The sequence below is a fragment of the Enhydra lutris genome, unplaced genomic scaffold (assembly GCF_002288905.1).
Source record: "Enhydra lutris kenyoni isolate GAN:26980312 unplaced genomic scaffold, ASM228890v2 scaffoldscaffold37, whole genome shotgun sequence".
Lineage (NCBI taxonomy): Eukaryota > Metazoa > Chordata > Mammalia > Carnivora > Mustelidae > Enhydra > Enhydra lutris.
Window position 1 is genome coordinate 7,583,841 of NW_019154121.1, and position 144,179 is coordinate 7,728,019.

General features: G+C 40.6%; 4 protein-coding genes across 11 annotated transcripts in view; 1 reads left to right on the plus strand and 3 right to left on the minus strand.

The window, feature by feature from the left end:
• LOC111154499 (mediator complex subunit 17) overlaps positions 1-2,982 on the minus strand; it is a 22,440-nt gene extending 19,458 nt beyond the window's left edge. Inside the window, exons 1-2 of the mRNA XM_022514125.1 lie at positions 2,548-2,982; positions 54-220 (exon numbers count right to left, since the gene is read on the minus strand). Of these exons, the coding sequence (XP_022369833.1) occupies positions 54-220; positions 2,548-2,797 (417 nt within the window). The 5' untranslated portion in view covers positions 2,798-2,982. The remainder of the gene's footprint in view (positions 1-53; positions 221-2,547) is intronic.
• A 7,135-nt stretch (positions 2,983-10,117) lies between these two features.
• LOC111154464 (chromosome unknown C11orf54 homolog) lies at positions 10,118-31,067 on the minus strand. 3 transcript variants are annotated; one of them, XM_022514070.1, is made up of 9 exons: positions 31,023-31,067; positions 26,525-26,674; positions 23,851-23,949; positions 19,764-19,837; positions 19,481-19,582; positions 18,350-18,526; positions 17,014-17,163; positions 11,363-11,479; positions 10,118-10,398 (listed from the first exon to the last, which is right to left on the minus strand). In XM_022514070.1, the coding sequence occupies exons 2-9, from the start codon at positions 26,577-26,579 to the stop codon at positions 10,225-10,227; spliced, it is 948 nt and encodes a 315-aa protein (XP_022369778.1). In that variant the 5' UTR covers positions 26,580-26,674; positions 31,023-31,067; the 3' UTR covers positions 10,118-10,224. The 3 variants fall into 3 exon arrangements, with proteins under 3 accessions (XP_022369778.1, XP_022369779.1, XP_022369777.1); XM_022514071.1 differs by lacking the exon at positions 31,023-31,067 and adding an exon at positions 30,828-31,015 and having other exon boundaries at positions 26,525-26,669; XM_022514069.1 differs by lacking the exon at positions 31,023-31,067 and adding an exon at positions 30,828-31,015.
• A 1,382-nt stretch (positions 31,068-32,449) lies between these two features.
• LOC111154456 (TATA-box binding protein associated factor, RNA polymerase I subunit D) lies at positions 32,450-41,534 on the plus strand. 3 transcript variants are annotated; one of them, XR_002641088.1, is made up of 12 exons: positions 32,450-33,216; positions 33,935-34,307; positions 35,151-35,326; positions 35,863-35,923; positions 36,307-36,740; positions 37,487-37,538; positions 38,534-38,581; positions 38,804-38,838; positions 39,598-39,646; positions 40,028-40,065; positions 40,633-41,188; positions 41,433-41,534. XR_002641088.1 is itself a non-coding variant. In XM_022514063.1 (5 exons), the coding sequence occupies exons 1-5, from the start codon at positions 33,179-33,181 to the stop codon at positions 36,460-36,462; spliced, it is 804 nt and encodes a 267-aa protein (XP_022369771.1). In that variant the 5' UTR covers positions 32,450-33,178; the 3' UTR covers positions 36,463-37,098. The 3 variants fall into 3 exon arrangements, 1 of the variants encoding a protein (XP_022369771.1); XR_002641087.1 differs by having other exon boundaries at positions 37,487-38,581; XM_022514063.1 differs by lacking the exons at positions 37,487-37,538; positions 38,534-38,581; positions 38,804-38,838; ... (2 more) ...; positions 40,633-41,188; positions 41,433-41,534 and having other exon boundaries at positions 36,307-37,098.
• Positions 41,535-41,563: 29 nt separating this feature from the next.
• LOC111154455 (centrosomal protein 295) lies at positions 41,564-94,967 on the minus strand. Of its 4 annotated transcripts, none has more exons than XM_022514060.1 (30): positions 94,915-94,967; positions 90,824-90,951; positions 89,604-89,804; positions 81,997-82,121; positions 81,179-81,272; positions 78,865-78,960; positions 76,551-76,691; positions 73,498-73,681; positions 72,858-73,022; positions 70,357-70,578; positions 66,501-66,593; positions 66,244-66,347; positions 63,953-64,090; positions 63,434-63,531; positions 59,461-62,956; positions 57,890-58,058; positions 57,605-57,748; positions 52,774-52,926; positions 49,324-49,406; positions 48,713-48,815; positions 48,147-48,314; positions 46,803-46,939; positions 45,950-46,121; positions 44,773-45,386; positions 43,880-44,020; positions 42,424-42,520; positions 42,102-42,266; positions 41,915-42,020; positions 41,734-41,833; positions 41,564-41,642 (listed from the first exon to the last, which is right to left on the minus strand). In XM_022514060.1, the coding sequence occupies exons 2-30, from the start codon at positions 90,929-90,931 to the stop codon at positions 41,604-41,606; spliced, it is 7,656 nt and encodes a 2,551-aa protein (XP_022369768.1). In that variant the 5' UTR covers positions 90,932-90,951; positions 94,915-94,967; the 3' UTR covers positions 41,564-41,603. The 4 variants fall into 4 exon arrangements, with proteins under 4 accessions (XP_022369768.1, XP_022369767.1, XP_022369769.1 ...); XM_022514059.1 differs by having other exon boundaries at positions 44,773-45,395; positions 45,956-46,121; positions 48,069-48,314; ... (1 more) ...; positions 49,317-49,406; positions 72,858-73,025; XM_022514061.1 differs by lacking the exons at positions 90,824-90,951; positions 94,915-94,967 and adding an exon at positions 88,075-88,091 and having other exon boundaries at positions 89,604-89,762.
• Positions 94,968-144,179: the final 49,212 nt, after the last annotated feature.

Consider the following 144,179-nt stretch of genomic DNA (forward strand, 5'->3'; position numbering starts at 1 on the left):
GGTCCTGGGACTTAATAAAATGGTACCATTATTCAGTTGAAGCCCACACATACCTGTTTTGGAGGAAGTGCGTCCTGAGAGACTGGATCAAGAGTCATAAATTTTTTATCCCTAACAATACTGAGGACATCGTAGAGAACACACATCTCTGTTAGGGCACTTCTCAAGTTGTTCCTCACGGAGTCCCAAGGCCAAAGAGAAGGCTGAAATTTTACCAACCCTAAAAAGAGAAAGGAAAAAAGAAATTCACAGGTATGAGTTATAATGACTAGAAGACAAATTTTATTTAGATGTTACAAGTATGAAAAAAGAAACAATAACTTATTTAAAATTATTTCCTGTTTTATCCCATTCTGTCCACCCTTTCTTGAATCTCTGTAAATATTAAGTTAGCATTTCCTATAATGCAAAACAAATTTGGTATCTAATCTCCACATATTGCAGTATTTTTAAAATTTATACAAATAACCTTTTTCTACCAGATCTTAAAACTTGAATAATTGGAGAGCATTTCCAAAATATTTTAAAGTATAAAAATACAAATAACCTATAATGGCAACATTCAGATACTAAACAATGTTAACATGCCTTCCAACCCCTGAAATCATTTTGCTAAATTTCACCACCACATGCTCACTGCCTAGAGTTCAAATAGAGTTATAGAGTAAAAAAGTAAAAGTTTTCCTTTATTCCCCACCCCTAATTTTCTCCCCTCCTGAGAGGTAATCAGTACTGACAACTCGGGTGTGCCCATGCAAATACTTTTCAATGCATTCACATATATTTACTTCCATTTTTCTATTACTTGTTTTTTTTCCAATTACTATGTCCTAGAGAGAGACTTCCATGCCAGCACATATAGACCTATTTAATTCTTTTAACTCTGTTTGACATTCTGGAGCATGGATATTATATACAGTAAGTTTAACCATTCCTACTTCATGGACAGGTAGGTTGGTTTCACTAACGCTAGTAGTGGTAAACACGTTGAACACACATCTGTGTACAACTTTTTCTGAAAACTAAATTCCTAGCTGTGATTAAGTGGGTCAAAGGAGATGCATATTTAACACTTTTGACACATACTGAACTGCAAAACCGGCTTCCAAAAAGGTTTTACCAATTCACATTCCCAGCACAGATATTGTCTTTTTTTTTTTTTTTTAAAAATTTTTTTTTTTTTTTTTTTTAATTTGACAGACAGATCACAACTAGGCAGAGAGGCAGGCAGAGAGAGACAGGAGGAGGCAGGCTCCCTGCCGAGCAGAGAGCCCGATGCGGGACTCGATCCCAGGACCCTGAGATCATGACCCGAGCCGAAGGCAGAGGCTTTAACCACTGAGCCACCCAGGCGGCCCCAGATATTGTCTTTTAAGTTGCTGCTAATGGTATGTACAAGAATAGTTTTTTAATATTTTAATTTGCCTCTCCCTACTAGTAAGATCCGGTGTGAGTTGTCTTTTTTTCTCCCAGTTTGCAGGGAACCTTTGAACATCAGGGACAGCAACCACTATGTGTCCAATAGGTTGCAATAGTCTTCCCAGTCTCTCCTTTATTTTCTTTGTTGGTGGCACCTTTTATCATTACTTTAAAATTTATGTAATTAATCTCTCTTTGGCTTTATAATTTGTGTTTCCTATTGTGCTTAAGATCTCTTCCACTCCCAAAGTTCTAGGTCTACAACTTCCTTCCAATTTTTTTATATTCTTTTCATTTGCATTTCAATCCTTGTGAAAGTAATCAGGAGTGTGAAATATGAGATAGTATCTATATTTTACTCCCAAACGGACCCCCAACTGTCCTAACACCACTAGCTCGAGAACCCATCTTTAAATTCCTATTTACACAGGGTCTGTTGCACATACCCAAATCAAGAATTTTATTTTTTAATCCCTGATGAGAATCCAAAACCCACTCACACTTTTTCTGCTATTCTCTCCTAATTAGCCTCCCTCTTTTCAGTTTTGTTTTCCCTGTAACCCATTTGCTACAACCGATCCAGAGTAATCTTTTTAACGTACAATCACCTGTCTCCTTAAAATCCTTCCAAAAGCTATCAGCTGTCTTTCTAATAAAACCCAAATGCTTATCTGGGCCTGGTGGCTCGACACGATTTGGCCCCTCCCTACCTCTTAAACCTGACCTCATATTCCAGTCAACACAGACCTCTCTCTTTTCAGCAGGTGTTATCAGCATCATCCCCATTGCTCAGGAAAGCAAAGTAACTCGGACAATAATCGCAGCAGGCCTCTTAACCAAGTGTGCCACATTACAGACTTGAGCACTTCATCAGTGAGTGTCTCAAATGCTCCAACTCGAGAAACGGTGCAGGAGGATAAGGAGTATTAAGAGGCAGGCAGCGCCATAAACTACCCAGCTGCGAAAAGACCCCAGTGAGCATGATCACTATTCCGCACGGGAGTGTTCTGACACCCACGCAACCACATCTCTCTACGCGCGGGAGAGCCGGAGTGGCATTACGCGGGCGGGTACCGGGGGGGGGGGGCAGACCCGCCGGCGGGCGAGAACAGCACACACGGGCCTTACCTTCCTCATCGTCCTGGTCCGCGCTGGACCCGGCGCCAGCCCAGTCCTGCGCGTCGCCCTCGGCCCCCGCCGCCTCCTCCTCCTCGGAGCCCGAACCCTGGCTGAAGTCGATCCGCTGGGCCAGGCGCGCCAGGTTCTGCGACATGGACAGCGGCTGCAGGTACGTCTCAGTGCCATCCAGGCCCACCTCCTGGACCTGCTTCTCGCAGGCCGACTCGATGCTGATGCGCACAGCGCGCACTCCAGACATGCTGGCGGCGTCGGGGGGAGGCGTCGGGAGGACACCCGCGCAAGCCGAAACCCGAGATGGGAAGCAGAGGCACTTCCGACAAGAGCCCGCAAGCCGGGAACCGCGGTACCTCCGCGGACCTCGGAAAACCAAACACTGCTGCGGGGCGGGAAACAAAGCCCAGGGCCAAGCGACTTTCCCAGAGTGCACCGCAGTACCCTGGCCTGCCTCGAAGTCTCCTGGGGGCGCCGGCGCTCTGGACTTCCGGGGGAGCGCTTCCGGCTTTCCCAGCGCTGCGTAGGGAAAACTTCCTGGTCTGTAGGAGGCGTGGCCGGGAGTGGGAGTGAGAAGGGGGAGGAGGGACTTTGGTGCTGAGGGCGTGGATTGACTGGTGCGCGGTGTCCGTCTGCATTTTATTTTATTTTATTTTATTTTTTTTAAAGATTTATTTATTTATTTGACAGAGATTACAAGTAGGCAGAGAGGCAGGCAGAGAGAGAGAGGAAGCAGGCTCCCTGCTGAGCAGAGAGCCCGACGCGGGGCTCGATCCCAGGACCCTGGGATCATGACCTGAGCCGAAGGCAGAGGCTTGAACCCAGTGAGCCACCCAGGCGCCCCTTATTTTATTTTTCTAAAGATTTTATTTATTTGTCAGAGAGAGAAAGTACACACAAGCAGGCAGAGAGGCAGGCAGAGAGGCAGGCAGAGAGAGAGGAGGAAGCAGGCTCCCTGCCAAGCAAGGAGCCCGATGCGGGACTCGATCCCAGGATCCCAGGGCCATGACTCGAGCCGAGGGCAGCGGCTTAACCAACTGAGCCACCCAGGTGTCCCTCCGTCTGCATTTTAAAGTGTTACTTGCTTCAAGTGATGGAGTATGAGAAGTTCAAGAAGGCCGAAAAGAGGCAGGGAAAAGGAAATGAATGGGTCCCTGGGTCTTCGCGATTAGAGTTCCTCTGACAATGCTGAGATTTGAGAGTTTACACCTAGCGAAACATGTCTGAAGAGTTATGAAATAAGGACGTAATTTGAGGAAAAACATAAATCGTGCTTATCACTACTTAAAATTGTACTGCACAATTAGTTTATGTTTTCCTCTTACCTATAACCTCCTGGAGAGCGACTATCTCCAGGAAGCGTAATAGACACTGGCACGTAATCTGAGCTTAATTTTTATTTCATGCCTGAGTAACTGAGAATAAGTAGTACTTTAAAAGATGAAGAAGCAATTATATAACTTCAGTCTGAGTCCTCAAGAGTATGTCATTAGCATTAATTCCACAGAGGAGGCTAGATTATTTTATATTACAAAACTCTAAGGAATTATGTGTTTATCGTTTTTTTAAGGATTTATTTATTTGAGAGAGAGAGAGAGAGAGAGAGAATGAGTGGGGTGGAGGGGCAGAGAGAGAGGGAGAGGCAGATCCTGCTGAGCAGGGAGCGGGACACTGGGCTGGATACCAGGACCCTGAGATCATGACCCAAACCAAAGGCAGACCCTTTACTGGCTGAGCCACCCAGGCGTCCTAATAGCAGTTACCATTGATGAGGGATAGAAGCAGAAAAATGTTCACCTTTAGCCCAAAAGGCTGACCTATAGCCTATATAGCTTTGATAAGGATCAAACCGGAACTGGCTCATACATTCTTAAAGGGTCTCATTGACTCCCTTTAGATCTCACCCATAGTTAATATCGAGCTGACTGACAAGCACCAGAGAAATCTTGAAAAAGATTTTTGAAAAAGAAGTCTCGAGAATTCATTAATTCTTCCTTTCTCTCGTTTCTTTTAGAGACAGAGAGTGTGCTGAGTGGGTTGATGGGGGGGGCAGAGTGAGGGAGAGAGACTTAAGCAGACTCTGTGCTTAGTAAGGACCCTGAGGTAGGACTCTCATTACCCTGAGTTCATGACCTGAGCCAAAATCAAGAGTCAGATCAAGAGACAGAGACACCCAGGTGCCCCTCAAGACTTTCTTCCTGACCATTTGTGGCCCCCATCACTCATGAGTCTTTTCAAGTTTTGTATTGACCAAGATATTTAAGTTTTTGACTTCCTTTCCTAAGATATTTTGGAAAATAGGATTGCTATGGTGTCAGTCTCTACCAAAACAATGTATGGGGGTATCTGTTAGGAATGTGAATTTTCAAAAGAGAGACCTATTTTTTGGAAGCTCAGCTGTGATTCTTATGCACAATCATATTTGAGAAACACTGTACTCTCTATGCATAAGTTTGTAAAAGGTTTTAACTTTAAAATTTGATTAATATTTATCATTGGCTCTATTTGAGCCCATCACTGTGCTAAGTGTTTTAATCCTATTTCTTATTTCACCTTTTTAAGGTTCTTGTACTTCTGCATTTTGGTCCTGGCATCTGTTTTCTTATTTGGGTTAGGGCACACACCCAAGAATCAGAATCTAGGCTGGGCTCAGCTGGCGGGTTCTACTTCAAGATCTAGGACCACAGGTCATTCAGAGAACTTTGTACCATAAGTTTCTCATTGTTCTTGGACTAGCAGGCTGTTCAGGGTATGTTCTTATGGTGATAGCAGAGGTACAAGAAGGAAGATTTGCCTGCATTACCTGACATCCACATAGCCCATGGCCATGTCTAAAAGACAAGGATGGGAGAAGGGACACTCTCAGCCTTTTCAGTTGAAGGAACTGCAGAGTTACAGGGAAAGGGGTATGGATAAAGGGAGGAACAAGGCCAACAATCTGTCACGTATGGAAAATAATCCAATTACATCCCCCCATCTCACATCATAAATAAAAATTCCAATTAAGTTAAAGACCTAAGTAGTGAAGTCTTCTATGAAGACTCAGATATATATGAGACTAAGTTCTGTTTAAAGGAAGTATTCTATGAAAATTATTGGTCAGATTTTGAGGGTTCATAGAACTCAAATCTTCCTCGGGGAAGAAATGAGCCTCCCCACCCCCACCATCTTTCAGGACTGAGGAGACAAGAGATCTGCTAGGATCTCAATTAAAACTCCAAGGAACACAAGGAGTAACAGGCTCTAAGTAGGGGCCTGAGTCTTATTATTTTTTTTTTTTTAGATTTTATTTATTTATTTGACAGACAGAGATCACAAGCAGGCAGAGAGGCAGGCAGAGAGACAGGAGGAAGCAGGCTCCCTGCTGAGCAGAGAGCCCGATGTGGGACTTGATCCCAGGACTCCGAGATCATGACCCGAGCCGAAGGCAGCGGCTTAACCCACTGAGCCACCCAGGTGCACCGGCCTGAGTCTTATTTAAAATGCAACCTACTCCAATGCAGCTCAATCTCTGATTACATTGAGGAAATCAGTCTCTCACTTTATCTACCTTACAAAAGAAAGGTAGAGACCCTTACCAGTGGGAGTTACCTAGAACAACCAATATCCAGCTTATAATAGTAGTGGTTGTAGATACATAAAAAGGCAAGAGTGACTGATAATCAAAACCTAAAACAACAGGAACGTATCCGTGGATGATCAAAACATTGGAGATGGTAGGCAAGAACTTTAACTGATCAATACTGTTAGATGAAAATGGATGTAAGGGTTTCAACAGGGACTGGAAATTATTTTCTAGTGTCTTGGGTTGATGGTCCATCACTGTGCCAAAACCACACTCTTACTTTAATAAGTTTATAAATTTTGGTATCTATATATCCAATACTCCCTGGCCTTGTTGTCCTGATAAACCTTTGTTTATCTTGGTACCTTGCTATCCCATATTTTAGAATCAACTGATTCTATGAAATGCCACACTGGCATTAGACTGGCATGGAACTGAATTTATAGATTTGACAAGAAATGCTTCTGGTGCGTCTATGATATTGCATTTTCCTAGATATAAGTATTTATTTTGCGTATTTTAAAGTTTTCAACAGTTTTATAATTTTCTCCATGATTATATATAATCTTTGTTAAATGAAACTATTGCTATATACTTTTGATAACATTGTAATTGATATTTTTCAAATTTTACATTTTTAACTGTTTCTTACTGGTATGAAGAAATGCAGCTCATTATTATACATTGGTTTTATATTTTGGAATCTTGAATTCAGTCTAATAATTTCACTATAAACTCTCTTGGGTTTTCTAAGAATCAATCACATCTTATGCCACAAAAATTGTGTTTTTCTTCCTTTTCAGTCATTATTCTTTCTTGCTTGCTTTTCCTGGCTAGAACCTCTTCCAACAGTTGATATTAGGCATACTTGTCACATTTCTTCCTTCCTTTCTTTCTTTCTTTCTTTTTTTAAAGTAATCTGTATACCCCACACAGGCTTGAACTTACAACCTCAAGATCAAGAGTCACATGCTCTATGGACTGAGCCAGCCAGTCGCCCCATCACATTTCTCATTTTAAAGTGAATATGGCATTAACATATAACTTTGAAATACATATATACCATTTACAAAACTCCTTCTTAGAGCATGTACTAGGTGTTAGCTAGTTATCTTATTTTGTTCAAAACCTCCTGTTTCTTTTCTTTCTTTTTTTAAGATTTTATTTATTTGAGAGAGCGAAATCGAGAGAAATCACGTGCAGGATGAAGGGCAGAGGAAGAAGCAGACTCCCCGCTGAGCAGGGAGCCCAGTGTGGGTCTTGATCCCAGAACTCTGGGATCATAACCTGAGCCAAAGGCAGATGCTTACCTGACTGAGCCACGCAGTGGCCCTACTGTTTCCTAAACATACCAAGTCCCCTCCTGCCTCTGGACTTTTAAATCTACCAGGAAAGATGTTTTTCTAAATAACTTCATGATTCACTTTCTCATTTCTTTCAGATCTCTGCTAAAATATCTCTCTTCCAGAGTCTTTTCCTGATCTACCTTTATATAAAACAGGTAATAAAGAGTCTGATGGCATGTTTTATGTTTGACTGCCGACAGCTTTTAAGCCTCACTCCTGGGGTGCCTGGGTGGCTCAGTGGGTTAAAGCCTCTGCCTTCAGCTCGGGTCATGGTCTCAGGGTCCTGGGATCGAGCCCTACATGGGGCTCTCTGCTCAGCAGGGAGCCTGCCTCCTCCTCCTCTCTCTGCCTGTCTCTCTGACTACTTGTGATCTGTCAAATAAATAAAAATCTTTAAAAAAAAAAAGCCTCACTCCTCCCTCTTCCCATTCTGTTCCATAATTGAGCAAGCTGATAAGCCTGGCTGCTCCTTCTTTGACACTTGTGGGAAGTTTAAACTGCATATGGAATCATCATGCTGGCCCTAACCCTTCACCACCATAAAAAGCCCAAGTCAGTCTCCTTTCCCTGTTCTCAAGCCATTTTGGACCTGTTTGGGAGAGGTCCTGCTTTCCCCAGAAAGCGTCATTACGCAAGCAGTAAATCCTTCCATACCCTGTTGGGCTGTGTGTGACTTTATCCAATATCCAAACCAAATTTTGGGTGACGAGTCCATCTTGTCACATGTGAGATGGACACAACAGTCCACCCTGTGCTTTATTTTTTTTTAATAGGCCTTAATACCACTTGTCATCTTCTATATCTGTTTATTGTGAGTTTTCCCCTGTTATATAAATGACTGAGTGATCGAGCCCCACATCTGGTAAAGCATCTAGCATAACCTTCCACACACTCATTCGTTCAACAAATACTTACTGAATGCCTGCTTTGGCCAGGCCCTGTTAAAGGCATTAGTGCTACACTGGTTAACAAAGCCCTTCCCTTCCTGGATCACATCCCAGAGGGCAGAGTAGGTGTCCAATACGCTTTTGTTAAACCAACGAATAGTAAGATTTTTTTTCCGTCTGGAGGTAAGATATTAAAAAGAAACATTATATTGTGAATACAAAATTTTTTTTTTTAATTTTTTTTTATTTATTTATTTGACAGAGAGATCACAAGCAGGCAGAGAGGCAGGCAGAGAGAGAGGAGGAAGCAGGCTCCCCTAGAGAGCAGAGAGCCCGATGCGGGGCTCGATCCCAGGACTCTGAGATCATGACCTGAGCCGAAGGCAGCGGCTTAACCCACTGAGCCACCCAGGCGCCCCGTGAATACAAAATTTTTATTCATTTTTTTTTTGCTTCAGACTGGTACTTATTTAAAAATAACATTTAGGAGTTTATACTTACAGGACATGTTATAGGTAACATCCAAAGAAGACAATCAAAAAATATTTTTTGAAGATTTAGTATGTATTTGGTATTAAAGAACTCCGAAATTTGCACATGGCTAGCATTAGCAAGATTAAGATTAGACAGTTGATTTCTAACAATTATTATAGAATATTGAGGAAAATTTCGATAATTACAATCAGTAAAATAGTATAATTTTTTATTTTACAAAGGACAGTGGTCATGTTTAGCAATAGCCTCATTGGTAAATTAAAGCATACTCACTTCAGTGTTGTATTTTGATGCTGTTTCTTTTCCCTTTCTGGCAAATAACCGACAAGGTACCAACTGCTTCCAATTGGCAAGCCAAACAAAGGAGGCATCATGGCCTACCACCTAGTTGCCAATGTTTGTGAAAGGCAAACTGCAAACTTCTGAGTATGGTTCAGCCCCAGCAAAAGGGGTAAAGTTGCTTCCTCGGCCCACCTTATTCCATGGAAAAAAGTATACTCTGATTTCTGAAATGGATTTTTTTTTTTTTAAAGATTTTATTTATTTATTTGTCAGAGAGAGAGAGGGAGAGAGAGCAAGCACAGGCAGACAGAATGGCAGGCAGAGGCAGAGGGAGAAGCAGGCTCCCTGACGAGCAAGGAGCCCGATGTGGGACTCGATCCCAGGACACTGGGATCATGACCTGAGCCGAAGGCAGCTACTTAACCAACTGAGCCACCCAGGTGTCCCTGAAATGGATTTTTTAAATTCAGTACTAAGACTCAGCAACTATCAACATTTGCAAAACTGATTTTTCTATACCCAGAAATATCCACTTAGGAGTTGTGAGACTAATTTGAAAAATTTAATAATGTTATACAAATGTAAGTTATTACCAGTAGACAGTAGGAATAAATCATATGATTCCTGATCGTCTTTATACTTAAGGTATAAACATAAGACTGATTTTGCTGTTATTAAAGAATACAAAAATAATGAAGAACATTTTCATTATGTATCTTGGTTTCCAAAAATCTCTAAGGTAGTTCCATGAAATAATATAGTGTAAATGTCAACATACCTTTCAGTTAAAGGTCAAAAAATGGGATTTAAGTAGTGAGATCATTTTTCTTTTTTTTTTTTAAAGATTTTATTTATTTATTTGACAGAGAGAGATCACAAGCAGGCAGAGAGAGAGGAGGAAGCAGGCTCCCCGCTGAGCAGACAGCCCGATGCGGGGCTTGATCCCAGGACCCTGAGATCATGACCTGGGCCGAAGGCAGCGGCTTAACCCACTGAGCCACCCAGGTGCCCCGTGAGATTATTTCTATTAGATTTTATAGTAGTATCAATTAATGAGTTAATTAGTTAACTTTAGTTAATTATTTCTTTTTCATTTGACTTAATCTCGCCCAAATGAATGGGTCTCTTTTGGTTGATCAATGCGATATAGAAACTCTGCAGGCAAGAAGTATCCAAGATATTCCACTGTGTCTGGGGTAGTATCATAATGGTAGTGTCCACCTTCTCCATGATGACTAAAACAATGAGTGTGCTCCAATCGCAAATCAAACCCCTACGACGAAAGACAAGCTATCATCAGCATTCAAATAATCATTTTGGATAAAATTTGTTTGAGGGGGAAGGAGACCTTTTTATTAATGTTACAATAGTTTTTATTTTATTTTTTAAGTAAGTAACATATTCACTTAATTCAAAATTCAAAGGGTGAAGAAGGATAAATTCATTAAAATATGTCTTTCCATCTCCTGCCTTTACTACTTACTCCCTTTCCTTGCAGGCAACCAATGTAAGCAGTTTCTTATAAATCCTTCCAGAAAAAGATTTATTTTATAATTTTTACTCAAATAGTAGCACCCTATACATACTGTGCTGAATATTGCTTTTCTTCATTTAACAATACACTTGAGATCTTAGCGTATCAGATCATAAAAGAGCGTCTTCTTTCTTTTCACCTACATGGCATTCTATTGTACATACATAGCACTTCCCAACTGACATTTAGATTATTTCCAGTTCTATCACAGTAATGCTTTCATGACTGACCTTTTTTTAATTAATAATTTCACATACTTTTGCATATATTTAATGATAAACTCCTAGACGTATATGTAATTGTTAGATCAAAAATATGAACTAGTCAGTATTCTGGTAGTTACTTTCTTTGAATTGGTCTGTATTACATCTTTTTCTAGTGTATAATATTAAAATATAATGAATAGTATAATAAGCAACAAATAAGATAGGAGACCTGAATCTTGGTCTTGATTCTACTATTTAATAACATGACTTTAGGTGTTACTTAAAATACCTGTGCCTTCGTTTGCTCAAAGGTAAAATCTGCCCTGCCTAATTCATAAGGTGGTTAGCTACCTGCTCCCTTATCTTTCATGATAATTCTGGAGACCATCTTAGCTCTTAAATAACAACACAACAGTGCCTAATTTCAAAAGAATAGCCTAAAAATTAAGCATTATCACTGTATGACACTGCAATATGGGAAACAAACATAAGCTTACTGGGTCTCTGGAGACAAAAACTGGCAGACAAACCAAAGGAGCTTTCATCTCATAAAAGCGCAACCATTTATTCACCTCTTCTTCAGAGTTCAATGGGCAGGAAGAAAATTCTGCAGGCTACAATAGAAGATCATTATAAGTATATAGAATATTATTAAAATTTTATATATAACTTTATGAAGTTAAAAATTTAAGCCTTCTTATACATTTAATTATTTTAGAATCAAAACAAGTTACAAGGGTGCCTGGGTGGCTCAGCAGGTTAAGCCACTGCCTTCGGCTCGGGTCGTGATCTCAGGGTCCCTGGATCGAGCCCTGCATCGGGCTCTCTGCTCAGCAGGGAGCCTGCTTCCCTCACTCTCTCTGCCTGCCTCTCTGCCTACGTGTGATCTCTCTCTGCCAAATAAATAAATAAAATCTTAAAAAAAAAAAAAGTTACATACCCTAGTTTTCAAAAGGATCACCAATCAAGCATATAAGCTAAAATGTATGAGTGAATAAATGAAGGAAGGAGTCTATTACTACCTTTTTTATTCTGTCAAATAAATAAATAAAAAACCTTTAAAAAAAAAACAAAAAAACTTCTGCACTATAAAGGAAACAATCAACAAAATGAAAAGACCATTTATGGAATGGTGAAAAATACTTGCAAACCATATATCTAAAATATACAAGGAACTCATACAACTCAATAGCAAAAAAAAAAAAAAAATTAAAAAACAGACAAAGGAACTGAATTAGACATTTCTCCAAAGAAGACATACAAATGGCCAAGAGGTAAATGAAAAAGTGCTCAGTATTACTCATCATCAGGGAAATGCAAATCAATACCATTAGATATCACACCTCACTCTTGTGAGGATGGCAATTATAAAAAACAAAACAAAACTAAAATATGGAGAAAAGGGGACCCTTGTATGCTATTAGTAGGTATGTAAACTGGTATAATGATTATGGAAAACAGTATGAAAGTTCCTCAAAAAATAAAACCATATCATCCAGTAATCCCACTTCTCCCACTTCTGGGTATATCTATCAGTGGATGGATGGGTAAAAAAAGTGTTTTTTTGGGAGCCTGGGTGGCTCAGTTGGTTAGGCAACTGCCTCCAGCTCAGGTCATGATCCTGGAGTCCCAGGATCAAGTCCCACATGAGGCTTCCTGCTCAGCAAGGGGCCTGCTTCTCCCTCTGACCTTCCCCCTCTCATGCTCGCTCTCATTCTCTCTCATAAATGAGTAAATTCTTTTAAAAATATTTAAAAATTGTTTTTTTTTAAAGATTTTATTTATTTATTTGACAGAGATCACAAGTAGGCAGAGCGGCAGGCAGAGAGAGAGAGAGAGAGAGAGAAAAGCAGGCTCCCTGCTGAGCAGAGAGCCCTATACGGGGCTCAATCTCAGGACCCTGAGATCATGACCTGAGCTGAAGGCAGAGGCTTAACCCACTGAGCCACCCAGGTGCCCAGTGCAGTTTTTAATTTGATGTTTTATTTGATGAATTTGATGAATTAGGCGCCCCTAAAAATTGTTTTTTATGTGTGTGTGTGCATGTGTGTGTGTATGATTTAATTATATATGTGCATGCATGTATATAAAATGGTGATATATAGATGAGGAATGTTTTTCAGACTTAGAAAGGAAGGAAAACCCATAATTTATGACAACGTGGATGAACTTGGAGGACATTATGCTAAGGTGAAATAAGCCACACATAGACAAATATTGCATGATATCACTTGTTGGAATCTGAACGGTCCAATGTAGAGAAAGAGACTAGAATGGTGGTTGCCAGAAGCTGGGGGTGGGGAAAACAAGGTGTTGGTCAAAGGGTACAAAAACTTTTCAGTCACAGGATGGGTGAGTTTTAGAGATATGATGTACATTATGGTAACTACAGGCGTACCATGGAGATACTGTGGGTTCTGTTCCAAACCACTGCAATAACGTGAATTTGCAACACAGCAAGTCGAATGAATGCTTTGGTTTCCCAGTGCATGTAAAAGTGATGTTTACACTATACTGTAGCCTTTGAAGTGTGCAGTAGCATTATATCTTTAAAAATGTACATACTTTAAAAATACTTTCTGGCTAAAAAGTGCTAACCGTCATTAGAGCTTTCAGCAACTCATAACCTTTTTGCTGGTGGAGGGTCTTGCCTCAATGTTGGTGGCTGCGGAGTGATCAGGCTGGTGATGTTTGCTGAAGGCTGGGATGGCTGTGACAATGTCTTAAAATAAGACAGCAATGAAGTCTGCCACGTCAATTGACTCTTCCTTTCAGGAATGATTTCTCTGCAGCATGTGATGCTGTTCAATAGCATTTTACCCACGGGAGAACTTTCAAAATTGAAGTAAGTCCTCTGCTGCTTTAGCAACTAAGTTCATGTAATACTCTAAACCCTGTGTTGTCACTTCAACTATCTTCACAGTATCTTTACTAGGAGTAGATCCCGTCTTGAGAAGCCACTTTCTTTGCTCATCCATGAGAAGTAATTCCTCATCTCGTAAAATTTTATCATTTATCATCGCAGAAATTCAGTCACATTTTCAGGCTCCACTTCTAAATCTAGTTCTCTCCCTGGATCCACCATATCTGAAGTGACTTCTCCACTTAAGTCTCAAGACTTGACCCCAGGACCCTGAGATCATGACCTGAGCTGAAGGCAGATGCTTAAGCACACAAGCGCCCCTCACACATGATCTTAATACCATCTAGAGTGGTGAATCTTTTCTAGAATGCTTTCAGTCAACTTTGCCCTGAGCTGCCATGAATCTATGGCAACTATAACCTTACAAAATGTATTTCTTAAATAATAAGACTTGAAAGTTGAAATTACTCCTTGCTCCATGGGCTACAGAATGGATGTTGTGTTAGCAGGCATGAAAACATTAATCTTGTTTTGTGTCTCCATTAGAGCTCTTGGGTGACCAGGTGCATTGTCAATGAGCATGAAAGGAGTATTTTTTTCCGAGCAGTGGGTTTTGACAGTGTACTAAAAATGGTCAGTAAACCATGTTGTAAACAGATATGCTGTCATCCAGGCTTTGTTGTTCCACTGGTGAGCACAGGCAGGGTAGATTTGGCGTAATTCCTAGGAGCCTAGGATTTTCAGAATGTTAGATGAGCACTGGCTTCAACTTCAGGTCACCAGCTGCATTAGCTCCTTTCCTTTGGAGCTTTGAAGCCAGGCACTGACTTCTCCTTTCTTGCTGCGAAAGCCCTAAATGCTATTTCTTCCAACAGCGGGCTGTTTTGTCTACATTGAAAATCGGTTTTTTAGGGTGGCCACCTGTAGTAACAATCTTAGCTAGGCCTCTGGATCACTTGCTGTAGCTTCCACATCAGCACGCTCTGCTTCTCCTCAAACTTGTATGTTACAGAGACAGCTTCTTTCCTTCAGTCTCATGAACCAACCTCTGTTAGCTTCAGATTTTTCTTCTGCAGCTTCCTCACCTCTTTCAGCCTTCATAGGATTGCTCTGGATTGGGCTTTGGCTTAAGAGAATGTTGTGGCTGGTTTGATCTTCTATCCAGACCACTAAAACTTTACCCATATTAACAATAAGGCTGTTTTTCCTTTCTTATCATTTGTGTATTCACTGGACTAACACATCTAATTTTCCTTCAAGAACTTTCCTTTGCATTTACAATTCCCTAACTATTTGGACAAGAGGTCTAGCTTTTGGCCTTTCTTGGCTTTTGATATGCCTTTCTCACTAAACTTAATCATTACTAGCTTTTAATTTAAAATGAGAGAGGTGCAACTCTTCATTTCACTTGAACATTTAGTGGCCACTGTAGTATTATTAATTGGCTTCATTTCAATATTGTTGTATCTTAGGGAACAGGAAGGCCCAAGGAGAGGGACAGAGACAGTAAATGGCCAGTTGGTGAACTGTCAAAACATACCAACATTTACTGGTTAAGCTGTCCATCTTATATGGATGCAGTTTGTGGCGACCTAAAACAATTGCAACAGTTACATCAAAGATTACTGATTATAGATCACCATAACAAATATAATAATGAAAATGTTTCTGAAGTGTTGCAAGAGTTACCAAAATGTGACACAAAGACAGGAAGTGAGCAAATTTGCTCTTGGAAAATTGGTGCCAAAAGACTTGCTTGATGCAGTGTTGCCACAAACCTTCAATTTATGAAAAATGCAGCATCTATGTAATGCAATAATGTGAAACACAATCAAACAAGGTAGGCCCATAGTTAGTAATGAAGTACTGTATACTTGCATATTTAAAAATCCTGTAATTGTTTGGTATTTATGAATAGATTTATCTGAAATTCTGTTTTTAATAATTTGGAAAGTTAAGTATTTTCCCAGTGTTGTGTTTTTCTTTGCAAAATCAACTGGCTTGCTATTTAAAATTATCAGGATGGGATGCCAGGGTGATTCAGTCAATTATGCATCTGACTCATGATTTCTACTCAGATCTGATCTCAGGGTTGTGGGATTGAGCACACTGGGCTCTGTTCTCAGCATGGAGTCTGCTTGGGATTCTCTCTCTCCTTTCCCCCCTGCCCCTCCTCCTGCTCACGCACATGCTCTCTCACACACTCTCTCTAAAATAAATAAATAAAATCTTTTTAAAAAAATACAATAAAAAATAAAATTATCAGGATAAAAAACATTAAAACCAAACAACTTTTGATGATTTTACTGAAAAAATGGAAAGGAAATTAAGTTGTAATAACTTTAATACTATTCATTCATTAACCTCCAAAAAATTATTTTAAAACCCAAATGTCCCAGGTCTTGCTTTATATAGTAATACATCCTTAATGTCTTCTAAACTTGTGCAATTAGCCCATAAGATTATAAATCTCATAATGAGTGCTTTCCCCAAAACCACAACCATCTTTTTTTTTTTTTTTTTTTTTTTTTTTTTGAGAACGAGACAGAGGGAGAGAGAGAGAGAGACAGAGAGGGGCAGAGGGAGAGGGAGAGAGAGAATCCCAAGCAGGTTCCATGCCCAGCACAGAGCCCAATGCTGGGCTTGATTTCACAACCCTGAGATCATGACCTGAGCCGATAATGAGTTGGATGCTCAACTGTCTGAGCCACTAGGCACCCCACCACAACTATCTTTTTTTTTTTTAAGGTTTTATTTATTTACCTGTTAGAGCACAAGCAGGGGGAGCAGCAGGCAGAGGGAGAAGAAGGCTCCCTGCTGAGCAAGGAGCCTGATGCAGGACTTGATCCCAGCACTTTGGGATCACAACCCAAGTCAAAGGTAGATGCTTAACCAACTGGGCCACCCAGGCATCCCATCTACCACAACCATCTTAATAGCAAAGTCTATGTATGGAATTTGGAATTCTGGCAATAACAATGATAATCCATGTCTAAGGCTTCTACTCACATCTCTCTGGATCTTGAAAACAAATGGAATGAAAAGAAAGTTTTAATTTATTAACATGAAAGAAAAAAAGACCCTAGTTAGACATTATCTCACAGTGTGATTTACAGTATTGTTTGTCATTTTTAAGTTTTAAAGTAATACAATCATAATAAAAGTATAGGTACAGGGTATCTTTAAGGAGAGAATTCTCAATGTATATTAAAAAATCCTAAGATCTTAAGTATATGCACATACATACCCACATACACTTGCACGCATGTACATGAAGGTCCTTACCATTACGTGAGTCTTTGCTTTTCCCTTCTGAATTATGAAAGTACCTCCCATCCCTACAGGTTTATCTCCATAATGTTTTTCAAGAGTCTGTCTCATACAAGTCACAAAGTTAAGTTTCCCAGTTCTTCTTTTGGCTTTCACCTCAATGACCTAGAGAGGACATAAATATGCATACCATTGTCCTAAGTTGCAAAACTTTATGTGAATAACTATCAAAGTGAAACACATAGTCTAATGCCATAAAGCAAATATTCACCTGTTTGCTTAGAGCACCCACACAGGAGTTTAGTGAGATGTCTCAATCCTGTCTTGATCAATGATATATATTATATACATATATAATATATATTATATATATAGTAAATTATTATTCACTCTAATAAGTCTTATTCATGCTTTCTTGGACAGAGAGAGTTACAGCAAAAGTCCTCAACTGAGCTCTAGAGATTCTTACCTTTATATGTCAAGGTGGTAAAAGGTTGAGAATTCCTGGCTTAAAGGGGTTAGTTAACCTTTGGTAATTCAGAGAGGAGGAAAGAGTGATTGCATTTTCTCTCTTCCCTTAAAACTCTAGATTTGTATTACTTCCACTTAATTAGGTCTTTTTTTTTTTTTTTTTTAAGAAGGCTCCACACCCTGCATGGAGCCTGTCCTAAAACTTGAACTCACAACCCTTAGATTGAGTCTGATCTGAGATGAAGATTCAGATGCTTAATCAACTGAGCCACCCACGCACTCCTAAATCAGGTCTTTTAAAGTCACTACTTTGTTTCTCAAAGTAGCTAAAGTAGCTACCTCTATTTAAAAATCTAAGAGTGCTCACAACTGCTAACACTGTAATCATCTTTTTGTGTTCTACAGGAAGTAAATATGAAGTGAAGCATTAATTTTCCTTCCCTCCTCCTTGCTATAATATTTTGCTACCACCACTTCTGTCTAGATCAACCAACATCTGATCCATCAGGAATGAACAAATTTCTTCTAGACTAACTGTAGGTAGGCACTATCTATTTATTTCAACTGAATGGTTCATGTATTCAGCTCACTCCACACATGAATATTCTGTTAACCTTTTATTCCTCAGAAAAAAAGGTACTGCTTACTAAGTTTTTTGTTTGTTTGCTTACTAAGTATTCTTAACCTCAGTTTTAAATAAGACTTTCTCCTTGCCTATAAGTACCATAGTAATCTTTCATAACTGGGTTATTTAAAGAAATCTGACATAGCTAGTTTTGACTTTTCTTAAGAAAACCATATTTGTGGCAATGAAAGTCCAACTTTTTAGCTATCTGAGAATTTTTGGAGAATACTGTGTCTTTGTGAACAAAAAAATCACCTTTCCAGGTTGACCCTCACTGGCGAAAAGATTAGCCAGTAGTGCACACCCAAAATCATGGTATTTCTCACTGTATTTCTCTAGGAGGCACCCTCCATCTGCAGGGTTAACACGGGCAAAGTAACTTCCATTCACTGGAGGTTTGTGTTCACTTTCTGTTTGAATGACTGGCATAAACTAAAAAGAAAAGTAAATAAGAAAAGTAAATTAGTTAACCCTGACATCAATATGCAAAGAGAATATTTGAGTAACATAACAAAATATCTTATCCTCGACTTAAGATATTTTATTTCAGGACCTAGTATGAAAACATGAAGTATGAAATATTTAATTTGAGATTCAAAATGTTAAAGATTTACAAACATCCAAAAAATTGAAAAAATATTCTGTAAAACATTTACAATATTTCTTACAGTGTTTCTATAACATTGTAAACTGTGCTTTAAAATGACTTTAGATTAAAAAATTTTTTTCCTATATTGAACACTGGGTAAATTATTTTAATCTTTCTACAAAAGAACTTATAAGACTACTGACTAATGGTCACTTCTGAAGAGGTGAAGGAATGGGCAGACTGAAGAGGTCCTCCACTCTTCTACTTAAGAGATGTGAAGAAACAGAGACATTTTTATGTTGTAAATATACTAACATACACAGTAATAGATAGTACCTTTCATAAATAATCATCATACCATGGGGTAGGTCCTTACTATTTAGTCCGAAAGAGGGAATTAATGAGATTATTAATTATTCCATTCATCTTCTGATTAAAAGCTGTTCTCATATCAAAGGGAAAGATTTATAGTGAAGCTAGGAATTCTCTGATGTGTAAGAATTAAAATCTTTCACAATCCATGGTCCTCAGTAGACCACATTAGGACTTCACACTCATCTAACACTGAGTGCAGACCCCAGGAAAATCTGAAATTAAAGGTCTGTGCTCCATAACAATTAGAGCTTGTGCTATAGTCCAAATCTGTATCAAACAATATTAAATCTGTGAAGAAAGGTGACATCAATAATTTTTAGTTCATTCAGAAAGCAGACTTTCTGATAGGGGAATGAAAGAAAAAAAGGTAAGTCAACTGTCAAATCAGTAAAATAGAATAAAATAATTAAATGTATGCTGACCTCACAATTGAACCCAAGAGTCTGAAATGGGCCTGCTCCTGCTCCAAGAATAAAAGCTCCAGGAAGCTTGATTTCTTTTGCAATCTTATTTATATCATAAACCTATACAAGAAGAAAAAATATTATTTAAATGATAACTCATACAGATCTCTTGGTTTACGTTTTTTGACTGAGTCTATTAACACCTCCTTGCCATATTGGCCCATGGATCTTCTAATAATAAGAGGAATCAACCCAGTTCTTATAATCGTCATGTGAATGTGAAGAGCAAAAGGACACTTACTTTTTCTTTTTTTACAAGAGGCAATAAGTAAGGCACACCTCCTACTTCTGCAATTCTAGTTTTCCCACAGATGCCTAAAAAAAAAAAGTCATCTTAAAAACAGGTAAACATCTAACTTAAGTATAAAATGCCAAAAGGCACTAATTTAATTTATTAAGAGTAGGTAACTTTTCCGTTCTCAGTTTTACAAGTAGCAGGGGGACAGATGATGAAAGTAGCTATGATCCCTATCCTATTCTAACTACTTATGTTTCCAGTATTGTCATAACCAAGCATGACTTGATATAGTTGGTAGCATAAAGGAAACAGAAAGTTGGTAACAGAGCAAGGCTAGAATTGAAGCCAAAGTTTGGATTGTATGAGATTTCTAGAATTAGTCTGTAATGACTTATTCCTTTAAAGATCTGTGCTTTTGGTTTTGGGAGTTGGTTAAAATTGTATTTTAATATAGAATATTTTGCTCTGTTAGAGTTATTAGTTCCTTAAGAAATCCATATTGGGAAATCAAAGTTGTTTGTTCCCAAGGTTGTTTATAGAAATCCAAGTAATTAGAGATAATTTCAGATGCTTACATTTTTAATTAACATCATAGGTACAGCTAGAACACAATCTGGGAAAGGCACATTCTTTTATTTTTTTTCTAAATGTAGAGAGAAAATTAATTAACTTTTGTTTGAGTAAAAGTAGTCTTGTCAGTTTCACACTAACATTATCACAAAGTAAAGTAGATATAATTCCTCTATTTCTTCAGTTACGTAGAGGACAAATGTCCAAAATTTTTATAGATCCCACTTATAATTAGGGATTTTAGAAATGTCTTCTGTGGTATCAGGAGAAATTACTCATGGATAAGAATCTTATAAGTGATAGTAATGTTGAAGTTATCTTTTCGTTTTTGTTATTGTTTTAAAATTTTAAGTAGGCTCCACCCCCAATGTGGGGCTTGAACTCATGACACAGAGATCAAGAGTCTCATATGTTCTATGAACTAAGCTGGCCAGGTGCCCCCAGTAATGTTGAAGTTGAAGGAAACCATTAGGGGACTATTTTAGTAGTCTAGGGAAAATACAAGTAATGAGCTAAAAATGGTTGGCTGTAGAGATGGAGAAGAGGAAATTAAAAAGAACAAGGGAGAATAGGCAACTATGGTGAAGGAATGAGTTAAATTTTAGATATCCTTAGCATATATAGGCAGAGATACCCTGTAGTCAGCTGGAATTACTGATCCATAGCTAAGAAAAAGAGAGACGAAGGTGAGATGTGCAGATTTCAAGTTCTTGTATCCAAGTAGTAATTTAAAACCACAGGAGTGGATGGAAAACTGTGGAGAGATTGTATAGAATAAGAAGAGGCTAAGGAATGAATTCTAGAAAATGTCAGGATTTAAAAGCCTGCCAGAAAGAGAAAGGAGCCAGGAAAAATAAGGAAGAAAGAATATGGAAGTAGGAAAGATACCAAGGAAGAAAAGGCAAAAGAACCAAGGAGGGGGAGAGAAAATGTCAGGCAACAGCAGCTGGATACTATGAAATATGTGAGATTTCAGAAAATACTAGGGAGATGGAGAGAAGGGAGTTGAGGGAAATTGGAAGGGGAGGTGAACCATGAGAGACTATGGACTCTGAAAAACAATCTGAGGGTTTTGAAGGGGCGGGGTGGGGGGAGGTTGGGGGAGCCAGGTGGTGGGTATTAGGGAGAGCCGGATTGCATGGAGCACTGGGTGTGGTGCAAAAACAATGAATACTGTTATGCTGAAAAAAATAAAAAATTAAAAAAAAAAAAGAAGAAAGAAAATACTAGTGAACATACCAAAGTCACTGGTGACTTCAGTAAGCCTTGAATGTAGAAAGTACCTAACTACATTTGTGAAAGATCATTCATATATAAACATACATATCTAGGTTCCTTACTGTTACAATTTAAAGGCTTACAAATTATTGACTAGAAAATTCTTTGGATGACAGAATTAACATTAGCCATTTTCTCTTTTCCTTGTATTCTTCTGTGTTTTCTGATTTTTTAATTTTATTTTAACTAATTAATTACTTATGTAGTGGGGAGAATAGATTACTTTTATAATTGGAAGAAGCATGGCTATAAAAAAGCACTATGCTAAATGCTTTCAAGGTACAAAGCAAAAGGGCGCCTGGATGGCTCAGTTGTTAAGTGTGATCCCAGAGTCCTGGGATCAAGCCCCGGACCTGCTCAGCAGGAAGCCTGCTTGTCCCTCTCCCGCTCCCCCCTGCTTGTGTTCCCTCTCTTGCTGTGCCTCTCCTCTGTCAAATAAATAAAATCTTTAAAAAAAAAAAAAGGTACAAAGAGAATTTGCCATCTGGAACACAAAACTTCTAGCATTTACAGGTATATTTAAAAATCAAAGACTGTTTAAACTGCAAAGACCAAAAGGAACATGAAAGCCAAATCTCTTCATCTGAATATATCTGAGGCCCAAATACATTAGTTGGCTTAACTAGGGTAATGAAATCGGTACGTAGCAGACAAAGAAGCAGAGTCCAGGACTTCTGTGCAAAGCTACTTTTTAACAAAGATGTCAGTTACGTAATCAAAGAGGGAGTAATGTAAGTGTTTATCTCAAATCACTCATCACAGATGAAGGTCAGACTTTCAAAACAGACCTTAATTTTTTTTATAAAGATTTTATTTATTTATTTGACAGAGATCACAAGTAGGCAGAGAGGCAGGCAGAGAGAGATGGAAAAGCAGGCTCCCCACTGAGCAGAGAGCCCAATGCGGGACTCGATCCCAGAACCCTGGGATCATGACCTGAGCCGAAGGCAGAGGCTTTAACCCACTGAGCCACCCAGGGCCTAAAACAGACCTTAATTTTAATCCGGTTTATGATTACTACTGAGTTTGCTTAGCCTCTCTAAGCTTTTCATCTATAGACTGGGGCTAGTCTTGACCTTGCAGCATTACTGTCAAAATGAAGATATCAAATATAGGTTTCCATCATACAAATTTTATTTACTCAACCAATATTAATACCCCTTCTTACTTTAAACATTGGCTGGATGATCACTTGGTAAATAAGTATTTCACAGATGATTCAAATACAAGGCTTTTTTTTTTTTTTAATAAAGGTTTTATTTATTTATTTGACAGCCAGAGATCACAGGTAGGCAGAGAGGCAGGCAGAGAGAGAGAGGGGGAAGCAGGCTCCCTTCTGGGAGCCTGATGCAGGCTGATGTGGGGCTCAATCCCAGGACCCTGAGATCATGACTCCAGGACCCTGAGATCATGACCTGAGCTGAAGGCAGAGACTTAACCCACTGACCCACCCGGGTGCCCCAAATACAAGGCTTTTAAGATCCCTGCTGGTATTGAATAAATAAATAAAAACATAAAAATTTATGTTTCCATAACAGTCACTTCAACATTAAAAACAAAACTGTCATGTGGGGGCACCTGGGTGGCTCAGTGTGTTAAGCCTCTGCCTTCGGCTCAGGTCATGATCTCAGGGTCCTGGGATCCAGCCCCCATCAGGGTCTCTGCTCAGCGGAGAGCCTACTTCCCCCCCACCCTGCCTGCCTCTCTGTCTACTTGTGATCTCTCTGTCTCTCTGTCAAATAAATAAATAAAATCTTAAAAAAAAAAAACAAAAACTGTCGGGGTACCTGGGTGGCTCAGTGGGTTAAAGCCTCTGCCTTCGGCTCACGTCATGATCCCAGGGTTCTGGGATCGAGCCCCGCATTGGGCTCTCTGCTCAGCAGGGAGCCTGCTTCCTCCTCTCTCTCTGCCTGCCTCTCTGCCTACTTGTGATTTCTGTCTGTCCAATAAATAAATAAAATCTTTAAAAAAAAACTGTCATGTGATATCAAGGATTCTAGACTATTGAATAGCCATTATATAACCTATGAAAATAACAGAAGTGCATAAACAATATTTTCCAACAAGAGTATAAAATGAAATTTGTTCAATATAAGAAAATAGCACAGAAATTCAGCATGATTTAGTCTACAATTTGGGACAATATCCTTTATTTGTAGATAATTTAAGATGATCCTTCATAATAATTCTGGTTTTAGGAAAAGATTAGGACTGAAAAAAGTGAATTGCAAAAATTGTTTACCTTTTACAGGAAATGTAAATGGCTCCTTAGTCAAGTCAGGGCAATCAACCACAGAGACCTGGACATCAGCAAAGTTATCCTTTAGCCCCTTCTGCAGAACTGACAAAGACAAGGGAAAAAAGGTTACTTAACATTAGGTAAAAATTTGTCACCATATATCAAATCTTCCCTCAACATTTTGGGTATCATACTTCCAATCTAAACTTGTATTACTAAAAGTTGGGGGGAGGGGTGTACCTGGCTAGCTCAGTCAGTAGAGCAAGTGACTCTTGATCTCAGTTCAAGCCCCAGGTTGGACATAGAGCTTACTTAAAAAATACGGGGCGGGGGAATGGTCTTCCTATTGAATGTAATTAGACATTAGACACACAATTAATCAAATGTGTAATAACAAATACCCCCATAAAAATACTACAAATCTGTAGAAATTTATACCACTGAAGATAAACACTGCACTAAGGTGAGGACTACCTTCCTTTTGGGGACAGAATTCCAAAGACCTATTGAAATGTATATATTTAAATGTTAGAGAGTAAGCAGTTACATGCAACAATTTCATTGACACTTGAAGACAAAATGTTAAGCAAAAGGAGTAAGGTGACAGAAGTCAGAACAGTGCTACCTCTTGGGTAGAGATATTGACTGGAAAAGTAAATAAAAGAGTCTTCTGGGATGCTGGAAATATTATATATCTCAATCTGGATGGTAGTACATGGGTGTAAACATTTTAAAGTTCATCAAGCTGTACACTTAAGATTAGTGTATGTTAACGGAGATATAACTCAATTAAAAAGATAAAAAAGCAAACATTTCAAAGTTACAAATATAGGGGCAATGTACTTCTTTTTTCCTTTTTTTTTTTAAGAGAGGAGGAGTGGGGAGGGGGAGAGAGAGAATCTTAAGCAGGCTCCACGCCCAGTGTGGCACCCAGCACAGGACTTGATCTCATGACCCTGAGATCATAACCTGAGCCAAAATCAAGAGTTGGACGCCTAACCCACTAAGCCACCCAGGTGCCCCTGGGAGCAATGTACTTCTAAGGGTGATAAGATTCCACAAAAATCTCTTTGAGAGTAGTCAGCCATTAGTTTAGGTTTTATAGAATCAGATTCTCCAAAACATGAAGTCATCTTAAATCTAATCATGTAGATATTCCATACCCTATCCTTTATCTATATGAAAACAAAAACCAAGTTGCCTAGAAAATTCCCCTCCCTAAACTAAAGACTCCACACTTATGAATAGATTAAGTAAGATTTCAGCATATGGAAGTATAATAAAATCTATTTTTTATCAATTTCAAAGAGACCAAATTCTTGCTATAGGATTTTCTGTAAAACTAAAAATAAATTTTAAGCCAAAAAACCCAGATTCCATTTCTATTTTGTACTGAATATATCCTATACATATAGAAGACACATAAAACACAAACACTCAAGAGGAGATAGATGTAGAAGGGCCCTCAAAGAAATGATTCCTGGCTATCCTAGCATACCAGGGAAGACAGAAAAGAAATACAGGCAAAGAAAACTAGTGATATAAGTTGTTTACCAGCTGCCACCTAAAAAGGAAGGTCAGAAGAAGAAAGCCACAACCAAGCAAACCCGAGTACACTTCTTGACTTCAACCTTATCAGGAAGACAGCCAAACCATCAGGATGGGTGCACTGAAAAGGCAGGGTTGTGTAGGTATCATCAGAACCTAAAGGCTGTCAAATAAATGTTAGCTTTCTGACAGGGTATATAGTTTTGGGTTAGTACTATTCCTGGGTTCATTTCATGTTCCTATTTTTCTTTTCTTTTTCTTATCTATCAGCCCTCCTAATTAATCTTGTGAAGCTGCCTTAAATTCTTATTTGAATAAGGGGAAATATATAAAAATACATGCAGAGAAATCTAAGCAAGTTCATTGGCAGTCTATCGTATCAGGAGAAGGGGAAATAGTAGCAATGTTAGGAACATGATTAATATACCACAGTAGTTTACATATTTAAAGAATATTGTAACTGGTAAAAAGTTAAAATTGTGTGACTTTCTGGGCATCACACATACTTAAAGCTCAGATTATTGTATTCATTTTCACACTGTAAAGTCAGTATCTTAAGAATCTTCAAATGGGTGAGTTTAGTTTTTTTGGGGGGGGGCATAATTTTGAACTCTCAATAAATATAGTATGAAGAGGGGTGCCTGCGTGGCTCCAGTGGTTGGGCATCTGACTCTTGGTTATGGTTCAGGTCAGGATCTCATGGGTCAGGAGACAAAGCCTGAAGCTCAGCGCTACTCGGGGCAGAGTCTGCCTGGGATTCTTTCCCTCTTCCTCTCCCTCTCCATCTGCCCCTCCACCTGCTCATGCTTTCTCTCTTTCTCATTCTCTCCCTGAAATAAATAGATCTTTAAAAAAAAAAAAAAGTAAAAAGAGATATCGAAAAGGAAAATGAGGGAGAGGGAAAAGTAGACTCCCTGTTGAGCAGGGAGCCGAATGTGGGGCTCTATCTTGGCTGGGATCGTGAGCTGAGCTGAAGGCAGACGCTTGACTGACCAGCCACTCAGGCACCTCAGGAAAATGAGTTCTACATTGGAAATATTATTGCATAAATCATACCTTAGAATATTTTTATTTTCTAAGTTTTTCCTTAGAATAATTTTAAAAAACTCAAAGTTATTAGTGTATTTACCTCCAGCAAGCTCCTCGAGACTTGGCACGTGAAAAGAATACTCAGCACAAGCCATTTCTTTCTTCTTTAGGTATGAGGATATACACGCAAAGCTATGGTAGGCTAATGATCACAAGAGTTCACCGTGTACCACGCATGAAGAGTGCTGCTCTGGAAAGGAACACAAGAGTTCAGTTATATAAAAAGGGCAAAGGGCATTTATGTTTCTTTCCTCACAGAAGGGCAACCACAGTTCCCAGTATTTAACATTCCAAGTGAGAAAGCCCAAGTAACCTTTTTTAATACTGATACTTTAAAGTCAACACTTAAAATAGACAAAAGGAAATGCCAAACCAAGGCACATGATTCATTTTCTTTAGTCATATATGTGGCTCAACCATGCAGTTTACTAATGGTTGGTTTAAGGAACATAGGTCCTGAAGCAAAAAGTAGTTTCTAAGGTTTGTAAGTAACTGTTTAAATGGTTGTAGGTAACAGTATAGGACGCTCAAGTAATTCTCTCACAGATTTGTGTTTTCTAGTCTGTATTTGACAGGCTAAAACTTAAACAGGCTTCTTAGGCTATCACTTCTACAAAAAAAATTTAAATTACTAAAAGAAATGCAAACTTATACAAATGAGTAGCTATTGAAATTCAAATGATTACTTTTACTTAAAAATAAATAAAAATACTTTCTTGGTGGGCTGCCTGGGTGGCTCAGTGGGTTAAGCCTCTGCCTTCGGCTCAGGTCATAATCTTGGGGTCCTGGGATCGAGTCCCACATCGGGCTCTCTGCTAGGCAGGGAGCCTGCTTCCTCCTCTCTCTCTCTCTCTACTTGTGATCTCTCTCTGTCAAATAAATAAAATCTAAAAAACAAACAAACAAACAAAAAAACCTTTCTTGGTAAGTAGCTTTAATGTTCAATCATTCTGATGACCTAGCCAATTATAGTTTGATGTTTTAAAAATATATGCTAAGCAGGGGCACCTGGGTGGCTCAGTGGGTTAAAGCCTCTGCCTTTGGCTCAGATCATGATCACATCGTCCAGGATAGAGCCCTGCATCGGGCTCCCTGCCGAGCAGGAAGCTTTTGCCCACTCCACCCGGCCATGCCTGCCTCTCTGCCTACTTGTGATCTCTGTCAAACAAATAAATAAAATCTTAAAAAAAATATATATGCTAAGCATATTTTACAATAGGTAGGCATAGATCCACAGAGATTAGTATCTTACCTTAAGTGTTCAGGTGATAAGCTGTGCAAGCAGAGGGAAGTAAATAAAATGAAGAAAAAAAAAAAACTCAACCAAAATTAATGTGAGGTGGGCAGAGAATCTCAGCCAGTTGCAACAAAAAATGCAAGCAAAACTCTTTTAAGAAACTCTTAGAGTTTCTAAGAGCACTATTCAGATTCTCATTAAAGTTGTTAATGGAACACCTCATTAATTATTAATCTCAACAGTCTGCTACAAGCTTTCTTAGTAAGTAAAAGGTGGTCTTTCAATATCACTTGGAAAATCCCACCTGCCCCCATTTTTTTTTTTTTTTTTTAATTTTCCAAAGAGTCACAGGTTTCTTAGAAACTGGGTTACTGGTTTTTGTTTTGTTTTAAGATCTTATTTATTTGTCAGAGAGAGAGAGAGAGAGAGAAAGAGCACACAAGCAGAGGGAGCAGCAGGCAGAGGGAGAAACAGGCTCCCTGCTGAGCAAGGAGACCTATGTGAGACTTTATCCCAGAACTTTGGGATCATAACCTGAGGTGTTTAAGAACACCTTAGTTTAAGAACCTAAAACCGACTGAGCCACCAGGCATCCCTGGGTTTCTGCTTTTGATGATAATTTCAAACAACACATCCTCCACAAACATGCAAATCTCATACATTTAGGACTTAACATTTACATAAGTACTTCATCAAATACCAACTTTTATTAACCTTAAATTACATTATATGCATAGTCTCCCAAATAAAATATCAACTGTTGATAATGGGCCCAAAGTTCTATATAATCATATTTCAATGATCTCAAGCATATTTTTCAGTTGAACAATCTATAACTGTTCAGGAATGAAACATTTTAACTTTTTTTTTAAGATTAATTCCAGATGGACAGAAAATACATATAAATATTTCTGTATACTCTTCACCTAGATTTTCCAAATGTTAATATCTTATATATATGTATATATTTTTTAAAGATTTTATTTATTTATTTGTCAGAGACGGAGGGAGAGAGAGTGAGCGAGCACAGGCAGACAGAAGAGGCAGGCAGAGGCAGAGGGAGAAGCAGGCTCCCCGCCGAGCAAGGAGCCCGATGTGGGACTCGATCCCAGGACGCTGGGATCATGACCTGAGCCGAAGGCAGCCGCTTAACCAACTAAGCCACCCAGGCGTCCCTCTTATATTTTCTTTATCAAAAAGTACTAATTAAGAACATGTCAGGGCTCCTGGGTGGCTCAGTTGGTTAAGCAGCTGCCTTTGGCTCAGGTCATAATCCTGGGGTCCTGGGATCAAGGTCCACATTGGGCTCCCCCTCCTCTGCAGAGGGCCTACTTCTCCCTTTCCCTCTGCTGGTCACCCTGGCTGTGCTTTCTGTGTGTATGTGTCAAATAAATAAATAAAATCTTAAAAAAAAAAAAAAAGAACATGTCAAAATCTGCTCAATGGTCTATTTATAATGAGGAAAATAAAGCACTCTAGATATTTCTGTTTATAGTAGAAATAATAAAGGCAAGTTTAAATTCAAATACAATCCTAATTTTATACCTTTGCTGTCTTTAAAAGGTCAGATTTTTTTGTTTGTTTCCTTTCCCCACCAAAATAAAAACAAAGTCCAACCCTGGGGAGGATATAGTTGAATAACTGGTTTGGAAATGTAGAACTTGAGGCAAGCCAATAGCCCAGCAGGCAGTGTGGTAATGTGTATATAAATGTGTTTATGTGGGAGAGAGGAGGGGAGGTTGGAGCTGGAGTGATGAGAGAAGGGGGTTAGAAAGGTTCTAATATAAACTCAGGTGTGGCTCTAGGAGGACAGTTTTGGGCCATAAGGAAGCACAGGATATTTACCCTCCAGATTCCATTGCTGGGAGTCAGTAGCCCAGAAGGAGGGTCTAGACAAGGGAAGAAAAGAGGAGGTAGTTGGATAAGTGGAGCTGCAGAGACAGTGCCCAACAGGGTAGACCAACTCTAGCAACCAAGCTGATAACTATTTATTGACAGCTTGCTGGTCAACATAATAGGTACCATGTTAGGCACCTGACAATCTCGCAGAACCTCTCACACCAAATAGATACTATAAATCTCATTTTCAAAAGAGGAATAGGCCAGAGAGAATATATTATTTACTTGAGATCACTCAGCTATTAAAATGGCAGAAATAACTCAAAATCAAATGTAGCCCACTGTAAAGCCAGAAATGCTCACATTCTACCATGTGGGTTAACCTGTGTTGGAATGACACATTTCAGCTCCTCAAAGGAAGAATCTGTACAGAGCCATCTTATAGCACTCAGAGTTATCCTCTGTTTGCTTTGTTTCCTCCACCTACGCCATGATTTCTGAAGAGAGGGCTGTGGTTCTGTCTTCCAAGTGCCTTCCTAGTGAGCACCAGTTCAGCCATAGTTATTTATTGAATATTTACGCTATTTCAGACTCATAAGGCTCTGGGATAGGGCTGGCCTCAGGGGTGTGCAACTAGTATAATGACACAGGACCATGTGCTCAGAATGGCACTGGTTTAACGCTCTGTTTTCACCACCCTGAAATTCTTAACCTTTTATTTGAGCTTTTAAGGCCAATAGGACAATGGAGCATGTGCGGAATCAGAGGCCAGAGGGGCAAGGTGTCCACCACTATTCCTTGCTACCTCATTCACATAAAGCATTTGTGAAACCCATGAGTGCAGAAATCTGGTGGACCCACCATCTGTGGGAGTTCTGCGAGACTCAAAGTCCTGGGATTCCATAGTGTTGGTAGAATGAGTATATATCAAGAAGTAAAAAAAAAAAAAAAAAAGTATAGGTGAGTTAGTTTTGGGCAGTTTCCACTGTTCTAGCAGGAACAAAATACATGTCTGTGTGAGCTACAAAATACGAATTGTAGTGTCCTGGACACTGACTCTCAGTCTGGAGGGCAAGAGTGAGCTAACGAAACAAGTCCAAAGTTGGAGAGGGGAATAGGGTGTGCTATGGAGTAACACCGGCTTCCAGAACAAAGGTCACGCATTTGGGGTCACGGTCAAAGCACAAGCCCGTCACAGTTTCACACAGTTTCACTATTTTTGAAGGCAAAAGCAGACATGACCAAACACAGCCGGCACCACACTCACCGCCACGCACGGACCCCCGAAGTCTTTGGAAAATCCGAAGACAGTTCAGCAAATGAGAGACACCGGAAACAGCCGAGCGGCTGACTCCTCTCAGTTCACATCCACCCGGTTTAGTTGGCCCCACAATTTATTCTTGTCATTAGCGGACACGTTCTAAGCTATCCTATTTACCCATTAGGTAAACGAAATCCGCACCTGAATCCTGATTTTGTCTGTCAACCCCGCCTCCTCCGCTTTTGGGCGTTCAGGAACCGCCCACCGCCCCACCCCTCGCGGCTGTCAAAATGGCGCCCTTTCCTCGTGGCGTTCAACTGTTCTCGCGAGATTTCGCCCCCACTAGTAGCTGGGTCGCGGAAGAATCCCTCCTTTCATTCCGCGAGGTTGTGGAGGTGAGCTGTGGTAGGCCGTGGGGAGCTGAGGTTTGGCGTGGCCAAATGCAGACCTCCAAGGCCTGCGTTGCGGGGTGCGAGTAAGCCGCAAAGGCCCTTCGTGGGCCGGCAGTTTTGGTACAAGCCATTTGCCAACCTGGGTGGGTAGGAATAAGGTAGGACTCTTGGGCCTGGTGAGCGAGAGGAGCTGGCTTTTCCCGGGATCCCTGCATTGCTCGGGAGGCTCGAGCCGCGGAAAGCAGGCCCCGAGGGCGGAGGGCTTCGTGGCCGCACTGTGTGGCCCGCACGGACGCGTTCATGGGCGTTCTGCCTTGTGTTTGGATGCAGATGTTAAAATTAGGCGTTATGGACAAGTACATGTTTTGTGATTTTTCGTGAGTGCGAGGTGAGCATTTCTGACGCCTTCCGTGCAGGAGGTGAGGTAAGGTGCTTCCTGGAGACACTCGCCCCAAGGTCAGGCATAGTAAGAGGTTGGAGGGATTGTTAGCACTGCGAAAGCGCGCCGCCTCTCCGCCGGATCTTTGGATATAGCAAGTACGCTGGTTAGCAATGTTTTCTGCACGGTTTCCGGAAAAGCGGTTTTTTGAGTTAACGCCACTGTGCTGTAATAATGTGCTGATATTTGAAAGACAGACCTAACCTCTTGGTATAACAGCAGTGCCGTTGGACCCAATTTTTGCTAAATTTCGTTTTTGAGCAGTTATTTCTGAATACTTAGGTTTTCGTGTTTAAAAAAAAAAAAAAGAACATACTGTGAAATTACCACAGTCCATCGTACATTTTGCAGATCTCTTAAGATCTTCCTGATCTTTATGATTTCTTGTATTTGATCTATTTTGTCATTTTATCCTAGGATTGCTTTCTTTACTACTCTGTTGTCATTCTCAAGTATACTAAAGACAACGCTAAAACGGAAGAATGTTGGTACCCCTGTAAGGGAGATGAAGTAGTAAAATAGACCTTTCTCCTTTTTTGCCCACTATTGTCAGATTTTCCAATGAGATTATAAAAAGACAAAGGGCACCATTGTGTGGTCTGTTAGCTTTTCATTGAAAAGTGAGAATTCCGACGCCTGGGTGGCTCAGTGGGTTAAGCCGCTGCCTTCGGCTCAGGTCATGATCCCAGGTCCTGGGTTCGAGCCCCGCATCGGGCTTTCTGCTCGGCAGGGAGCCTGCTTCCTCCTCTCTCTCTGCCTGCTTCTCTGCCTACTTGTGATTTCTCTCTGTCAAATAAATAAATAAAATCTTTAAAAAAAAAAAAAAGGTGAGAATTCATAACTTGTTAGTTGGTACTCATAATGGCAAGGAGGTAATATGCCAAGGAAGAGGTTTCAGAGTGACTTTGGTGAATGAGAAGAGGCTGTAAATGGAAATCCAGTAAGTTTGGATTGATCTAGTAAATGCTGATTATTTCTCCTGATACAATGAAGCAACACTGCCTTCTGACTTTGTATGTGGAAGTTTTTCCAAGGAGTTCCCATCGGCTCTTGAAAAATGGCTTTTGGCCATTAATTGTATGTGAATACTATTAATTGTATATTACGTAGTTAGTACAATTACATTTTGTATCATGGGATGATGTTTAATCCTTTTTTTTTTTTGGAAATGACAGTACTGTTCTGGAATCTTACTCCACTGGATAGATTGAGAAGACAGCTGAAAAATGGAAATTGGGAATTCAGTTTCTAGATTTTAGAATTTGATTTGAAATGGATGATTCTTACATAAAAATCTTTAAGGGCCTAGTATATGATTTTTGCCTTGATTTATATAAAATGTGACATAATCTGACCACATCCAATTTTGTATTACTGGGATACTAGCTCTGTGGGCATTGTTCAGAGAAACTACATCACGTTTACTGAATTGTCAGAATTCTGAAGCAAATTACAAGTGGTGAATAAACAATTTGGAGAAGGACTTGGGAGAGTATGTAACGGGAGTGAATTTTCTCAACTCTGTAATGGCATCTAATTCAGCTGTGGAAATTGACAGTGAAAGGTAGGTGCTATTTTAATCAACTCCCACTAGATTTTTACTGCAAAACTGATTAGATTTGCTGATAACGTCACTGTATTTTTATTACTGGATAAGCAATAGAGATTATTTTCAAGAATAAGGAAAGAAAAAGAACTTGTTTTACACGGGTCTTCAGTTTATGTATGTAGTTAACAGTGGGACACATTCTTAATCCTGGGAAAACAGGCGAGTATTCTCTGGGCCAGTTTGGTATCTCTTCCTGGCTAAATCATCCTAATCTTACAACAGGAATATAGGTATCAGTGGGGTATATTGCTTAAAAAATCAACTTGTTCAGGTAATGCACATTATAATAGTGCTGGCACATGTGTATACATGATGGAAATGGCTACTTAACTGTGAAATCAAATCAGCATTTCTGTTGTATTGAAATTAAATATGTTTGCTAGGCTACTTTTGTCTTACTTAGAGCAAGCTCTAGCAGTAAACAAAACTGCCTTTGGAAATTAAAATTATTTCTCTTGGAAGGTAATTTTTTGGTAAGTGCTATGGCATTATGGCACATGACATTATGGTCCATTTTAGGTGGTCAGAACAAGATCTTAGTTTAGTCCTGAGCCCATCTTAAAAATTATCTTGAGCATATTTTCCTGCTTTTGGTCTGTGGAAGAAAAGTATCTTATGGTAATAAGCATTCAGTAATATAAAAGTACAATTAATTTTTTCCCCTTTTTTCTAGTGATAGCTCTTCTTCTGGTAGCAGCTTATTTAAAACTCAGTGTGTCTCACCTAAAAGGGTGCAAAGAAACCGTACTAGAAAGTTTGTTCATTCACCTAAAGTTGCTCAAGCAAGGGATTCATCTAGTGACTCATCTTTTGAACCAAGACCATTGACTTTAAAAGCTATTTTTGAGAGATTCAAAAAAAGAAAACGTAAAAAGAAGAAATACAAACCAACAGGAAGACCAAGAGGAAGACCAACCGGGAGAAAAAACAGTAGACGTTCCCAAATAAATAAGAAACAAGTTCAAGACAAAGGATCTGGGTTCCCATTTTTAGAATCTGAGAATGCAAGAAAACCATTACCTTGGAGAAAAATTTTAACCTTTGAGGTGAGCCAGTATTTTATCTGTGTGGATACGCATAGCTGAAATGTCTGAAATGACTTGTTGGCCACTTTGAGAATTTAGATACGGCTGGAGGGACATGGATAGAATCTGTAACTTCGATAATGCTCTTCTGTACAGACTTACTGCCACTTCAGGACCAATCTATCCTTTCGCACAGACTTCACCTGGGTATATTCAGTGAATATACCCATTTATGAGGTGCTTCAAGGCTGTTGATACAAAATCCCTTGATCTCACCAGGTCTTTAAATATCATCCTTAAAACTCTAGTGATTCCCAGTTTTACAGTAACCTAAGTCAAGCCCACCCATATCTTCTATGTGTAGTGGCTTCCGTGGAGGCCATTTTCTTTCAGGTACTGAATATTCGATTTTGACAATTGCCTGACAAAAAACTTTTTTAGCATTAGGCTCTCAAATACTTGAGTTAAATGATTGCATAATTTATAATCTTTTGCTCTAGAATGGGTGGTTTGAAAGAATACTGACCTTTTATGTTTTAAGCTGATTATATGAACATGGGATTTGTTTCTCTTTGTATTTAAAAATGTCTTTAGAAATCCCCAAACAATACAAGATATGTGCTGAGTTTTTCTTGGTATACCAACTTAGGTAAATTTGATAACGTGCTAGGTAGATAGTGGATTCCTCTTGCAGCTAGCATCGGGTATATGTGATCCATATACAGCAGAGTGAGTAATTCAAGACCGCTTAGGAGTCTGTGGTAAAGGGATCCTTTCCGTTTTGGAACATACGGCATCTGCTAACTCATGGAAGAAAATTCTGTATTTTGTAACATCATTACATGAAGTGTTTTTGATATTTAGCAAGCAGTGGCAAGAGGATTTTTCAACTACCTCGAAAAACTGAAGTATGAATACTACCTCAAGGAATCCTTGAAACAAATGAATGTTGGTGAAGATTTAGAAAAAGAAGATTTTGACAGTCGTAGATACAAATACTTGGATGATGATGGAGCTCTCTCGCCTATTGAAGAGTCAGAGTGAGTTTAATCATGTGACATAATTTTGGTCCTAGGGTTTTTTGTTTTGTTTTTTTGGGGGGGGGGGGATTTTATTTATTTAATTGATAGAGATCACAGGCAGGCAGAGAGGGGAAGCAGGCTTCCTGCTGAGCGGAGAGCCTGATGCGGGGCTCAGTCTAGGATCCTGAGACCATGACCTGAGCCACCCAGGTGCTCCTTGGTCCTAGATTTTATCAAATTAAAAGTTTTTAAATTTTGGTGTTACATGTGTTACAAGTTACCTGTTAGATGTTATTTGTTGTGTTACTTGTTACATATTATGTTATGGATTTGTTTATACATTAACATTGATGGGGAGGCACAGATAAAATAAGCCATCTGGGTTGTAGTTGAGCTTTGAGCTTGGCACATGAGCCATCCGTTTTGGGATGTCCTACATGACAACATAATTTTTCTCCTTACTAATACTGCTATTTTAGTTGTAGATCATGACAGTATATTACTGATAGGGTCTGGATGATTTTGTCGTCTGAGGGTATGTTTTAATGTTACAGAACAGAGGATGGGTCTGCAACAAATCTTGAACAAAATGACGAATGTGATATCAAATTGGTGGTAAGTGACATTTTTGTCCCATTTGATTTTAGGAGGATAAGCAGTTATTCAGGAAGAATTTAATCCACTAGTTTACTATCTTAGATTTTGAATTTAATTTTTGAAAGGTTCAATAGATGTGGTACAGGAAATTTAAGAATAAAAATAGGAATTATTGGATACTTGATGAGAACATGGGCTTTTCAGTACTGTTAATAAGTTTAATATGCTTGCTATTAGGATGTCTGATTAGGATTTTCTAATGAAAAAAAAAGCAGAATTTGGGTTTTTAACATCATGCCTTAGTCACCAGGTTATTTTAAGTAACCTAGAGTTAAGTAATGTGTAATTATTAAAACAATAAAATTTAGTAGTCATTTAATGCTGATTTTTTTTTTATGCAGGACCATAATGATTTCATTATAAGTTCTCAAGTACCAAAGATGAAGAATGTGTATTTAGAACAAGAGGAACGTACTGAAGAAGCTGCTTTGTCTAAAAAGAGAGCATCAAAGTCTAAAAACATTGGACAGAGGATAGAATGGTCTGAAAAGAGATAGGAATATGAATGTTAAAGTAAACAGAAGAGAGAAAACAGCTTTTCATAGAAAGTAAAGATGATAAATACAAATACATATGTTGGTGTAGTGATAAAAGAGAACCTGCTAAGGAGAGAAGAAAATCTGAACAAGTTAGTGAAACTCCTAAAGAATTACTAGAAAAAATATTTTAAAACACAGTGAAATTATCACAGAAAATTGAGGCTTGCATAGCAGAAATAATCACTTGAGAAATCATAAACAGAAGATCCATTTTGCCTATACTTGTTCGTTTCAGGGTAAGCACTTCCAGGTGTTCGTTGTGCATTCAAATCAAGGAAGTACAGAGATTGTAATCCTGAAACAGTAATCACTAATGATGGACAACCAACCATCCATTCCTCAAGAGTACCCAAAACCATTTTGATGGCTATTTCACTCAAAAAAGTGACCTTTAGCTTCAAATGTGTAGTACTGTAATAACTTACTAGTTATCTAGACTCTTTCAACTACCAATTTTCATCACTACTGTATATTGCTGATTGTGCCACTAAATGTCTACTATATTTTATGATCGCACTTTTGCTGTTTTTGTTTAGTTTGTGAACAAAGACTTAGACAAAGTGCAAAAAATAAATCCTCTTTTGCAACCCAGAACTCATGGCTCAGTATGAGTTTTGATACAGATAAGAAGGAACAAGATCCGGGGCGCCTGGGTGGCTCAGTGGGTTAAAGCCTCTGCCTTTGGCTCAGGTCATGATCTCAGGGTTCTGGGATCAAGCCCCGCATCGGGCTCTCTGATCAGGGAGCCTGCTTTTCCCTCTCTCTCTGCCTCCTTGTGATCTGTCAAATAAAATAAAAAATCTTCAAGAAGGAACAAGAGTCCCTAAGACAGATTAAAGTCATAGTGGGGGGTATTGACAAACCTGAAGGGCGATTCCAGGACTAAAATTAACTAGAAGCATATAAGGGAAATCTCAGCTGTATTGAATTAGTATTCTAATTTTAATCTTGACATGAAACAAAGATGCCTTGTTTTTTGTAGGCTTTTCACTTGAACACAATGTCTGGACTTAAAGGTACATCTTACGCTTTAGGTGAGTGGATCAGATTTGTTGAAATGTACTTTGTCAGTTCATACCTCCACGGTTTCATTACTAAAAGACATTTTGCCAGTTTACAATTTGACGTTTCAGAAAAATGAATTTTAGGGGCCACACATTTTATAGTGGAAGGTACAAGCTTCACTTTACTTGCAGGAAAGGGTTTCCACAAACTGTAAGTTACTTTATATTGAAATAATCAAAATACTGGATATTTCTGTTTCATGCATTTATTTTAAACTAAAGCATAATCTAAAATAAGATGTAGGATTTAATAGTGTAATGTTAGAAATGATTAGAGGACACAAGATTACCTAAATCTGAATGATGCAAAATTTAATTAAAAAGCACCCAATTTGTTTATCTTCCAATGATTTTCTGAATGGGAAGAACAACAATATAGCCACCTTAATATTTTCCTGTATTTTTCTATAAGTTACATCAAGTAATGATAGCTCTTAAGATGAGGCAAAAAATTAAACACTTTGCTGTAATCTGCGGATGTCCTAGACAAAACAAGCTGTGATACTGGAGTTTGCCGAAATCAAGACTTAGGTATGGAAATCTTCCTTTGGTGGTTCTCTAGTAGCTGTTTTGTACTTACCTTCAGTCTTTGGTCTTTATTCTCAGTGTAGACTGACTCCTTCCTGTAAGCATTTTAAAAACCCTTACTGTGTAATATGTGGAATGATTTCTTTTAATTTGTAAATATTTGGCTTTTTGCACACCTTTGAACTCAGAGACTTAGAGCAAATTACAGTTCTAATTGTTTTTCCTGTGGAATCTTCCAATTTTAAACTAAACAGTGTTGAGGTCTATCCCGATGGGGCTTTTTCTGTAGACCTACATCGTTGGAAACGCCTCATAGAGTATTTGTGTGGTTTCCTTTATTCACAGAACTATGTGTTAGATCTGTGGGAAAGAACTACAAGACACTTACCCTTATCTGCTAAAACTCTGACCTAATAGTCATATTTTTTAAATCTTAGGTATTGGTGTATCCCAACAATCTGTACAGTTCTAGGGTGATAGTTTAGGTAAGTTTTCATTGGGGACAGTGTAATCTTTGGGGTACTGTTACAGTTCAGATGATGAATTTAATTGTTCAACTGCTGGATGATACAGACATGAACTAAAACTTAATTCTGACAGAGCTGGTTATAGCTTAAAAAAAACAGTTTGGATACTAATCATATATTTAGATTTTGGATTTTAATCAAACTTAAAACTGTCCTTAATCTTTTGATATTTATCTATAGGGGTGAATATGATTTGAACTCATTCACATTTAGAGGTAGGTGGAAAATCCAATTTTTGTTGAAATTTATTAAGGATCCAAAAGTTCTGAAAAGTAAGTTGTGAGGTCAGCATATTGTTGTGTGCAGTAGTTATTTGGGCATGCAACAGAAGTATCAAGATCTTGGTAGAAATATTTGCCACAATACTTGACAAACTGAAGAGACTGCATGTCTAGGGAGTAACATGAAAATGCCCTCTTCTGTATCTTTATTAAACAGTTCCTATGGTTCATCCTAATAACATATTTGGATATATTACAACAGAGATATTGAGGGTTTTTTTTTTTTTAAGGAATTCTGCTTAATAATAGCAACTAATTTTGATTTCTAATGCATCATTTCTTTTAGTGATTTGACTTAACAGTTCTATATGTGCATTATACAGGGACAGGAACGGTAATCAGGACTAGGTGTAGTTGTCTTATTGGAATGACAATTAGGAATAAAGGTCTAATTACATATTACAAGAACTTAAATTTGTAGAGAGACGTTTCTTAGAAGTAGCACTGTAGCCTAGAGGTAGAGGGGTTTATGTATCTGGCAGGATCGCACTGCATGGTATCTGCCCTCAGCAGCTCATTCCTGCTGAGTGTTCAAAGGACAGTGCAATAGAAACTCAGTATCTGGCATCGTTGGTTTTCTTGGCTTCGTGCATGTTAAACCTGGTATTTTTATTGAAACAGTATTCTCACAGTTTTTCATACTGTTCAGCTTGAGATAATTTTCAAGAGGAAGTAATGCTTCTCTTTTTCTAGGGTGTTTGAAATTGAGAACCAGGCAGATCCACACTCAGACCCTAAACAGGTAAGGCTTAAATTTCAGTTGCTTCTAGTGGCTGCTTGCTTTTATCTGGTTAGCAAGACAGCAGGACTTCGGTACAGAGGCAGAAAATTTGTATAGATTTTAAGCTTGAGAGGAACTTCTATAAAGCCTCATTGTAGATGGAAATGGGCACCATTGTTCATGGTGTCCAGAAATTGTTAATGTGGCTACATTGAGACACAGGTTATGCTTCCATCACAGCAAGTTTATTGCTTTGGTGACAATGAGGCCTGTAACATTTTCTGTTAGGCTCGTGGAGTAGAGTGGAAGAAATAAGACTTCAGCATTAGAAATAGTTAAGGGATGATTTTAGATCTGTTTGCCAAAATAGCAATCAGTGTACTTCGACAATTTGACTTCTAGGGCCCTGAAGTAAAGACATTGGATACCAAAGATTACAGGTAAGATTTCCCCTCAGAAGCCCTAGGAGATGGAATCCATTAATTTACCCAATTTTGATAGCCACTAGTCCTGGTAGTTCATTACCTCCCCACTTTAAAACAACAAAAACAACACAAAACCCTAGATGTTGAAAGGCCGCAGTTTGTGTCTATACTGTTTGCCAGTGATTTGTGATGTTATGATGATGGGCAAAATGTTCAACTGCTCTGAATGCGCTGAATGAAAGTAGCCTTTCTGAACATCCATCTAAATGAGATCTGTGCTCTATTTTCCAGCAAAAGCTCTAAAGTAAAAGTTAACTGAAACATGAATAGTTACTTTGGAGTTAACAACCAGAGGGCATTTCATGCCAATTAGGGTATGAATGCAAATGAATATAGCTTTAGTTTAAAATATCTTTGTTCCTAACATTTAAATGAACTGGATTGAAAGCAGTTATTCCAACTTTGTAGTTTTAAGTCTGCAATTTTCAGCACATACTAGTATAGAACTGGGTTTCAGGATACTTGGGAGCCTAATTAACTGCATTGTGCAAAGTGTAGTCTAAACTTGAAAATTTTCCATAGGTGGGGAGTTCTTAAAGTATGTCCGTATTCAAATGGAGATGCAAGAAACCCAGCTGAAAGAACTCTGGCAAGTTAATTCGCTGTTGTACTGTATAATGGTATAATGGTCATTACCAAGGCTTTGAGAATGCAGTTTCTCATTTGCTGTGGACATGACCATAAAAAAATTTTCCAACTAGGTTTTCTTTCTTTCTGCTACTTTGGTGGTAGCATTCAGCCTATTGGGAACATTTTACCAACTCTGTTCTATTTCCATTGCCTTAGATTAGCACTATCCAGTATAAATTTAACAGAAGCCATACGTGATTTGGTAATGGTCCTATTTCAGATTCTCATCTAAACATACATGGCTAGTATACTGAACAGTGAATGCCTAGATCTCTAAGAGATGTCTTTTGCTAACTCCTTCCATATTAATAACAAGTTAGAATAGATTTAGTAGAGGGAGGCTGGCTTCAGTTTACATGATCATCTCTGGAATTGGAACCTTACTTTATGTTCCTGTTATATAGGAGTGACAGTGACAACTGTGGATTGATCAAGTTCTTTTTAAAAGGTATGTACACATTTGAAAAAATAATTTATAGGTCATTTCAAAGAGGGCTTGTGGGACGAAAACCAAGAGCTCTTAACGCTGTGACCAAATATTGGAGTTCTCCATTGGATGTAATAGTTACTCAATAGTGCTATGTTTTCCTGAGGAGATACAAGATTTAGCTGCTTCTGTCTATGATTAGTCAAGTGGGAAAAATGTCTCCCCAAGTTTAACTAATGTATATAATATATACTCTTGTTCTCAGGGCCGTTTTGAAGATTATGATTCTAACTTTGGAGGAACTATGGTGATGAGCAGTGACTGGCAGTGGAAGGAATCACATGTAAAAACTCCTTAAATAAAAATTTATTGGCTTTAAATAATTTTGCCTATGTTACACATAATTTAAAAAAAACTTTACACTTCTAGTAGAAAGTCAGCATGTATTTTTGGCTCTAAGTTTCTCCAGTGTTTGCTGTGGAGGGAATAAAAAAACCCAAAAATTTAGTATGTTACCCATCGTAGTATACCCTAGACACAGAAAAATTGTAGGGGGCCTAGCTCACCTTATGAAATTCTTTAGTCCTTGCTCTGTTTTGGGCGTATGCATCTTGCTTTGCTTTCTCTTCCCTTTGCTGTTTGACTTCAGCTAATTGATTGTATGATCTGTAAGAAATGTATACGCAGATCTAAGGATGGAATGTGAATTCCTATTCACACACATACACACACACACACCATCTATACCTTAGGGCCCTTTGATGCATGAGGGCTTGTGTAGTCTTTCTGTCTTTAGGAAGTAACACTTTAACCTTAACTTTATTCACATCCTTCAGGCGATTCACAGATGAGCCTGAGCAGAGAACAAGTGACTTGGCAAATATTACAATGCTTCATTCTCTGTGAGAGCTGATGCAGATTATGTGGAACATACCTGTAGGTTTCTCCTTAGCTATTTTGATTTGAGAATTTTCAGGAATACGAATTTTATTCTTTATTTCTTTCTGTCTCTGGGAGGATCTTTCTATAAATGATTTTTTCCTCTTTATAAATGCTTCTTGTAAGCTCCCAGGTAGAGCTATAATCTTTGGAGGGGTTTCTGTTTTAAAAAAAAAAAAAAAAAAAAAAAAAATGAAGCTTTTTATATTGTGGAAGTAGTGTACAAGATTGTGGGGCAGTGTGACTATTGGAATTGAATGGGGAACTCTGCTGGCCCCTTGGGTAACACTAACCATTTCAGATTCTCAAGGGCCTACCTGCAGACACAATCATGCGCTCCTCCGTGCCGTGTTCAGATACATCTGGATAATCCGAGGTTTCTGTTACTGATACAAAAGGTAGAAATTCACTCACCTAATTGCAAAAAAAAAAGGAAAAAAGAAATTATAGATGAATTTACGGCTTCATCTCTGAACAGTATCACAAGCATAGCTTCTAAAACCTTTAACAATTTCTAAACCCCTGGTTTCCTCAGGTAGACAGATGTGGTTTTTGGGGGAGGTAGGCAGCGATGCCTTACTCTAATCCTTAAATGCAGTATAGGAATCTATGTCCCATAAACTGAGCTTCTATTCTAAGCTAAACTTAGCTTCTATTCTTCCTTTGTGCTGGTTCTCATAAGACTAAGTTTTCTGGGAAGGGAAGTTAAAAAAAAAAAAAAAAAAAGACTTTATTCCTATTAAAATGTTTTATCTGACCAGCCTACTCTAGCCAAAAGCTCCCCCTCTCCCCACCCCAATTCCTGTCAGGTTCTTCCAAACCACTTCTGTATCCGCTCTACTTGTCTCCTGCTTCCCCAAATTACCCTTATCAGTAACCACAGCAAAAAGTCCTAGGTATGCAGCCATTTTTTAGATAAGTAATCTAATACAGTATCAGGCCATAAGAAAAGTCCTGCCACAGTACTATAGAGAATCTGGGACTTCTCTGTAAGAGGGTAAATTAATACACTGCATCAAACAGTTGGTGGGTTGGGACTTAGATTTTTTGTTTCCAGGCTGCAGTTCTGTGATCAATGAATTCATCTACCATAACCTAGAGTCCTTATTAATTAACTAGAATTAAATTTGTGGCACAATTCCCTCCAATGACTATCTCCTAAGCAGTGAAGTGGGCCAGGAGGAATGGTTTGCTTGCAGTGGAGAAAACTATAAAGAACCTGCAGCAAACAGAACTTAAAACCCATTTTTGTGTTTTATAACTTGAAATATATCTTCATTTTTCCTTTGGGACTGACCCGCACAAAATAAACTTCTAAGGTAATAGCACTCATTTTGTATCCCCCTCAGGTCTGATTTTTACCTATTCTCTAGAGCTCCACTGCCTTTTTTGGAACAAAATATTTCACTGAATCAATTCATTCCTGAGTTCCAGTAATTCCGGGTCCTAATGAAAACTATAGCATCGTAAGATGAATGTCTTTAGGACTATTAAATGGCACAACACAATGCTATTGGGCAGTTTGAGAGCTGGTCTCTCTTCCTGTCTGCTGTCAGTTGCTTGTTCACTGTGTGAACAAGTAACCTCTCCCTGTTCACTGTGTAGTTGAGTGCATTTGCACCCAGAAAGGGGAAGGAAATTAGTTTGCAAACAATTCTAATGTAAAAAAATATCATGCAGAAACTACTTAAAAGACCTGTTGCCTTACTCTCAGTTTGTTGTGTTGCTCTATTAATGAGGTGTATTCATATTAAAGGGAGCTATGAAGTTTACCTGAGAACTGCTTTTTGCCTCATTTCCTTTCTTTTCTTCTAGTGTTAGATTTGCAAGATCCATTTCAGCAATACTGATATCACTGGTGCTTACTAATGTAAGCTCTGGTTCTTCTATTATACCATGGCCAGACTCTGTCTCCTGTGCAATAAAATTCAAAAGGAAACCATATGCTTAAAACATTAAAAATACAAAAATAATCTACGTTACAGAGGAAGAAGAACGGTGGTCCGTGAAGACCACAGTGGTGCCTTCCCCCACCCCTGACCCACTTTTAGAAATACTTAGGACTTTGGGGATGGGCAAAATAATAATTGTCTGAAAGTAGCTATTGCAAGGGTTGTAAGCCCAAATGCTTATTATGGGGCTACGCAGATAGTACAAATGCAGGTTGACTGGGAGCTGTGTAGAACCTGAGGGCGTCATCTATCAAAAGGGATCAGTAGCTGGTGGGGTGCAGCCAGATAGAGGCCACTGCTGCCAAACCACATTTTTAGAGGAAGTGTCTTTAATTACTGAACAAGAATTTGCAAAACAAACACAAAACCACCCAAAAGCGGCAAAATAAAACGCAAAATGTGGCCCAGATGTCACTCTTGCTGTCAATATAATTTCTAATCTATGTTTATCGGTAAAAGAACAAACTACTAGAAAGTGAAAACCATATTCAGGTGACTGGAGTTGAACAAGCAGATCAAAGGCTGAAGCACAGGTCAAGCCATCGGAAAAGAAAAAGGATGTGTCAACTGGGAGCAGACCTTTTGTTGGAGATTTCCAATGATTACGAGATTGACTATCTCAGGAATATCAGCAAGAATCTCAGTTGCTTCTCTTGAATTTGGTTTCAAAAGACTTGTGGAAATGAATTTATTTACATACAACATTTCACTCACCCACACTGGAATAGAGCTCTGTAATGATCCAGAACTTAAAAAGAGCTCTGACTCTGCTAGGTGAGAAAGGTTTCCTGGGATTTTTGGAGTTTCTGTCTTAGTGGAATTCTTAAAATACTTTTCATTCTCAATAGAATATGGTGCCTCGACTGAAGTTCCCCTTTCCACTGTTCTGACACAGGATTGAGAATCCATTTCCTCCGCATGTGAATTTATATTTAAAACCCCAAGGCTTTCATTTTTATCTCCATCAAGTCCTCTTTCTGATAGTTCTTCAAAGCCCAGTCTTTCTTTTCTGCCTTCAGGTTGGGCTTTTGTTGAGCACTCACTAGAGGTAGACCCACACGGCGTGCTATACTGTAGACTTAAGGGATGAAATACATTAGCCTCATCAGAGGAACTGAAGACTGAACTCTGTAAATTTCCTACACAGAGGTGGAAATGAACACTTTTTTTCTTATTTTGCATTTCAATCTGTTCAGAATAGTTCTGATTTTCCATGCCTTGGGAAGAATCTCTTGCTTCAATGCTAAAAATACTTGGTAGATCAATATGTTGGCTCCCCTCCTGTGAAGAAAATTCCGGCAGAAGCTGTTGAAAAGATTGTTCAGATCCTGAAAGAAATAAGTTAACCATAATTACATGTTGTAAAACCTGGATACAGATACAATCTCTAATAGTCTGACTAAATTGTAAATAATGAAGTCAGATTACATGAATAGAAAACTAAAAGGATGGTCAGAGTGATTTTCAAATAATTCTGCTCCTACCATGTATTTTCTCCTAGCCTAATAAAATATGGTTATTAGACATGAGGACTCTTCCCTAAGAGAGAATACTGATTTTAATGACAGAACTTAGACTAAAATGTACATGTGTATCTCAAATAAAAATATGTATGTGTGTGTATATATAAAGTTTGTACAAGAAGTTTTAGAAGAATACTTAAAACTTAACTCTAAGGGTTGAGCAGCACTTTTATTTTATCAAGTTCAGAACTGTAAAAATGCAAACTGATCATTATTCTGTTATTGAAATGAATACACAGAGAAACAGAAGCTGTGACACTGGAAATGGGTGAGGACAGGAGTGACCAAGAGGTGCTAGGCACAATTTCCAAGGAAAATGGGTGTAATGGGTGTAAATAAAGCAAAAGTATTTTTTAACTTAATCATACCTTCAGTCTTTTCTGTGGCAAATATCTGAGCAGCAGCATGAGCCAAAGGAGGGTCCAGCTGCTGGTTTGGGCTCGTGTTAGAAGAATTCAGGCTGGTTTTTAGTGCTGTAAAGGAAACTGTGCTTCTGGGTGCTGCAACAGTGTGATGGCTTTCACATGAAGAATCTGAGTTCTGACGGAAAACAACAGGTTAAGGCTGAAATACGGATTTTGTATTACCAACTGGATTAATAGTCATGTTCCTATGATACTACTCTGCCTTAATTACCACTTTACTTTCACACTATTACTTTACTTAAACCCAATTCTTCCATTTCAGTTAATATGAAAGAGACTTTGACAAAAATTATTAGAAAACTGCAAATTAACCATAGTTTAGAATACAATGAGATCATTTTCAAAGGCAGGAACTATTATGTAGGACAGCCTGGGATGTCAGGGTATGGGAGCAGAAAGACCGAGGTTCAAATCTCAGCTGCTTTACTATATAGGAAAAGGCTTTAAATTTTATAAAATTAGTAATAAAAAAACACAAACCATAAAAATATTCTTGAGCATTTTATGCATGGTACTCATTAGCTAGAGATAAGGCTGACAGGACAAAATTCTAGTACAGCTTGTTTTCAATCTTGGTTCCACATCAGAATCGCTTGGGGAGCCCAAAAAAAGTTTCTGATAATCTAAGCACGCCTAGGGACTCTGATTTAATTGGTCTGGGTACAGCCTGGACACTGGGATTTTTAAAAGCTTTCCATGTGATCCTAATCGGCAGCAAGGTGAGGAACTACTGTTCTTTTTTTTTTTGTTCTTGTTTTTGGAAATTCACAGCAATGAAGCACCGACATTAATGTACCTGGCAAAAGTCTCCACTGTCTTGAGAAATCCCAGAATATGATGATATATCAAAATCTGGATGTGGTTCTAAGGGTTTAAATAGCTGACGATGCAAATTTGGAAAAGTGTGCTCCAACTCCGGAAAGTCAAGGTCAACTGTTGTAATTTTGAGAAAAAAGATAAAATTTAATTTTAGGTAACTGCAATTTAATGAAATTAATTCCATTTTTTTCATTGTCAGCAGATGCTTTCATTTTTTTTTTTTTAAAGATGTTTTTTATTTATTTGACAGAGAGAGAGAGAGAGAGGGGGGTCACAAGTAGGCAGAGAGACAGGGGGAAGCAGGCTCCCTGCCAAGCAGAGAGCCCGACGCGGGGCTCGATCCCAGGACCCTGGGATCATGACCTGAGCCGAAGGCAGAGGCTTTAACCCACTGAGCCACCCAGGTGCTCCAGCAGCAGGCGCTTTCAAATTAAGTCCTATCATTATGTCCCACATACAAAAAATGAGGATACTCTCAATGACCAAAACCTTTGACCAAGTTTCCATTTTCACTAGCTCCAAAGTCTTTTGACATTAATTAGAAGAAGCCACTATGATCACTGCTTTGGTATTAAGCGCTGGTTATTCTCACTTATTTTAGTATCTGTGATTTAAAAAAAGAAGAAAAGTTCCTGTACAGGGTGTTACTATGGGCCTGGTATCGTACTTCATATGTATTATCTCATTTAATCTCCAACATCTCCTTTTTAACAGAAGATGAAGGAGTAAGCAATGTGTTTATTGTCTCCCAGCTAAGAAACGATCAAACTAGGGACTCGAGGTCTGATCTTATTCTCAATATTGGCAATACTGCCTCAGCTGTTAAGCTAACTTTGCAATGGTAAAGGAAGATCCGTTCATCTCTGCTACATGTTCTTCAGTCTAACTCATTCCAGATCTCCTCTCACTAAATGCCGTTTTCCATGTATTGCGTCAGAACTGCCGCAGCAGGCCATAAAGACATGAAGCTCAAACCATCATTCCTTAAAACTAAAAGGATGAAAGGTTATATAAAAGCGTTCAAAATAATTTTACCCTCGGGGCGCCTGGGTGGCTCAGTGGGTTAAGCCTCTGCCTTCAGCTCGGGTCATGATCCCAGGGTCCTGGGATCGAGCCCCACATCAGGCTCTCTGCTCGGCGGGGAGCCTGCTTCCCCCTCTCTCTGTCTGCCTCTCTGCCTACTTGTGATCTCTCTCTCTCTGTCAAATAAATAAATAAAATCTTAAAAAAAAAATAATTTTACCCTCAAGTCTGTTTTTTTCAGTCATCAAATTTGCTTCATTTCTGTGCTTGCCTCTCATCTGCTGCATGTGTGTCTTACCAGGTGTAAACTTTTCCACTGCAGGCAACAGAGGTTGATGAACTTCCTGAGAGTCCTGTCTTTGATAATGAACTTGTGATGAGGGAAGTACAGAACTTAAAATATCTCTTTCCTCTTCTTTACCAGTGGTAGATTCTTGTTCCCTTGGGTCCAGCTCTGAAAATGACCCTAAAAATTGAGTTTAATGAAAATACTTAGTGGCTGGGCACTTCCTGAGAGACAAGTTCTGGGAGAGAAGCACAGCAATATGCACTGATGAGGATCTGAGCAATTAAGAAATCTGCTCAGGCTCCCACTGAATGGGAAAATGTGACAAAGCAGATAATTCTGAAAATATTGGAGAACCAAAGAGCATCCCTGTGGGTCTGCAGGCCTGGAACTCCCAATAATGTTTAGAGTATCATACTGCCCATTATCCTCTCAGGCACGAACAGTTTACTACTGAGATTTAAAGATACAATCCCTCAGCACATTGGGACAAGCTCTCAATGTTTGCTCTCACCACTGTACTGACCTCGACTGATGCTGGTCTTTCAGTTTATTTACAAACATTCTGACTTTATTACCTGGATCTGTAAGGCTCAGATCCGTGTTTTCATAACTTAAAAAGCTCCCAGTAGAAACAGTTACTGATGATAATGGCTCATGATAAATCTCTTCTGTTTCAGCCTAAAAATGAAGAGGAATGTAAGACCACAATGTAACAGCTAGAAAAAAACCCAAATCAGTGACATTAGCAGTTATCAATTCTGAGCTCAGATCAAGTGTAGAAACCGTCATAGTTGTAAAGGTCAGCAGTAAAACCTTTTCATCATTGCTCAGAACTCATTAGTCTCATACACACACACACACACACACACACACACCCATCTATCAAGTCCTCAGTTATACTCAGTCACCTTTACACACACACACACACATACACACACACACCCCTCTAGACATAAGCCCTTATTGTTCTAAGTTACTTTTGCTTCTCAGAACTAGAGAGATCATGCATCAGGTAGACTGGAAGGTCTTCTGATGCTCAGATTTGGCTATTTTCATCATTGATCCACTTCAGTAAGAGCAGATCTCAGAAAACACAGACTTCAGTATTTCACAACTTCTATAAACTAAAAGACAACATGAAACCAAACAGCTCTAACAATGGAGGACACATTAAGACACTACTAACATTATCCGGCTTCATAGTTGGACTCAGATATGTCTGTTCTTCCTCCACGGCATGATTCTCAGCCATAGCCTCCTTGACCGTGACTGAAATTAGGGGCAGAGGGGGGTAGTTTAGATTATTACAAGTCAAATTCTTAGCACCAGAGGATATCATTTCTATTTTCCTACAGTTTTCTTTCATATTTTCCTTTGTAGAATTGTCTTAGACCAAAAAGAAACAAAAACATTCATTTTATTAATCATTAAAAACATTTCCTAGTCAGCATAATATGCTTTTCCCTGGAAAACTGTACTTATATTCTACAGAAAGAAAATTACCAGTATGCTGGGAAATGCTTTTGTTATTAAGTGAAGCAAGAATATTCAATCATTAATACAGTATGATCTCAAAGTTGAGAAAAATGCATATAAAAATATAATATATAAAAATTATTTGACCTCACTCAAGAATTCAGCTATTCTGAGTTTATTTTTCTCTTACTCCAACAGTCAACATTTATGGGAAAGCTGGTCAAAGTGTATAGTTATCTGTGGCTCTGAAACAGAGTAAGATTAAAACTGTGCCACCAAATATATAAATTAAAATTGTGTCTCATTATCACCATGATTTTTTTTTTTAAGAATTTATTTATTTATTTATTTATTTGACAGAGAGAGATCACAAGTAGGCAGAGAGGCAGGCAGAGAGAGAGAGAGAGGGAGAAGCAGGCTCCCCGCCGAGCAGAGAGCCCGATGCGGGACTCGATCCCAGGACCCTGAGATCACGACCCGAGCCGAAGGCAGAGGCCCAACCCACTGAGCCACCCAGGTGCCCTCACCATGATTTTATTAAGAGAAATCATACACACTAAAAGTATGTTTCTTTTTTTTTTTTTTTTATGTTTCTTAAACGTTTTTGTAAGAAATATTTTCTCAAAGACCCAGGACACACACATTGAAATGTATTATTTTGACCTAACTGATATGACCAATAAATTGTTACTTGGGTTCTTCTAAACACAGTAAAATTTTCAGTAGAGAAACTAAGATATGGTGAAATTTTATAGTAAGTTGTTATTTTTTCCTAGGCACCTCATTTCAAAAGCTAGTTGGGGAGATAAGTTAATCTGGGGCTTACCAATTCATAATCATATAACTATACTGTTATCTGTAACATACCAAGAAGATTCCCCCAGGGAGAAGATTTGGGTAGAATAAGAGGTAGAAAATAAAAGTAAGAAAGGAACAAGGTGCTTTCTTTTGGAGAAATGTTGCAGAATTCAGTACAGAGGTCCCTGAAAGAGCTGGAAGAGAAACGAGGATCACTGGTTTGGAAAGGACTCACTGATGCATTACTGAAAAGGAGAAGGAGCATCATGAAAGCAATGCCTTGAACAGAGTCGTCTTCCCATGACACCCAAGAATTTCCCGTTTTTCTTCCGAAGCAAAGCACCATTTCCCACCTTCCAACAAAAGCAAAGGGCACAGAGCTTGGAAGTTAGTGATCCCATCATAAAGCTACTAAGAAATCAGGCTGAGTGATGAGGACGTGAATAAAGAGGAGGGGAGGGAACAGAGAAGTAACAAAGCCGACTCGTTCTTTTCTAAAACAGAAACAATATGAATGAGGAAGAGAAAAGCAGTCCCCGGGAACCAGGAGCTGCCCTGGCACAATCAGAGAGGCCTTAGTGTTCTCCTGTTAAATGTGAACAATTTCACAGAATACCAATAGGAAAGGCTGCTCTGTGCGTATGATGGATCAAGACAAAAATCAGGCAACCAGTACTCACAGCTAAACACAGACAAAACCAGAGTATTATCCAAACCACAAAAATGACCAAGCATCTCCTTATCTTCGCCTGAATTAAGTGAGACAAAAAGTGTGATTTATATATTTTTAATACGTCAAATATAATTGAGAAAAATTTTTTAAAAGATTATTTATTTGAGAGAGAGAGAGAGAGAAAGAATCCCTAGCAGACGCTGTGCTGAGCACGGAGCCCAACGCAGGGCTTGATCCCATGACCCTGAGATCATGACCTGAGCAGAAACCAAGAGTCAAACATTTAACTGACTGAGCCATCCAGACGTGTCGAGAATGATGATTTATAATAAAAGCAGTACGTGCTCATTATTTTAGAAAGCACCATAAGTTATAAAGAAGGAAAATTCATCCTTTTCCTACCAGTCATAAGCAACCACTTATTGCACTTTGATGTTTTAATTTCTTGCTTTTTTTTTTTTAAATATGAGTAACTGCTTCTCCTTCACTAGTTACAGCTTTCGTAAGCCTCACTCCATTATTCCTGCCTCCTGGATAATTCCAATAATGGAACTGCCCCTGCTTCCTGATAACATCCAATACTCATAAGCAGGGCCCCATTTCCTTGAAGCCTCCCCCAAATCACCTTATTCAAGCCCAAATCTTATAGACAGTTAAGTCCTTTCTAATACCTGTACTGAGACACCTCCCAGTTCCCTGTTGTGAGCATTCTACTTCACTGCAACAAGTCAGGACACTCAGCTCTGTTCAACTATAGGTAAGTTCCTGGTCCTCTCTGACCAGAGGACACCAACAGAGATTTAGCCAGTCCACTGGCTAAATCTAAAAGAATGGTAACAGTTTCATTTTAAATTGTTGGCTCTCTCTTGTCTCTCATTCTATTAAACTATAGTGACAGCTAAAATAAAAAGAAATCTGGTTAGAAAAGGTAATTGCTTAAAAGATACTTTGGAACGAATACAGTAGAATGAACCAGAACTATGCTTTGTAGGGTAAACAATATTACACATGAAACAGTTTGTTAGGTACTTGCAGAAATTCAAAAGTGAAAAAAAAAATTAATGCTGGTTGTGTTTGGAGGCAGGATTAAGTGATTTAAAGTTTTTTCCTTGTAACCCTCTTTTCCAAATATTTTAAAGATAAAGCATGTCATTTAGAATGCCACAGAATATTTTAAAGATAATATTTAATAATATTAAATTAAATATGGACTGTTACAAATAGGCTTAAATACAAAATCTGTAGAGGTTGCCAGTGGTGAAAACCTCATACCCTCATATACTTCCTATTGGCATTTATTTAGAAAAATAATTTAAAGGCAAAATTACTATTCTCTAAATAAACTTTACTCCCTCATTCAGCTTTTTGTGCAAAGAAATAATACATGCTTTTTGTAAAAAAGGTAATAAGAACCTATAATACATGAATATATAAAACAGAAAGTGAAACCTAGCCTCCAACAAAGGTAAACCTATACCAACACTTTGGTGATTATCATTCCGGACATTTTTCAATGCATAAAGACAGGTTTTACCCCCTTCATTTAACAAGTCCAGATACACCATAATGATTTTATTACCAATAGTCACTAAAGTTATTCACCATTTCTCATTACAAAGTACCACTAAATATCTTTCGTACACACACCCCTGTGCATAGCAATTCCACTGCCTATTCTCTATCTCTCACCTGCTTCCTTGGAGTCATCATTACAAACGTATTCCTGGGCAATGGGGTAAAGACAACCAAATGCATCACAGTTCAGTTGGCTCCCAAAGAAACTTTGTTCTCGGCTTATTGAGACCCTTAGGGGGTCCCTGTCTTGATAAAAATCTGGTTTACCTGGAAGGAAGAAAAGATGGACTCATTAGATTTTCACTTACATTTTTAGAGTTAGTAGTTAAAACAAAAATGGCAATTTAGATTACAGGCAAAGATCTACGTAGCAAGAAAATAACCACTTATCTTTCACACAGGCCTTTAAATTATTTCACTTTGATTTTACTTTTTTTTTTTAAAGATTTTATTTATTTATTTGACAGACAGAGATCACAAGCAGGCAGAGAGGCAGGCGGGGGTGAGGGTGGGGGGAAGGAAGCTCCCAACTGAGCAGAGAGCCCAATGCAGGGCTCGATCCCAGGATCTTGGGATCATGACCTGAGCCGAAGGCAGAGGCTTAACCCACTGAGCCACCCAGTGCCCCTGATTTTACTAACTTTTTAATGACAGTCCCACTTCTAACACTAAATAATACTTCAGGATTGACTAATCACTCACAGAAAAAAAATGCCTGGAGAATTTAACCATTAATATATTGTAAGATGCAGTCTGTGGTCATAAAGTCAAAAACAGCCACAGCTACTCTGTGGTATAAGAAATCAAAGTAGAGGTTTACTCTGGAGAAACAGAGAGACTGTAATTGGGAGGACACAAGAGGAGGGTTTGAGGAGTTCTCTAAGGTTCTAATTCTTGACCTGAGTGGTGGCTACCTAGGGGTGGCTATTACAGTGGTAATCACTGAAATAAACACATAGGATTTGTGTACTTCTCTGAATGTTATACTTTGATACAAAAATAACAGACAAGTAAAGAAACAGAAGAATGGGAGATACCCCAAAGCAGAAGCTAATCTACTGTGCACAACCGTAGAATCACTTGGCAATTCAAGGCACCAAATATTACATAAGGGAAGTGTCACCAGGGAACAGAAGACAGGGAGAATGTTTAGAAATATCTACTTGGAACAGATCCATCCCATCTCCTGGGATCCCTGTCCCTCAGCATCATCCCCACAGAAGGCTAAAGGTTTATTCTCTGGAGAAACTGAATCCAATACACTCTGAAAACGGGGCTTGGTGCTAAAAGGAAGCAGCGGTGGAAAGCAGTGAGAATGCCATAAGGTAATTAGGGGTATTCCAGTGCGCACCTCAACGCAGATGCCCCCGCGTCTGGCTCCAGATAGCAACAGCCAGACTTGTTTCAAGATTGGAGGATCTTAAATAAATTAAACTCTGAACTGCCTTAAGGAAAAGAACTCCAGATACTAAATTGAGGGTACCCAGTGAGAAACCCCCTTTTCTAATGAAGTTCAGCAGGTAACAAAGGCCCCTGCTTATAGTTTCTAATTAGCCTTCAGCATCCGACTCAAATATGCAAGACATTAGAGAAACGCCTCTAAAAAATGAGAAACAAATAAAAAGGAACAGAAGAATTCAGACAAACTGAGAAAATACAGCAACCCGAACAAACAAAACACTATATACATTCAAAGCAGGTAATACATTGCACCTGTGAGATAACAGCAGGATGCTATGAAAAAAGAAAAACAAAACAGAACCAGAAAAAGAGCAAACTTTAGAAACTGCAATTTGATGGTCAAAATGAAAATTGATAAGTTAGAAAAAAATTAAGGAAATTCTTCCAGAAAGAAAAACCAAAAGCAGAAGAAATGAGCTACAGAAGAAACTGGAAGATCAATATGGATGAGTCTCTCTCAACATGACTTGTCATCGCCTGCCCAAGGAGTCTGTAGCCATTATCTTTTGTTCTACATGCCTCCTACTGCCACGAAATTCTAATAACTACAGATACACTCTTTATCTTTTTATGTACACCTGTACTTTGGTACATAAAGAGAGTAAGACTTTTTCAACTCCCCAAGAGCCAATTCTTGTCCTCTTTGGAAGCAGTAACACCCTTATTAAGAACACATGACAGAGCTCCCCCAACTTTCAAGTGGAAGGTGTTTCACAGAGAAACTGGTGTGATCTCACCTTCTATTAGAGGTATGTGATAGAAGTATTAGTGTTAGAAGACAGATATGCAACAGAAACTTCAAGCAAATTAAAAAAAGGAAACGATACAAGAAAGTTTTACAACACTAATTACCTTGGCAGTGAAAAACATTATACATAAGCGTAACGGTAATTTAGCTTAATTTTTCCTAAAATTCATTGCGAAGTCATGTGGTAAATATAAGAAGAAACTCATAAAAGACTTAAAAAGTGGCTACCTCTGGTAAGGTTAAGGGGTAAGTGGTAGGTAGGGGCACAAAAAAATGCTGTTTCATGTTATAAACTTTTAGCACTATTTGCTTTTTTTTTTTTTTTTAAAGATTTTATTTATTTGACAGAGATCACAAGTAGACAGAGAGGCAGGAAGATAGAGAGGAGGAAGCAGGATTCCCTGCTGAGCAGAGAGCCCGATGCGGGGCTCGATCCCAGGACCCTGGGATCATGACCCGAGCCGAAGGCAGAGGCTCCAACCCACTGAGCCACCCAGGCGCCCCTCTATTTGCGTTTTAAAACCATTTGCCTATAGTATTTTTTTAAAAGATTTTATTTATTTATTTGACAGAGAAAGAGAGAATACAAGTAGGCAGAGAGGCAGGCAGAGAGAGAGGGGGAAGCAGGCTCCCCGTTGAGCAGAAATCCCAATGCAGGGCTCGATCCCAGGACCCTGAGATCATGACCTAAGCCGAAGGCAGAGGCCCAACCCACTGAGCCACCCAGGCCCCCCTGCTTGTGGTATTTTAACTAAAAGTATTACCCAAGAAGTATGATAAAGGCTAGGATAAAAGTTCCAAAGGCCCAAGAGAGGGAAGCTTGATAGTTCAGGCCCAGTTTACCAGCGAAGGGGCCCTTTATCAGCCCTATCCCGAAGGGAGGAGCAAGATCAGGAAGGGCCTGGCAGGTGAAGCTGGAGACTCAGTCTCAAATTAGACTTACTCCTCCAACTGAACAGAAGCCCAGTGGAGTTTCAAACACAGAGATGCAGAGAGAGATTACTCAGAATGTACCATGGGAAAATTAGAGTTCAGCGAGGCTGGAAACACGGAGACTTGGGAAGCTATAGTAGCCACTCAAGAAGAAATGATAGGCTGCATTCAGGAGTGGGAGTGGGAACAAGTGGACAGATACCAGAGCTGAACAAGGAGAACTGAGAACTGGTGATTTTTGTTGGGTGTTGGAGAGAGAAAGACAAGAGCAGTATCAAGATTTACATCTAAGTACTTGTCCCTGAAAAGAGAAGGCTGAAGGATAAGGAGGTGGTGGTGAAGGGTGAGCTATATGCTATGTAGTTTTCCCTTTTAGCCAAGATGACATTTTTACAATCTCAAACATGACCCATTAAATCACAGGAATAAAACAAACAAACAAACAAACAAAAACATGGGAGTCAATGGTGAGAACTTCCCAGGGCGCATTCTAAATTAGGGAAAGCACTAATTCCCAGATAGCTGTGGTTTGCCAAAGACAGTAAAATAGAGAGAATCTTTCAAAGCCAAGGAATAAATAAAGTCATTGTTACAACTTCCATAAGACACAATAAGGAAGCAGAAAGGGGACTGATTTTTTTTTTTAATTTAAAAGATTTTATTTATTTATTTGACAGAGAGAGACCAAGCAGGCAGAGAGGCAGGCAGAGAGAGAGAGAGAGAGAGAGGAGGAAGGAGGCTCCCTGCCAAGCAGAGAGCCCGATGCCGGACTTGATCCCAGGACCTTGAGATCATGACCTGAGCCGAAGGCAGAGGCTTAACCCACTGAGCCACCCAGGCGCCCCAAGGGGACTGATTCTTAAGAGCTACTCTGAATCTCTATCTTCCTTAATTCTTTCAAGTCAGAAACAAAGGTACAATATTTTATGGCTTAAGACCAAAGTAGTTGTTAATATTATACTCTATGTACTTTTCAAGTGACAAAGCCAATCTTCCCCCTTAAAAAAAGATGTGCTTTGATAAGTTTGATCATTTGAGCCTAAATTTTAAAAATAATTATGAAATTCAAATAGGGCTATTCACTAAAGATCGCAGGGAGCACTTTTCCTAAATAACTGCATCTAGGAAGAAGTACAGAGAAGAAATATACTTATAACTGTCCTTAAAACCAGGATTTTAAGCAATAATTATCCTATAAAAATATAAGAAAACAGCAGTGAAGGTATTGAAGTAGAAAAGCAACCAAGTGGGGCATGTGGGTGGCTCAGTGGGTTAAGCCTCTGCCTTTGGCTAAGGTCATGATTTCAGGGTCCTGGGATCAAGCCCTGCATCAGGCTCTCTGCTCGGCAGGGAGTCTGCTCCCCCCTCTCTCTCTGCCTGCCTCTCTGCCTACTTGTGATCTCTGTCTCTGTCTCTCTCTGTCTCTGTTAAATAAATAAATAAATAAATCTTAAAAAAAAAAAAAGAAAGAAAGAAAGAAAAGGAAAGCAGCCAAGAAGAAAAGAAAATAGAGTTACTCCTAAAGAAACAGGTTTAGAAGGCAGACATGAAAGGAAGCAAGAGTGTCAGAAGAACTGAAGAATTTTTGCCTACAGTAAAAAGATTTTCACTACATATGAGAAAAAACTAGTTACCTAATGCCACATTCAAGTCCAAATTCTAAATACTGTTTATGTAAACCATTATTTTCTTTTCACCAAAACTCACAGATTGTTTCTTCAAGACAAAAAAATTCAGCATTGTGAAAAAATGTAGAGAACTGGCAAACTATTAAAAAAATCTTGTTTTATCAAACCATATTACCTAGTATAGATGTTCTGCCACTTGCTGGTGACTCTACCTCTGGTATAGCACTGAGTTCATGCTGGTTCAAGTCCAATCCACATTTCACTTTTGCTACAGGTGGCTTTGAGGATCTCCTGCCCAGTTCTTTGTCCAGATGCTCACCTATCAAGTCAGTGACAAAGCTGAGCATAGTACCAATCTGTTAACATACTACAAACTTTCCTTCAGCCAGCAGGTTGCTGGAGTGAAAGCAAAGAATAATCAGGATAGTTACAATAAAAAAAAAAATGGGAGTCATCGTACCACTTTGCTTGGCACCACTCTCTTCTGAAAGCAGCTGATTATCACCAGAGTTGCTCCTATTCGCAGAACTGATGCCTTCCTGATCGGCCCTTGCTAGGTCTTGGAGAACAGGAAGCCACTCTCTGAGCTTCTGAGTTTCTGTATCACCTTCAGCTGTGGGCTTACTTATCTGAAAAAGTGGGCAATTGAGGGTGGGGATGACACAAGATCACCAGATGCGCATCACCCTTCTTAAATTAGAACCTCAACCGAATAGTTCCATCAATCACAATATTACAACTTCAGAGATTTTTAAAAATGCGATATGCCTCTAAAATACAGAAAAGGTGAGACTTCCACTGAAAAGCACCTTTCACAGGGCTTGAACTTAAAAATTTAGCCTCCAGTGTATCTTCCAGTAAGACATTACTCTTTGGTACTCCTCCCTAATTTTCTTTCCCCATTACCTCTTCCTTAAAATGACCAGGAAATCCCTATAACTCAAGTTCTCATGAACCCAACTCGAGCTTCTCTTGAATGTTAAAGGATTTATAGAATTCTCTTTAGGCTAAATCATAGATTCAGGAAGTGGCTTTTTAAAATAAAATGGATAGAGGTACCTGGGTGGCTCAGTGGGTTAAGCCTCTGCCTTCAGCTCAGGTCATGATCCCAGGGTGCTGGGATAGAGCCCTGCATCGTGCTCTCTGGTCAACAGGGAGCCTGCTTCCCCCTCTCTCTCTGCCTCTCTGCCTATTTGTCAAATAAATAAAATATTTAAAAAAATAACAAAAATAAAATAAAATGGATAAATTCATAATCAGGAGAATGCACTCATCTCCCTACAGAGAAACTACGAATGTCAATATGACCCTGCCAGAGTCTTCTCACCAATTCAGTAAGAACAGATCTAACTGCCTATCAACCTAAAATCAAGTCAGTTTTAGAACAGACGGTGATACTGTCACTTAAGGAAAAAGGTGGTACTAATTTTGATTCAAATACAAATGTCAACAAAGTGCTATACAGAAAGCACAAGACTTGCTATCTGCATAGAATAAATTCTGCTAATTATTTTGCAATTTAAATTAAAAAAAATTTATTTTTTTGAGAGAGTTCACAAATGGGAGGGAGGGGCAGTGGGAGCAGACTCCCCACTGAACAGGGAGCCGACAGGGGACTCGAACCCAGGACCCTGGGATCATGACCTGAGCTGAATGCAGATGCTTAACCAACTGAGCCATGCAGTTGCCCTTGCAATTTAATCTTAGGGCAAGCTCAAAGCCCTTTATAATACATCTTCAAATAACAACCTGCGTTTTTAACGGTGTTTGCATTTGGCTATGTCAAACTAAGGCTGAAATTAGCTGGGCTTCAAACAACTATTAACCTTATGAACACCATGCAAGGTAGAATCAACTTTAGTGTTTTAATTTCTACATTGTTTAAGGTAGAAAATTAAAGCAGTTAAGGTCAAACCGTTTATTCTCAGTAACAGAATTTATTTAGGCCCGAAATTTAAAAAAATTTCTAGCTTGTCTGAGTCGGGTTACCTCCACCGATTTAATTTCTAGGTATTCAAGTTTCATACATACCTGACTATGTTTAAAGAAATCTCTCAAAGTCTCTTGATGTTTCTGTACCTGCTGCTGCAGTGTTGTCTGTCTCTGTACAAGCAATTCTTCTTGGGCTTTTTGGCTAAAATGCAGAACTTTCTTTTGTAGATCCAGCTGCTTCTGAAGTCCTAGGTTATCTTGCAGAGTTAAGACAGGTTGTGAAAAACACAAAAGTCTATCTTGAAGTCTGGGGGTCATGGAATTGCTTGAGGGAGCTGCCTGTTCATTCTTAGATGAATACAATTCACCATGGTTTTTAGATTTAACTTCAGCAAAAGGGAGTGGAATAAATGGATGCTTTTTTTCTGTGGGTAAAAACAAAGAGGGAATAGGATGCTCGGAAGATTCACTTGCAGTCGATTTTGTTTGGTTGTTTAACAGTTCCTCCTGGCCCTTCTCATTAGAATGCACCACTTCCCTCTCGAAGTCCAACCGTGCTGCCAAAATACCCTGTGAAGGCAGAAGAGGCGGTGATGGACTCGGAAGTCTATCCTGGGATGCTGAGATCTCAGAGTGACTTGAGGCAACAGTACGGTCACTTCTGGTTGCAAGAGGCTTTTGGATTCTTTCAGAGTCAGCAACAGGCGGTGCTACCTGGGATACCGATGAAGAGCTAATCTGCTCAGAGGACACCCTTTTCTCCAATTTACTTAGTCTTTGCAAAAGTAATTCTTCTTGGACTTCCTGTCTAGATCGAATGGCTCTTCTTTGTATTTCTAACTGCTCCTGAAGTACTTTCAAATCACCATGGGGAAGCTGGACAAAATGCTCAGAAGACAACTTCTCCTCAAATTCATATTGTCTGGGCAAAACCAAGTGTTTCTGGGTTTTCTTGCCACACGGAAGAGAACTGCTTCGTGCATGCAAGTGTTCTTGCTGAAGTGCAATCAAGTGATCTTGTTCAGGTAAAACAGGCTGTGATAAACCAAAAAGCCTATCAGGCAATCCCGGTTTCTCAGAATGTCTTGAGGAAGCTGTATTATCACTCGTAGTTGAACAAGGTTCTTGGGTTCTCCCAGATTCACTAAGAGGTAATGAAGCAAGAGAATGCTGTACAAGAGGGGGTGAGAAGAAAGAGGAGCCAACATGCTCAGGAGATCTTCCTTGCTTCCACTCACTCTGTTTGTGCAGAAGTAATTTTTCCTGAGCTTCCTGTCTAGACTGAATGATAGCTTCTCTCTGTGTAGCTAACCTTTCCCCGAGCGCCTTCAAATTATCTTGCTGAGGCCGAATAAGCTGTGATATCCTCCAAAGCCTATCCTGCAACTGTGGGATCTGAAGATGGCTTGAAAGACTTTTGCTGTCACTCTCTGTTGAAGGAGGCTCCTGGGTTGTACCAGACTCAGCAGAAGGTAACGAAGTAAATGAAGGCTGCCCTACCTGGGGCTCGAATGAGGAGTCAGTTTGTTCCAAAGATACCTTTCCTTGGCTTTTCTGGCTGAAATGAAGGGCCGCCTTCTCTGTGTCCAGCCATTCTTGGTGTTCCTCCAAGTTATCTTGCAGAGGTAATGTAGGTTGTAAAAATCCCAGACGTCTTTCCTGAAACCTCGGGATCATAGAAGAGCTTAAGGCAACTACACCGTCACTCTTGCCTGGCATAAACTCCTGGCATCTTTCAGACTCAGCTACCTGGGACAGGGATAAAGAGGTGCCAGTCTGTTCAGAAGAAACCGTTTTCTCTAATTCATGTGGTTTGTGTACAAATTCCCGAGTTTCTTGTTCAGCACCAAGCATTACCCTGTGTGTATGCGACTGTTCTTGGAGTGCTGTCAAATTTTCTTGCCGTGGCAGGTTATGCTGTGGAAAACTACGAGGCCCCTCCTGAAATGCTGGGATTACCGGATGACTGGAGGGAATAACATTCTCCTTTTCAGATAAATCAAAGTTCTGAATTCTCCTAGGCTCAGTTTTAGCAGAAGCTTGTGAAGCAACTAAACATGGAGCAGCCGCTGGTGGAAGTGAAGAACCCATTTGCCCAGACTCACCCAAATCCCTCTGTCTATGCAGAAGCAATTCTGCCTGGGCTTCCTGCCTTGCCTGAAGGGCATCGCTCTGTATAGTCACCTGTTCTCGGAGCAACTGCAAACTATCATGCAAAGGGAAGAACTGCTGTAGGAAACTCAAAGACCCATCCCGAGATTTCTGGTTTTCAGACTGGCTTGAGAGAAGACCCTTCACGCTCTCAGATGAATACTGTGGCTGGATCTTTCCAGTGCCAGCAGAAGGCAGTGAAGTAAATGTATGCTGAGCTACCTGCGAAGGGAGAGAAGGGGGTGCAGTCTGTTCAGACCATATTCTTCCATCCAATTCACTCTGTTTATGTACACATGACACTTCTTGGGCTTCTCGCCTAGCCTGAAGGCTGTCCCTCTGAATATGAAACTGTTCTTGGAGAAAGTTAAAATTATCTGGCTGTGATAAGACAGGCTGTGAAAAACTCCAAAGCCTATCTGGAAGTTGTGGGACCCCAAGATGGCCTAAGGGAACTGCAGTATCATCCTTGGTTGGAGAAGATTCCTGGATTCTCCCCGATTCAGCTCTGGCAGAAGGCAGTGTAGCAAATGAATCCGGAGATACTAATGGAAGGGAGACAGAGAGGCCAGTTTGTCCTTCCAATTCTTTCTGTTTGTACAAAAGCAATCGTTCCTGAGCTTCCTGTCTTGACCGAAGAACCTCCTTCTGTAGGTCTAACTGTTCTTGGAGAGCCTTCAAATTACCCAGGTGGGCTGTGATATTTTCTGAGGTTGGCAAAGACTTACCCTGCATGTGGCTGATTACAGAAGGGCTTACAGAAACTGTACTTTTGTTCATGGCTACAAAGGATTCCTGGATTTTTCGAGATTCAACTGTAGCAGGCAGAGAACTAAAAGCATGCTCAGCTGCCGCTGGTTGGAATGAAGAACGTTCAGTTAGCTTGGAGGGTATACTTTCCTCGTTCTCTGAGAACCTCTGCTGGGGATCTAAAGTTTGAGAAGTTGTTGCCCGAGATATTTCAGCTATTTTAGGATCCTGTATTACTAGCAGCCTATCATGTGACAAAGGCTTTGGAAGTGTACGAGAATCTTTATGAACCAATTTATAGCCTCTTTGTTGTACTTCACTCTGTGAGAGTTGCTTAGGCTGTTCCTTTGATTCCAAAGACTGCTTGGCTAAAACATCTGAATTGATTACCATGTCTGTTTCTACCTGTCTTTGTGGAAAGAGACTTTGTCTTGGAATCTGAAAAGGATCTTCTTCTGATCTGGAGCTCTGTATGGATGGCACAGGCAGGTATTTGTCAGGACTCAGCTTGGGTCTCTGACCTTGATCCCAATGCTCTGATATGACAGTGGGTCTTTCAGTATTCTGTGGTAGTACTGATTTAACAGAATCAGATGTCAGTGAAGTGGCTAACCCAGATGAGTACTTTCCTTTTAACATAGTCTGATATTCAAGTAATCGTTTCCTGGCTGTTTCAACAGACTGTCTGTGAAACCTAAAACAAACACAAAAAAACAAACATTATTCTTTTTTTTTTTTTTTTAAGATTTTATTATTTGACAGAGAGAGATCACAAGTAGGCAGAGAGGCAGGCAGAGAGAGAGAGACAGAGAGAGAAGCAGGCCCCCTGCTGAGCAGCAAGCCCGATGTGGGACTTGATCCCAGAACCCTGGGATCATGAGCAGAGCCGAAGGCAGAGGCTTAACCCACTGAGCCACCCAGGTGCCCAACATTATTCTTTCCTGATGAAAAAAATGCTCTGTATTCTCATCTACACATTAAATTTAACAAAGAGCAATTTAGGGATGGCCATTATCATGACGAAAACAGAGTAACATTCAAATTGACCTTTGGGAAACCTATATACTGAGTTCTAAGGGAATCCTGATTGGATCTTCATATAAACCAAATAATAAATCCTGAAGAGGCAGCCACACAGTATATCACATACAAATTGTACCCTAGTTAATACCTGTTCTGCTGTAAAAGCTGAAGTTGATAGTTATGAATCATCTGCCTATGATTATCTTCATCATAAGTTACAGTGCATGGCGCTGGAGCAGTGCCAACCTAATAAAAGACAAAGCTACTAATTAAAAGGCAAATCCAGAAACAAGTACTAAAGTATTTTATACACACTGAAGTTCTACAATGTAACTTTCATATAGCTTTACTTTTCATAAAAAAAGACTGGCATTTCCGTTATTAAGAAATGAAGTAACCCACCATTCTCCTTGAGTACCATGTCCAAGAGCTCAAAATATACATTACTTATAAATCAAGGTCACATATACTGGTACCTCCTAAAAACTGAAAGATGAAAATATACATATATCTATATCTATCTATATATGCACATACATACAGTGTTAAAAGAAAAAAATTACCAAATAAAAATTAGAAATGCATTCTACTTTCCTGAATGCTACGACTACTCATATTTTCTTATCCCCCAACAATCCATGTAGGGATGAGATTTCCTGCATCCTACCCCAATCTGTTGCGTTCTTTTCCTCTTTTCTTCTTCCAGCTGAGCCCTGAAGCAATCAGTTTCTAATCGTAACTTCTGTCGTTCAATTTGTTCAAGTAATTCCAACTGCTTTTGCTTTTGCTCTTCTATTTCCATTATCTAAGTAACAAAAAAACTAATATCTATTAACAACAAACTCATATAAAAGAAAAGTTTATATGAATTACAATGAAAAGAAACAGATCTCATCACCAAGAATACCAGTTAACCAAGAAGAAAGTGGTAATGTTTTATCTCTTATTGTTATTGCCACTGCCAGAGGAAAGAAGAAGGTAAGCTGGAAAGGGGAAAAGGAGAAAAAGACTGGAAAGGAAAAAAGAGGCAGAAGGGGAAGGAAAAAATAAACCCATTAACTGTTCCTACTTCCTGTGGGTGCACGTGGGAGCACAGTAAATCCCAGCTCATCACTCAGGACCCAGCCCCACAGAAGCAGCAAATGATGCTCAGCCAAATTCTGTGCTCGCGTCTTTTTTTTTTTTTTTTTTAAAGATTTTATTTATTTATTTGACAGAGAGATCACAAGCAGGCAGAGAGGCAGGCAGAGAGAGAGGAGGAAGCAGGCTCCCCTAGAGAGCAGAGAGCCCGATGCGGGGCTCGATCCCAGGACTCTGAGATCATGACCTGAGCCGAAGGCAGCGGCTTAACCCACTGAGCCACCCAGGCGCCCCTGTGCTCGCATCTTTAACTCTGCAGTGTTCTCAGTAAGAAAAAGGACTAAGGAAATTAAATATCAAGGCCTCACAACTAATTTGACTTCTTAGGCATACCCATAAAGGGGTGTAGTTATCTGGGGGCCAAATAACATCTGAGCAACATTCTGGGTCAGAATGTGAGGTGTGAAACAGATGGTAAGCACATGGCAGAGGGCTGACACATAAACTCTAGTGTTTTTTACACACACACACACACACACACACACACACATCCAAGTAATTAGAACATGTCAGAGGAACTCCAAGCCTCATAAGGACAGGGACTAGTCTGACTGGTTGTGTGCTAAATCTAGCACCTACTTCAGTCCCCACAATACACATAACACAAATATTTACTGGATAAGTAGAATGAGGAATGTATGGTAAGTTTTATGAAGAGGAACACTTCTGTTACAAATAATGAAGAATGATCTTGTTTTCAGAATAAAAAATGTCTCAATCTGGTATTTTGCCTGTTCCTAATCAGGCAAGAGTGGCTACAGCTGAGTTCTTGTCTGCTTCTTCCCTACTTTCCCTCACTCATAAGAGCCACTGAACTTAGACCATTTACAGTTCTGTAGTACCTCTAGAACTATACCATCAATAGAACAATCACTAGCTACATATGACTCCTAAAATTTAAATGAATTAAAATTAAATAAAACTGAAAGTGCAATTACTCAGCTGTACTAGTAATATTTCAAGTAATCAACAGCCCCTGTGGCTAGGAGGTACCATAATGGGACACAGATATCAAACATTCACATAACCAGAGAAAGCTCTATTGGACAATAGTGCTTTAGAACACCAATTAGAAAAACTTAGATATCTGAGAAGAAATACTGGTTTATAGAATTCTTACTCTCCAGCTGTATTTTCATAAAAACTATCACTATAAACTAACTAGCTTAGTGACAGTTAGCCTCTTTCAAGGAAATCTGTGTTTAAAAAAAATCTTGTATTAAAGCAGATGGGACCAAATTATAGTTAAGGAGGTTGAATTAACAATTTTGGTCTGAAAATTTTTTTTTTTTTAAGATTTTATTTATTTATTTGACAGAGAAAGATCACAAGTAGGCAAAGAGACAGAGAGAGGAGGAAGCAGGCCCCCTGCCGAGCAGAGAGGCTGATGTGGGACTCAATCCCAGGACCCTGAGATCATGACCTGAGCCAAAGGCAGAGGCTTAACCCACTGAGCCACCCAGGCGCCCTGAAATATTATTTTTCAAAAAAACTTTTGAGGTTATAAGCGTAGCTGAATTCAACAAATATTTATTGAGCACTTACTATGTATAAAGCACTGCACCAGAAATGATGCAAAGTAAGTAGAATTTTCAAAAATGACCGTCTCTGTCTTTAACAAAAGTATTACAAAACAGAATGCAGTAAGGACCAAATGAGTAGTATAAGCAGAGATGAAGTATCTTCTATCAGCTGAATGAGTAAAACAAGACAATAGTATCAAAAGCAGCCAGACAGTAAGACAAATTTCACTGATCACACAAAATTATAGAACCTAGGAGAAGAAAGAAACCTCCAAAAATAAAAATTTCAAATTACCTGTTTCTGCCTTGCTGCCATTCTAATTCTGGATGCTTCTTCTTGAGGATGAAGTAGAATTGAACTCTGAGCTACAGCTGTGATAGGCTGAGCCTCCTTCATTTCTGAGAGAATCCCCAAAACAAAAATTAGTTTCAGTAATTTAGAAGTCTGACACTGCTATAATTCTCTTTATTCATTTATCACATATGTAATTTTACAAGGAAAAAAATGTTAAGTTGACCAAGTTTAATTTGAAAATGTGATTTAAAAAATACCTTGTTCCTTTTCAGAGTCTGTATCCAATGAAAGCGGTTTCTCTTCACTAGTAAGTGGTCCAGAGTCAATTGTTAAAGTATCACTTTCAGCAACTGTAGCAGATACATTATTAGGAACATATTATCACTGTAAACTTAAATCTGAACAAAGTAACAAAAACCTGCATTCAGATTAAAAATTCGATTTTGGTCCAACTGTCATATTCAGTTAAGATCCAGTCATGTTCCAGATGACTGCACATTTTATCCATTAAACTTGAGCCTAATGTAAGAAGACAGGTGGGAGACTAAAATTGAATGAAATGAAATGAAAATGAAAAAGGAAATGAAAAAAGGAAGAATTGATTATAAAGCCTTACTGACAGTTTCAAACTCCAGGGAAAAGCAAAGAATAGAATAAGCAAGGCACCTAAGTTTAAAAAGAGAAGCTTAAGGAATGTCAATGTATCCCTGCCATTTTTAGATAGGATTTTTACTGTTGCTGAAATCAGAACAGAGAAGGAAAGTTAAAGCAGTTTCTTGGACCGTACCAGGGTTGTCCGGAACTCTGCACTGAGCACTCACTTACTCCTGCAGCTCCTACTTATGTGCTGCAGGCAGGGGTACAGTGGTAAATTTTAAAAAGGCCTAAAGGAGGTTTGACAGGGCAAGTAGGGAAACAGAAACATTAAATAATCATTCTAAGAAAAAATTACAAAACTAGTAACTGATAAGTGCTGTTATCAGAGAAAGAAAGGATTATGTAGTAGAGTATTACAGGACAATGTGAAGTAGGCTAGGGACTCAGGTGAGATTTGTCTTAGGAAATGACATTAAAGCAGACATCTGAAAGGTAAGGAAGGAGCAATCAGCCAGGTAAAGAAGGTGGGAGGTATGGGAATGAATATGAGATGTAGTTAGACAAGGGGAGAGAATGAATGAAGCAAAATGATGCTGGAGAAAGCCAACTCGTACAGGGCCTTAAAAAAAAAAAATAACCTAGTTATGGAATGAAAATCAAAGAGCCTCCTTTTACTGAATTCTGAAACCATACTCTCTCCTACTTTGTTGGCCACTCTTTTTTACCACCTTTGCTGTCTGCTCCTTCTTTAGTCATCTTCTAAATGCTGGAGTCCCTCATATGGTCTCAGAAGCCCTCTTCTCACCAAATTCTTTCTCCTAAAAGCATTCCCCTATGCCTGTGGCTTTAAATATCGTATCTATACCTGACTTCCAAACCACTCTTCTTTTAAGCTACTCAATACAGCAAATACTATTAAGCATCTTCTATGTACAAGGCACTGGTCTTGCCCTGGGAATACAGCAATGAAGAAAACCTAGTTCCTACCTTCAATGGAACTGGAGGACGTATTGGGTGAAGAAAGGGTCAAGAAGCAAATAAGCCAAGAAAGTAAATTTATGGTCCTGAAGATGCTGGTAAGAGCTATGGAAGGAGTGAAGGTAAGAGCTATGGAGAAAAAGCAGGGTAAAGGTGATAGGAAGTGAAGGGTATGGGAGAAGGAGTGTAGAAACTTGCCATTTTATACAGAGTGAACAGAGAAGGCCTTGCTGAGAAAGCCATGTCTCACCAAGTAGCTGAAGGAAGTGACAGTGAGGCACCGAAATAAACAAAAGCAATCCATCCAAAAAGACTAGCAGCAATCTGCAAAGACTACGTTAGTCATGTTTGGTGTGCCTGAGAAATAGCCAGGAAGCCAGTGCCTATGGTGAGTAGTCTGGAAGGGAGGTGTTGTAGAAAATGAAGTTAGAGAAAGTGAGGGTGAAAGCAATGGGGGGAGAGGGGTTTATATGCAGGCAGATCATACAAGGCTTTGATGCCACTGTAAGCACTCTGGTTTTAACTGAATGAACTGGGTAGTGGTTGGAGGACTTCCCCCTGTGGAGTGACTTGTGGTTTGTGTTTTAACAGGATGACTCTGGGGCTAGATTGTAGCAGGGAGGTGCAAAATCTGCAGACAGACCAGTTAGGAGGCCACTGCCAAGAATCTATATTGGACAAGAAACATAGCTTAAACTAGGATGGTAGGTGGTGAGAACTGGTTGGACTGCAGATAGGTTTTGAAGGTGAGATCAACATGATGTACAATGATTTGGATGTAGGATATAAAAAAGGGGAACCAGAATGCCAAGCTTTTTGACTTGAGTAAGAGAATTTTACTGCCACTTACTGAACAATAAGGAAGTATGTAGGAAAAGCAAGGGGAGGAAAAGAAGGGATATTAAGAGCTCACTTTTAGAAAAGTGTAAGATGTGATTACAAGGTAAGATGTCAAAAAGACATTTAAATAAATGAGTGGGGTTCAAAGGAGAGGTCAGGCTAGAGAGACACTCAGATGTCATGAGAATAAAGATGATAATGTAAAGTCATGGCATTAGCATTCAACTAGTGAGTGTGAAAGGACCTAAGAAACAAGTTCTGGGAGCAATGACTAGTGGTTGTAGAGGTGAGAAAGGCAGCAAAAGAAATCACAAAGGAGGAGCTAGTAAGGTAGGAAAACTGAGAGGATGGTGTCAAGAGGTCAAGTGAAGAAATTAGTTCCAGGTTTCCTGTTATACTTAGGATAAAGTCCAAAATCTAGACAGACTGTAAGTCACTTCTTTCAGAAGCCTGGTAGCAAAATACTTCCATACAAATCCAATCGCATTAAAAAAAAAAAATACAAAAGACAAAACTCTTGGAAAGAAAACAAACAAACAAACGAAGAGAATTATGTTACCACGACGCATTTGTTAGTCAGTAACTCCAGATAATGTTATTTTTTTTTTAATTTTTTAAAGATTTTTTAATTTATTTGACACAGAGAGAGAGAGAGGTCACAAGTAGGCAGAGAGGCAGGCAGAGAGAGAGGGGGAAGGAGGCTCCCTGCTGAGCAGAGAGCCCGACTCGGGGCTCGATTCCAGGACCCTGGGATCATGACCTGAGCCGAAGGCAGAGGCTTTAACCCACTGAGCCACCCAGGTGCCCCCCAGATAATGTTCTTGCTTGACCTTTGTAACTTCTGGATATTTACTTAACAGCCTTTTTGTCTACCAAAAAAACCTTTACGAGTGACAAAGAAACCCAATTTCTGGTGGCAATGTGAAATAAACACACAATACACTATATTCAAAAGCTGTTAACATGTTCAAGAATCCCTTGATTCAGGAATTCTTTTAAGAGCTGTTCCTAAGGAAATAAAGATATAGGCAGACTGCTAAAAGGATGTTCACTATAGCACAAAACATAACAAGTAAAATTAGAAACTGGCTAAATGTTTTAACAATAACAAATTCGTTAATTCTGATTCATCAGTTATACTGGACTATTATTAATATATACAGTGTCCCTTGAACAATGCCAGAGTTAGAAGCCAAACATACCACTTCAAATTCTGACTCTCCAAAAACTTTACTAACAGCCTATGGTTGGCTGGGAGCCTTACCAATAACAAAGTCAGTTGATTAACACATATTTTGTATCTTATGTGTATCACATGTTATATTCTTAAAATACCTAACTTTTTAATTTTTTCTGTGATTTTTGGCTCTGCAGGTTCTGTTTTTTTAAACTGTCACAACCTCTAAAAATCTACTATATTTATGCAAAAAAACCCTGCACGTAACTGGATCCGTGAGTTCAAACCCATCTTCTTCAAGGGTCAACCATGTATAAATACTACAACTACAGTAAAGTGTGCCTAGAAGAAGGTTTATGAAGGTTTTTTTAACATTTACTGCCTTGAAGTAGCAGTACTATGGGCTTTAAGCATTTTCCTCCTTTAGACCACTATTCTTTGATGTTTCAGGAATGAGCATCTTTTCAAACAACTGAGAAAGGGTTTGTGTGCTACAAAATGAGACACTTGGAGAGCAGCACCTTGTTCCTGCCCAGAGGATGACGTCCTCTCTTCGCCAACAGTTCCTCCTGATTCGACTGTTGGTACTTTACTCTCAGTTTCACTAAGAGCTGTAATCACTTCACTTTCATCCTCAGACATGGATTTAATCGTCCAGAGAGATTTTTGGCTTCGGATCTTATTTAATAATTTCTTAAAAAGAATTTTTGAAGGGACCTGGTGGGTCTTTATTGCCAAGGGAACTAAAAGAAAAGAAAAAAAAAAAAACAAACTTATTCAGGACCTATTATATACCAAGCAAATTATTCTATTATACTTAGCAACCGCCACAAACCCTAGTTAAGATAAAAGCACAACTTTGTATTTCTTTATATTTTTCATTTATAATTTAACAACATATACAATTATATTTAACCCCAATGGAAATTTTATAACAGGAATAAATTTCAATTTATATTTAAATAAAGGCATCAAAATTCAACCATCTTCCAACAATATGCATGCAATACCGATTTCAAGCTTAAAAATTTATCACAGAGAGGTTTATTCTGCTTGCTAAATGACAGAATGCTTATCACCTAATTAACTTGTGTGAAATTAGCATTCAAAATATGTTCTGTAAGGTTTTATACTCTATCCTAGAGAAGGGTCCCAAATATGGTTCTGTACTTCTGAGTAAGCTACAGAGGAAAACATTACTAGTTATAACCTTAAAAGCCTATCAGGTGCTCCCAAATTATTCCTCGTACTATCCAGAGAACTTTTTTCCCACCTATCTTCATAAAGAGAACCCTTTCAGTTAAAAACAAAATTTTTCAGTTATTTCCCCAAACATCTTTCCCTGTGGGTTGATGGTACAATACCAAAACTCAGCATAGTACAAACAGCTCTCTAAGGGGACAAAACTGTGTTGCAAATACATACTTCTCTGGCTTAATCAAGGAATAAAATCTAAGAAGTCCCCTAAAGTTGAAAACTGGCAAACTATAGTTTGGTCTGACAAACTTTTTTAAAAAACACTTAATTTTAACTTACAAACAATAAAGTACACAAAATCTGAGAGTACAGCTTGAGGAATTTTCCACATACCTATGTGACACCATCCAGATCATTATGTAGACCATTATGTAGAACACTGCCAGCACCTCGAAGGCTCCCTCCTGCCCCTTCCCGCTCAGTACACCCCTAAACCACTGTTCTAATCTCAAGAACAGATTAGTTTTGTCTGTTTACCTTTTTTTAAACTTCATAAAAATATGGTATTATACTCAGGTATTCATTTTTGCCTGGCTTCTTTCAATCATCATTAGTCTGTGACTCACTCATACTTAAGAAATTAAATTTGTTACCTATATTTAAAAATAAGGATCTTTTTATTAAATCAATGGGATTCCTAGATTCTTCTGAAATGTCAAGAGAGCTGACAACATCAAATGAGCAATTCCAAATGGGATCAGCAGGAACTGAAAAGTAACTGTCCCTTTAGATAAAGCAAGAATTGTAATTCTAACAAACTAGAGATCTGAGTATTAGTCCCAACTTAAAAACTGAAAAAAGCTGGATGAAATAGTAAAAGTATCTTCCTTAAAGGCACTGCTGATCTGGTGAGGAAATCAATGATTCTTCAGAGGCCAGAAAGAAAGTGTAACTGGGAATTCTGGAGGATGTGAACCCTGAACCCATTTTCTGATGTTTCTGACAAACCACAGTAACCTTACACTGTTTAGACAGCAGTCTAGACACAGGAGACAGGGATAGAACCTACAGTCTACTAGGAGTTTCATTTGAAGAGTCGAACAGGAGACCCACATAAAGCTGGAACCTCCAAGGGCTTTATCCACAGTGTTGGATAAAGATTTATTAAGAAAGCTTGAGTGGTTTTGAACAAAGGCAGTGTTTGTAGGTATGGGGGGAGAAAAGAGATAAAAATAAAGAGAACTTGGTCTCTAAGGAGACGTGAAGTAAAGGGGGAGTTGTTATAGGTAATGTTCCCTGGTCTGGCTTAAATATTATCATTCACTAACATGAGGAAGACAAGATTTCAGTAAGCAAGAGAGGTTTAAATGTATCGTCAGACAGGAGTTTTAAGTAGCTATTGGACAGCCAAGTGAAAGAGTTAAAATTGTTGGACAGAGGTGAAGTTTAGAAGACAGACTGAAGTTTGTGCTACTCATCATTGTACATGAAGTATTTAGCACTAATTAATACAGTAGGATCTTTGGTGATTTGATCAAAAGTCTAAAGACAATGCTGAGCCTTCAAAGGAATTCAGAATTGGGCACCTAACTTAACATAAAAATCTTCAGACTATATGTATATTTGAACAAAATGACTTTCCTCCTATGTATACAGAAAAGATCTTTAATGAAGGAAATCTAAAAACATGGCTTCCTTCTTCCATCACTCCCATTAGTATTAGTCATTTGTTTGCACTAAAATTAGACCAGAATTTCCTGTTGGCAAATTACTAGCATTTTTTTTCTAGGAAATATGGTAATGTTCAGCTTAAAAGGAGTTTTACCTTCTGCTTCACTGGAACATATTGTTTCGGCTTCTGTAACTGGACTATTTTCAGTTTCTCCTAAACTTTCTTGTTCCATTGAAAGGTCCAGTTCTTCATCTTGGACCTGATCAGTCACAGTGGGCAAAGGTTCCGGTTCGAGGTGCAAAATCAGGTTTCCTTTCACTTCTCAGTAAAGAAAGAGAGAGAGAGGTTTCCATTCTGAAATGACTAAAAAGAACTTGAGCATAAAATTTTAAAGGCCACTTCTTTCTTCCCTTTTTAAAAAAAAAAAAAAAAAAGATTTTATTCATTTATTTGGGGGTGGGGGAGAGAGAAAGAGAGAGAGACAGCGAGTACAAGTAGGGGGATGGCAGGCAGAGGGAGAAGCAGGCTCCCTGCTGATCAGGGAGCCCAATGTGGGAACTCGATCCCAGGACCCTGGGATTAGGACCTGAGCCAAAGGCAGATGCTTAACCAACTGAGCCACCCAGATGTCCCGTTAAAGGCCATTATCATTCTAAGTTTAAAATATGAGGCCGTCTTTTAAACTGAGAACTTATCCCAACATAAAAACTACTTTGTTCAAATACAAATGTATTCCCCCACCAAAATACTTAGAAGCACTGCTGAAACCGTATGGAATGTGGAAGAGTCTTACTCCTGTCTGCATTGTACATGTCTTCAAAGGCAAATTCCAGCTCTCTCTGCCAGTCTTCTTTCATTTCACTGCGTTTGTATGGAAGCTCAATGAGTTGTGGTGGCATCTGTGCCACAGTCTGTCTCCTACGTGCCAGGTCCTCTTGTTGGAGTTGTTTGAGTTCTTTCATTAGTTTCTCCTGAGTCTTCGAGAACAGAGGGACTTAATCAACAACAGTTCGGTCACAGACTTTAGACAATAACATTAACGGGAAGGGAAAAGTGGAGAAATCATGACTAACAGGGACTGGACTTCTCTCCCTGTCCCTCCTGTGTTCTGCCACAAAAAGACATTAACTATTCATTCTGAATAGTTAATGTCTGAATGTTTCATACTGAAACCCAGATACCACGTGAGATGCTAGAAACACAATCTTACTCTCAGCCTAGAGATCAAGACACAGGTAATTAGTACTATGTTAGTATTATGGAAGGATAGTATCAGTTAGGCCACAAATCTTCCAAATTGTCTGCTGCGTACAGGTCTCCTTTCTCAGGATGGCTGGGAAGGGACAGTCTCTATGAGCTGCCGTGGCTCCTGCAATGCACTTTGTTCCAGTTCTCCCTGTAGCCAGCAGCATGTATATAACAGGCCCAGGCAAGCACCAAGATCCACAGCAGCTGGCCTACCAAGTATTTCTTGTCACTTCACACTTTTACAAATCCCCATGATGAAAGGGGTATCTTTAACCTCAAAAGAGCTGGCTAATATGAAAGTTTAAGTACAGTGTTTTATTGAGGTTATTGAACTATATTTTGGTGGTGAAGGACAAGTGAGGGAGGATAAGGGAAGACCTCTCACCCCTGACTTGAGGATTTAGCCAGATATGTAAGGACCTATTTAGCCAGAGGCTTCCATCCAGGTTAAACAATAACCTTGCTGTTTAACCCTTAAGCTGTCCCTGCCCCCCTGCCCCCAAGGGACTTACTCAAAAACAAGTCCAGGAAACCAGCCCCAGGTAACAAAGCCCAAATACAAGGGTGGGTCAGGCCAGGTGGAGACATCTGATCAATGGGGGGATGCATACTGTCTCCCTAGTTACGAAGAAGTATGGGCCCCGCTCTTTGGGCACCTTTTGGGCGCCAATTCTGACCAAGGTGATAGGCTGGTTCAAATGTCTACTATAGGGTAAATTGTAATTCAATTGGTCACTTATGTGTGACCTAGCATGACTGTGAAGCTTTCTGTGTGTGTTACAATTTCATTGGCCACCTGTGCGTGGCCAGGCCCAACCACATGGCCTTTGCCCTTAAAAGCTAGTCTGTGAAACAGAGAGAGGTCGCCCTCCCTGTAAGAGGTGCAGCCCCGAACGTTCGGTTTGATTCTTGATGCTTGGAGCGAAATAAAGCTTTGCTTGACCTCTGCTTTGTATCAGTCTCGCTCCTTTAATCACGGACCCATTATTGGGGAACCTAACAGACAGAAGTGGGTGAAGGAGGAGTACAAATAAGAAATAATAACTGGAGCACAAAGGTATGGAGACAAAGGCATAGGGCATTCAGGGAGAATACACTGCTCCAGGGCGTGGGTAGGAAGTGTATGGTCAAGGGGAAAAGACCGTATTGGAGAAGTAGGCAGAGGCCAAATACTAGTTACAACAGACACTAGCAGGAAACAAGATCTCATCGCACAATGGGGTCTACAGCAAAAAGGCTCAAAAAGGCTCCCACAGGGAAAAGGAAATCCTCTACCAATGGTGAGATTGCAGGTTTTGATGACCATTCTCATGTAAGAGACAGAAAGTCAAAAGCCAGAGAGCCTATGTAATAGTGTTTGCCAAGGGATAATATAAACACTACTTATTCTTACGTAAAGTTTTACAAATTCATTTCTTTTATATTGAGATTCAAATGATTTCAGTAAATTAACTTCTAAGTTATCTGAAGAAATATACTACTTCTGGGTCATTGAAAGTATGGCATATTATTCTATTTGAATTATTTTATAACAACTACCACCATTACCACTGACATTTGCTGTGAGCCTATGAAATTCCAGGCACAATTTGAAGGGCTTTACTAAACTCATTTCATCCTCACAAAACAGACAAAAAAAAACAGAATTCAGAGATGTTAGGTAACTTGCTTGAGGTCAACCAGCTACCAGCTAAGCAGTGAAGAAGGGAGAAAATTCCAGGCAGACTGTGGAGTCTATCTTCTTAACCACTAAACAGTCTGATTTATGGAAGAATGCGTTCAGTTTATGATTGCTTTTCACATTTTTTCCTATTGGTTTGAATCTTAGATGAGAATTACTGGTAATAATTCAGACAATCAGTTATTTTAGTCAGAATTTACTCCCAGTTTATAAAATCTAAAAAATTTAAGGGAGGTCATGTATAAATCAGTTAAAATTACACCAATGAACTTTAAGGCCTGTAATTCCCACAGAAATACTTAAAAACTCACTCTTTACAAATGTTTGAAACATCCAAGTGCATTAATTAATCAAATACAGAAGAAATGGTCTGACTTTGAAAATGAATCATTTTTATGCTTTGTTTCAGGATACACACTCACTGAATAAGCAGGACAGAAGTGAAGCTAAAATTATAAGCCAGTCTTCATTATACATATTGTATGCTCCATGACACTTTCTCAAGGCTCCTGGAAAACCAGGATCATGACTCTACCTTTGAATCAATACTCTGCAAAGCCAACAAGTGCTCTGCGCAGTAAAGAGTTAATAAACAGAATCCTAAAATTTGCAGGGCACAAATGCAACTCATTAAATGGGAAAAGCGATTAATTTCTTTTCAGGCCATTTCTGTCTGATGAAAATATTAAACTTTTAATAAATTCATCATGACAAAAACTTTTAGAACAGCAATATACTATGACAATTGCTTCACCCAACCTGAATTTGAAACAGGAGGTAAAAGTTGGGAGTCAAAGACTGTTACTTTCACATTCTTCATACCTCTGTACTTTGAAACCATTTACACTAATCAGTTAGTGCTATATAGTCTGTCAGGCCGTCTGTCTACCAGCAGTGGTCCCAGCCAGAATTCTTACTTGAGCCAAATGGGTCTTTTTCATTGCTTGAAATCCCCGCACATGAGCCTTTTGATACTGTTCCATTCTCTCCTGTGCTGCCTGTTTTTGTCGTTCTTCCAGTTTTTTAGCTTCTTCTTCAGCAGCCAAATGAGGATCTGGCTAGCAGTCAATTAATAACATTTTAGACAATTTTAAAAATTGTGAAATAAGGTGATAACTAAAAAATGACCTTAAAGTCATGCTTTCCTACTTAGTGTATTTTTAAAGGCCCACAATTACCAAGCACATGTATATATGAAAAATATCAAATTGTTAGTGAAAGTTTGGCAAGTTGGTTCATTTTAAACCGGATCACACATTCTCACCCACACATTTCTCCATCGCTGTTTTGTTAAGAGATTCCAGTAACAACAGTGCTGTAAGCTCTCACAAAGCCAGCAGTTAAGAAGCCATAGACAGCAAAGGTCATTTAGGGAAGCACTGGGATTGGTCTTTTGCCTTCCAGTCAACATCTGCTGCTTGATTTCAATCTCAGGAAGGCCAAATCACCAAACAACTACTTGAATATAATTTCTAACTTCCCAAAACTTGTGCATCATCAATGATTACATGACTGTACAGTCAGCTATCATCTCACCAAGCTAACAAGAGCAAGTCAGCGGGGCAAGGGCACATAACCTGGATTAACTATTATTCCGCGAATGTTCACTTTCAAATACAGGTAAGCATTCCAAATGTAACTTAAGTAAACATCTTCTTATTTTACATGTCAAAATTCTTAGGTGAAATGATGATGATTATGAAGGCTATCACAGTTGACCCTTAACACGGGTTTAAACTGTGCAAGTCCACTTATACAAGGGTTTTTTCCAATAAATACATGGGAAAATATTTTGGAGATTTGCAAGAATCTGAAAAAACTTGCAGATGAATCATGGAGCCTGGAAATACTGAAAAATTAAGAAAAGTTAGGTATGTCATGAATGCATAAAATATAGGTAAGGTACTAGTCTAGTTTAATCATTTATTGCCATAAATACATAAAAATGTCTTATAAAAAGTTAAAATTTATCAAAACTTACACACACAAGCACTTACACACCAAACGTGGAAAGCATTCACAGTCGGGAGAAATGTAAACAAACATAACGATTCAGTATTTAAGTCCTAAGAGAATGCATTACAGTTAATTTTAGGCCACATCCTGTTGCTATCGCAGTGAGAACGAAAACACTGTGTGACACTAATCATTTCTGCATGAGCAATTTGCCTTTCCAGTAAATTGCGTATGGTGGTAAAAAGTGATGTCTCGTGGTTCCTGTGTACTTTCCATGGTGTTTGTATGAGTGCAATACCATCAACTTCAAATAACATCATGGACCCCTACAAACTACCACTAGTGACCCCGGAAGTGCTCCCAAGAAGCATTACTTGAGAGAACTGCAAAATGTAGGGTAGTAACCACAAAAGCAAGTTAGCCACAGACTGAAGTTATTATTTCTATGTGATAGTAAGACTGAGGTTGTAATAATAATTTACGATTTTAAACAAATCAAGATTTATTCTTATTTCTTAGAAGTTAATTCTACAATGAGAATACTCATCTTAGGTCTTGATTAATAGTGATTTTAACAACTGCCATTAAGCAGTTAACCAAAATGTGCATTTGTTGCAATCTAAACTCCACAGGACAGCTCTACTGAGAGTCTGTTTTCCCAGGAGCCAAATACATCCAATATGAAAAGAAATTAAAATCCAGTTACAAAGAAATAGCAATTTCAATAACAATGATTATTATTTCTCACTCGCGAGACTGGCAACACTTTCTGAACCATAATCACCCACACAAGGGAATGGTGAAGGGTATGATGACTAGTCCCCTAAGTTACCAATACTTTTCACAAGGCAATTTAATGACCCATATCAAGTATCTGTATCAAACGTTATATAGTTTGAAACCAGTAATTTCTCTTCTAGGAGTCTACTCTAAACATACCTCAGAGCTGTATAAAAAAATGTACAAGATTATGTTTGCATTATTTACAGAAACAAAAAGAAATGAACAAAAGAACAATGGTTAAATCTATGATGAGATATTAAGTGCCTATAAAAATTATGTTTTGAAAAGTGTATGTTTATACATAAAGGCCATAATGAATTCATTAATGTATTAATCACATTACTTTTAGGTGATGGAACTGCAGTCGTTTTTCCTATGGTTTATGCTTATATGTATAGTTCCAAATTCTTCACAGAGAACATGTATAGATACAACTCACTTCAATGAACAGAGAAACAAAGTAAGGACTGTAAACAACTATAAGTCAATCACCTGCTCTGTGTCTGTCTCTCTGCTCACAAAAGTGCAAAGATGATGATAGGTGGATCTACCAGTTTTCACATTAGAAGTTCTCTTTAGTTCAATGTTCTGAAAAAGGACCACAGACAATGGATTATTAGGTTAACAGTATTTTCAATTAAAGCTGGACCCAATAAAAATAATTTTGTATTTAATCGGTTATCCTTATTCATTTTTCTCTACATGGGCTCTCTTTTCATTACCTGGAATCTAGGTTTAAAAGCTAGATCATAGGGCGCCTGGGTGGCTCAGTGGGTTAAAGCCTCTGCCTTCGGCTCAGGTCATGGTCCCAGGGTCCTGGGATCGAGGCCCGCATCGGGCTCTCTGCTCAGCAGGGAGCCTGCTTCCTCCTCTCTCTCTGCCTGCCTCTCTGCCTACTTGTGATCTCTCTCTGTGTCAAATAAATAAATAAAATTAAAAAAAAAAAAAAAGCTAGATCATATTAAGGCAAGACCAGGAACTCAGGGATGCTGTACACCGCACCACAGCAGGAGGCACAGCGGCGAATTGCTCCCCTATTACGGATTCTAAGTTTGATCACTTGGTTATGGTGCTGCATGCCCAGTGATGAGAAAGTTGTCTTTTCTTTTTCCAAACGGAAGTAGGACAATGGATAAATGTAGAAGGATGGTAGATTCCTGCCTGGTGCCGAAGTATCAACTCCCAGATTAATCGGTCATTGAAAAGAGAAAAATATACCTTTATGATAGAGATCTCTTGTAGTCACCACCAGAGCCAAATAAGAAAAATACAGAATATGAGAGACTAGTCTCTTCAAAGAGCCTGAAATAAAAAAAGCTGACTATGGTTGCGTGAGATAATGTTCTATACTGAGAGAGAGTAAGACAGGACAAGCAGAAGCAATGGGTGAAGCCCAGCTGGATTCTGGTTTAAAAAAGAAAGAAGCTGTAAAATAAAACAACTTAGGGACAACTGGAGATCTTGATTATGGACTGCATATTAAGTGGTATTAAGAAATCAATGTTAATTTCCTTAGTGTAATACTCTGGTTGCATAAGAAAATGTCCTTATTCTTATAATAAGGAGTATAATGAAGTATTCAGGGTGAAATGTCATCTCTACAATTTACATTCAAATGTATACGTTTATACTATTTGAAATCTATACACAGGTATAGATGTAAACAACTATTCACTGTGTTTTCCTTTTAATTTCTCTGTATATTTCTCTGTATATTGAGAATTTTCATAATAAAAAGTTGGGGAAAAAAGTACAACTACACATTTGCACATAATTCATACTTGCACTTATGCAGATGTCTTATTTGCTTTGTGGAAAAATGTGACCCTGGCTTGATAGGCACATTAGGAATTACAGCAAAGGAAATCAAAAGGCATCATGGATAAAGTACTGCTTGCCTTTTAACACCATACCGAGGGAGTGACTGAAATCTGACTCTCCCATTTGAATCTTGCATCAAATGTCGGCATGGCAGATGGCTCCACATAAAAGCAGGAAGGCTGACAAAATGAAAGGCTTAAGGCAATATCTGGTACTTATGTTGATCTTACCTACAGAAAATATACTTATATATACAGTAAAATCAGATATCCCCATATTTATGGGGTTTTTTTACTTCCATTTTTTAGATAAAAATAACTATGTAATTGTGAGACTCATCCAGATAGCCATTTCAGTAACTACAACAAGCTATTATAAAACAAAATACCTTTTAAAATTAATTTCCACTTTACTCAATAAATGTCTTTTTAAAAATAAGCTCAAAATCACAAAAGCACACATATTACTCCCACAGAGAAACAGACTTCTCTCATCCACTTTATGTAATCTTGTGTAAATTTATCTGACCCTAACTTCTTTACCTATGAAGTAATGACTATTTACAAAATCCAAGTCTTGAAGGTGATAAAGTCAATAGTGCAAATAATCTAGTTTTTTCCTCTGTAGATAAAGGGCATTAAAAAAAAAGACCAAGCCAGTTATAGTTTTTAAAAAGTCAAACATGGTTTTTGAAACAACTAAAATAAATTAAGACAATTGGTGAAAGCTAAATAAAGACTGAATATTAGGTAACAGGAATATTAGTACTGTGCTTTTATAAAAAGTACTTACACATCAGAGATATACACTAAAGAAAGGGCAAAATGATATCTAGGAATATTTTTAAATACTCCAGACATATTCATGTGTTACCTATAAGCTTAAAAATTAAGTTTAAACAAATGAAATTTTGAGCTGCACTGAATTCTAATAGTAAAGAAGAAGTATTACAACCTAGTTCTTCTCAACATTCAAAGTAACTCACCTCAAAAAGAGCTGGGGGTGGTGGTGGCAGACTTGTAATTTTGGCCGATCTCTCTTTTTCCACAAGCAGTGCTTCCTTTCGAGCTGTTATATGCCTTGAAAGACAAGAGATGCCCTAAGTTAATGTCTCAGGTAATATTAGATCACAACTTTCAGGGATCAAATATAAAAGCCACAGGATATCAAAAATCTTCCAGCCTGATCCCATAGGCTCAATATGCTCTTTAATAAACAATCTATACACACTGGACATTTAAGAAAATGTGTACCAAGTAAAAGAGGTTTATCTTTAAAAAGACATAAAGACCTACGGTGAAACTGACCCAATAAACATCTAATGTTTCTTCATTTAAAATAGTGCAGTATAAAAACGAGAAATGTTGATAAAGATGGGTCACCGTACAAAATGAGCATCATGGACTGGTAATAGGCTCCACCAACTTTACAACATGCAAAAATGATTTGCCAAGAGTCTAAACCTCTTTTCATATTCTTAATTGCACTGATCTATCTTTCTTTCTTTCTTTTCTTTTACATCAGAGGCAGACAGTTGGAGAACATGCATTTTGAGCTTAGCTACATTTCTCCAGAAACTAAGTAATTGCTAAAGTCACTGGAGAAGAGAAAGCTCCCGTGTTACTTTGTGCACCGAGGTAAACCACACCTCCACTGTTACTTTTTAAACCAAGTTTAACAAACCAATGGATATACCATATGACTTGTATTTAATAATTATGTTTAACAGTACCCAGTATGCTCTCTACCTCTAGTCATATCATGTTTCAGTGGAAAATGGGATAAATTTCATTATTACTTTACCAGGTTTTTTGTTTCGCTAGTTCTTCTTTTTTATTCTTTTGTAATTTCAGAGCTTCTTTATGCCTCATTTCTGCTTTCCTTCTTCTTTCTGCTGCCCGCCGTGCCAGAGCATTCAAATCAGGTTCCTAAAAATATGTATTACTTAAAATGTCATGTTAAACAAGATTAAAATGCCTAACATAAAAGTAATATCGGTGGTTCTCTAGTCAGGGCAAAATCACGAAGGTATTCAAATAACTGAAGTTTGAGAAACTGCACTGAAGCAGTTTCTTCATTGAAACTGTTTGTAGATGGATCATAGTTTCTATCCATTTTTTCACCCTTTTTGATTGGAACATTTAGTTCACTTACATTTAAAGAAATTATATTGATAGGTACTCACTACTCCCTCCACTCACTGAAGCACAAAGTTAATGGTGGCATAAGTAACACTATAAAAACCAGCTGTCACAATCTAAGGCTATTACTAAAAACACAGAGTAAACCCAAGGAGCAAGAACATATTTCTTTTTTTTTTTTTTTTTAGATTATTTATTTATTTATTTGACAGAGAGAAATCACAAGTAGGCAGAGAGGCAGGCAGAGAGAGATGAGGAAGCAGGCTCCCCGCTGAGCAGAAAGCCCGATGCGGGGCTCGAACCCAGGACCTGGGATCATGACCTGAGCTGAAGGCAGCGGCTTAACCCACTGAGCCACCCAGGCGCCCCGCAAGAACATATTTCTTAAAGATACTTATTTTCCTCACTAATTGTTTGATGTCAAAGACCTGCCTTCTTTGGAACTAGGTTGCTTATTTTGTGCAACTATCTCTGGGACCACAATCTAGTCTTTTCCAACCATGACTCACAATAAACAAAACATGGTCAGGGAATGGTGTTAAAGTTCTACTTCGTCTTTCTGAAAGTCATTAAAGAATTTTTACTATTTGTGCATGAAATACAAGTGATTACATAACATTCAACTACACATGTCTTAGAGGTATGATGAATCATAATAAAATGGGAAATCTGAATTCACCCCAATGAATCTGTCCAAAATGCTTAAAACAATCAATTTTTGGCTCAGAAGGTTGTTTTATTTACCCAGATAGTTAAGGACTGGAAGAGAACAGTTCCATTTTAAACACCACATGAAGACAGTGATTCTTACTCGGAAATGCATCCAGCAGTATTACTGTAATACATGAATACACCGAAAAGTTGAGGCAGGTCTGCCAGGGCAGCCGCAACACGGAGCACCCCAGGAAACCCAGCCTGCTCCAGTTTAGTCATCTTGCTAGTATGGTCCTAGCTGAGAGCACATGAGATCCCTGGTCCATCCCAAGCCCACTCTAGTTGTCCCATCAGGGTGGTCCCACAGCGCAGCACACCTGGCCCCGTCCCATGACTGTAGGAGCTCCACTTGCTAGCCAAAGCTACCAGCCATACTCAGTCTACACTGGGGACATTCCTACCTAAGACCAGTCCCTCAAGACCAGGAGAGGGAGCTGTTCCACCTAATTCCCAGAAACAAACACAGAAAGTCAGACAAAACGAGGAGATAGAGGAATATGTTCCAAATGAAAGAACAAAGCAAAACCGCAGAAAAAGAACTAAACAAAATGGAGATAGGCAATATACCTGGTAAAGAGTTAAAAGTAATGGTGAGAAAGATGCTCCCCAGGTTTAAGACTGGATGAGATCAGTGAGAACTTAAACAAAGAGAGAAAAAATTAAAAAAAAAAAAAAAATCAGAGCTGAAAAATACAGTAACTGAAATGAAAAATACACTAGAGGGAATCAACAGTAAGTTAAAGGATGCAGAAGAATCAATCAGTAAGCTGCAAAACAGGGAAGCACCCAAGCTAAACAGCAAAAATTTAAAAAATAATAAATTAGAAAATGAGAGTAAGTTAAGGGACCTGAGACACTAGCAAGTGTAATAGCATTCACATTATAGGGATCCCAGAGGAAAATAAAGGGGCAGAAAACGTATTTGAAGAAACAGTGGCTGAAAACTTTCCTAACCGGGGGAAGTAAACAGACTTATAGGTCCAGGAAGCACAAGAGAGCATCTAATAACATTAAACCAAGGAGTCACACACCGAGACACATAATTAAAATGTCAACAATTAAATCATCATCATGAAACCAGCCTTACAAGTAATGTTAAAAGGACTTAAGTGAAAAAGAAAAGGCCATAACTAGAAGTGAGAAAACTATAAAAGGAAAAGATTCCAATGTAAAAGCAAATACATTGTAAAGGTAGTAGAGCAATCATTTATAAAGCTAGTATGAAGATTAAAGGATAGAAGTAGAAGCATCAATTGTATCTACAATACTTAGGGGACACACAAAATAAAAAGATGTAAAACACTACCTCACATACAGAAAATATGAAATGGGCAGTAAAAATGTAGTGCTACTACAACGAAACTTAAGCAACCATCAACTTAATATAGACTGTTATATACATAGAACACTATGTATGAACCTGATAACCACAAACCAAAAGCCTACAATAGAAACACAGAGAAAGAAATCCAAGCATCAACACTAAAGAAAGTCATCAAAACACAAGAGAGCAAGAGAGCAAGAGAAAGAAGAGAGCGAGAGAAAAGGAAAGGAACATAGAACTACAAAAACAATCAGAAAACAACAAAATGGCAATAAGTATGTACCTATCAATATAATTTCTTTAAATGTAAATGAAGTAAATGTTCCAATCAAAAAGACAGGGTGAAAAATGGATAGAAACTATGACCCATCTACATGCTGCCTGTAAGAGACCAACTTTGGACCTAAAGACATCAGACTGAAAGTCATGGGCTGGACAAAGATATTCTATACAAATGGAAATTAAAATAAATAAATAAATAAAGCCAGGGCAACAATACCTGTATCAGGCCAAAATAGACTTTAAAACAGACTATACCAAGAGACAAAGAAAGACACTACATAGTAAAAAGTGATTAAACCAACAAGAGGCTGTAAACAACTGTAAATATCTAGGCATTTAACATAGGAACACTTAAATACATAAAGCAAATATTAACAGACATAAAAGGGAGAAAGTGACAGTAATACAATAGTAGGAGACTTAAACAGCCACTTACATTCACAGATCATCCAGATAGATGGACTTAAAATATACAGAGATTACATTCCATCCCACCCCCACGGCCCCCAAGAAAAAACTGTAGAATACAAATTCTTTTTGAGTGCACATGGAACATCCCCCAGGATAGAACACATGTTGGGGCACAAAAGAGTCTCAATAAATTTAAGAACTTAAATCATAATAGGAGCTTTTCCAACCACAACAGTATGGAGCTAGAAATCAATTACAAGAAAAATATTGAGGGGCACCTGGGTGTCTCAGTCAGCCTTTGGCTCAGGTCAAGATCCCAGGGTCCTGGGATCCAGCCCCACATCAGGCTCCCTGCTCAGCAGGAAGCCTGCTTCTTACTCTCCCACTCCCTCTGCTTGTGTTCCCTCTCTCTCTGTCAAATAAATAAAATAAATAAATAATAATAAAATCTTTAAGAAATAAACTGAAGGAAAAAAAAACCCACCAAACAAATGGAAAATAACATGCTATTAAACAACAAAGGATAACAAAGAAATCAAAGAAATTAAAAAAAAAAATACATAGAAACAAATGAAAATGGAAACACAATGGTCTAAATTCTTTGGGATGTGGAAAAACCAGTTCTAAGAAGGAAGTTTATAGCAATATGGGCCTCTCTCAAGAAACAAAAAAATCTCAAATAAGTAACCAAACTTATATCTAAAGGAACTAAAAACAAACAGCAAAGTCCAAAGGTAGTAAAGGGAAGGAAATAAAGATAAGGATGGAAATAAATCAAACAGAGATTAAAGGGAAAAAAACCAATAAACAAGATCAATGAAACTAAGCTTGTTTTTTGAAGAGAGAGACATAATTGAGAAACATTTTGCCAGACTCCTCAAGAAAAAAGTTCATTCAAATAAAATTTGATAGGCTGGTGGCTCAGTTGGTAAGTGTCTGCCTATGGCTCAGGTCATGATCCTAGGGTCCTGGGATCAATCCACCATCGGGCTCCCTGCTCAGCAGGAAGCCTGGTCTCCCTCCCCCACTCCCCCTGCTTGTGTTCCCTCTCTCACTATGTCTCTCTCTGTCAAATAAAAAAATAAAATCTTTAAAAAGTAAAATAAAATAAAAAAATAAAAATAAAATTTGAAAGAGAAGTTATGCCACAGAAAAACAAAGGATTAGAAGAGACTGCTATGAAAAATGATACACCAACAAATTGGACAACCTAGAAAAAAATGAATAAATTCCCAGAAACAATCTTCCAAGACTGAATTAGGAAGAAATAGAAAATATGAACAGACTGATGACTAGCAATAAAATTGACTCAATAATAAAAAAACTCCCAATAAATAAAGGTCAAGGACGAGATGACTTCCAGTAAATTCTATTGAACATTTTAAGAAGTTAATACTGACCCCTTCTCAAACTATTCCATTAAAAAGAAGAGAGAGGAATGCTTCCAAATTCATTCTACAAGGCCAGCATAATCCTGATACCACAACCAGACAAAAAATGCAGAAAAAGAAAATCAGATCCGTCTATACCTGATGAACATAGATGCGAAAATCAACAAAATATCAGCAAACTGAATTCAACAATACATTAAAAGGATCATTCACCATAATCATGGATTTATTCCAGGAATGCAAGGATGGTTCAAGAACCACAACTCAATTAATGAGATATACCACATTAACAAAACAAAGGGCAAAAACCATAAGATCAATTTCATTAGAAGCAGGTAAAGCATTTGACAAAAATCAACATCCATTCATGATAAAAACTCTCAACACAATAGGCTCAGAGGGAACATATCTCAACATAATTAAGGCCATTTATGAGAAACCTACAGCTAACATCATACTCAACTGTGAAAAGTTGAAAGCTCTTCCTCTAAGATCAGAAACAAAACAAGAAGTCTACTCTATTATTCAACACAGTACTGAAATTCCTAGCCACAGAGTAATAAAGTAATAAAGGTATCCAAACTGGAAAGGAAGAGATAAAACTGTCACTATTTGCAGATGACATGGTTTTACATATAGAAAACCCTGAAGACTCCTCCAAAAAGCTATTACGATAAATGAACTCAGTAAAGTTGCAGGACACAAAATTAATATACAGAAATTTGTTGCATTTCTATACATTAATAACAAAGTAGCAGAAAAAGATATTAAGAAAATAATCCCATTTGCAATTACATCACAAAGAATAAAATACCTAGGAATAAATTTAATTGAGGTGAAAAGACCTGTACTCTGAAAATTAAAAAACACTGTGAAAGAAATTGAAGATACGAATAAATGGAAAGATATTCAATGTTCACAGACTGGAAGAACTCATTTGTTAAAATGTCCATACAATCCAAAGCAATCTACGGAGTCAATGCAATCCCTAACAAAATATCAATAGTTATTTTCCACTGAACTAGAACAAATAATCCTAAAATCTACATGGAACCACAAAGACCCCAAATGGCCAAAGCAATCTTAAGAAAGAAGAACAAACCTGGAGGCATCACACTTGCTGATTTCAAACTGTATTACAAAGATATAGTAATCAAAACAGTATGGCACTAGCACAAAAACAGACACCGAGATCCATGTCTCTATGTCAACAACAGAGAGCCCAGATATAAATCCATGTTTATATGGTCAATTAATCAGCAACAAGAGAGGCAAAAACATACAATGAAGAAGAGACAGCCTCTTCAATAAACAGTGCTGGAAAAACTGGACAGCTACATGCAAAAGAATTAAACTGGACCACTTTCTCATAACATACACAAAAATTAACCCAAAATGGATTAAAGACCTAAGTGTAAGGCTTGAAACCATTAAATTATGTAAAGAAAATGTAAGTAGCAGTTTCTTAGAATCAGTCAGCATTATTTTTCTGGATTTGTCTCTTCAGGCAAGGGAAACAAAAGCAAAAATAAACAACTGGGACTACATCAAACTAAAAAGCTTTTTCACAATGAAGGAGAACATCAAAACAAACAAAGAAACAAAAAACCCAACTTACTGAATTGGAGAAGGTACCTGCAAATGATATATCAGATAATGCATTAATATACAAAATACATAAATAACTCATATAACCCAAAACAACAAATATCAAATAATCCAATTTCAAAATGAGCAGAGGATCAGAATTGTTTTCCAAAGAAGACAAATGGCTGGCCAACAGACACATGAAAATGCTCAACATCACAAATTAAAGGAATGCAAATCAAAACCACAATGAGATACCACCTCACACCAGTCAGAATGGCTAGTATCAAAAAGAAATAACGGGGCAACTGGGTGGCTCAATGGGTTAAGCCTCTGCCTTCGGCTCAGGTCATGATCTCAGGGTCCTGGGATCAAGTCCTGCATCGGGCTCTCTGCTCAACAGGGAGCCTGCTCTCCCCCCACCCCCGCCCCCCTGCCTGCCTCTCTATCTACTTGTGATCTCTCTCTGTCAAATAAAAAATAAAAAAATAAAAAATAAAATAACAATAATAAAAAAGAAATAACAAGTGCTGGTGAGGATATAGAGAAAAGGGAATCCTTCTGCACTGTTGGTGGAAATGTAAATTGGTGCAGCTACTGTGGAAAACAGTACAGAGGTTCTTCAAAAAATTAAAAATAAAAATACCAAACAATCTAGTAATTCTACTGCTGGGTATTCACCCAAAAAAAATGAAAACACTAATTTGAAAAGATATATGCACCTCCATATATTTTTTTAAGATTCTATTTATTTGAGGGGCAAGTGCAGAGGCAGAGGAAGAAACAGACTCCTCACTGAGCAGAAAGCCCGAAGAAGCAGAAGTGGGAAGCCGGGCTTGATCCCAGAATCCTGGGATCATAACCTGAGCCAAACACAGACACTTAACCAACTGAGCCAAACAGGCGCCCCTGCACCCCCATATTTGTTGCAGCATTATTTATAATAGCCAAATTATGGAAGCAGCCCAAAAGAAGATAAGGTGTGTATATATACAATGGAATATCACTCAGTCATTAAAAAAAAAAAAGATCTTGCCATCTGCGACAGTATAGTGGAGTTTATAGGTAATGTGCTAAGTAAAATAATTCAGAGAAAGACAAATACCTTAAGACTTCACTTGTAAAAAACAAAACAAATGAACAAACAAAAAACCAACTAACAGAGAATGGTGGTTGTCAAAGGTGAGCAGGCAAAGGATGGGTGAAATAGGTGAAGGGGATTAAGAGGTACAAACTTCTCGCTTTGAAATAAGTCACAGGAATGGAAAGCACAGCATAGGGAATATGGTCAACAGTACTGTAATAACTTTGTATGTTGACAGCTGGTAACTACATTTATCAGGATGAGCACTGCATAACGTATGTAATTGCTGAACCACTATGTTGTGCACCTAAAATTAATATAATACTGAATGTCAACTATAATTTAAAAAAATAATTGTAGAAAACATAAAGAAGTTCAGGCTGGCCAAAATAAATCCTATACATGCATGCATACCACAAACAACGTACTTTTTACTCATACCCACTACCAGACAGGTCAAATAAGCACTCACTCACATTTTCTTTGGCATGTTGGTGTCCCTCTCCCATACTTCTTAAACTTGCCAAATACAGCTTTTCCAAGTTCTTTATTTTCTGAGTTTGTGATTCTTTCCATTCTGTCCTTAGTTCCTCTGCCAAACGAGTTAATTGCTGATTTCTCCTCTGTTTTATGTCTTCTCTTATCTGTAAAGCGATACCCCTTTCTTGTTCTCGAACCTAAAGAATGCATATTTAACAGATTATATGAAAAGAGGCTTACTTCAAGTTTTTTTGGAAAGCTATTTGGAAGGAGGAACTTAAATGAATTCTCCTCAGGTGTATCAATAAGGCCTACGTAAAGTGGAAAATCAAGCAATATAAATAAGTTAAAATCTCAAGACTACTTCTAAACTTCTCTAACTTATTAGCTATTGTCCTCTCCTCTTCAACCCAAGCACCAACAGGACTACCATTATCATTGTAATAACTGTAAAAGCTTAAATTGGTAAGGATGTTCAATAAAATTTATAGCACAGGGGTGCCTGGGCAGGTCAGTTGGTTAAGCAACTGCCTTTGGCTCAGGTCATGACCCTGGAATCCCAAGATCAAGCCCTGTGTCAGGCTCCCCTGCCCAGTGGGGAGTCTGTTTCCGCCCTCTCCTTCTGACCCTCCTCCCAGTGGTGTTCTCTCACTCCCTTGCTCACTCTCTCTCAAATAAACGAAATCTTAAAAAAAATTTAAAAAGAATAAAATTTATAGCCCAGGTAAGTATAGATAGAGCCAGATGAAAAGTCCGTATTTGCGGTACATCATCCCCAATTTTAGATAGAATGGCCCCTAAAACATGTTTCACAAGGGCTTAACTATATTACTCTGAAAAGACTTCTAGAAAATAATCTACAACTTAATAAATGTTACAGCAACTAATAATCTTTCCAGCAAGTCTTCCTCAAAGCCATTCTTATCTTCCTACTCTAATCTTCATCAGTAACATGTAGTCTGGAAAATGTTTAAAGAACCATTTTCCAGTAATTATCAAGTCAAATAATCCCTGTCTTCAAACTCTTCTTCATCTGTTTACCATTTCAGCCCATTTTTTTCAAATTTTCCTAAACTTGTTAGTACACAAGAACCAGGGCTCTTAAACAACCAGAAAAGGGTTTTAAGTGCAACATTCAGAACTCTCTACTGTAATAAAAACACTAATAATTTGGGGAAGACAAAGAATTAGAAATCTTGTTCCAGATGAATCTTACCTGCAGCAATCTTAGTTTTCGTCGTCTTTCATAATCTTCCTTTAAAATGTGAGCTTCCTCATTAGGACTCAGTCTCAGCTTGCCAGCATTCCCTACCTTTCTTTTCATTTCCAGGTACTTTAAAGTTTCTGAATTTTAAAAAAAAGTCTATTAAAACAGGGCAGCAAAGATCAGAACAACGTTTAAAATACATTTACTGGGGCGCCTGGGTGGCTCAGTGCGTTAAAGCCTCTGCCTTCAGCTCAGGTCATGATCTCAGGGTCCTGGGATCGAGCCCCACATCGGGCTCTCTGCTCAGCAGGGAGCCTGCTTCCTCCTCTCTCTCTATCTCTCTGCCTGCCTCTCTGCCTACTTGTGATCTCTGTCAAATAAATAAATAAAATCTTTAAAAAAATAAAATAGAATAAAATATACTTACTACTTGACATTTAAAGGACTATATATACACAAAATAATTTGGATAAACTGAGGCCAACTTATATTTACAAATTACAATTATTAACTTCAGCACTTAAGTCGATGATTCTCAAATTGGGAGAAGGGGTTAAGTGGAGGGTGAACCAGAAGTACTTGAAAAAGTTTTTGCCCCATGACAGCAGAGTATTGTTTACCTACAGTACCTGGGACCTGACTTACTTCCCACTGGGATTTCCAGAGTTTAACTACATTAAATGTAAAAAAGCACAAAAACTTAAAAACGTGTTTTAGCTAAGAATAAATGTTTTCAGTATCACAATTTTACACTTTAGAACTTTGAGAACTTGTTCACAACCAACAGGACTGCTGCAATTGCAAAGGGCTCCTAGTCCCTAGTTTGAACTCCCAGTCTATTGTTTATAACTTGATGACCAAGTGTCACTGTATCATATGGAATCACATCAACCCCTCAACAATTCTTTAATAATTACAATGGTGTGATTGTTTCAGATCCATGACCACTTTAAAAATTTCTCTGAGATGATTGTGTTGCTCACATGAGTCAGGTGTTTAGGTCCTCAGATCTATTAATGCCACTGATATTCAGATGTTTTCACTCTCCTCTCTAGATTACAACATGGATACTTACATCTTTCTGAAGCTAGCTGAAGCTCCACTCATTCATGAAACTGTCCTCTAGTAATTTTTGCTTCACCTACCCACCATCTCATTCCTGACTTGCCCACCCAGAATGCACATTATCTTCACACTCAATTTGGGGACCAATCTAATGCTGTCTTGGTATTACTTTGCCCTAATTTTTCATCAATTACACTGTGACTTTTCTAGCTAGATTCCTAACAACTGAAGGACAGAGGTTATAGTTTTAATATTCAAGTTAATTTAACAAATAACAACTATCAGGCAGTATTTCACATACTATGGACAGATACTATTTTGGGCTACGAGGACTTAAAGTTATCTAATAGGGACAATTGGACTCTTTTGCCCAAAAGAAATAATTGCTGAAAAAGATCTGAAAATCTTTTCCAGTAAGTAACAGTAGGTAAAGTGCTAGCTGTCTTCCTCATTTTATAATGAAGAATCAAAGGCCTCTTGTGCTAAAGGACTTGACCTAAGTGACAGGATCTAATCCCAGATCCAAAAGAAGAATCTGGTTTTCTTATTCCATATGGCTCCTAACTTTCTGATATGCTAAAACATGTGGAATGAGGAAATTTTTGTTTAAACTGGTATCTTTTGCTAGTGGGGATTGATGAATAAGGAAAGACTGAACAAAGAAGAGAAAATGACCAAGGTTAAACTCAGTCTTAATAATTTTTCTGAAGGTCTTTGAATTCATATTCAAACTAACAAAACTAATTCCTGCTATATCTCATAGACAAAGTATCATGGGAAAAAAGGACAAAAAAGAGAACATACTGTAAAATTCCATTTACACGAAGTACAAAAACAAGCACACAAGACTAATCCATGATGACATGGGTTAAAACAGGGGTCACCTTTCTGTAGGTTAATGACTAGAAGGGGGCACAAATGAGCCTGCAGGGATGCTAGAGATGATCTGCATTTTGATCTGTTACGATTACACAGCTGTATACATATGTAAAATTCCTCAAATGATACACTTAGATTTGTGTGTTTTAAGTTTATACCTCAATAAGAAAGGGGAAAAAAACCTGTTTTTTTCAGATTGTTGTGCGTATCTATCATCTCATTTGCTTGGGGATTATAAGGAAACATAGATTTGTTACTTTTACCTCCTGAGGTGTGGTAGAATAATTTTTCTCTTGCATATAACTTCCTTAATTTTTTTAACTTATTTGGAAATAATTTCAGACTTAGAATTCCCACCTACTCTTTCCCCAGCTTCTCTAAACATCAATCACAGCACAATGATCAAAACCAAGAAACTGACACTAGCACAATACTTCTAACTAATCTACAGACTTTATTCAAATTTTGTCAAGTATCCCACTAACATCCATTTTCTGGACCAGGACCCAATCCAAGGACAACCCATTGCTTTCGACTGTTGTGTTATTCTGGGTCTTCCAAGAAGCAGAGGACAAGACAGGATTAAACCCCCGAAGATTTTATTAGGAGAAATGCCTGTGTGAGGGAAAATGAGGGAGCTAGTAAAGAGGGAGCATTCAGACTTCCATGCAAATATGACACTGAACGGAAGAAGGGAAAGTTGGGAAGATGACTACCCAGTAAGGTCTTTAGTAAGACCTCCCAGAGTTAAGGGAAAGTCCCTAGTTTCTTAGGAATAGGCCTGCCTGAATGTCCACGCCATATTCAGTCATTGGCCAAAAACAGCCCTTGGGAAGCATCCATGCAAATGGATTTCAGAAAATGGGAGCTGCAGCTCTGTGAATTACATTCTCACAGCTGTCAAAATTGTCACATCTCCCTGGACTTCTCTAATCTGGGACAGTTCTTCAGTCTGTGCCTTTCTTTTCAACCTCCCGACTTTTAAAAAATACTGGCCAGTTACTTTGTAGAATGTCCCTCAATTTGGATTTACTTAATCTTTTCTTGTGGTTAGATTGAGATTACAAATTTTTGGCAAGAACACCAAAGAAGTGATGACGTACCATTTCTCAGTGCACTAAATTACGTTATGGTGTCTTAACACTACTGGTGATGTTAATGTCTAATGCATTAACTATAACATTTACCAAAAAGCATTTTCTATCTTCACTATTCCTTCTACACTTATCAATTGGAATCCTACTGTGAGGAAGAGCTTCCCCTGCTCGCTCTCTCATTTATTAAGCCATTTATTCAGATCAGTAGGGATTTTTAAATTCTGTGTATTAATACTACCCAGTAACAGATGATATGAACTTACCTTTTAAGATTTTGTCCTGAGAATTAAACAGCACTTGGCATATCACAATCACAAAATACTGAACTTAGACAATCTCTGTTCAAGACTCATCACGACCATTTACAGCAGGAAAATACTGACCAAGTCATTTAAGTTACTGTGGTGTCGCTTTCTTAAACTATATAATGGGAATCACAACATCTACCCCAACAGGTTGTTCTGATGATTACGTGACTTAATATGAAACTGCCAAATACTCTCTAAGGATTAAGGACTCAAATGTTCCCCACTGTTTTAAAAGCTCAGCTTGTGGCAGGACTAACTACCTGAGAAATTAAAGGTGAGAGCAAAAAAGCACGCTCGCTCTCTGCAAGAAATAATTCCAGGCAGTGCTCTTAAACGGCTCCCGGGTTTCAGGACAAGTTCGGCGGGTTGGCTGGGGGCCCTGGGGAAAGAGTGGGCTGGACGCCTCGCGAAGCGCTTGCGGGAGCAGCCCCGGAGGCCCTCCCGGCCAGCCCCGGTTAGGAAGCCCAAGGACCCTGCGCGACCCCACCTGGGGAGGGCGCGCAAGGCCACACGCGCCTAAAGCCCGGGAGCAGCCTCTCGCAGCAAGCAGCGGGTCTGCGTCGGGACGCACCTCCCTTCCCCGCACTCTTTATCGCCGCCAGCCCGACCCCAGCCAGGGCCCGGGCCGCGCCGCGCTCCCGACGCCGCGCCTTCACGGCATCCCCTCCCTGGGGAGCACACCCCCCAGCTCCTGGACTTCGGGAGGTGGTGCACGCCCGGGCCACGGGAAGCCGGCTGGTCCGTCACTCACCTGAAAACCGGGGGCCCGGAATCAGGAACCGCAGCTCAGTCGGAGACCTCCCGGGCGCCCGCGGCCCACCAGCTTCCCAACAGCCGTTTGTGCGCCTGCGGGGCAGCCATCGCCAAGCTCCCGTCACTTCCGTCATTCAAACCGCCCGCCAATGGCGGGGCCAAGCGGCGGGAATCGGGCTAGTCCCGCCTCCCGCAAGGGCCGCTGGGACGGCCGCGCCGGAAAAGCCCGCGCACACGCCCAGCCCTACGTAGCGGTCCATTATTTCTCAAACCTGCCGAGGCTCGGAGGTTTACTGCCTCTCTGTCGCTGTGCCTGCTTTACACGTCAGGAGACAGAGGTCCAGAAAGGGGGAAATATTTGCCCAGAGAATTGAGGGTGACTTTAGTTTTAGGCCCTATTATGAAGATGCCTTGGGATAGGTGTCCTTTTGTGCATTGACTGTAGAATTCATTTGGTTCTGTTATTCTGCAGTCAGTGTCATGGCTTTCGTCAAGGGGCTCCGGCTCGTACAGCAGTGAACCATATTGTGATAGGGTGTGCCTCCTGCACACATCTGCACCATGTCACGGTTTACTATAAACTATAATCAGAGAGGGGATGAGAGCAGGTTCATATTTATTGAGCAACTAGTATGTGCCAAGTACAGTGTGGTAGGTTCAGGGGAGACAAGGGTAAATGCATTAAGGCTCCCATCCTAGATTTTGTAGGCTGGAGGTAAAACATGGCAAGAATCTAAGAATTAGAATATGGGGAGGGGGGAAGAGGGAAGTTGCTGACGTGATGAGATTTGGCATGGTGGTGGAGAAGAGGCCAGAGGTTATGAAGGCTGAAGTCAGGGAAACCAATTAGGATACAACTATAGGAAGTGAAAGATGATCGCAAACGAGGCCAAACATCAGAAATTGGCAGCTACCTGGCTATGGAAAGCAAAGGAGAGGGAGAAATCAACCATGATGCCCAAGTTCCATATTTAGCAACTGAGTGGATGGGGATAACATCCTGCTAGAATTCAGGAATAGGAGCAGGGTTGGGGGAAGGGGGAGTAACGAGTTATGCTTTGAATATTTTGAATATGAACTATTTATGGGATATAGACAAAGGATGAATTGTAGAAATATTTAGGAGGTAAAACTAGTAATACTGACAAAGGATTGCATGTGAGGTTGAGGGAAAAGTTGAGAGTGAAGTTAACCTCACAGGCTACTAACAATGTTAAAGGTGGTGCTACCAACCAAGGGAGAAAGCAGAAGTGGGAGTCAGTTAAGTGGGCAAGGTGACGAGCTCAGCTCTGGACATACTGAACTTTACTTAGGTGTGGAACATTTTGTGTTGTGCAGTAAGCAGATGACTACAGTGGTAGACAGCCCACAGAACTGGGGTGGCATTTAGACTTGGGTATCATTTCCGTATGAGTGACAACCAAAGCCATCGTAGATAAGATCACTTAGTGAGGATTTGCAGAGTGAGAAGAGCAATGAACTATGGACCAAACCCTAAGGAACATCAAAACTTAAAGGGAGCTGGAGAAAGGAACTGTCCAAGTACCTGAAGAGATAGTGTGACCCCACCTCACCTTTGCAAACAACAAAGATGAATTAAGGGGGAATTCAGTGACTTGGCCAAAAGCACATATAAGTGAAGGGTGGAACCAGGGCTAGAATTCCTGTCCTTATCCTAAATACTAGAATATTTCCTCCCTGTGTGCCTTCCCCATTTCCAGTTCACATTTATCCTGATGGACAATTGTATTCATTCTAAATATAGTCTTCAACATCCTCAACATAGACTCAGAGATACCCTCTTACGCCCAACAAAAGATGTGCCCATTATTTCAGGCTGTGGGCTAGGTTTAGTGTCCACCTTGTTTTTCAAAAGCACCCTGCACCTTTTCCATCATGGCACTTACCAGTTCTTATTGAAATGAGCTATTTATGGGGCTCTCTATTGATTAGACTCAGTTCCTCAAGAACCAGTAGTGCATTTGTTCAGTTACTGGCCACATAAATCTTCGTAAATGTTTGCTGAGTGAATGATATGCTCCCCTTCCCCAACCTGCATCCTAGGCAGAAATTCTACAATTGGAGACTTTGAATTAAGGCTTGTTCTGTTTTTAATGGAAGGCAATAAGGAATCAAAGAAAGTGCAGTGGACTTAGAGTTAGAACATCTGGTTTAGCATCCCAACTTGAGATTTCTAGCTGCAGGACACTAAGCCAATGAGCCCTAGTTTCTGTTTTGATTCTCTGTTGTTGTCAGTCAAACCACACTAGAATGTCCACAATGGTTCACTCTTTGTGGCTGGCATTGACTCTGTCTGTCAGTTGAAAGCTCAGCTGGAACTGTTGAATGGAATGCCTTCTTGTGGCCTTTCCTTGTGGGTTGATTTCTTACTAGCTGGATTTAAGAGGGAATATCCTCAATGTGAGCTTTCCCAGAGAAAGAAAGTGGAAGGTGCAGGGACTTTCAAAGACAAAACTGATAAGTAGTTACAGTAAGTTCAGCCTCATTTTGATAAATATCATAGGGCAAGCCCCCAGATTTCGGTGAGGGGAGATGAACCACATCCCTCAATAGAGAGAGTGACAAAGAATTTGTGGCCATCCTGAATCTATCACCATTATTTTAATACTACTTGTACGAAAATACCGTGTGCCCTCTTCACAGGTGGTTGAATCATGAGAGCGTTTTGGAAGCTACCAAGTGGTATAGCCATGTTATGTAATACAGCAGCTCTGTTGTATTTTCTCTCTAGTAACTTTCTCTCTTAGTGTAGTCCCAACCCTCCAGGCCACGTGAGCTAAATTGGGCCAATCGGAATCTTCCGCAGGAATTTTTCTTACTGGAGCCAGCAGGGATGAATTTTATCCTCTCTGGGCTAATCTTAGAATATGAAACTGAAGCTTCCCCAACATGCGGTCCCCCACAAGGTAATCTGAAAGAATGTAACTGACATGCATTGCAAACACAGAGAATTCTGTGTTCAAGTCCTTGGATTCACCCCACTCTCCAGCTTACTGATAGAAGCCATTAAATCCCTCTTTTTATTTAAACTGTTTTTGAACAAGAGTTTCTGTTTCTTTTTGCAAATGGAAAGAGACTATAGTTTTGTATTTAAATTCTCATAGGCAAATAACATCTGGGCATCTTGGCAAATAGTATCAAAGAATAGTTAAGATCTTGGACCTCGAGTCCAGCTGCCTGGATTTAAATACCTGCTTTAACAACTCGGACCTTGAGCTAGTTCCTGAACCTCCCTGAAAGTCAATTTCCTCATCTTTAAAAAGGCAGTTGTAAGGTTTAAAGGTCTTAAGACATGCCTGGCACAAAGCATGTAGTAAATGCTAAGGTTTTTTTGGCTTTTATTTTACTACATTTATTTAGAGCACAGGAGACAAAAACAGAGCAAAAGCAAAAAAACCCTTTTTCTATGTATTCATAGGTGTTCTGGGTTTCATTTTTAATTAGGTCCTTTTATATTTTGTAGGCTTAGGGAGAGGTATTTACACTTACCTTCTTGAATATTGTTCTACCATTGGGAATGAATGTTGGTAGGCAGGAATCAAGTGGAAGAGTTGCCCAACACAGTGATTACTTCAGTGTGACTGGTTGCTGTGTGATACTACCCCTCCTCAAAATGCAGCTGGAGATTTTTAAGATTGGAGCTGTTTCCAACACTTCTCAGATACTGAGAGCTTCACTGTTCTGAGTTCACATGAGTCTTTGTCCACAACCATCCAGTATGAGCGGCTAGCATTATAGTGGTGGTCGTCGGGGGGAGGTGGGGATTCCCTCACTGACTCTTGCAGTAAAATCCAGAATAAAGGGAATCATAGAGGGTGCTTTTAGGCAAACAAGCTTGAGTGATGGAAGGTAGAGAGGGTCCACAGGGACACCCCCCCCCTCCGGCTGAATACAGACAGGCCCATCAGGAGACCCACCTCAAAAATATCCACAGGCCCTAACGGACCAATGGGCTACTTACAACCAGGCACAGTTATTACCAAAACAAGGCAGAATTCCATACGTTGCCATAACTCCTCATTTTTTCCTTTTAAAAACAGCGCCTACCCACTGCCTCTTTGCAGACAGTATATTCTCTGCTGTCCTGCCCACTGCTCCCTTGGGGTGTGTCCAATAAACGTCTATCTCCTTTGATCTGGCTCAGGTGAGTTCTTCCACCTCCCATGCCACCGACTTCCACCCGATTGTCACCCCACATTTGGGGGCCCCTTCTGATAGAGAGATGCCCCATTTAGACATCGCAGGAATCCCTGCAAGAACAGAAATAATCAACCATCTGATCATCTCCCAACTGCTCCCTCTTTCTGGCATAAACCCCACCAGAGTTTAATAAATGACGGTATCTCAGTGGGATCCCTTAGACCTGCCACCAGCAGTGAGACTAAAAGTGCCCAGTGGAAGAGGAAAGATGGGCTGGGAAAGGCTTTTAAAAGCTATAAATATATATATATATTTTAAGGTGTGTGGGTAATTCCGGGGTGGTGAGGAATTGGGCCATTTATTTAAGGAGAGTGAGAAATGAGGGGAGAGTTTGGGAAATTGATTGGTTTTGTTTCATATTTTAAGTCTTTGTTTAGCACATTGCTAATATATCATGTATTAATGTACTGATGTTTCTTAAGCCATTAATGTGCAGACTGTGAGTTCCATACTTAAAAAGAGAAGGAAGTTCAAATGAAAAGTTGAGGTGGGGGGAGGAGATTATTTGCAACCCAGAAAAGCACATAGCAGTTGAGGAGGACTGGTGGTGTGAGAAGAGTTTTGCAGCTGGAAGAAGGTGATGTGGGTTTGAACACCTGCTTGATAGTTCATCTCTCTGAGACCCAGTCTCCATCTATAAAATGGGGGTAGAAATACCCAGCATTTAATGGGGACTCTCTGGGCCAAGAAAGTTAGTACCCATCCTACCTTAGAGAGCACTTGTAAAGATCACATTTTTAAAAAGCTAAGTTATCAGTATTAATAACTGGAAAAAATGATACTTACAAGGATGCCTGGGTGGCTCAGTCAGTTAAGGGTTGCTTTTGGCTCAGGTCATGATCTCAGGGTCCTGGGATCAAGCCTAGCCTTGGAATGGAGTCCCCATGTTGGGACTCCCTGCTCAGCAGGGAGTATGCTTCTCCTTCTCTGTCTGCCCCTCACCCTGCTCATGCCCTCTCTCTCTCTCTCTCTCTCTCTCAAATAAATAAATAAAATCTTTTTTAAAAAAATCATACTATAGTTTGGCCACCGACACAAACTTGGGGCAGGCAAGGTTTTCTTTGTCACTGCTATCTGGGCTGCTTTAACTGATCTAGGTCTGATCCAAAGGAATCAGGACTCCTGGGTCAGAGCTCCCTTCATCCAAAATTATTCCCATTTACCTGTGAACATAACAGTTATCCACACCCTTGCTTCCAAAATTATGGCCCGAAGGTCAGAAACATCAGCATCAGCATCAGCTGGGAACTGGTTAGAAATGCAGACTGCCAGGATAAACCCCAGATCAGCAGCATCAGAATCTGCATTTTAACTAGATCTTCAGGCAACTCGTACACACAGTGAAGTTTGAGAAGCCCCGTGCTATACAAAGCCCCAGGTGAGGTAAAGTTAGAGCAGGGAAATGCATGTCCACGTAGGAATAGAAAAGGGGAAGCAAAGGGTCACAATATGAATAAGTCACAGAAGCAGATCATGACACCTTCTAAAATGTGACTGGTGTTCCTTTTCACTAATGTAGATCTTGGCCACTTGCTAGTCTAGGTATGTGCATGGTAGAAGGAGTTTACTGTATTTGTGTAGTTCTTATCCTAGCTCTGATACTTACTAATTTAGGAAGTCAGTCATTCTGAGATCCTCATTTTATGAAGAGGAAACCAAGACTCAGAGAGGTCACACCCTAGGAGGAGAGCATGATGGAGCTGCAAATGAGGACTTTTATTCCAAAGCCAAACACCTAAGCTTGATGCTATTCTGTAATTTTTTGTATCCGTGGATCCGTTGACGGTATTTCCTAACGGACATTGGATTATGGCAGAATCCTTGGTGCCCATCTCGTATTTCCAGATCTTACATCAAGACTAGCGTTATCTATTGCTGTCCAAAGTCATTCTTACTAGGAATTTTTTTCTCTGGACTTCCTCCCTCTGGGCTGGCTTTCGCCATGCACCTGCTCCAGGCCTCCATCCCTCATCCTTGGGTGTGGTTCTCTCCAGCTACCTCCCTACATTTTTACCATCAGCATTTTTGCCTTGTTCTCCTCAAGCAGGGCATTTGAACCTTATATCTACCTGAAACATTATCTTCCCTTTCTCAAATTTTTATTGTCTTTCAATGTTAGTTTGTGAGGGCTCCCTTAACAAAGGACCACAAACTGAGTGGCTTAAACAACAGAAACTACTTGCCTCACAGTGCTGGAGGCTGGAAGTCTGAGATCAACGTGTGTGCGGGACTCTGTTTCCTCTGAAGGGAAGGATCTGTTCCAAGCCTCTCTGCTAGCTTCTGGCAGTTTCTTAACTTGTAGAAGCATCACCCTGATCTCTGCCTTCAGCTTCACATGGGGTTCTCCGTGTGTGTGTGTGTGTGTGTGTGTGTGTGTGTGTGTGTGCGCGCGCGCATGTGCGCATGCCCAAAGTTCCCCTTTTTATAAGGATATCACTCAAGGACACCACGTTGGTTTAGGGGCCTATCTTAACCAATTATGTCTGCAACGACCCTATTCCAAAAAAGGTCACATTTTGAGGTAGTGGTGGGTTAGGACTTCAACACACGAATTCTTTTTTCTTTTAAAGATTTATTTATTTAATTGGGGGAGGGACAGAGGAAGAGAGACAGACAAACACTCTCAAGCAGACTCCTTACTAAGCAAGGAGCCCAACTCAAGGCCTGATCTCACGACCCGAGATCATGACCTGAGCTGAAACCAAGAGTCGGATGCTCAACCAACTGAGCCACCCAGGAGCCCCAACACATGGATTCTTGAGGGCACGGTTCTAACCCAGAGCACTTGCTCTTGAAGTTAGTGCAAGGCTGCAAAATACATGAAGCAACTCTGTTCACAGGCTTGCAACTTGGGATCTCACAGCATAAAATCCTAATATTAAAGATGTGTGAAGTGTGTGGGATTTCTTGCTCCTTACTAGTGTGGAACCAATGTTGTATGACTCTCAGGGTTTCTCCCCTCTTCCTAGCATATTTCTATGTTGCTTGCTTATACTATGAGCATCTAACCCTAACCCAGGGTGTCAAGACAAGGGTCTGCTTGATAAATAGTGGGATACAAATGTCCTTCCTTTATTTCCACTCATCTATAATCTACCCAACTTTCAAGACTATGGTAGTCTCAAAATTCTAATACCTACCATTTTATTGAGGCTTTCAGCTGCCTGGGGTTACATGGCTCAAGTCACAAGGCTGGGTTCTACTACTGGAATTTCCCCCAAATCTTCTAGTAGAGATCTACTCATCCTACACTTTCTCTCCTCAACTCTTACAAAAGCATAAGGACTTCGTAATCTATCCCCTGATGTCATCCAGCCACCAGGCCCAGTCAGGAGAGGGGTACATGTCCCCTTTCCGGTATACGTTCCCATCTTCAACATTAGTCACAACATACCACATTTAGGGGGACTTAAGGTAGTAAACAAAACCATTACATTATCTATGGTTCACCAAGTATTTCCCCGAGAGCATGCATGAATGCAGACCAACATGGTAAGAGAGACTCCCCCTTTGGGCTGGGAAGTTTTGCATTCCTTTCTTTCAAGACCTAATTTCCAGAGTTATGACATCAACTTCTTTTTCGAGGTCTTACTTCTAGACAGACAATTGCAACTTTTGAGGGAACAGAGGAAGCATTTTCAGGAATCATGCCTTCTGCTTTTCACCCCTTGACTAGCCAGCAGCCCCGTTTATGTCTCACCTGTATGCATGCTTCCCACAGACTTTCCCAACCCTATTTGTATGAAATCTCCCTCACTCCCTCTGGCTTTTTAAATTCAAGCTAAAGTGTTCTCAGGCAGACCACTCTTTGAAGGCATAGGCACAGATTTGTATTTTTTTTTAAGAGTATTTTTTTTAAAAGATTTTTATTTATTTATTTGACAGGTAGAGATCACAAGTAGGCAGAGAGGCAGGCAGAGAGAGAGGAGGAAGCAGGCTCCCCACTGAGCAGAGAGCCCGATGCGGGGCTCGATCCCAGGACCCTGAGATCATGACCCGAGCTGAAGGCAGAGGCTTTAACCCACTGAGCCACCCAGGTGCCCCACAGATTTGTATTTTAAGAGGACCTTGGGGCACCTTGGTGGTTTAGTCGGTTAAGCAGCTGCCTTCGGCTCAGGTTATGATCCCAGAGTCCTGGGATCAAGTCCCGCATTAGGGTCCCTGCTCCATGGGGAGCCTGCTTCTCCCTCCACCTCTGTCTCCCTCTCTCTCTCTGTCTCTCATGAATAAATAAATAAAATATTAAAAAAATAATAAGAGGGGCTTACAAAGACTTAACACAGAATGCCTGGGTGGCTCAGTTGGCTAAGTGTCTGCCTTCAGCTCAGGTCATGATCCCAGAGTCCTGGGATGGAGTCCTACATCAGGGTCCTTGCTTGGCGGGGAGTCTGCTTCTAACTCTACTCCTCCCCACTACTTGTGTGCTCTCTCACTCTCTCTCTCTGTCTCTCTCAAATAAATAGATAAAATCTTTTTTAACTTTAACATAAAGACGTGGTGATCAATGGGCAAGTTTTGGGCACTTCCCTTCGTTTACATGTTGGTGGCAGGACCAGGTGGCAAACAGATTTTTCTGTTCTAACTCCCACTGCGGGGAATGTGGTAGAGATTATTATGTCTGCCACTAGAGGGCGGATTTGTCAAATTTTGAAATGTTTGCAGGCAATGGAGAAGCTGTGGGAGTTTTTTTCTTGCTTTCACAAATCCCCCTGCATTAGGCAAGAGAAGAGACCAGGGTCACCAGAAAGAGGAAGAAACAAAGGTAGTGCCAGTGTTATTGTAAGAGTGGGCTCCCCTGGTGATCTTCTTCTCTAAGTGTGTATAGCATAGTGGGCTTGCCCTAGGGAAGCAAAGAGCTCACCAGGTAGTAAGTGCCTCCTATACTCTCCACATGTCCATATGCCCTTATGCAGGCACTGTACTAGGCATTTTACCTACATTATCTTCTTTGGTCCTCACGACAGCCTCCTGAGGCGAAATTTTTTAAGTCATTACTTTACAAGAGAAGAAACAGGCTTATTAAGTTAAAAATATTGCTCAAAACTCAGTGGCTAATAAATGGCAGACTTGGGATTTGAATTGATGTCCATGGGGGAGAGGTGAAATGGGAAAAGGAAAAGTCTTGAAAGGGCCTGAAATTAAATAGTAAATCACCATTCAAAACCTCTAAGAGGGCTTCCGGGCAGGGACTTTTCTGTCTTTTTTCTTTTGTCTTTTTTTTTTTTTTTAAGATTTTATTTATTTATTTGACAGAGAGAGACACAGCGAGAGAGGGAACACAAGCAGGGGGAGTGGGAGAGGGAGAAGCAGGCTTCCCTCTGAGCAGGGAGCCCTATGCTGGGCTCCATCCCAGGACCCTGGGATCATGACCCGAGCCCAAGGCAGATGCTTAACGACTAAGCCACCCAGGCACCCCAGGTCATTTTCTGTGTTACAGTAGCAGCTCTAAGTGGTGAGAATACCATTAAGCAAATTATATGTGTTTTTTGAAAAAAAAAAGTGATCAACACAGAACATCTAAAGAATAAAGTGAAAACAACCTTCAAATCTTATTATCTACATAAAGCACTTTTAATCATGTTTAGTCAGGATCCTACTGTGCTGGTTTTTTAAAAATTGTGCGTATATTATCATGTAGAGAAATACAGGATCTTCACCATCAGTATTAATGGTTTGTGTTTTATTCTATTGTACTTAGATCCCTTAAATCACTTATCCAGTTCCTATTGATCAGCATTTCATTAATTTCCATTTTTTTGTTGCCATTATAAATAATTCTGTAACTTCTATCCAAGGGATACTCACTTTTGTTAATTGAATCCCATCTTATCTCCCTAAATTCCTTTGTCTTTTCTCCCTTTCTGCCATATCACTTCTTTAGCCACCAGATAGCAGATAATAGCTCTATCTTTCAAAAAATTTTTTAGAAGATTTTATTTATTTATTTGACAGACAGATATCACAAGTAAGCAGAGAGGCAGGCAGAGAGAAATGGGGAAGCAGGCTCCCTGCTGAGCAGAGAGCCTGACACGGGGCTTGATCCCAGGATCCTGAGACCATGACCCAAGCTGAAGGCAGAGGCTTAACCCACTTAGACACCCAGGTGCCCCAATAGATCTATCTTTTAAAAAGTATCATCCTCGATGTCCCTCCACCTCCAGCTACAGCGCACCTTCTTTCTTTACCTAGACATCTTGAATTCTTGAGAGGGCTGTTTATAACTTGCCAGCCTCACTTTTTATTCCTCCTGCTTTCTCTTGAATCCACTCCAATCAGGTTTTCCTTCATGAAGAGTTCTTATCAATGTCACCATTGCTGACCGAGTGGTCTGTCCTCCATCTTTATCTTTCTCGCAATATTTGACCTACTGACCGTTCCTTTCTTTCTTGGAAAGCATCACTGGCCTTCCAGTAAACCACTTTCTTTGCTTTTCTCTTATTTCATTGGTCACTGCCCTTCATTGGCCATGGTCACCTTTGCTTGTTTCCACTTGCCCTCCTGACCTTCAAATTTTGGAGCAACTCCGTGTTCACATCTCAGTCAGACCTCTTCTCTGCCTACATTCATTCCTCAGGTGACCTCCTCTGGTCTCAGACCAAATACTATCTATAAGCCCAGACCTCTTTCTGAACTCTGGATTCCTAGTCCAACTGCCTACCTGACATCTTTACTGTGATGTCTCGTAGACATCTCAAACTTGTTGAGTAGAAAGCCCTTCATTTCTCTGACTTCATTTCATCCAATTTCTCCTTCTACAGGCTTTCCCATAGCAATAAATATACTTTTTATTCCCAAACCCGAGACATCCCCACTCCGTTATTTCTCTGACAACACACATCTGTCAGGAAATCCTGGTAGCTCAACCTCTGAAACATCTAGAATTCAACCCCCTTCAACCACCACTTGGCTTATTATAATTACAACCAAAGTCTTCATGCTTACACCCTTGCCCACTTCCACCCAGCAGGTAGAAACTCAGGTCATTGACCATCACTGCTGCGCTCCGATTCATCGATAGTAGAACCCCAGTGGCCTTACCATGGCTGACAAGGCCTTGAGTGGTTTTAGAGCTCTGAGCTCTTGGGCTCCATGTCTTCATCCCTCCCCTACTCTGCTCTGGTCTCACTGGCCTCCTCATTGTCCTGTCTTTGCTCCTACCCTTTGCTCTGTCTGGAATCATCTTTCTGCAGGTATCCCTACACTCTGCTTCTTTCCTTCCTTCAAGTCTCTGCTCAATGTCTCCTTGTCAGAGAGGCCATTCTAATCACCCTGTTAGGAGGGGTACATTCCATTCTCTTTTGCCGTTACTTTTTTTTTTTTTTTTTTTGCCCTGCTTTCTTTCTTTCTTTTTTTTTTTTTAAGATTTTATTTATTTATCTGACAGACAGAGATCACAAGTAGGCAGAGAGATGGGCAGAGAGAGAGAGAGGAGGAAGCAGGCTCCCCACTGAGCTGAGAGCCCGATGTAGGACTGGATCCCAGGACCCTGGGATCACGACCCGAGCCAAAGGCACAGGCTTTAATCCACTGAGCCACCCACGCACCCCTGCCCTGGTTTATTTTTCTTACCATTATCACCATCATCACCACTACCAGCACACACACACGCGCGAACACACACACACACACACACCAAACACACAATTTATTTGTTGTCTCTCTCCCATAACTACAATGTACACTCCTTGAAGGCAGGCATTTTGTCTGTTTTCTTTTTGGTTGTGCCTTGAACTCCTAATCTAATGCCTGACAAAGATAAGGGCTCAATACATATCTGCCGAATGAATGAATAAATATTCATCTTCTCATGCAATAATCTCCTTAGGGTCAATTTCTGGGAGTGAGATTACTGACTCAAAGGGTATGAATATTAAAGATGCATTTGACACATTTTGTCATTATTTGATGCATTTGACCAATTTATATTCCCATCAACAGAGGACTTGACAGTGTCATTGACTCAAGGCCCATTAAAAAGGGATTTGTCAATACGTACCATCTTTAGTAATCTCTTCACTTGCATTTTGGGATTATTTGCATATTTTAGGCATAGATTTATTGACATTTATACATGCATTGTTTGTGTGAATTCCCAAATTATGTTCTTTATCTACATTCCTATTATGGCTATTTCCCTTACTGATTGGTTTTTTTATAAAATCTTTTTGGCATTGCCAAGATTTTTTTCCAGTTTTTTATTTGTCTTTCATCCTTATTTTAGATGTTTTTGAGAAAAAGACATTAATGATATATTATGCAGTCAAGTTTATTCATTTTCCCTGGTGGTTTTTTGATTTCTCCAATAAGAATAAAGTTATGTGATGAATATTTGAATATTGAGCTTGCTCGGGCTTTCTAGGTAATGCTTATCAAGGATATTCTTTGCTTATAGATAAATTTCTTGCCAAAGTATTAGGAATCCAGGTAGGAGGTGGTGGCATGGCTCTACCTGACTCCTCAAACACATAGTTCCAGGAAGCTACGGAGCAGGAATGCTGTACCAAGGTAAAATGCCACGAAACCCGTTCCCTGGGGAGTTCATGGAAGGGTGAGCTGACACAGCGGTTAGACATTCATGCGTAAAGCAGGTGCCAGAAAGAGAACTTTGTGCAGCTCCTGGAAGCCATGCGCTCATTGTTTTTGCTCCAAGGAGAGACATGCAAATGAACATCAGTACGTGGTTCTGGAGAATCAGAAAGGTTTCTCAGAGCCGTGTAATCACCAGCTAATTCCCTTCCTGTCGGCAGGGTTTGGCTGACATGTCTCCCCACAACATGGGGCTAAACGATGCTCGGGGCAGGTGTCTTCCCATCCACCCTGGGACCTGTGTGCATTAGCCACGAAAGGTGTTCTCAGGAGCAGGAACAACCCTTTCTAGTCCCCATGTAAATGATGAGTTAACTCAAGCTAGTTTGAGTGAGGATCGGCCTTGCTGTCCACGGTGCCAGAGATGTGTTAAGGTGTGCAGAGATACTTCTTCCACTCTGGACTTCAGGGCTGCCAGTATAGGGCCTGCATGGCCTGAGGCCCCAAACCCTACTCCCTAAAGGACCATCCATGCGCTGGCAATGTGGACATCATCTGGAAGCTTGCTCCAAATGCAGCATCTCGAGCCTCACCTCAGAATCTGCATTTTTGCAAGGTGCGCAGATTGCCTGCCTGTTTAACCTTCAGAAGCCGTGCCCAAAACAATGATCTGGGCTGGAACCATCCCATCCTTGAACAATCCTGTGCCGTGCATAACTACCCCCATTATCTGCTCCTCGATCTTGAAAACCTTTGGAGAGCACCGACGATCATAATCTGAGCTGGAAAGAATGTCAGCTAATGGTGTCGCTGATGCTCTTGTTTTCTGGAGAAGTACGGACACCAGTCAGGTTTGCTTTGGTTGGCCTTGTGCTCCTCTCTCCTTGTTCCTTTCCAATGGGACGGTAGGACTATGCCATCTTGGGACATCTCTCTCCAATTTTTGGTAGAATAAATAAATTCTTTTTTTTAAAGATTTTTTTTATTTATTTATTTGACAGACAGATCACAAGTAGGCAGAGAGGCAGGCAGAGAGAGAGAGACGAGGAAGCAGGCTCCCTGCTGAGCAGAGAGCCTGATGCGGGGCTCGATCCCAGGACCCTGGGATCATGACCTGAGCCGAAGGCAGAGGCTTTAACCCACTGAGCCACCCGGGTGCCCCAAATAAATAAATTCTTTTTTTTTTAATTTTTTTTAAAAGATTTTATTTATTTATTTGTCAGAGAGAGAGAGAGAGAGAGTGAGCACAAGCAGATAGAGTGGCAGGCAGAGGCAGAGGGAGAAGCAGGCTCCCTGCTGAGCAAGGAGCCCGATGTGGGACTCGATCCCAGGACGCTGGGATCATGACCTGAGCCGAAGGCAGCGGCTTAACCCATGAGCCACCCAGGCGCCCCAAATAAATAAATTCTTAAAAAAATATTTTTTTTCAAGAAAGAGTGCATTTCCAAGCTGGGGGAGGGGCAGGGGGTGAGGAAGAGAGAGAATCCCAAGCAGGCTCCATGCTCAGCATGGAGCCCAATGTGGGACTTGATCTCATGACTCCAAAATCACAACCTGAGCTGAAATAAAAAATCAAGAGCCATATGCTCAACCCACTGAACCACCCAGATGCCCTAAAGATACTTACAACTTTTAATACAGTGTTTCTCAATCCTGGCTCACTCCATGCCCTCTGAAAGCATAGATTCCTAGGCTCCACTGTAAAGATACTGAATCCAAGTCTTTGGAGATGGGAGCCCATTGTTTTAATTTTATTTTTATAAACATATAATATATTTTTATCCCCAGGGGTACAGGTCTGTGAATCGCCAGGTTTACACACTTCACAGCACTCACCATAGCACACACCCTCCCTAATGTCCATAATCCCACCCCCCCAACTCCCCTCCCCCCATTAACCCTCAGTTTGTTTTGTGAGATTAAGAGTCACTTATGGTTTGTCTCCCTCCCAATCCCATCTTGTTTCATTTACTCTTCTCCTACCCCCTTAACCCCCCATGTTGCATCTGCTCTCCCTCATATCAGGGAGATCGTATGATAGTTGTCTTTCTCCGATTGACTTATTTCGCTAAGCATGATACCCTCTAGTTCCATCCACGTTGTCGCAAATGGCAAGATTTCATTTCTTTTGATGGGAGCCCATTGTTTTAAAATCACCATGGGTGATTATAATAGATGATGAGGATTTAAAAACAAAACAAAATGAAACACTGCTTCATCTTTTTATCCTTTATACCTAGGAGAAAGTAGTAGGAGATAGTAGGAGATAGTAGGAGATTAACAACAGTAAGTAATCAAAACAAAATTACAACACTATACCAGAATACAAGTTATGCGACGTGGTCTTACTCTCTCAAAGTATCTTACCGTACAGTACCCGCCCTTCTTCTGGTGATGATGTGTAGCGGTAACAAACCTACATGGGGAAATGAAGCGAGGTGAAGGATGTAGGCGCTGTGACCTGGTGTTAGGCAGCTCTTGACTTTCTGAGGGTCACCTACTGTCAGACCGTAGGTGACTACAGGTAGCTGGAACCCTGGAAAGTGATACGATGAATCAGGAGAGATGACTGTCACACAATAGTTAACAGGTACTCAGGATTTACTGTGTCTGCTAATTACTCAAAGTGTGGACCAAGGACCAGCCACCCTGGCTTTTCTGGAGAGCTTGCTAGAAAAAAATCAGCATCTCAGGCTCCAAACCACATTTACTGAATGAGAATTTGCATTTTAGAAAGACCCCTGGGTGATTCCTAGGCACATGGAGTTGGAGAAGGCTGCTTTCTTTTTAACCTCCCTTCATTTTATCTTTCCAACACTGTGGGGTAGTTTTTTGGATGTCTGGGCATTGGGGTCTAAGGAGGTTAAGAAGGTGCCTAAGGTCACACAGCTAGTAAGATTTCAAACTAGGTCCCATCTGACTCTAGAACCCAGGCTCTTAACAGATACACAATTTTATGTGCCAAAGATTTTCCTAGCATACTTACTAAGAATATTGATTCTTGTACTTCCGTCTCTGAAGTTCTGATCCAGCCCATCTAGGGAAGGGCCCAGAAACCAGCATTTAAGTCCACCCATCCCAGGGATTTCAAGGCATGTGGTCACACAGAACACAATTTACAGAGCAGGGCACTTTACTCTCTGGATGTGATTTTGGGGAGAGAACTACCTTAGTAGTTCCAAAGCACTTCAAAACAAGGGCTTGGCTGCTGATAATAAAGATATTTCCCACCTAGATGGACCCAGATCCCTGGAAGCCTCTGGAACCCCTCCTGAGCTTTGGGAGAGAGCAAGGAAGAGTCCCACTATAGCTGAACACATGTGCCAAAGCAGGGCTTTGCTTAGAGCCCAGACAGACACTGAGGCCAGGTAAGATCTGGGATCTATTTAAGAACCAAACCAAAAGCTTATTTTTCACAATCTACAAAATTGAACGCAGGCATGTTGGTTACCTTTTTAAATTTTTATTATGATTTCATGTATAATTTAAATCACTGGATAGCTGTAATTCCTGCTAATAAATTGTGTACACTCTGAACACAATGAAAATCAACCAGCACAGCAGAATTGGTCTGTCCAACTGCTGAACCCTTGGGACATGGCAGAGTTAAAGAACGATGGACAAAAACTAGCCACAAAGTTGCAGAAGCTCTCCCTTCCAACTTTAACAGAACATGTTTTTCTTTCTAAAGAGTAGTTTATATACTCTCCACTTTTTTTAAAATAAATATTTTTGAAGACTCCATTTTATTATTGATTTTTTAATTTATTTGAGAGTGAGAGAGAGCATGAGCTGGGGCTTGGGGTGGGGGTTAGGAAAGGGAGAAGCAGACTCTGCACTGAACAGGGAGCCCAACCTGGGTCTTGATTCCAGGACCCTGGAACCCCGAGGGTAGAAGGGAAGATACAGAAATACATCATTTTAACACATTCACTTAGTGAAGGAAATGCCTCCTTAAAAGACATCTTCTTGGAACTTATCTTATCAATAAGGAGGAAACGAGAGCTTGGAAAATGTGGTAACAGCAAGCGGCCCCTATTTGGGGAATGCCTCCTCACTCAATGTCAGACACCCCACCGGTGAGTCTCCGACAGTTACCCCAAACTTATAAGGAGCGGGAGCTCCAGGAGCGTATGGGTGTTCCCAGTGTAAAACTGGGGGAATGTGGTATCATCAATACGTATGTTTGTCAGATCCTAGAGCAGTAATCTTCCGGACTGGCCACCTTATATTCATGGTTGAGAAAGTGATAAAGAGAAGAAAGGAAAATCTATACACGAAGAAAATTTGACATGGAAAGTTAACACCTCTAATGATTACTGTTGGGTGGTTAGAAATTCATCTTTGTAGCATTGTGTAGAGTTTGGCAATGTTCTAGACAAGTGGATGGTCTGGGCAAGGCCAGGTGGGCGATTTCCTCTTACAAAGCCTGAAGGAGACCCAGGCCATGAGATCCCACCTTTGTTTACCCAAAGTGGGGTTCTGGTATCAAGAAGGGAGCTAGGGCGCCTGGGTGGCTCAGTGGGTTAAGCCGCTGCCTTCGGCTCAGGTCATGATCTCAGGGTCCTGGGATCGAGCCCCGCATCGGGCTCTCTGCTCAGCAGGGAGCCTGCTTCCCTTCCTCTCTCTCTGCCTGCCTCTCTGCCTACCTGTGATCTCTGTCTGTCAAATAAATAAATAAAATCTTTAAAAAAAAAAAAAAAAAAAAAAAAGAAGGGAGCTAGATTCCGGGCAGAGATTTTGTTAAGGGACTTAAACCCAGAGAAACAGATGAAATCTAGGGATTTAGAATGTTACAATACTGCTCCCCAGGCACTGAATCATCGTTGCAGAATGCAAGCGTATATTGAATAAGTGTTCCTTTTCCCCAGCTGATGGGTCTGTCTTCCTTTTCTGAACATCACAGTGGGCTGATGCTGGAGCCAAGTCTGGCAGTCTGTCTGGCAGTCTGTCTAAAGTTTCCGTAAATGGTGGGAATCCAAGGAGGTGTGAATCAGTTATACCACAGTAAAAATAAGACTCACAAATCTCAATGTTTATGGTAACAAATGTTTGTTTCTCACTTCTGTATCCTACGGGGGTCTGCTGCTGCCCCATCCCACACCTCCATCCGGGGACCAGGCTGATGGAGTTGCCTCTCCCTGGACCGTTTCCTGTCATTGAGACAGAGGGAAATGTTTCTAGGGTCACTCCTGACCACTCCTCATAGGCTAAGTGAGCCCATAGCTACTCTGGAGTTCCACAGGGCAGGCTTTTACAGTTCCCTTTCAGGGAGAAGAATCAGAATATTAGGTGATGAGTAAGTCAAATCTATTGCAAGGAGTAAAGCATTCTGAAAATCAAATTTGGGATCTAAATTCAGAGGTCAAGTGCAGCTGATGAGATTAAGGCCAGAATTGGGAGGGAAGACCAACAAAGCTAGAAACCACCAGAACTGGAGGAACATGGGGATTTGGAGCAAGGGTGGGGTCAAGGGTGATCGCCATGGATACCCTGGGTTGTTTGTAGCCACTGACTAGTGACTGGCTGGGACACAGGGAAGCTGGCTGGTTTAGAGGTTCAAAAACGTGCAGACCTGGGGGACAGAAACCATTAGGGTCCATCAGGGAAGTGTGAGTGATGCATTCTGTGTTTACTTAGATCCGCGCTGTCTCTTTAGCTCTCCAGACACTGATCACCCTGGGGGAAACTGAGGCAGCATGCTACAGTAGTAAAGGGTTCTAGAACATTTCCCAGGCCTACAGCCTTAGAGGATCTTTTTTTAGAAACCTGAATGCTTTTTTTTTTTTTCTTATTGGACAAAAGCCTTCTAACTCACTTCAAAGGACTTTTGATAAAACGATGGTACAGTTAGGCAAGCCTTGCAGATAATTTCTGGTCTGTGATAAGTAATGATTTACAGAGAGCAACAGTCAGGACTGTTAAATGAGCTTTGTTTTCCCATGATCTGAAGCAGTATCAAGCCAGACTCTGCTACAAAGAGGAGAAAGCAAATAATTGCTCCAAGTAGGGAGTCAGATCAGGAAAAAGAACACAGGATCCAATTCTTGTTTTAGACCTTGAGAAGAAGAGTGGAGTGAATTCAGTTCAGCACTGTCTGCGTACTTCTATTTAGCGCGCACCTCACCAATTTGGGACTTTCCCCTCCTGTGAGACACCCAGCGCCTTCTTGCACCCCACTACTCAGGTCTGCCTCTCAAGACAGGGTGTCAGCCCCCCAAATTTTCTCTCTTCTCCACTATCAAAATTACCATTCAGTTCCCTTGGTTGAGAAATTTAAGAGCATTGGCTGCAGAAGCTATGGCTAGACTAATTCAGACTAAAGTGCAAGAGACTAGCGAATATGTTAACCTTTTCTTGGAATAGTTCCATTTCAAAGCTTCCCAAAGACATTGCTTTGACTATGCAAACACTGCCCTAGGAGGGGACTGTGAGGCAAGGTGGCTTGCCAGTGGGGGTGCCTTTTTGATAGGGGGACTTGTCTGGATTATTCCCAGTCTCTTCTAAACAACCTGTTTGTGGTATCCTCTAGGATTTGTTAGCACCTAGCTTGACACACAGTTCTGGCAGCCCAGAAGCCAATGGCTTCTGTATAACACAGAGCCATTTTCAGCAAGACAGTGCGAGTTCCAAGTGTCTGCACCTGCATGGTCAAGAAAAAACTAGTAATTAGGGGATGCCTGTGTGGCTCAGTTGGTTGGGCATCCGCCTTTGGCTCAGGTCATAGTCCTGGGGTCCTGGGATCAAGACCCATGTAGGGCTCTCTGCTCAGTAAGGAGATTCCTTCTCCCTCTCCCTCTTCCTGATGCTCTGTCTGCTTGTGCCCCCCTGCCCCGTGTCAGATAGATAGATAAAATCTTTAAAAAAAAAAATGCCCTACATATTATCAGGCTCCATGCTGAGAAAATCATGAACTCCCAAGAACTTTCACCTGGATTAACATAGTTAATGTTCAAAAGTTCTGTGATGGACAGGGCAGGTCTCTTATTTCCCATTTGAAGAAAATGCAAGATGGTGGGGATGAGGTCACCTATCGAAGTCCGACCCCCCTACCCCAGCCATGTCTGGCACCAGCTAGGACCTGGCCACTATTTTGCTGCAGGGGTGGGGGGTGGGGGGTGGGGGAGGTGGTGGGGCTGTTTTCTATATTGGTATTCTGCATCTGTGTGTGTCTTGATTGCTTTCTCAAAGGGTTCCATCTGCCTTCTATCTAATTATGTTACTAATCTTCATCCCAGTCCTTTGAGGACTTTTATCCTTGTTCTATAGAGGTGCAGGTTTCCAGGGTTACCAGAAATCCATAGACTGAAGCCTTTCCCCGGCTTTCTTCTAAAGGTCCTGATCAGTGAAAGTCTTAGTTTTTGTCATCTTTATTTTCTGGATGCTGTGTCCATGACAAAGTCTTCTTTCCACGTCTACTTGCAGTCACTCTGTGAAGAACAATCCCTGAGAAGATGTTTGGACCAAAAGACGATGTAAAATGAGTGACAGACCCCATGGCCTCAATGACGGTTAAAAAAACAAACCAATCCCCCAACTAGACCAGTATCGTGATGTGGAAAGAGCTCTGCTGTCGGAATCAGCAGATCTGGGACAGTCTCGGCTTGTCAGTCAGTAACTGTGTGGTCCTGGCCGAGGCCTAGAATCGCTCCCGTCTGAGCCTTGGTTGTGTCACCTGAGTTAGGAAAAAATGGCCACATTGGTCTGTGAGGATTTGATGAGCCCATTCTGTCAGGCAGGGCTTCTCCTACTTTGTGTCATAGGAGTCACCTGTGGGAAATGCAGGTTAAAACGTCATTTCAGAGTCTCTAAGTCTGAGGCGTGGGGTCTGAGATTCTAATTTGTTGTCGTTGTTGTTTTTTTTAAGATGTTATTATTTTATTTGCCAGAGAGAGAGAAAGCACGCACAAGCAGGGAGAGCAGAAGGCAGGGAGAAGCAGGCTCCCCGCTGAGCAAAGAGCCAATGGGGAACTAGATTCCAGGACCCTGAAATCATGACCTGAGCCAAAGGCAGATACTTAACTGACTGAGCCACCCAGGCATCCCAAGATTCTGATTTCTACCAAATCCCCAAGAGATGGGACCAAGATTGAGTACCACTGTCTCAAAAAACGTTGGGAGATCATGCAGTGCCAACTCCTCAATTCATCTTCCTTGATATTGAAGACCCTCCACAAAGTTCTGTTGAAATGGGATGTTTATTGTTTTTCCTTATTACAGAAGTAATGAGGGGTATTTTTGTGGACACAAGGATGACTCACATCTCAACACGTTTCTTGGCTAACATTCAGACTGATTTGCCGTGCCAGGGGCTAAAGATTTGAAAACTTCCGAGCATCCTACCGCATAGGCAGTGAAATTAAACTCAATACCCAGGGCCTGTGTGATTAGAATAGTGAACTATTCTGATCTAGGTCAAAGACCTGTTGGTGGGAGAGTATTGTGGGAGCTGGACGAAGCCAAATTTGGGAAGCAGAAACTTTATTGCAAAAAAGAAATTCCCATCAACTGTTCATATATCAGATAAATTGTTGTTTGGGTTGATGAGGAATTTGCTGCTTCAATTTGCCTTGAGGTGTAATGGATTTTTGACCCGGAGAAAAACTTACTCTTTTCTCATTTGCAGAAAGTGGGCAGTCTTGTTACAGTCAAAACCCTGTCCCTCTGTATTTCCGTGTGCAAACTCTCCAACCCACCCCAGGGGCTGGACGATCTTGGGAAGGATCGTAGCATAACCATACTGCTGACCCCAGACTTTGTTTTCTTCAGGATGATGAGTTAAAATTGAACAGTGCTTTATGGTTTCGAAAGTGCTTTCACCTACGTTACCCTTTTTTTGATCTCTAGGACTCCCCTTTAAGCCAAATAATCTCCAATTTCAATTTTGGACAATTTATATGATGTGTCCAAGGTCATGCTGAAAGTGGCAGAGCTGGAAGGCAAAACCATCTTCTGGCCACTTCTTTATTGCTCTTCCCACAATAATATATCTGTCCTTGTTCTAGAACAGTATCTTTTCAATCCTGGACTCACATTGGAAACTTTTTAAAAATACTGCTGCTTAGGTCCTATCCCAGATCAACTAAATCAGAATCTTTGCAATGGAGCCAATATCCATCTGCATTTTATTTTATAAGACTTTATTTACTTAATTTTATAAGACTTTATTTACTTATTTGACAGAGAGGGACACAGCAAGAGAAGGAACACAAGCTGGGGGAGAGGGAAAGGGAGAAAGAGGCTCCCCGCCAAGTGGAGAGCTAGATGTGGGGCTGGATCCCAGGACCCCGGGATCATGACCTCAGCCAAAGGCAGACGCTTAACTGACTGAGTCACCCAGGCGTCCTAGAAGTGATCATTTAGTCAAGACTGTAGTGTGACTGAAAGATTGCTTAGAGATTTAGAAAAACACCTTATTAACTCCCTGGATCCGGGCATGATCTGAGAGGGTGGATTCACATTTTGAGGAAAATAGAACAGACTTTTCCCCTGGGACTGGGTCCTGGCTCCACTAATCTTCAGTGGGTCCCTGTACACACATAACATTGTCTGGGTGTCATGGAAGAGGGGGATGCATTTCAATCCCAGGTAAAGTGATTCTCAGGCACTGTCCCATTTCCAAAGCCATGTCCACATCATTGTTGTTTTTCGAGATTCCAATTAAGTGCTTCAGAATTACTCCTTAGAGAGAAAGAAAGAGAAGAGAGTCTGGTATCTCCCCATTAGTATTCCTACCATGTTAGTAGAAACACAATATAATTTTTACATCATTGTTTGAAATTTGTCCAAATGGAAAAATCTCAGTCAATTCCATTCAGTTGTTCGCTCTTGACCTTAGCTGAACATGAGACTCCAACTTCTAAATACCAGACTATTATCTGAGAGTCACAGCTCAGTGACTCCAACCTTAGAAAAGGAGACCTTAAGAGCCAGACTAAATTGGGCCCAAATTAATTTATTTTTGGCCAAAGATGATATGCTTCTTAAGCAGAAGAAGAATCATTGCTTTAGTTAAATATTTTGGGTCTCCCAAATCAACATTTCAGGAAGGCCCCCTAACCTCTGTTAATGACATCTGAAGTCAGTTTGATGAGTGTTAATTGAAGGAATACTTAACTGGACGATTCGAAATGGAGTAGAACAGAGTCCTAATCATTTGTTCATCAAACATTAGTCAAGCTATTACTATGTACTAGGTATTGGCCCACACATCGGTCTATGAAGATAAGTAAGCTGCGACCTCCAGGCTAGCGGCTTCCCCTGCAGTGGGGAGACTGACAATATTCCCTCAGCATCCTCCTTGCAAAGTGGGAGCAGTATTTTTATATCTGACGTACACATCAGGAGAAAGAGAAGGACTGTCTGCCTTATTAGCTTTCTGCTGTTCCTTTCTCACGCAGAACCCAAGCCACACAATCAGACTTTAATAAGCCGAGCTTGCTGTAGCTCCCAGTTTTGGAGCTCTTCAAGGTAGTTCAAGATAGGCAATACTTGTTGACCTCCTCCGTTCTGTTAGTTCATCTTCTAACCAGGAGGAGGCAGAGGCTCACTGGGAAGTGGTGACTCCTTGGTTGATGTCTTAAAGCCACAGAGACCTTTTTCTGGATGCCCCATCTTGGGATGGTTGGGTAATTTCACCTGGACAAGGATAACGCATCATAGCACATTGCCCCATTTGGCCATTATTATCATATAACTCACTTAACCGGGGCAAGAATTTGGAATCTTGACATTTCACCCAACAAGCCATAAACTACGACTCCATCAGGCCAAAAGGAGGGTCAAATGGGAGGTATTTGAAGTCTGGGCGTTGACCAGAACGCTAGGTGAGGGATGAGCCTAAAACCTGCGAGGGTGGCTATCAGGGGGCAGTAAGGGTCACACATCAGATGTCCCCAGAGTCCGGGCAGGGGCTCAGGAATGAATGGGTAATCCTGGTTAGAAATAGGCTAAAAGGGAAAGGGCTGGGGAACTGCAAGAGACCAAGGGGTCCTCAGCTGCCAGGATCAGGGACAGGCTGGAGTTCTCAGAGGTGAGGCATCTCCACGCTGTGTTGGCAGAAGTGACGTCAGCATTTGGTTGGGTGACTGCCCAGAGCTGGGATCGGAGAGTTAAGCGGGGAACGTAGCTGCTTAGGAAGCTGTTTCTACTCATTGAAGCAGAGTGAATTCTTCCATCTATGTTCTTAGCCTTATTGTTGCGTTTATAGTAGTGTGTGTGTGTGTGTGTGTGTGTGTGTTTATAAGTGTATACATATTTTAACATTTTAACATGTTACCTCCCCAGTGGACTCTGAAGCTTCCCAGGGCAAGACACTATAGCTTACTCACATAGATGTTCCACACGGTAGATGTTGTTCACTTTACCCGACCCCTAATCCAGTATTCTTGACTATGCCCCTGGAGGTTTCCACGTGCATGCTCAACCCCACACAACTGGACATTGCTAAAAAATTATCTCGGTTCTCTGGGTCACCGTTGTCTCTGACACGAGGGTCACACTGGCTTGCAAACCAGCGGCATAATGTTAGAGACCTTGCATATCTGTTCCGCCCAGATATCCTAACGAGATATTATTTATGGAGAACTGGTATAAAGTTGGCCATGCACTTATGGTGCTAACCTCAGTTAATGTACTCGAATGTCTGTTACCATCACCCCAGCTGATGAAGCAAAACCAACCCTAAGGATGCAGCCCTTCTCATCTCAGTGATTATAAATGGCTCTCTGATAGCTCCTGGTATTCTGCTTCCAGTTCTCTTATTTGGATCTCATTTTTCCTCGGCCGACAGTCTTCTAATGAGGTATGGCATTTCTGTTTTTCTGATTCCCACACACCAGGATAGAGCAAAAGCAATGCTATTTCATTACTCTGACTTAATGCTTTTTGTGAAGAAAGGAAAAAAGAGAGGAAGAGTGGGAAAAAGGAAAGAGAAGGGAGGGCATGGAGGTAGAAAAGAAAGGGAAAAATAAGAGAAAAGAAATATGAGGAAAGTAAGAAAGAAAAATAATGTGAATCTTCTGGACAGTTTGAGTTTTGCTTTGTTCAGAAAGGCAAATCCTTCAGAGTTTCTCTTTCAAGCCAGTGCCCTGTCAGAACTTGAAACATGTCTTCTGCCTAGTTACAAGCTATAGGAAACTTAAATGATACAAGGATAACTATCTAGATACTTCTGTTTAAGTTCTCTATGGTGTGTATGTTCCTTAGTGGGGCTAGGGTGACCACTTTGGAGTTTGAAAACCAAAGATGAACTCTGTGTTTTGCTTTTTTTTAAATTCCAGGACACCAGTCTCTGCTCATGATTTCATTTCACTGTGTGAGGCTTCAGTTGGATGGCTAAGAGGATGGCAATTCAGGTATTCATTTCCAGTTCATTGGTTTGTCAGGGGGTAAGGGGAGGAAGATGATCAACTTTCTTATATCTCCATTGCTTTGTACATTTTGAAGACAGAAAAAAAAAAATGTCCTTTGCTCCTTCTGTCCTGCTGAGCTTCCCAGATGCTGATTTGTCCCCTCTTTCCTGTCTCAGCCCATTGCTGGCTGGCCTCGTCTCCCCAGTTCCGCGCCTTCCCCTGCTCCAGACCGTGCCTACTGCCAACCCCGAGTAGCCGTCCCATGTGAGGGGCTTCTTTTTACTCCAGTCAGTGGACATCCACCAGCTGTGTTTGTTCTCCTTTCTGGTGCGTCTTTTAGTGATGCTCCTGATGAGAGATGAAGTAAAAAGCCAGAGCACCAGGTCTGAGAAAAAAGAAAAGCAAAATTCTCAACAGTGGAATCAATTAAAATCAGGGCGTTAGTGTCTGTGTTTAGGTTTATGAGTGTGTGAGTGTGTGTGTGTGTTTGGGGAAGATGTGATGATGGACAATCATGTCGGGGGGCGTCTGGGTGGCTCAGTCAGTTAAGCGTCTGTCTTTAGCTCTGGTCATGATCTCAGGGTCCTGGGATCGAGCCCCACATCAGGCTCCTGCTTCTCCCTCTGTCCCTCCCCCTGCTTTCACTTTCTCCCTCTCTCTCTGTCAAATAAATAAAATCTTAAACAACAACAGAATCCCTCAACTGGAAAGTAGAAGGGAATGCAGGGGACAGCAGTGTTGCCCACGTTGGTGAGAGCCGAGCTAAAAACATAAATGCTTTCTCTTCTTTTGCTCCAAAACTACCTAATCTTATATTCTTGCCGAAGGCAACTTAATCCTTCTGCCCATCACACTGTCCCCATCCAATGATACAGCATTTCTCGTTTGTTGGTTTCGTGGAGACTCACAGGGCTGCTCAGCCCATTTTTTACAGTATGATCTGATTTCAGTGATTTTATAAGGTTGACTCATTAGAGGCAAGTTGGGGGGGTGTCCCCAGAACAAATGAATAGCCTGCTAAGCCACCCATTTAAAATGACAATAATAAAAATGTTCATAAACATCAATATTTGCACCACGGTTTATGGTCGCTTTTAACGAGCAATTCTGCTGTGATCTTTGAATGATTTCCTTCAGTAGATGATCTTCCCACTTGTCAGATTTAATCTTGACTTAATATGATTTTGCTACCCCACCTCATGTGTGCTTGAGTTAAAAAGCCTTTTGGTTTATTTCCACAACTGAACTCGAGAGTCAGACTCCCTACGGATTTTTCTAAGTGGCTGTCACCTCGCTGCATGTTTTGGGGGTGGAAGGTGTTGCTGATTTAAATTAAAACCCACTTAGGGGAATGAATAATTCAGCCCTTCCAAAATCCATTTCTGGGCCAGAATTATCTGGGTGGGGTCTCCAGACAACTACTGAGTAAATTACCTAATTCACTTTCAATTTTTTTATTTCCTGCTTTTTACACATTGACTTAGTAGGCCACAAAAAGTTCTTAAACATAGATTGGGTTGGGTAATCAATAGGTTTTATTCACTCTTCGAGACTCATTTTTCTCATCTACAGAATGGGGGTGATAACAACCCTTAAAGCTCAGAGTTATATGTATATGACATTTACATATATGTATATGTATATGTGTATATACATGTATGTATGTATATGTATCTTATTTACATAAGCTATTATATACTAAGAGTCTAGTATCATAGTGCCCGGTGTGTTAACCATCATTATAATTACAATGCAGTGGTCCCCTGCAAGATTTTCCCGAAGCTCCTCAGTCAGATGCATGAACACAGTAGGCTGTTTGGCGTTTCCCTATTTTGAAATACCTTAACATAGCTTAACGGGTACACGTAGATCACACAGGCAGCAGTAATTAACCAGATCTTCCTCCAGGGGGCTCCTTTTTGTTGTTCTTTTTTGCTTATCCACTTTCGTGGATGTGAATCTTTTACATTAAGGATTAGATGGGGGAATGGAGTGTTCTGTTTATTAAGAGGTTAACTTAAAATTAGCTATAAAACCTCTTTTGTCCAGATCTTTTTTTTTTCCCAAAGACCTTATTTATTTATTTATTTATTTGAGAGATAGAACAAGTGGAGGAAGATGTACAGTAAGAGGGAGAAGCAGGCTTCCTGCTGAGCTGGGAGCCCAATGTGGGACTTGATCCTGGGATCCTGAGATTATGACTTAAGCTGAAGGTAGACGCCTAACCAACTGAGCCACCCGGGTGCCCCTATTGTCTAGATCATATTGAAACTAATTTCCAGCTGGATAAGTTCATTTTCCCACCATCAGACAATTCCAGGGACAGTGAAGTTTATCTTTCTGGGTGGTACAGATCTTTGGGTGCCTGGGTCATCATCCTGAATGCTGGCTTTTATCATATGGGCCCCAAAACACAGAGGCTGAAGAAGAGTTGTTAGCCGATTTTGACTTGCGCCGAAGTTGGCACCAAGACTAAATTTTCACTAGGTTTACTAGAACTATTTCTTACCCCATTATGTCGTGTAGACACTCAATAAACATTTGTCAAATAAACGATGATTGTATATTTTTTCCCCAACATACTCAGCCGTGCTTACCACATCTCTCTCCCATCTTTTCCTGAAAGTGTTTAAGATAGCTTATAAGGACTCCTAAAATATAAAAAGACATTATTCTGTAGGAGACATTACTCAAGGGTAAACCAGTCTGAGGCTCCTCTTCCCTTTCTCTCTGCTGTGTGGTCAGCTGTCGTGGGCCCAGGTCTGCTGAGGAAATCGGGCAGCAGCGTGGGCAAAAGGTTAGCCAGACAGAGCTAACTGGAGCCTCTCCCCCGGGACAGAGACAGTTCTCAACGTCAATAAGATATTTCCTTGCAAAATCTTTCCTTAGTTCCGTTAGCGTGGGTGGGTCCTGTTCTTTTCCACAAAATAATCCCTGACTGGATCTGAATGTCAGATTTGGTTCCAAGCTTTCCAGAGGATGTTCACAGACTGGAAACACAGAGCAAGCTGCTGTTCATGTGGTACATTAGTTACACTGTCAAATAACATGTTCAACATCTGGACTCCTTTGTGAATGACTTTTTTCTGTATTTCAACCAGTGGGTCCAATTGATAACCTGAAAAAAAAAAGACAATAAATACAGAACAGAGTGGCAAACAAAAGTTTCAAAACACCAGAAAAACAGTGTATTCATTGTAATTCTTTTCAGATTAACTGTTTGATAGTCTATGCATTTTAATTTGGACAGAAAGCTGTATTAGTAAACTTCCTATCTAAAAACATAACTAACATACTGTTTAATAATAAGTTTATCCTACAATTTTTTTTTTTGATGTTTCAGACCTCTTTGGCAGCCAATGCAAGCGTGAAAACTTCCTTGTTGTAAGTTAACAAGAATGTCATGGGATAAAGCAGAATATTACCACTCAAGTAGTTATAGTGTACCCTAAAAAAGAGATTTATTCTGAACATCTTCATAAAATTTCAGTTCAACCCAGTGAACAACATCTTTGAGTATACTCATACAGTAGCACTAACACAAATTTTCCTTGTCTCTGGTAATATCTTCCAATGCAGGCAGATGGGGTTATCTCCAAGTGAAATTCAGGAAAAATGCTTAAGGGGACAAGGGGGCAGTGGGCACCAATCTCCTTTTATTGACCTTTCTTCAGGATGGCTTGCCCATCTTTTATTCAGTTCATCTCAAGAAATATTTATTGAGCACCTACTATGTATACTGTGCTAATTGCAATGGATGCATATGTAAATAAGGTAGAGTCCCTGCCTTCATAAAGGGATCAGGTACATCAACCAAGAGAATACAACTGGGACAAATAAAAAGCACCTACTAGGTGTTAGGCCTCCTCACAGACATTTCACACCTGTTGTCTGTTAAATAAATCTCTCTCTCTCTTTTTTAAAGTTTATTGATTTAAGTCATCTCTACACCCAACGTGGGGCTCGAACTCATCACCCTGAGATTGAGAGTCACATGCTCTTCCAACTGAGACAGCTCCTCCAACCGAGCCAGTCCCAAGTAGATATTATTTTGCCCATTTTAGGATACTGGTGCTCAAAGAACTTAGGTCATGCAGATGTGGGATTCGAATTCAAGTCGGCCTGATTTGATAATCTAGAGTCCTGTGCCATCCAATATGGCAGCTGCAAGTCATGTATGGCTGTTTATGTATAAAGCAATACACATTAAATAAAAATTTAAAATTTAGTTGTTTGTCTCAATTAGCCCCATTTCAAGTGCTTGACAGCCACATGTGGCTAGTGGCTAAAGAACTGGACAGTGCAGATTTAGGACCATTCCACCATCACAGGAAGTTCTACTGCTCAGCAATGGTCTAGACTCTTCAAAGGAAGGATCAACTCCACGTCAACTTCAATATCCTAAGCCCAGAACGGATTTCCAGATTCCAACCCAGGAATCACTATAATCAGCATTGTTTCTTTTCCCTGGACCTTTTCTCTTCTCAGAAGGGAAGCTACTGAATAAGGACTTAACCTGGCACCCTCTTCCAACATTGCTCACCTTGCAGGTCGATGTTTGGAGACGAACTGGAGATGTTTTTAACAATTGGAATTACAGAGAATTAAATGAGACAATAAATCACATTCCTCTGTGTGAAGCCTGGCATAGCGTAGGCCCTCAAGAAATGTCAATACAATATTAAAGAGTGTGGAACGTGAAGTCACAGGGCTGGTCTGAGGTCCCGCTTACCACTTTGTAACCACATGGCCCGGACAGATCAGTCAATTTCTCCAAACCCCATTTCCTTAATTATAATTGGAGGTTATATATAACCTTGCTATCTTGGAGGACTGGGATGAAGCCCATGAGCTACCAGGTAAAAAACCACTCCATCAAGTTAAAGCTTTGTAAAGTGAGGTCTTCCTTCTGTTCTCCTTTGTGCTCTGAAAAAAATGATTAATATATAAATAATAAATAAATAAATAAATAAATAAATTCCCAATCGTAGCTTGTTTACCAGGGAATTGCCTCTTTTTCCTGAAAAATGGAGGACCAAAAAGATATGGTTTATGGAGGGACAGAGTCATGGGAGATTACCCAGATTTTATTGCAGTTGAAAAATGGAAAGAAAGAACTGGGGGACAGTGAGAGCCAGAAGAAATCTTCATGAATTCCCTAGCAGTTGGGGCTAGGGCTGTGGAGATTGCCTGGTGCGTGTGGAGCAGATGCTTCTCCGTCCGTCTCGTGTTAGCGGGTCAAGATGGGCTTCAGTGGAGAGCTTCCAGTGGACCCCACTGACCACCCATAACTGCCCAAGCTACCCACACGGGTCCTGGGGAACAGACATGACTCAGGCGTCCTTGTCACCTGCTAAACACAGCTGTCCCCTGGGAACCTCCATGCCGCAGCCTGGCAGGCTCGTAGGAGAAATGATCCACATTAAATCTAGTTCCTTCCATTCCAGATGAAAAGTGACATTCATACAAAAGCAATTCAGGTTAATTATCACTTTCCAGGAATTTTAACCCACTTGTGAAAAGGCTTGTTAGAACTGCTCCTTTTTTCCCCCTCCACATCTACAACTCACACTTGTGACCCCAAAGCCAGGCTGGTTCCCTGAAGGTTGCTTCCCTCCACTCATGCCCCCAAGTAACCCAGATCATCATTTCCGTGTCACCCACCCTTCCTCACTGCCTCTCAGCCCTGGTGGGGGTCACCTCTCACTGGGCTGTCAGCCTGCTCCCCTGGGGGTACAGTCCTCTCAGTAGGATACTCCCTCTTTGTGGGCATACGAGTGGGCAGCACATACCCCACACTATCCAACATTTTCTTATACATAGCACCCAGGGGCCAACGAGTGGGTGTGTCAGACATTACCAAAGAGCTGGTATAACTAAAGGGAATTATAATAAATAGGGCACAAAGGGAAAAAGATCTTAAAGAAAAACTGCTAAGTGAGTATCCAGGAAGGCAATGGAAAAGCATGAACAAAGTCTACTCCTCACAAGGGAACACTCAGAGGCATATCCCTATTCCCAGCTGTGATCGCCATCCCTAGGTGGACCATACCCCTCTCAGGGAACCCATTCTTCTTCAAAGCTCCCAAGTCATAAAACCATCACCCTTGAGAAATCCTACTCTCTCCCCTTAGAGGACACATTGCTTTGCTAGACTCTCATAGCCAAGTACCACACCAGGGTGGCTTACGTAGCAGATGTTTATTTTCTCACCGTTTTGTAATTCTGGAACCAAGTGTCAGCAAGGTTGTTTTTTTGTTTTGTTTTGTTTTTGTTTTTGTTTTTGTTTTTTCCTGAGAACTCTCTCCTTGTCCTGTATATGGCTGTCTTCTTCCTGTGTCTTCACATGGTCTTCTTTCCATATCTGTGTCCTAATTTCTTTTCACAAGGACAGCAGCCATATTGAATCATTTTAATGACTTCATTTTAAAGATTTTTTTTTTTTTTTTTGACAAAGAGAGATCACAAGTAGGTATAGAGGCAGGCAGAGAGAGAGGAGGAAGCAGGCTCCCTGCCGAACAGAGAGCCCGATGTGGGGCTTGATCCCAGGGATCATGACCTGAGCGGAAGGCAGAGGCTTTAACCCACTGAGTCACCCAGGTGCCCCTAATGACTTCATTTTAACTTACTTACATCTTTAAAGACCCCATCTCCAGATACAGTCACATTCTGAGGTTCTGGGGGTTAGGACTTCAATGTATAAATTCTGGGGTGTGGGAGGAGACACAATTTTGCTCCTACCAGAGGACAATATTAAATTCTCAGGCTGGATATTTTTCTGGGTGCCTCTGAAATCAGCAGCAGGAGGTTGTCATCCCTCGGTCCTGGTGACCCCCCCAGGGCACGGAAGGATGAGAAAGGGGGCAGAATTGCTCTGGTGTCTTCGAAAACAGCCAATTCATCCTACCCAGGGCCGGTGAGGGGACTAATCCTTGTTCTCACCAGCAACATATTGCCGAATGCCCGTTCTCCAAGAATGCCAGAAGATTCCCCATGACCTCTAACATCAATTTCAACTTGGATAATGAGTTTTCTTCCCCCTGTCTTTCTCGCTGAAACAATGTTCTGCATACGATGACTCCTTAATGGCAAGCCTTGACTAGAACAAATCGTGATAAGGCTTTGGAATCAAGGGGACCGGAACTGGTGTGGAGGTCCCACCCCTTACTACCTGTGTACCTGTGGGCAATCAGCTCAGTCCATTCCATAAACATTTAGCAAGCACAGACCACAGGCCAGGCACTATGCTAAATCTGAGATGCGGAGATGAGTAAGATCAAATTCCTCTCTCCGGGAGTCTAGTAGAGGCTGGCAGAAATGTAAACAAATAATTACCACCGAGTGAATAATAAGGGCTTTAATAGTGTTAGATGCAGGCTGCTGTAGGGTTCAGAGCCCAGGGGAGGGGACCTGGTGGAGATGGTAATGGTTGAGCCCATCCTAAAGGATGAATATAACCAGTTGAAGGGAACTTGGCTGATTAAGGACAAGGGTGTTTCTGGTCAAAGGGAGGTCACCACTCCCAGCATGGGGGCTAGGAACACCTAACTCCCAGGGCTGTTGTAAAAATCCATGGCGAGGGGTATGAGTTTAAAGGGTCTAGCACAGACCGTAACAGGTGCTGCCAACTACAGCAGAGGGGGGCCCCTCCCCCACCTGGTCCCTGCCACTCTCTGCTACTTTCCTCTCTGTGGCAACTCTGAGCTTGGGACTTAGCAAGCCTCCCCATGTCCGTGTGAGTTTCAGGTCTGGCAAAGATCCTACCTTCTTCGCTACTGTCAAAACTGCTTGTATTCTGTGCATCTTAATTCAGAGGTTGCAGGGGTATTTGGCTACCTTCACAACTTCACCCCGCAGCACATAAATTATAGGTCCAGAAACGCGAATAGAAGCACAATGGGAAGGTTTGAGTGTGCTGGTGCATGCACCAAATTATTCTCCACATGATAATTTCTATCACTGCAATTAGACTCTGTAATTAAAAATCACTGATGTTTCATGACAGCCCGCAATTGGATTTGGGGCACAAAGGAGAGGGTTGGGGTGTGCTGGTATGGGTGGGGACACTGCACACAGGGTTTAATCGGGGCTGGGAAAGGGTGTCGTCGTCGTCCTTGAGGGCCATTCACTAATAAAAAGTGTTCTCATTTATATATGGAAATAATGAGGCAAAGGAGCTAATTTAAAACAAAAGAAGAAGAAGAAGGCAGAAAGAGAAGATACGCCACATACGTACAGATCACTTAGAAAGCCACAGTAATTTACCTGCCTGCTTTCCTTTTCTGGAAGATTTTTATCTCTGGCTGGCATTGTCGTAAATTACTTAGTAAAGCTGAAGTCAAAATTGGTTTTCAGTGAGTTCCACCTCCATTTGACCCCCGTGTAAACAAGAAACCACACTGGGTTTTCTCACACGTTTAGCTGTGTAACAGCTCCCAAGAAACCAGGATTTCTGTTTCCAGTTGACCACGACTCCAGGGCTCACAGATCAGGGATGGCAGACAATCAAATGTAGGCTCCTGGCCCCTGGGTGGTGGCGGGGGATCCTCCCTGCCACCTGCTGGGGGGTAAACAGGGCCTGTCCTTGGCATCCCTCCCCCGTGCAAAGGAGACAGAAGGAAGGGAACCTCTGAGGAAATCTAGCTCCCTTCTCACCCTGGTCGGAAAGGGATTTTTTTTCCTCCGGCCTCTGAGAAGGTCTTCGTCCTGTAAAAGTAAATTAGGTAGAAAATTACTTTTTGACAAACTTGACTGAAGCTGTGAAAGTCATTCTGCCTAAGTTTGAAAAGTGATTGGAACTGAAGGTTTTTTTTTTTTTTTTTTTTTTTTTTTTAAAGATTCGCTCTTCTTTTCTTTTTAAAAAAGCAGATCGCCCTCGGGTAATGAATAGGAATTCAGACAGATGGTGAATACTTTTCTTCTCCTTTGCCTGATTCTGATGGGGAGCTCTTGTCTCCATTAGTATGTCAATACCGAGGGCCCTCTTGAATTTTCTAGCCATTCCGGATCAGTCTGTAGAATTTCCATTCTTTCTCATTCTGAAGTGGGTCCTATTTCAGGATTAAATGGGTTTTCTGGCTAGTTTTGGGGGGAATACAATGGCATATTTAAGTGGTTGTGTCTATGATTGTTTGTTGTCTAGGGCTGGGTAACAAAACATCCCAAAACTTAGTGTTTTAAGACAACAGTGATTCCTTAATTTTCTTCTGTGTGCTGCCTGGGCTGTTCTTCTGGCGGGCCGGCAGAAGGACGAGGCTGGAGGGTCCACAAAGGGCCCTCTCATGTGCCTGGGGTGTGGGTGCTGTCAGCCAGGGTGCCTCTGTTCTCCGTGTAGGTTTTCTCTCCACAAGGGCTCATGCCCCAGGCCCTCTGCGCCTCCAGCATGTCCTACTAGCACGCTTATTGGGCTCAGAGGGCCTGACTGATCACACCCTCAAGGATAGGCCCAGAAATATCATTTCCACCACAGGCTGTTGGCCAAAACAAGAGACAAAGCCACCCAAGGATGTGGGGAAACTGAAGAGAAAAGGAGACTGACTCCACCTTTTGGAGTGAGAAGCAGTTTGCACAATTAGGGTGGGAAAGGAGTGCTGGTAGCCATCTTTGAGACAAAGGCCGCCATGGTAAAATGCGTCCTCAGCCGATGATTGAAAACTTCTTCCAGGAAATGGAGGATTGCCAGTCGTACTGAGTGGACCCTGGATAAGCTGATGAGAATGAAGAAGGATGACAAGTGTAGTTATTACGCCTTGCACACCTCCTTAACGTGCGCTGAGCATGGTGTAAGGTGCTTTGCCTTCACCTTCTAGAAAACAACTCTGAAAGGGTAGTGTTGTTATACCTACTTTACGTATGGGGAAACTGAGGCTTGGAGACCCTGTAATACAGGGGTTAATTGCAGTCAGCTGTGAAGGATGCTGAAGGGGAGCTTGCTGCCTCTCTAGCCCGCTGCTTCCCCGAGTGGCCTCAGCTCTGCACCTGTCTGGGCCGTACCAGCCAGACCCCTGTCACCATTCCCCATCTGAAGGCCTCCTACACTGAGACTTTTTCTAAGCCTACTTTTTGTTCAGTGACAAGAAGTACTGATACGTTTTTAGTTAAACTTATCCCATCAAATATGTTATCCTTTAAGTTGTCAACCTTGGCTCACCCAGTTAAAATTTTTTCTTTCTTTTTTTTTTTTTTAAATATTTTATTTATTTATTTGACAGAGAGAGAGACACAGTGAGAGAGGGAACACAAGCAGGGGGAATTGGAGAGGGAGAAGCAGGCTTCCCGCTAAGCAGGGAGCCCAGTGTATGTCTCGATCCCAGGACCCTGGGATCCTGACCTGAACTGAAGGCAGATAGATGCTTAATGACTGAGCCACGCAGGTGCCCCTAAAATTTTTTAAGAAGGCATTTGGCTGGGAGCCTGGGTGGCATAGTTGGTTAACCTTCCGGCTCTTTTTTTCTTTTTTTAAATTATTTTTATTAACATATAATGTATTATTTGCCTTAGGGGTACAGGTCTGTGAATCATCAGGCTTACACATTTCATAGCATTCACCATAGCACATAACCTCCCCAGTGGCCATAACCTAATCACCCTCTCCCTACCACCCCCACCCCCAAGCAACCCTCAGTTTGTTTTGTGAGATTAAGTCTCTTATGGTTCCCTCCTGATCCCATTTTGTTTCATTTTTTCCTTCCCTACCCGCCCCCCGCAACACCCCTGCCCCGTACTACCTCTCAAATTCCTCAAATATGGGAGATCATATGATAATTGTCTTTCTCTGATTGACTTATTTCGCTCAGCATAATACCCTCTAGTTCCATCCGCGTTGTTGCAAATGGTGAGATTTCATTTCTTTTGATAAGCCTCCGACTCTTGATTTTTGGCTCAGGTCATGGTCTCAGGGTCATGAAATCGAGCCCCATGCTGGGCTCTCTGCTGAGTGTGGACTCTAAGATTCTCTCTCTCTGCCTTTCTTCCTTCCCTCTATCACCACTCGAGCAACACACTCTCAAAAAAAAAAAAAAAAGGCATTTGGCCCAGAAATTCAAGAGAATATTGAGGAATTTAGAAGGGAACTGGTTATGTAGCTATTAAGACTTATTATAAAGCTACATTAATTTGAAAATGTTGTATTAATGCCAGGGAAGACAAGTGGAAGAGAATAAGGAACTCAAGGTTAGTTCCACCCCTACAGAAGAATGGTTACACACAGGATAAAGTACAAATCCCTGGAGAGAGAACGGAAACTTCCAAGAATGGCTCCAGACAGCCAGTCATTCATATGGAAAAGTACAAAATGAGATCTTGACTCCCTGTCGAACACAAAAATAAATTCCAAGCGGATTAGTGGCCTAAATGTAAACAGGAGGCAAAAACAGATGACTATTTCCAGGACTGTAAGTATTGAGGAGGATGTCTTAAATAAGACACTAAAGTTCAAACCTTCCTGAGGAAAATGATTAATTTAAGTGACCTTAACAGTCCACGTCTGTGAGGTTTAAGACGCACATACTTATAACCCAGCAATTTGGGTTACGGGTAGGTCTTGAGAAACTCTTATACACAGGCATGAGGAGGAACGCAAAGTTTGTTCACTGACACATTGGTTATGATATAAAAGATTAGAAACAGTCTAATTGTTCCTCAGCAGGGGAGTAGGAAAAATAAACCCTGGAATACAATAATATTTAGCAGTTGATAGGAGCAAAGTAGATTTCTGTGTAGCAACACGGATAAATCTCAAAATCATGGGAGTAAAAAAAAGTACAGGACGGTACATACAGAAGGATGTTTTTTATGAAGTTTTTAATGTAAGAAACGACACTGAACATTTTTTTTTAAGATTTCATTTTTTTTTAAAGATTTTATTTGTTTATTTGACAGACAGAGATCACAAGTAGGCAGAGAGGCAGGCAGAGAGAGAGGAAGGGAAGCAGGCTCCCCTGCTGAGCAGAGAGCCCCATGCGGGGCTCGATCCCAGGACCCTGAGATCATGACCTGAGCTGAAGGCAGAGGCTTTAACCCACTGAGCCACCCAGGTGCCCCAAGATTTCATTTTTAAGTAATCTCTATACCCCATGCGGGGCTCAAACGCACAGCCCTGAGATCAAGAGTCACTTGCTTGGGGCCCCTGGGTGGCTTAGTTAAGCGTCCCTGATTTTGACTCAGGTCATGGTCTCTGGGTCCTGAGATTGAGCTCAGTGCTGGGTATGGACCCTGTTTAAGATTCTCTCTTTCCTTCTCCCTCTGCCCCTCCCCTTCTTGCGCATGTGCTTTCCTCTCATAAATTAATTAATTAATTAATTAAAGAGTTGCATGTTCTACTGACTAAGTCAGCCAGCTGCCCTGACACAGAACATTTTTTTTTTTAAATATAGCTATCTACATTTCGAGGAAAGCTTCAAAACATGCAAGGAGGATACACACAATCTTCAAAATAATGGCAAGGAGGAAGGAAAATGTGATTTCATATATGTAGGCAGCTTCAGTTGAATTTTTGTTTGCAGTGTTTCTCAAAAAGAATCTGGATTGGGATGCCTGGGTGACTCAGTCCGTGAAGTGTCTGCCTTCCGCTCAGGTCATGATCCCAGGGTCCTGGGATCGAGTCCTGCATCGGCTCCTTGCTCATCAGGGAGCCTGCTTCTCCCTCTGCCTATTTCTCCCTCTGCCTGCCCCTCCCTCTCTCTCTCTGATAAAGAAATAAATAAAATCTTTAAAAAAAAGAATATCGATTAAAGAAAGCGAAATATTAATGTGTGCTAAATTTGGGTAGAGACAACATGTGCTTTTATTAAATTACTTACAATATGTTTCTTTCTTCTTCTTCTTCTTCTTTTTTTTTTTTTTTTTTACAGGGGGAGGGACAGGGGCAGAGGGAGAGAGAGAATCTCAAGCAGGCTGCACTCCCAGCACAGAACCTGACTTGGGGCTCGATCTCAAGACCCTGAGATCATGACCTGAGCTGAAATCAAGAGTTGGGATGCTTAACCGACTGAGCCACCCAGGAACCCCAGTATGTTTTTTTATATTTTAAAAAGATATTGCTCTTAGAATCTCTAAAGAGTGATGGCATGGCCGTGAGGTCCAGGTCAGTATGAAAGTTAAGAGTTCAGAGGATGCAGATTGCCTTCGAAGTCACAGTTTAACGTGCCTGGGAACATGCCTGGTGACCTTTCAGTCTTCCAACGCAGGACCCTTTCTCTCAGGCTCAGCTCTGGTCCAGCCGCTCTCTCCCTTTCTCCTGACCTGCTCTGCTTCTGGGCACAATTCCAAGCAGAAAAGCTGTTAAGCCCCTGCTTGTCTCAACTTCCTGATTCCAGCTACCCAAGCTCATTCCTAGTTTCCCTTTCATCCTCAGACACTGGAAAGCCAGAGATGAATGATGATGGTGCTGTTGAAGGAGGAGAGGACGTCTGGGAGGCCTTACTCCTTGGAAATCTTTGTTTTTCAAGCCTGTGTCATCTTGTCAACTCCATTATCTCAGCAGCTTTTCCTACCAAGTTTGTAGAAAGAGGTGTTTTATGATAAAGAAACGGAGTCACTGAAGAGCTAAATGACTTGGCAAGGCCATCCAAATGATTAGTGAGATGCCTGAAATTAGAGCCTGGTCCAAAGTCCCAGTTTAAGGCTCCTTCTAAAATAATGAGTTGAGGGCCCTATGCGTTATGGTAATACTGTGGGCCCCAGGGGGAGCAAAAGGAGGGAGTCCATTACTGTAGTGGGTTGAACTGTGTTCCCCCAAAAGTACCTATAAATGCAACCCTATCTGGAAATAAGGTCTTTGCAGATGTGAAGGGTGGGCCCTATATCCAAGGACTGGTCTCCTTATAAGAAGAGGAGAAGAGACAGAAAAACACACACAGGAAAGAAGAGCATGTGAACACAGGCAGAGATTAGAGCCATCCAGTCATAGCTAAGGAACACCGAGGATTGCTGGGAGTACCCAGAAGTTACGAGAAGCACACAAGGGATAGTTCCTCCTTCAGAGCCTCTTGAAAAATCAATGGAGAATCAATCAGCTCCACTGACACTTTGTGGACTTCAGGCCTCTAGAAAGAAGAGAAAATAAATTTACATGGGTTTAAGCCAATCTGTGGCCATTCGTTTTGGCTGCCCCAGGAAACAAAACTATTCACCAGGCTTGGAGGTGATTCCAAAGGATATGTCGCCTTAGCTGAGGACCAAACGGCTAGTGTAGAGAGAGTGCTGGCGATGAGTTCAGCCACAAATAACAGAAAACCCATCCAACTTGGCTTAAACAAATAAGGTTCATTTATTTTCACATGACAAAAGATCCAGAGATAAGCAGTCCCTGGCTTATGTAGTTGCTTAATGCCATGAGTGACCCAGGCCCTTCCCATATTTCTTTTTTTTTTTTTCAAAGATTTTATTTATTTATTTGACAGAGAGATCACAAGTAGGGAGAGAGGCAGGCAGAGAGAGAGGAGGAAGCAGGCTCCCTGCCGAGCAGAGAGCCCGATGCGGGGCTCGATCCCAGGACTCCGAGATCATGACCCGAGCCGAAGGCAGCGGCTCAACCCACTGAGCCACCCAGGCGCCGCCTTTTTTTTTTTTTTTTCCAAAGCCCATATTTCTATTCTGCCCGTCTCTAGCTTGTCAGCACCTTTTGTTCTCATGCTTGTTGCCTTGTGATCTCCAGATGGGTACTGAGCCACTCAGCCACACATCTGCGTTCCAGGCAGAAAGAGGAAGGAAGCAAAACGGAGAGTCTTTTTAAAAAAATCACCAGCAGACTTCTTGGATTTCAATGACCAGCACTAGCCTACATTTCATATGGCTTTCCTAGCTGCAAGGGAGGCAGGTAGGTATTTATATCTTTAGGTTTCAAGCCTTTGCAATACAAGGACACAAGTTGATCACAGGTGTTGAGTAAGTCATTCTACAGTACTTCTAAAATACTGTCATTTTAGATCAAGTTTTAGGTCTGGCAGCATGTAATGAGAAAACCAAAATAAGAGTAGTTTAAACACATAAGATTCTGGATGTAGACAATCCAGGTTGATACAGAGGATCCACAATCATCAAGAGAGCAGATGCTTTCTTTCTCTTCCTTCATCCTTAGTGTTAGTTACCATTCTCACTGTGGACTCATAAGCCAAAGTGGCTGCTGAAGTCCCAGACATCACAGTTTCATTCCAGCAAGCAGGAAGGATGAAGGTGGAAGGCAAAATAGCACCCCCCGGCTGACTGTCCTTCTGAGGAGTCTTCCAATCACTATCTCCCATTATATTTCACTGACTAGTATTGATCGAGTATTGACTAGTATTGATGGAGAAGGTGAAAAATGTTGCTTTATTGAATAAAAGCATGGCTGATGCAGGAAGAAAGAAGACAGTTAGATATTGGGTAGGCAATAAACAGCTTTTTCCTCACAGGGCAAGCAAGTTTCATCTCAAGTGGCAATTTTGAGTTATTTGGAGTGATTTCCTAGAGCACTGTGTTAAAAAAGATTCCGGGGCAGTAATCTGGGCTTAGTGGGTAGAGAGCAACCGTTGATTAGGGATCTTGGTCATGGTCATGAGAGTCGGGGTGTAATGATACGTATGGGTTCCTCTTCCCTTGGAAAGAGTGGGAGAAACTCATTTGCTGGTGGAAGACATAGCTGTTTGCTAGGGCTGCCATAATGAAGTACCACACATGGGGTGGCTTCCTAGGAGAAATGTATCTTCTCTTGGTTCTGGAGGCTCTAAGTCTGAGATCAAGATGTCAGCAAGGTTGGTTCCTGCTGAGGGCCGTGGAGGAAGGATCTGTTCCAGGCTTTTCTCCTTGGCCTGTGTCCAAATCCTCCTCTTCTAATAAGGACATTGGTCAGATTAGATTAGGACCTATCCTAGTGAACTGATTTAAACTGAATGACTTCTTCAAAGGCCCTGTCTCCTCAGATAAGCACATTCTGAGGTACTGGGGTCAGGAGTGTTGTCCAAGAAGATGTTTTTTCTCCTCTGACTGAGCCCTGTTCTGTCTGAGGTCAAAGACCACTGCAGAATAGGGATGTCTGCCCCAGGGTGGCCACAGTGTGCGTCTCTGTGTGTGTGTGTGTGTGTGTGCCTGGTGGGGGGTAATACTCACCTCACAATTTCCTTAACGGTTGAGGCCGTGGCTACAGCGATGTCATTCACCCTCACCATGACTTATTTACTTGTTGTTAAATAAACAGACCTTCCCCTACTAATCACGGGAATATTATGAGCTGTAGCAGTTATAATCTACCATTATAATCATTATAATATCCGTTATAATCTACCATTCCCCTGTTCACGTAGATTGATCCAGATGTAGTCATGGAGCTCAAACCAAGACCTTTCCTGGAAGTTTTCAACAACATCCAGGAGAGAGAGAAATTCTCCTTCCTTTAGGGTCATTAACCTAGGGCATTAGGCCCAGGGCAACCTGGGCCTTGTCCCTTGCCTTGTGGGCAATAAAATGAATGAAGCCAAAACGCAGAAAGGAGCAGAGACAGGGAGTAGAGATAGAGTCCCCAGAGTGTTTGAGTCCCTGAACATGCGCATCCCTAAGACCAGCTCCATCCCTATCCTCTTCATGACTATGTAATCCCCTAGCTTTGGGTGGTGAAGTTGTGAACCTGTCACCGGTGACCAGAGAATCCAGATAATTCTGCAATCGATGTATTATAAACACTTTCACCGTGGGAAACTTTCTGTCTCATCTGTGGGATCATAAGCCACAGACCAGAAGCTTAAATATCTATGTTTGTTTCTTGGGAATCCTTTTTTTTTTTTTTGAAGATTTTATTTATTTATTTGACAGAGAGAGGGACAGAGAGAGAGGGAACACAAGCAGGGGAGGTGGGAGAGGGAGAAGTAGGCTTCCTGCTGAGCAGAGAGCCCGATGTGGGGCTCAATCCCAGAACCTTGGGATCATGACCTGAGCCGAAGGCAGAGGCTTAACCCACTGAGCCACCCAGGCGCCCCTGGAATTTCTTTAATGGGGGCTTTTAATGGTGTCCAGTTCATAACTTCATAACTTCCTTTGTTGTTGTTGTTGTTGTTTCCCAACTCTACAATGTTTAATACAATTAAAAAAGCATTTCCATTTGAGTGCTGGTTATTAGAGATGACGGCCAAATTATAATTTAGACGAAGCATCCCGCCTAATCAGCGCACTTACATCTCTGCTCCCAAAAAATATTTATAAGAAAACTTCATATTGTGGCCAAACATGCAGATTCCACTCGGGGGAAGAGTGACATCGCTAATAGCAGAGAACAGCGTTCTGACAAGTCTCTTTTCTCACAGGAGCTCCGCAGAAACACTTGCCATTGAAGTTTGCCCTTTAAAGTTAATGAATTGCATGATCTAATAATAACTAACTGTACCTTTCCACTGTCATAAAGCCCTTAAAGCATTTCACAATCAATTAGCAGCTTAGGGACGTCATTATTATTGGCCGTTTTGCAATATGGCTGTATTCAGAGTTAACAGAGAGCGGATTTTACTTCTCGGCTGCTCTCCGCTCATGGTGGAGTAAGGTGGCAAGCGGAACGAGCAGGCTTTGAAAGGCTTTGAAACTTTCTAAAGAAAGTTTTCAAAGTCTCACCAGCTTCCTCGCCAGGGTTTTTGGTTCCTTGCTTTTATTTTTCATGTATCGCCTTTCTCAGTAATTAATGCCCTGTCCATTAAACTTAACGCTGGGGCTGAGCTCCGGTGTTCTTTTCCAAGCATGCCTTGCTGCCCTGCTGCTCCTGATTCAGTAAGCTCAACGTATGTACCCAGCCGAAGCAAAGGCCAACACTGTGTCATTATCCAGGAGATCTGGTTGGCCCGGGCCAGCGAGCAAGCGGGGTGAGTTAAGTCAGAATGGATTTTAGGTTAAGGGCGTGCTAGACACCGTTCAAGACTCAGGGACCCCATATAAGCATAAAAATGCCACGAGCCTTATGAGCCAGCCCCTTGAAAGGCTGTTGAATTCCCACACAGTTAACCATTTGCTCATAACGATGGGTTGCCTGAAAGATGACAGAAGGATGTGGTCTGCTTTCCCTCGAATCTTCCGATGTGGACACTGCCTGGGAGAGTCGACACGGTTTGTCTGTTTGAATCGAACACAGGCAGAATTCAAATAGCTCTTTACGGATCCACCTGAAGGGGGCTTTAAGGGAGCTTGAGAAAACTTCCTGTAATTTACTTCTTTTGTTTGGAAGCTCTCAATCTGACCGGAAGCTGAGTATCTTGTCTTCTTGGACTGTTTAAATCAGAAACGGCCCTAGGAGCCTGAAATGTTCTAGGTGTCTCAAGCCGGGATATGCAACTCAGCTTTCTTCTCTTGGCCAATCCCTGCCTCTAAGTGACAGAAAGGTCATGTTTTAGCAATCAGGAACAGTGTGGTAGGCCGAGGAATAGCCCCCCAAAAGATAGACTTTATGAATGTTTCTTATATAGCAAAAATTTTTTTAAAAAATTAAAAAGTGAAGATGGGATTAGATGAAGAATCCTGAGATGGGGAGATCCCGGATTATTTGGGTGGGCATTAAATGCAATCATCTGCATCCTTGTAAGAGGGAGGCAGAGGGAGATTGGACACAAATAAGAATAGAAGGCAAGGTGGCCACAAGGTAGGAGCTTATGGTGTTACAGACACAAGCCATGGAAGGCCAGCAGCCTCTAGAAGCTGGAAAGTCAAGGACCAGATCCTTCCTGAGCCTCTGGAGGGAGCATGGCCCCCGCCAGCACCTTCATTTTGGACACCTAGCCTCTAGAATGGTGAGTGAATGAATGTCTGATGTTTTAAATTGCCTTTTGTGGTAATTGGGGGTAGCAGCCCTAGGAAACTAATACAAACAGGGCAGTGAAGTGATGTGAGGAGACAGAGAAGAGGACCCACAGCTGGGCTGGGATCAGACTCACAGGCGGTCCACAGCTGGGCTTCGAAAGACCATCCCAGACCAACTGCTTGGTTAATGGCTAAAGAACTTAAGTTCAAGACTAATGGTAGAAGTTTCGAGACTCCCCCAAACCCTGAATTACGCCCACACGGCAGACGGTATCATCTCTCAGATCTGCTGTTGTGCGTGTACAAAAATGTCAGATGCTAAGGGTCTGGGGAGGCATGTGGATTTTATTCGACTTTCTTTTATCTCCGCATTGCCTTTAACTTCATTCTGAGTGTAGTTTTCTCGGTTTCACTTAACTCTCTTTTTGGTAGGAGACTTTTTTTTTTTTTTTGCACAATGGCTTCTCCCATGGTACAGGTGAATCAGGTAAGCCTTTGTTGAGACCCAGCGTCTTCGTGGTCCTTTGAGGCAAAAAGGGAAGTCTGGCATCCTGGGGGCTCCACGAGCTGGGAGTGGACGGTGTCCCCGTCGACTGGGAGGTGTCGGTGCTGGTGAGGCAGCTGGAAGGGTGAGTCGGGGCTGCGGTGAGAAGCACTGCTTGGCTCTCCCAGGGCTACTCGAGTTTTGATGTGAAATAACACGTCTATGGCGCAGGGGCTCTCACTTCTGACAAGAAGCCCCTGGGGGGAGTGTCAGATGTGCCGCTCACTGTTAGGGGCTGGAGGAAATTCAGCCAAACAGAACAAAGTGATTCTGAGGACAAAATGGCTCAATCAAGTGAAAAGTGATTTCAGAGCTGACATCAGCCTGACATTAGCAACCAGGTTCTTCTCTCTTATCTGCCTTTGAACCTCAGGAGGAGAACTTGTCTACCTTTGATACTGTAAGCACGATGCTTCCTGGTTAAAGATTAAAGCAGCTTTCTGGCTTGTTAGGAAGAAATCACATGGGAATGGGTTTCACGGTCAGAAGCTGGCCTCCCTCAAAAGGATGTCACCCTGAAGGGACCCCATCGCCCCCTTCCGTGAATATCAAAAAGCCTGCGATTAATTCTTTCCATTAGGAGCCCCATCTCCCACTACTGTTATGCATAGGTTTGAAACAACATAGTCTGATTACCATTGTGTCCCTTGCAGCTTAGATTATAAGTGCAAAATGTGAGATGTAAGAGGTTTTTTTTTTTGCTTTTTTTTTTTTAACATCTTGTCAGTCAAGATGAGAATATACTTTGGAATTAGAAACAATGCACCGGTAATTAAAGACTGGCATCTTCCCTGAGACCAAAACTCAGCCCACGGTGCCAAGCTTTTGATTGGCAGTATGTAATTAAAAGTTGCTTTAAATGGTTGCTAAACATAACCAGTTGCAGAAGGGCGGCAGAGACGAACAGTTTCGATACAGGAAGTTTTTAAACGCAAGACACATTCGGAGTATGTGTAAAACATCTGATTAAACATTTAAAGTTAAATACCCAGGGTGCACTGAAAGGGTTATACTCCACAGTGTTTGCTTTTTTTGTTTACATAAAGCAATAATTCACTGTACGCTGTATTTACCAAAAGTTACTGGTGAATACGTATAAATTTTGAGGGACGAGGGGGAGCCCGGACACCACTATGGTATTTCAGAAGATAAAATCCAAGATGCCTGGATTTATCCCTGGATTTTATCCCCTGGATATATATCCCTTATAAATAAATCCATTATTTATCCCCAAATAAATGTTGTATTTATTTAATGGAATTAAAATAATTTTAAAACATCAATTATTGGGGCATCTGGGTGGCTCAGCTGTTAAGCGTCTGCCTACGGCTCAGGTCAGGATCCCAGGGTCCTGGGATGGAGCCCAGCATAGGGCTCCCTTCTCAGCAGGAAGCCTGCTTCTCCTTCTCCCATTCTCTCTGCTTGTGTTCCCTCTCTCGCTGGGTCTTTCTCTGTCAAATAAATAATAAAATAAAATAAATCTTTTTAAAAAAGTCAATTATTCCTTTTGCTGTATATAAATTATACCCCAAGGAAAAATTTTAATTGTTGGTCAACTTGAGGATGATATTTTGGTGGGCAGGAGGAAGCAGCTAAGAGAGGGCAAAATGCTTCTCGCCCTCCCTGGGCAACAGTTACGAGAAGGCCCATTTATTTACAAAAGCATGTCAGGTACAATGTCACTAGGAAGTTGCCAAAATGCAGAGGAAAGCATTTTAAAGATCGAAAACAAGTAAGTTAATTTAATATATGTATTTATGAGTTTAGAATAGTTCACGTGCTATGTTAACGGGAGTTTGTTTTTCCTGGAAATGCTAGCCTTGATGGTCAAGTGTAAGGCCCCCTGGGTGTCCATATGCAGGCCCACAAACTGGGACAAAGCACTGCTGGCATCAGAGAGCTCTTTCCTGTTCCCCTGGGCACCGGTGGTCTTACAAGTACACTTACAGAGCAGCAGACTCCGTTAGTTATTCAGGTAACCAACTCTGAGCTTTCTTCTTTGACTTCTAGAACTTACCATAGAAATGGGACTGAACTGACATCAGGTAAGCAGGCATAGACGCTCCTGATGGGCATTGTTAGTCTTCCCTAAAAAGAAACACAACAGGACCCTTTAAAATGTCAGGCTGAGAGCGTTTGGCAAATCTGAACAGCCCAAGAGAAAAACGTTACTAAATGAACCCACGGCCAGCCCCTCACACCCCATCTTTTGTTATAAATTGCTTTGTGACAATGGGGAGAGGTGAAGATCTTTGTTCCCACTGGAGCAATGGAGGCTCTTTGTCAGGACTTGGTTCCCTCTTGACTCTCAGATCAACTATGTTGACAATTCAGATTATCATCTGAGAGGGACTTGCTGTCTTTTTCAGCATTACCAATACATTCTGTAGTCTCATCAAGCAGCACACTTGCCCATGAAAAGGTTAGTACCTCCTGCAGGTGTGATGGGAGGCGAAAGGAGTGATGTGGGGCTCGATGGTGGGGCTCAATGACGGGCTCGAACCAGGGGCCCAATGGGGGACTTGGGGATCATGACCTGAGCCCAAGGCAGATGCTTAACCGACTGAGCCACCCAGGCATCCCTGAATTCTTAGCATTTTTTTTTAAATTTTTTTTTTTTTTTTGAGAGACAGAGATCACAAGTAGGTAGAGAGGCAGGCAGAGAGAGGAGGAAGCAGGCCCCCCGCTGAGCAGAGAGCCCGATGCGGGGCTCGATCCCAGGACCCTGAGATCATGACCTGAGCTGAAGGCAGAGGCTTTAACCCACTGAGCCACCCAGGTGCCCCAAATTCTTAGTATTTTAAGAACCAACATTTAATACCTAGTAATGAGGATTCAGAACATTATACCACCAATATCTGAATCCCTATTTCACTCATAACAAAACAGAGTATTTCCCTTAAAAAACTCTTCTTATAATCATGTTCTCATCCTTATTGCTTGTAAAGGTGGTGAAGTAACAGTCTTCCTGTATCCACAAAGCCTCGAGTTTCTGAGGAGAGAAATGAAAAAGCATTTCCACTTCTCTGCAGAGCCAGGAAGAAGAGGGCAGAGACCAGGAGCCGTTGCCTTTAATTACACAGCATCACAAGTGCTGGTTCTCTAACCTCAGTTTTTTCCTTTAGTGTTTCCCTACCTTTGTGAATGTGAAAGGAGCTGAGCCCCCAGCAGACCCGGAAGAAAAACAGGAGAGCCACAGACTGGCCTGACAGCATTGGATGAAAATGCAATTCCTTAAGATATTTTCTGGAAATCATTTCAAATTTACAGAAAAGTGGCAAGTAGAGTACAAAGAACTCCCATAGAGCCTTTACCCCAGTCCCCATCCCCTAACTCCCCGACGTGGTGTTAACATTTCACCATATTTGCCCTGATGTTCTCTCTTTCCATTTAAATTTGTATGTGCAGGGTTTTTGGAACCTTTGAATGATAAGTTGCAGATAGCATTCTTCCTTATTCCCCCATACTTCAACGTCGATATCCTAAAAACAAGGACATTCTCCTACTTAACCACAGGACTTTCCTCAAAATCAAGAAATAAACTCTGATACAAGACTACCATCTAATTCCCAAGGCTCATTTCAATGTCTCTGGGAGTCCCCATCGTGTCCTGTAGAGTCGGGAGCAAGCCTGGGTTTTGCGGTCAAGGTTCCTTCGTCTTCTCAGATGCCACACAGTCCCAGTAATGTGTTGTTACACCAGCGAAAGGGGAGAAAAAAGAACTCCTGACTTGTAGTGGCTCCCAGTTTTCATGGTGTCAATATTCCCATTCTGGCCAATTTCAAGTCTCCAACTTGATGTCACGGCCACTGAAGTGCCGAGTTAGGAAGAGGGGCACACGATTGATTTTCTAGAGGGGCGTCTGAGCCCATATGTTGGCTGGGTCTCCTACCCCACGGACTTCCCCTGCCTTTCCCTGCATTCCGTGACTATAATGGAACGTTTTTCAATAGTACAGGCCGGGGACTCTGGCCTTCATTTGGGGGCTCGTCTGATACTTCCTCGTGTCTCCATTCAGTTTAGGAAATTTGTGGTGGGAATGCCACAGAAACGATGCTGTGTTCTTCTCAGTGCGTCATGTCAATGTCACTTAGCCCCATTACCCCCATTCTTCCATCATGTGGTGAGATGGTGTCTGACCCGGTGTCTCCGCTATAAAGATAAACATTATTTTATACCGATTTGATAAGTAATTAATAAGCATTTCATGGAGAGAGACTTTTCTAAATTGAAGTATAGTTTGCTACAGGAAGATATTTTGAGACTGCCTAAATACCTCATTCCTCCTTAAAGCTTTACTCGTTAATTTTAGCATGCATTGATGAGTCTCGCCTGGATTATTCCTGTTATGGTTGCCAAATGGTGATTCTCCAATCCCATCAATCCTTTTTAATTATTGGTAGTTGTCATTCTACTTTAAGCAGATCTGTCTATTTCTCTTGATTTCTTTATATTAGTATGGACTCATGGATCTCTATTTTATTCAGTGGGTTATAATTTGTTGCTGCCATTATTTATTTTGATGCTGAAATATTGCACATTTGGCCAGGTTGAGTCTCTTCAAGATGGTGCCTAGGTTCTGTTGACAGGTTCTCATCATTCTTAGATCAGTCTTTACTTTATGGTACAAACTGTCCCAGGGACCTCTTGTACCTTTCCTGCATCAGCTTTGGAAATAGCCATTTTCCAAGGAGCCTTGGTTCCTTAGAGCAGAGAATGGTATTTAGTGGCCAAGATCTGGGTGCTGGGTGTGATCATCCTACTGGGGTTTTATTGCTTCTAGACCTTGTCAGACACATGTAGGAGACATCTCTCTCTCTTTCTCTCTCTCTTACACACACACACATATGCATTGTGATGGATATGAAAATG

Coding starts and splice junctions, on each gene's coding strand:
- LOC111154456 (XM_022514063.1), top strand. CDS start 33,179: ATGGCATCTAATTCAGCTGTGGAAATTGACAGTGAAAG. Junction 33,217..33,934: donor GTGGAAATTGACAGTGAAAG/GTAGGTGCTATT, acceptor CCTTTTTTCTAG/TGATAGCTCTTCTTCTGGTA. Junction 35,924..36,306: donor AATGTGATATCAAATTGGTG/GTAAGTGACATT, acceptor TTTTTTATGCAG/GACCATAATGATTTCATTAT.
- LOC111154455 (XM_022514059.1), bottom strand. CDS start 90,931: ATGAAAAGAAAGGTAGGGAATGCTGGCAAGCTGAGACTGAGTCCTAAT. Junction 73,026..73,497: donor CATGTACAATGCAGACAGGA/GTAAGACTCTTC, acceptor TTCTTTACTGAG/AAGTGAAAGGAAACCTGATT. Junction 46,940..48,068: donor TGAAAAAAACAGACTTGAGG/GTAAAATTATTT, acceptor AAATTACAACAG/TTGACCTTGACTTTCCGGAG.
- LOC111154464 (XM_022514070.1), bottom strand. CDS start 26,579: ATGGCTTGTGCTGAGTATTCTTTTCACGTGCCAAGTCTCGAGGAGCTT. Junction 23,950..26,524: donor TCTCGAGGAGCTTGCTGGAG/GTAAATACACTA, acceptor TGTCTTTGTCAG/TTCTGCAGAAGGGGCTAAAG. Junction 19,838..23,850: donor ATTTACATTTCCTGTAAAAG/GTAAACAATTTT, acceptor TTTTTTTTTTAG/GCATCTGTGGGAAAACTAGA.